A 144,179-nucleotide genomic window follows, 5' to 3' on the forward strand; every position below is an offset into this window, starting at 1 on the left:
AGGTGATACACAATCCAGACAGAGACTTTGCAGTCAGTGGCAAGTTAATTCAAGAGCCGCTATATGGCGTCCCCCCACCCCCTACTTTTCCATCACAACATTTGTTCATCTTCATCACCTCTCTACCACTTCTGCTCAGGACTCTGATGAAGTGAGCACACTGGAAATATTATGACCTATCTATTCTCTCACATGCTGCTTGACCTGCCAAATATTTCTTTTGAATGAGACATTAAACTGCGGCCCCATTTTCCCTCTGGGGTGGAGGTGAAAGATCCCACAGCACTATTGGAAAAGACCAGAAGAATTCTCCTTGGTGTTTTAGTCAATATTTATCACTCAGTCAATATCACCACCTTTCAAAGATTTGTTAATATTCACCTCATGTTCCCAACTCTGTAGGTAAGCCAGTGTGTCATCCCTTTGCGGCCCTCGATGTACTGAAATGTCCTAAAGGCAGCCATCTGACCATCACTATTTTTGTCACTGGAACAAGTTTCCAATGGCAGCGAAACTGTTACATGCTGGAAATCTGAAATAAGTATTAGAAATACACAGCAGGTCAGAGAGAGGTTAACAGGGTGCAATCAGAACTCAAACAAACTGAGCGAAGGTCCCAGTGAGGCCTTAACTCTGTTTGCTGACCCTGAATAGCTTGTGCATCTCTGGCATTTTCTGTTTTTAATCCTAATGCCCAGCTGGGCAGAAACACTAACTCCTGCTACCACCGAACAGGAAACAGAAATTGGGCAGTCAGCTCCCACACTGACCACTGGCGCATGTGTGGTTTCTTCAACTGCTTATGTCCTCATTGTGCGTCCCAAAACCTCGCCTCCTGTCTGCTCCCTTTGCCGCTTCCGCTACTGCTCCCTTCACTGGTTCTCCTCGCGCCCCCCCACCCCCCTGCTTCAACCTTTGGCACCCTTGCTGCCTGCTTCGCTTTGCCCTTCCACACCCTGCCATACATTTCAGGAGAGCCACGGGGGAGGGGACCAGAACAGTGTTGGGTTTTCTTCTTTGTCTTTGGTTTTACTGCAGGCAGCTGTCAGTGACATCACAGGCGTGTGCAGGAAGTGCTCCTCCTGTGGCACAATAAAAGCAACCAAGTAGTAAAGCTCATCAGATTACTGTAGTGATGAAATAAACTTAACCAGTAAATCTTCCTGAATTCTCAACCCTCTGTGGATGAACAAGTTACAAGGAAACTGAAATTATACCATGGGAGCAAGCAGCTTAGCAAGTGTCTGAAAGCAGAGGCTTTAATGCACAAAAATAGTACAGAGAGAAGTTTCAGATATGTACATTCTGATCCACGTCCGAGTACCTTGATAGATGAATCCAGGAATGTGTTTCACACGGGTGTACCTGTGGATATAGCTGCGTGCGTGTGTGTGTGTATGATTGGGTGTGTGTAATTTTACATCTTTGCACAGTTCCCATTCCATTCTGAATTGCAAAGTCCATATTTATGATGAAAGCATATCATAGGGTAACCTGCACCCACTCTGGCGAGTGGAAATGCAGCACTACAGTGGTATGAAGGTGTCGTTACATCGTGACATTTACATAGGCAGTTACCATTATAAATGTGGACATGGAAATTTATCTTAGAAAATAAAAATATGGACAATGTATGACTTTAAAATGGGAACCAAATTGCTCTGGTCTATTTGAATAATAAATGTTCCTGATTCCTATGTGAAAGCAGATTGATATATATCACTTTAAAACATAATATAAAATATATACAGGTTTTAACAGTAAAAGCCGCTTTGTTCTAAATAATTGAAGCAGGGCTTCAGTGAAGGGCTTCTTATCAACCTGTTGCTGTTCTTAACACAACACATTTCCAACAGAATGTGCTCTCTCTTTCTGGTCAGGATTTGATCCCTAACATTTCTGTGCTTTATCTTTAACCAAAAGAATGAATCAATTCCCATCAGTTTGCCCCACCACAGAGTGTAACAGATTAGGCCATGACTTCATGCAAATGTCGAGACCCAAACTTCATCCCAAATTATGGGAACAGGGTCATTTCCATAAAATCCAGCAGTGTCAGAGTGGAACCATTCAAATGACAAGAGACATGGAGAACCCAATGAAAATATTCCACCAGTGTTTTGCCATTCTCTCCTCCAAACTCGACCTCACCCAATTTCTCCGTCCTCTCGTTAAGCTCTCACCCCCTTCCAATCTCATCTCTCTTCCAGTGACCTCTCGCCACCCCCGACCTCTCACTCCTCTCTTTCTACAATTTTGCTCAATACGCACTTGGTAAGTGGCTGAAGTACTGATACTGTACTTCCTGCAACAGCCCAGGAATGTCCATGTCTGCAAAGTTGAGACACATGCAGTCGCACACAGACGCGTACACAGTCATGATCATGCACTGTCAGACGCATGCAGTCACATTCATACAGACACATGCACTGTCTCACATGCAATATTGGTCACATGTACTGTCGCGCGCACAGTCAAACCCAGACTGGCACATGCAATGTCCCACATACACTTTTAGACATGCAGTCACACGCACAAATTGACATGTGCTGCCACATGTGGAGACACACACTTGACACTTGTGCTATCAGATGCACACTGACGTATACTTTCATACTGTCACATGTGCCATGTGGTGTCATGCAAACACTGATGCACACATGTATCAATTATTTTAGTCTTTATGTTTCCAGAAGGCACAGTGAAACTTTTTCTCAATTGTAATGTGACAATTGTACAGTTGCCTGATCTGGGGTTATCATATCCGGGTATAGTGACAGAGCATGATCTTACTACAGGTGCCATCCCTCCATTTAAATGAGAGCCTTTGTCTAAGTAACAGCAGCTATTGCATTTGTAAAAAGTAGCTTACTGTGAGAGAATGTCTGTGAGGTTTCAGCAATATGATAATATACAAACGATGCAAGGACTGATATAATTTCCACAGCTGTAGCACATACTTTTTAACTTGCATATGAGCAGAGTAAATGTTAGAGACAGGAAGAGAACAAATAGCAAACTATTTGTCACCACAGGAGGCAGAGCAGGGGATACAACTTCCAGTCATCGATCGGTGCAAAGTATATCCCATAAGAGAGACTTGCCTTTTATACAGGTCAGCTCCCTCTGAAACATCTCGAAGAATTTCAGACACATTCAAAGACTGTTGTTACATAGGCAAACTCAACAGATACTTCACACACAGTAAGATCCCATACACCACAGTAAAATCTCACACTGCATTGAGATGAATGAGCAGTGAATCTGTCCTTGGTGATGTTGGCTGAGAGAAGAATGTTGAGAGAATTCCAGCTTTGTTAAGATTGCCCAGAGATTGTTTGCATCCACCCAAACTGACAGACAAGACCTCTGTTTAATGTCTTATCTCAAGGATGGCGACTCCAAAATCTCGAGTATGTCCAGAAAGTTTGTTGAATATTTCTCGCATATTTGTAAATGTGGAGCACACAGCAAGCAGGACTGTACTTCCTTTGGAATTGAGTCAAGACATGAGGAAATGTTTCATTAAAGAATATTTTAAATAAAACGTCCTTTATATCACAGATGTTGAAAGGTCATAACAGTCTGTATCCATGATTTGTTATAAATTTTGACCTCTGCACCCTGTGGGAACTTAAGGACACTTCATGTGCCTTTAAGGACTGTGTATGAAGTAAGTTTCTCAGCTGCCTGAAAGCTCAGGGTTTCTGAATGTGAGGGGGCAGCTGGAGTCACTGCGGAACATCAGAGAGGATGAGAGTTTCCTGGATCGTGCATTCCAGGCGGAGGTCACCTTCATAAGCAATGAGAACAGACATCAAGAAGAGACAGGATGGAATAATTGAGTAGTTTGTATCAGTGTTTACTGAGGGGGAGGATGCTGACAAAATATCAGAAGAAGTGGAAATTGTACAGATGGGGTGAAAATTGAGAGACAGGATGAACTGGAAAGATTGGCTACGCTTAGAGGGATAGGTCACCTGGTCCGGATGGCTTGCATCCCAGGTTGCAAAGGGGAGTGGGAGTGGAGATAGCGGAAGGGCTTGCCATAATCTTCCAGCCTTCCCTAGATATGGAGGAAGTACCAGAGGATTGGAGAGTGACAATTATTCAAGAAAAGGTGCAAGGACAGTCCAAGCAACTATAGGCCAGTTAGCTTATCATCAGTAGAGAGTAAGGTTTTAGAGACAATGGCCATGATTTTCTGGCCCTGTCGCAGCGGGTTTTCCCATGGTGGATGTGGCAAGCCATTCAAATCTCCGTTGGCTTCAGCTGAACAGGAAGATCCCACCGGTGGAAGGGGCTGGAAAATCCCGCCCAATCAATAATTGAGGAAAATATCAACAGGCACTTGGAGAAGTTTGAGTTAATTAAGGGGAGCCAGCACAGATTTTTAAAAGATAGATTGTTCTTGACTCATCGAATTGAATTTTTTGATGAAATAACAGAGAAGGTTGATGAAGGGAATGCAATGGATGCTGGTTAACAAAATTGAGGCTTATCGAATGGGAAGTTTAGTGTCAGCTTGGGTAAAAAGTCGGCTTAAGGGCAGGAAACAGCGAGTTGTGGTAAATGGTTGTCTTTCAGAGTGGAGAATGGTAGACTTTTTTTTCCCACGGGTCAGTGCTCGGACCACTGCTTCTTTTGATATATATAAATGTCTTGGATATTGAAATGCAGAGTAAAATTTTAAAATTTGCCAATGACATTAAACTTGGAGAAGTGGCAAACAGTGAGGATGATACCAATCAACTGCAACAGGACAAGGTAAGCTAGCAGAGTAGGCAGACAAATAGCAGATGGAATTTAATACAGAGAAATGAGAGAATGCATTTTGGTAAAGGGGATAGGAAGAGGCAATATAGACTTCATGCCATAGTTCTAAAGAGTGTGCACAAGCAGAGGAACCTGGGGATCTATGTGCATAGATGCTTGAAGGAGGTAGGGCATATTGAGAGAGTAATTAGCAGAGCATATGGGATCTTGGGCTTCATAAATAGAGGCATTGAGTAGAAAGGCTGGGAAGGTATGCTGAAGCTTTAGCTCTGATTAGGCCACAACTAGAGTATTGTGTCCAGTTTTGATCACCATACTTTAAGAAGGATGTGAGGTTCATTGACAAATGGCAAAGGAGATTTATCAGAATTGTTCTACGGTTAAGGGATTTTATCTACAGGGTTAGGTTGGAGAAGCTGGTGTTGTTCTCCATGGAGCAATGAGATTGAGGGGAGATTTGACAGAGGTCTACTAGATAATGACAGGTTTGCATAGGGAGACAAGGAAAACTGTTCCCACTAGCTGATGGTACGAGGATGAGGGGACACTGATTTAATAGATGTTTACATGACAGAAGGAGGCCATTCGGCCAATCGTGTCCAAGCTGGTCAACAAAAGACAAGGTTTTGGGCAAGAGATGCAGGGGGGGTTTGTAAAGAAGAACTTTTTTACACAGCGAGTGGTAATGACCTGGAAATCACTGCCTACAAGAGTGGTGAAAGCAGAGACGATCAATGATTGCAAAAGAAAATTGAATAGGCAGTTGAGGGAAATAAATTTGCAGGGCTACAGGGATGGAGCAGGGAAATGGGGCTGATTGGATTGCTCTACAGAGGGCTGTCATGGACCCGATGGGCTGAATGGCTTCCTGTGCTATAATGATTCAATAACTTTATGATTGGTTGTATATTAGTGCTTTTCCTGCACCTATGCACCTATCCCGCAGGATAGGTCTGTGGTAAGTTTGTAGATACGGGGGTGTTTGGGTAACCACTGCTCTGAGCAATGAATAATTTTACTGCGGATTTTTTTGATTGCTTCTTGGCAGTTTTGTAATGCTGGAACACTCTTGAGTGCTGTTGTCTGTTCACAGTTGTGCAGTCCCTAATCATATCAGTGCTATTGGTGTGGAGCTGGGCTTGGTGTCTAAGCCGATAGGGGTGTTGTAGATGCCAGTCAGCTGCAGGTCAGTTAGGCTTTGGTCTATGCTGCTCCCAGGGCTGGTGACTCCATTGCTGTCTGTCAGGGAGGTGCTCCAGCAGAAGGGAAACAATGATGGGCATTGTGGAGACACTGCCCCTGAGGCTGGTGGATATGGAGTTAAACTCTCATCCTTCAGCACCTCCCACAGATTACCTGCAAATTAAATTAGAGATTAATTCTGTAAAACAGCCCAGGCCTTCAACAATTATGTAGTTCAAGTTTAGATACTGACTACTTTTGACTTTCTACAAAATTCAAAGTTGCAAAGCATTACAAATCAATATTAGTAAAATTTGAAAAATGAGTTACACAAAGAGGAATCAGCCCCCAGACTGCACTGCCCACTCCCAGGCTGCGCTGCACATTCCCAGGCTGCGCTGCACATTCCCAGACAGCGCTGCCCATTCCCAGACTGCGCTGCCTATTCCCAGACTGCACTGCCCACTCCCAGTCTGCACTGCCCACTCCCAGGCTGCGCTGCACATTCCCAGACTGCGCTGTCCATTCCCAGTCTGCACTGCCCATTCCCAGTCTGCACTGCCCACTCCCAGGCTGCGCTGCACATTCCAGACTGCGCTGCCCATTCCCAGACTGCGCTGCCTATTCCCAGACTGCACAGCCCACTCCCAGTCTGCACTGCCCATTCTCAGTCTGCGCTGCCTATTCCCAGACTGCACAGCCCACTCCCAGTCTGCACTGCCCATTCCCAGTCTGCGCTGCCCGCACCCAGACTGCGCTGCCCATTCCCAGACTGCGCTGCCCACTCCAAGTCTGCGCTGCCCATTCCCAGTCTGCGCTGCCCATTCCCAGACTGCGCTGTCCATTCCCAGTCTGCACTGCCCATTCCCAGTCTGCACTGCCCACTCCCAGGCTGCGCTGCACATTCCAGACTGCGCTGCCCATTCCCAGACTGCGCTGCCTATTCCCAGACTGCACAGCCCACTCCCAGTCTGCACTGCCCATTCCCAGTCTGCGCTGCCTGTTCCCAGACTGCGCTGCCCATTCCCAGACTGCACTGCCCATTCCCAGTCTGCGCTGCCCGCTCCCAGTCTGCGCTGCCCATTCCCAGTCTGCGCTGCCCGCTCCCAGACTGCGCTGCCCATTCCCAGACTGCACTGCCCGCTCCCAGTCTGCGCTGCCCACTCCCAGTCTGCACTGCCCGCTCCCAGTCTGCGCTGCCCATTCCCAGACTGCACTGCCCATTCCCAGTCTGCGCTGCCCGCTCCCAGTCTGCGCTGCCCATTCCCAGTCTGCGCTGCCCATTCCCAGTCTGCACTGCCCGCTCCCACACTGCGCTGCCCATTCCCAGTCTGCGCTGCCCGCTCCCACACTGCGCTGCCCATTCCCAGACTGCGCTGCTCATTCCCAGACTGCACTGCACACTCCCAGTCTGCACTGCCCGCTCCCAGTCTGAGCTGCCCGCTCCCAGTCTGTGCTGCCCATTCCCAGTCTGCGCTGCCCACTCCCAGTTTGCGCTGCCCATTCCCAGTCTGCGTTGTCCATTTCAAGACTGCGCTGCCCATTCCCAGTATGCGCTGCCCATTCCCAGACTCCGCTGCCCATTCCCAGACTGCGCTGCCCATTCCCAGTCTGCGCTGCCCACTCCCAGACTGTGCTGCCCATTCCCAGTCTGCACTGCCCATTCCCAGACTGCGCTGCCCACTCCCAGACTGCGCTGCCCATTCCCAGACTGCGCTGCCCACTCCCAATCTGCGCTGTCCATTCCCAGACTGCGCTGCCCGCTCCCAGTTTGCTCTGCCCGCTCCCAGACTGCGCTGCCCATTCCCAGACTGTGGTGCCCGCTCCCAGTCTGCGCTGCCCATTCCCAGACTACGCTGCCCACCCCCAGACTGCGCTGCCCATTCACAGACTGCGCTGCCCATCCCCAGTCTGCGCTGCCCATTCCCTGACTGCGCTGCCCATTCACAGACTGCGCTGCCCATCCCCAGTCTGCGCTGCCCATTCCCTGACTGCGCTGCCCATTCCCAGACTGCGCTGCCCATTCCCAGTCTGCGCTGCCCGCTCCCAGACTGCGCTGCCCATTCCCAGTCTGCGCTGCCCGCTCCCAGACTGCGCTGCCCATTCACAGACTGCGCTGCCCGCTCCCAGTCTATGCTGCCCGCTCCCAGACTGCGCTGCCCATTCCCAGACTGCACTGCCCGCTCCCAGACTGTGCTGCCCATTCCCAGACTGCGCTGCCCATTCCCAGTCTGCGCTGCCCATTCCCAGACTGCACTGCCCATTCCCAGTCTGCGCTGCCCGCTCCCAGTCTGCGCTGCCCATTCACAGACTGCGCTACCCGCTCCCAGACTGCGCTGCCAATTCCTAGTCTGCGCTGCCCGCTCCCAGTCTGCGCTGCCCGCTCCCAGTCTCCGCTGCCCACTCCCAGACTGCGCTACCCATTCCCAGACTGCGCTGCCCGCTCCCAGACTGCGCTGCCCGCTCCCAGACTGCGCTGTCCGCTCCCAGTCTGCGCTGCCTATTCCCAGTCTGTGCTGCCCGCTCCCAGTCTGCACTGCCCACTCCCAGACTGCGCTGCCCATTCCCAGACTGTGCTGCCCGCTCCCAGACTGCGCTGCCCGCTCCGAGACTGCGCTGCCCGTTCCCAGACTGTGCTACCTGTTCCCAGTCTGCTCTGCTCGCTTCCAGTCTGCACTGCCCACTCCCAGATTGCATTGCCCGTTCCCAGACTGTGCTGCCCGCTCCCAGACTGCGCTGCCCATTCCCAGTCTGCGCTGCCCACTCCCAGACTGCGCTGCCCATTCCCAGACTGCGCTGCCCGCTCCCAGACTGCGCTGCCCACTCCCAGACTGCGCTGCCCATTCCCAGACTGCGCTACCTGTTCCCAGTCTGCACTGCCCGCTTCCAGTCTGCACTGCCCACTTCCAGTCTGCACTGCCTGCTTCCAGTCTGCACTGCCCACTTCCAGTCTGCACTGCCCGCTTCCAGTCTGCACTGCCCACTCCCAGATTGCATTGCCCGTTCCCAGACTGCGCTGCCTGCTCCCAGACTGCGCTGCCCATTCCCAGACTGCGCTACCTGTTCCCAGTCTGCACTGCCCGCTTCCAGTCTGCACTGCCCACTTCCAGTCTGCACTGCCCGCTTCCAGTCTGCACTGCCCACTCCCAGATTGCATTGCCCGTTCCCAGACTGCGCTGCCCGCTCCCAGACTGCGCTGCCCATTCCCAGTCTGCACTGCCCGCTCCCAGTCTGCGCTGTCCACTCCCAGATTGCGCTGCCCGCTCCCAGCCTGCACTGTCAGCTCCCAGACTGCGCTGCCCAATCCCAGACTGAGCTGCCCACTCCCAGTCTGCACTGCCCGCTCCCAGACTGTGCTGCCCACTCCAGACTGAGCTGCCCACTCCCAGTCTGCACTGCCCGCTCCCAGTCTGCACTGCCCATTCCCAGTCTGCACTGCCCACTCCCAGTCTGCACTGCCCACTTCCAGACTGCGCAGCCTGTTCCCAGACTGCGCTGTCTGCTCCCAGACTGCATTGCTCACTCCCAATCTCTAGTGAGTTAACTGATAGCAACCTGATTCCCGCTTAGTAGGAAAAATCTCCACCAGTGTGCTACCACTTATGGTACAGGTACAGACAGTCGCTATTGACATGTAGGCATGCACAGGGTTGTCTTGAGTGTGAAGATTTACAAGATCATAAGAAATAGTAACAGGTGTAGGCCATTCAGTCCTTTGAACTGACCCTGCCATTCAATAAGATCATGACTAATAAGATCATGACTGATCTTCTACACCAACTTCACCTTCCCACACTATCTCCATATCCCTTTATTCCCATAGTACCCAAAAATCTGTTCATCTCTGTCTTGCACATACTCAATGATTGAGCATCCACAGCCCTCTGGGGTCGGGAATTACAAAGATTCATAACCTTCTGAGTGAAGAAATTTCTTCTCATCTCAGTCCTAAATAGCCAAACCCTTATCCTGAGACTGTGACCCGTGTTCTAGACTCTTCAGCCATGGGAATGATCCTCCCAGCATCTACTGTGTCAAGCCCCTTAAGATATTTATACATTTCAATGGGATCACCTCTCATTCTTCTAAACTCCACGAAATATAGGCCAATACTACTCAATCTCTTCTCATAGGATAGCCCCTTATCCCAAGAATCAGTCTAGTAAACCTTTGTTATACTCCTCGTAAGGCAAGTATATCCTTCTTAGGTAAAGAGACCAAAACTGTACACAGTACTCAAGGTGTGATCTTACCAAGGCTCTATTCAATTGCAGTAAGACTCCATTACCCTTTTGTTTGAATCCCTTACTATAAAGGCTAACGTACCATCTGTCCTTCAAAGGTAAGTTGACCCTTACATTGACCAGCATTTTATAATTGTTGTCATGCATTTTCCAATTGTCAAAAGTGCCATAACACATTAAAAAAATGAAAAAAAAGGCCTGTTAGCTTTTGCTGTCATGTTTTGTGCTGTGATTTAATAGACTGAGAACTCTGCTGTTAAAAAAATCCTGTTTTCGAAAATTGAAAACAAAGTCTCTGCACCTGTTCATCTCCATCGATTGACAGGCACTCTACTTTGAAATAAATATGGGACACCATTCTGTTCCGTCTGTTTCAGGCAATGTAGCTAGAAGCTTTTGTTATGACAGCTATAATCATTATAAATGCTTGGCTGGATTTAAAAAGCTATAAATGGCTCAGCTCAGCAGGTGGTCTACTGATCCAAAAATGATTTAAACTTTTAAGAGGCTGTAATAACAATATGCCTTTGATGTAGTTTCTAGTTTGCTTACAAACCTGATAGGCACTTAAAGGATTACAATTTTTTTTTGCACTGGACTAGTTTTTTTCCTTCCAGTATCAATAATATTGTGTTTGAATTCAGGGTATTATTAGATTGTTAGAGGTTTAATTTTTTTTCAAATGATTTTAAAATAATCTCCATTGCTATTGCCTGGCTCCTAAGGACTGTACATACTGCACACTACTGAGGGGGCAAGAGTGATCTGAAGGGATATGGGATAGCATAACCAGCCCGCCTCTACACCACGCCCCTCATGTACTCCTTTGTGGCTTGCAAAATGCACTGCAAAATGGACCTCTGTGAAAAGACAAAAATCCCAGGCAAAGTCACACATGGGTCAGGCTATGCATTTCAGAAAGTGCAAGATTGCACAGGTTCAGTTTTCCTGAGCCTACACAAAAATCCAGGCCCTTGAGTCCTTCTGACAGTTTATTTTCCACCTAGCTTTTGTCAGTAAACTTGGATACATTAGTCTCAGCTTCCTCACCTAAATCAAAGATACAGAGAGTGTAAATGATTGAGGCCCAAACATTAGCATTGTAGTATCCTGCTAGTTACAACCTGCCAACCCAAAAACCACCCATTTATTCCTATTCTGTTTTTTGTCTTTGTTAATCAATCTTCAATCCACGCTAATGTATTACCTCTAAGCCCATGAATCCTAATTTTGTGCAATAAACTCCGGTGTGGCACCTTGTTGAATGCTTTTTGAAAACCTAGTGGTCAAATGGCCACAGATTCTAGGTTTACAATGAGGAACAGCTTCTTGAGAGGAGAAACGGTGTCAGTTGCACCTGCCCAACTGTCTAGTCAGAATCAATGTCTTCAGTGGAGGCGACATTGAAGGAAAGATTCAAGATTTCATCATTTACTGGAATAATAAGTTAAATGTTTAATTTACAGGAGATGGTAAACTGCATAAAACATTAACTCAGGCACAGAATGTTTATTTAAAATTATTATTTATTTGTATGAGTGACCTGGTAGAGGTCTTCAAAATTATGAAGGAGTTTGATAGAGTAGACATATAGAAAATGTTTCCACTTTTGGGGGAGACCAGAACTAGAGGCCGTAAATACAAGATAGTTATTAATAAATCTAATAGAGGATTCAGGAGAATGTTCTTTACCGAAAGAATGGTGAGAATGTGGAACTCGCTGTATAACTAGTTGAGGACAATAGCATGGACCAATAACATACTGACATTTAAGGGTACATGAGGGAGAAAGGAGTCAAAGGAAACGCTGAAAGGGTGAGATGAAGTAAAGTGGGAGGAGGCCCATGTGGAGCATAAACGCCAGCATGAACCAGTTAGGCTGAATGGCCTGTTTTTGTGCTGTAAGTTAAAGATAAATGGATTAAGATCAAACTGTTCTGGTTTCTATGCTAACCCTGAAGAAGGGACAGGAATCTAAACATAATTTAACATCTCCAACTCAATCGTCAATGCATAGATTTAATGTTTCAGCATTGTATATCAATAAGAGTCCTGAGAATGTGACTGCGCTGTTAGTGCGTCCAGTCACTTGATTTAATCAGCTGTTGGATTCTCTTTGATTTAATAAGCATAGAGTAGCAATTTTCATCAGCCAGTTCACTAATGCATTTGTAACAATTCCTCTTTGCATATTTTAACTTTTAACACTTGGTCAGGGCAATAGAGTGGAATCTCAGCAGTAACATGAAGGTAGAGGCAGTTCTAACCTTTCTGCTTTTTGGTGAAGCTACACTCTATAATATGAAAATTAAGCTGCACAATATTAATATTGCATCAAAAATTATTATAGCTACATACACTTCTGTCATAAAACTCCACATCCACCTTTATAATAGGAACTGTTTAGATTTTTAAACTTTGCAACTTGTAATCATAAGTGGTGTTGCTGCATTACAGCAATAATTTGCAATTATAGAGCGCCTTTATTATGGTAAAATGCCCCAAGGCACATCACAGGAACATTATTGGACAAAAATTAATAGATGCGCATAGGATATATCAGGACAGATGACCAAAAGCTTGGTCAAAGAGTTGGTTGTAAGGTGCATCTTAAAGGTGGAAAGAGACGAAGAGGTTTAGGAAGGAAGTCCTAGGGACAAAAAGAGAAAATATTATGATACTATCAACAGAAAATGTGACAGCACCAAAGCTCAAGCATTACTGAATAAACTGGTGCGAAATGATAGTTGGGCCTGAGGCTAGCACTTTGTTCTGAACTCTGGACACAGGACTCTGTGCTCTACGGGCTGTTCCCAGGGACACACACCGAGACAAACATCAACTGCAGCTGGAGGATCATCAACTCGGTGAAAGACGCTCTTTGGTCTGCCCGAAACTTGTTGGTCTTCCAGTGTAAAGAGTTGTCCCTGACTGAGTGTTGCAGACTGGCACATTCCAAGCTCCAGGACCACGTGCTGAGGGATGCACTAAAGCTTGGGGCAGCCGCTGCAAAGGCGCAATGGGGAAAGGTCGCTGTCTAAGACCTTTCTGCCACAGTGCACCGAGGGACTGGGAACTGTTTAGAACCCCTCGGGCTGTACAGCTCAAAATGAATGTGTGCAAATGATTGTAATATTCATTTATTGTATTGATGCATTTCATGATACATGTTGTAAAAGTTGAACCTGATTGTACTTTTGTGATGGTGATTTTGAAATGGTTTGGAATGTTGTTGGAGATATTTTATGAATAAAGTATATTTTTGCAAAAAAAAACTCTGGTATCTAAAGTGCCTTCGAGATATTGGTTATAGGGGGACACTCAATCTTTTGTTTACCAATTTTTACATCATTGACAGACAGGTTGTCACTAATTGGTAACCATACCTACCTGCCCTAAACCGGTTCCCAAGGAGGGGCATGCAAAAGTTTGGCTGGAAGTGTGATTGTAATCTTGTCTTTACACATTGCTTAGTTCTCTGGGTATCTCTTCAAAGTATAACTTCTACATTGCCAAAAAATTGTCCTCCATGAACTTCCTCTCCTGACTACTCCAATTCTTGCTGGCGATACCAACTGCCAGAATCTCACCCAAAGGTCCATTCTTTCCGCTATGAACATGGATGTTGGGCATTGGGAGGATATTTGATCCTGGATTCCAATGACTATTCACTGAACAGTGGTCAAGAGCAGTAATTCTGGTCCCAGACCTGGGCCATTGATAGATTATCTATAACTCCTAATGTCATCACCATTGAGATCAATTAACAGCACAGGGATAATCGGACAGAGACTGAGACTTACCTTGAAGTTCAAAGTCTACAAGACTAGGATTGAGCGCATCGACATCTGTGCTGATATCTCCTTCTACAAGGATGTCATGTATATCCTTGGTCGGGGTGTTCTCTGTTAGCAGCTGGCTGCTGATGTCAGGGATTCTGTGAATTGGTGGTGTCTGTCCTGGGATAGGAGAATCTTGAGTGGAGTTGGTTTGTGCTCTGGTTTGGTTGTAGAGATGGGGCTGACAAAGTTGAGGTTGTCTGATTGCATGATCTGAGCAATCCTGGTTAGTGTTCATCTGCATTCCAGGCTCATGGTATGAATGAAGCTGAGGGTGGGGAATTACACATGGAGGTTGAAAGTGTCCCAGATGCTGGGAGTGGGATTGATCCTGAACATGCAGTGGAGATAATGGGGTTTGTGGATAGAGAGAAGGTGATGCCATCATTGAGGACTTTGTTTTATCAGGTTTTTCTCCAATCAATTTTTCCAGTTCATCTGCAAAAATTAATTTTGAATTTAATTCATTAATATTACACAGTGCAGCTCTGCAGTGTCCAGTTACTCACTGGTCATTCTCACATAAGAACAAAAGAAATAGGAACAGGAGTAGACCATTTGGCCCCTTGAGCCTACTCCGCCATTCAATAAGATCATGGCTGATCTTCTTGTGTTTCAATTTCCACATTCCCATCTGTCCCCAATAACCTTTGATTCCCTTGCCTAATAAGAATCCATCTACCTCTGCCTTAAAAATATTCAATGACTCTGTCTCCATCATCTTCTGAGGCAGACAGTTTCAAAGTCACACAACCTCTGAGAGAAAAAAATTCTCCTCATCTCTGTCCTAAAAGGGCGAACCCTAATTTTAAAACAGTGCCCCCTAGTTCTGGACTCACCCACAAGAGGAAACATCCTTTCGACATCCAGCTTGTCAAGACCATTCAGGATCTTATATACTTCAATCAAGTCACCCCTCACTCTTCTAAACTCTTGGAAACAAGCCCAGTCTGTCCAACCTTTCCTCATAAGACAACCCACTCATTCCAGGTATCAATCTAGTAAACCTCCTCTAAACCGCTTCCAATGCATTTACCTCCTTCCTTAAATAAGGAGATCAAAACTGCACACAGTATTCGAGGTGCGGTCTCATCAATGCCCTGTATAACTGAAGCATAACATCCTTACTTTTATGTTCAATCCCTCTCGTAATAAAGGATAGCATTCCATTAGCCTTAATTACTTGCTGTACCTGCATACTAACTTTTTGTGACTCATGTACTAGAACACCTAGATCTCAGAATTATGCAGCCATTCTCTATTTAAGTAATAATCTGCTTTTTTGTTCTTCCTGCCAAAGTGAACAACTTCACATTTTCCCACATTAAACTCCATTTGCCAGATCTTTGCCCATTCACTCAACCTATCTCTATCCATCTGCAACTCCCTCATGTCCTCTTCACAACATACTTTCCTACCTATCTTGGTGTCATCTGCAAATTTAGCAACCATGTCTTCACTCCCCTCATCTAAGTCATTGATGTAAATCGTAAAAAGTTGAGGCCCCAGCACAGACCCCTGTCACATCCTGCAAATCCGAAAAAGACCCATTTATGCATACTCTCTGCTTTCTGCCAGCCAGTCAATCTTCTATTCATGCTAATATGTTACCCCCTACACCATGAGCTTTTATTTTCAGTAATAACTTTTGTTGTGGCACCTTATCAAATGTCTTCCAGAAATCCAAGTACAGTGCATGCTACAGGCTTTCCCTTTAACCACTGCGCATGTTACTGCTTCAAAAATCTCCAATAAATTGATTGAATATGATTTCCTTGAGCTCTTCTAAGTGCCCAGCTATATCCTCCTTAATGATTGATTCTAACTTCCCCATGAAAGACGTCAAGCTAACTGGCCTATAGTTTCCTGCTTTTTGCCTCCCTCCCTTCAATTTGCTACTTTCCAGTCTGATGGAACATTTCCAGAATCTCGAGAATTTTGGAAAATTAACACCAGCGCATCTACTACCTCATTAACCACCTCTTTTAAGACCCTAGGATAAAGTCCATCGGGACCCGGAGACTTGTCAGCCACAGCTCCATCAGTTTGCTCAGTACCATTTCCCTAGTGATTGTAATTTCACCAAGTTCCTCTCTCCCTTTCGCCTCCTAATTTGCAGCTATTACGCAAATGATTTTTGTATCCTCTACAGTGAACACAGAAGCAATATATTTGTTCATTTCATCTGCCGTTTCCTTATTATCTACTATTAACCCCCCCACCCCTGTCACTCTCTAGAGGTCCAACACTCACTTTACTTACTCTTTTCCTTTTTAAATACTATTGCTATCCGTTTTTACATTTCTAGCTTCCTCTCTAATCTCTTTCTCCTGGTTAACCTATTAGTCTTTCTCTGCCATTCTTTATATTCTGACCAATCATCTGTCCTGCCACTCATCTTTGTGGAGCTGTATGCTTTTTCTTTAAGTTTGATGCTTTCCTTAACTTCTTTAGTTAACCATGGATGGTGGGTCCTGCCCTTGGATTCTTTCTTTATAATAGGAATGTACTTACTCTGAATACTCTGAAATATCCCCTTAAATGTCTGCCACTGCTTCTCTGTTGTTCTATCCTCTAGCCTAGTTTCCCAGTTCACTTCAGCTAGCTCAGCTTTCATCCGCACATAGTTGCCCTTGTTTAAGTTTAAGATACTAGTCTTAGACCTACTCTTCTCCCTTTCAAACTGGATTTAAAATTCAATCATATTGTGGTCGCTGTTACCTCGGAGTGCCTTTACTCTGAGGTCATTAATTAACCCTGTCACATTACGCAATACCATGTCTAATATAACCTGCTCTCTGGTTGGTTCCAGAACATGCTGCTCTAAGAAACTATGTTGAAAACATTCTAAGAACTCCTCATCCAGGCTACTCCTGCCAATCTGATTTTTCCTGTTTATATATGGATTAAAATCACCCATGATTATTGCCGTCCTTTTATCACAAGCACACAATATTTTCCCTTGACTACTTTGTCCTACACTGTGCCTACTGTTAAGGGGCCTGTAGACCACTCCCACTAATGACTTTTCCCCCCTACTATTCCTCATCTCCACCCAAACCGATTCTACATCCTGATCTCCTGAACCAAGGTCATCTCTACCTATAGCATCAATGCCCTATTTGATTAACAGTGCTACCCCTCCACCTTTACCTAGCTTCCTATTCTTCTTGAATGTCATCTACCCCTTCAATATTAACGATCCAATCTTTCTCGTCCTGCAGCCACGTCTCCGTAATGGCTATCAGTTCATATTTAGCTACTTCAATGTGGGCCATCAATTCATTTACTTTGTTATGAATGCTACGCGTATTCAGATAGAGAGCCTTCATTTTTGTCTTTTTGTTACCTTTGTAACATCTGTTTGTAACATCGGTCTTGACTGTTGATGTATTCTTAGGTTTTTTCTCTCTGTCCCTTCCTGCCATTCTCTGACCCTCATTTCTCATATCACTGTTTTGCTCTCCTGTCTTGATTCTACACCTTGAATTGCTACCTCTACCCATGCTTGATCCCTCACCCCTCTTGTTTAGTTTAAAGCCCTCTTTAGTTCCCTAGTTATGCGAATTGCAAGGACACTCATCCACTCACTGGTCACTCTCACAATGACCAGTCACCTATTTAATTAGCTGTTATGTTTCCTAATTTACAACAGTGAATATAATACATCATTGTCTCTTGGGACATGCTAAATTTATGAAAGGTGCTATTGAAATGCAAGTCTTTCTTCAAAAAAGTAAAATATTGCAGATGCTGAAAATCTGAAATTAAAACAGGAAATACTGAATTGGTCCAGCAGATTAGGCAGCCTCTGTTCTTTTTTGTCAGTTTATTCATGGAGGCAAGCCGATGTGGAGCCCTGCTGAGTAAACCCACCTTATTTAAGGAAAGATGTAAATGCATTGGAAGCGGTTCAGAGAAGGTTTAGCAGACTAATACCTGGAATGGGTGGGTTGTCTTATGAGGAAAGGTTGGACAGACTAGGCTTGTAGCTGCTGGAGTTTAGAAGAGTAAGAGGCGACTTGATTACAACATACAAGATCTTAACAGAGTCAATGTGGAGAGGATGTTTCCTCTTGTGGGAGAATCTAGAACTAGGGGTCACTGTTTAAAAATAAGGGCTCGCCCATTTAAAACAGAGATGAGGCGAAATTCTTTCACTCAGAGGGTCGTGTGTCTTTGGAACTCTCTTGCTGAAAAGGTGGTGGAAGCAGAGTCTTTGAATATTTTTAAGGCACAGGTGGATAGATTCTTGATAAGCAAGCTGGTGGAAGGTTATTGGGGGTAGGTAGGAGGCTGACTTCAGGTTACCATCAGATCAGCTATGATCTTATCAAATGGCGGAGCAGGCTTGAGGGGCTGAATGGCCTACTCCTGCTCCTTGTTCGTATGTTCGTATAAATAAAGCAGGCTGCAGCAGGCTGCTGAGTTTACTACAATGGGCAGCAGATTGCTGCCCATTAGTAATCTTTCCTACTTGCCTGGCTTGGCCATGCTCTTTCTCACAGCCCCAGGATCTTTCCTCCTCCATTTCTGCAGCTCTTCCTGCATCTTCTGGATCTTGCTGGGGTTCAGGGTCCACAAACAGCCTTTTCTGGATGTTCCCCCAGACTTGTTCTCCACTTTCTCAAAACATTTATTCAAAGACAGGTTGTGTCGCACTGAGTTCTTCCAGCCATCGGGTGCTGTCTGCAATGACAATGAAACAGTATCTTTATTTCACTTCTCCCCTTCTGAAGTCTTTTGACTGTTAGTGGTATCAGTTCAACAGGAGATGGTCACCCTCTGGAACATTGCCTAAATGCCTATTCGGAACATTTAAGCCCAGAGGCTTTACTATTCAACACTATTCAACATTACAGCGGAGCCCAATCTTGTCCTCACTCAAACCCTTTCTAACTGGTACGTGTTGATCAGGATGACCAACTCCTGGCGAAAAAATTAAGGGATTCTGTGCTGTTGGCACAAACCAATAAGAGCGGTGGGGGTGGTGGGTGGAATGGGAGGGAGGGTTGGGGCGTGGTGGGTGGTTGGAGTGGGAGTTGGGGTGGCAGATTGTTGGGTGGAGTGGGAGTTGGGGGGCTTGGGGGTGGAGTGGGAGTATGGCGTGGATTGGGAGTGGGGGGTAGGTGTAGTAGGAGTTCATGGGGTTGGGGGATGGATTGGGAGTGAGGGGTGTAGGTGGAGTGGGTGCTCGGTGGGGGGTGGTGGGATTGGGGGTGGAGTAGGAATGGGGGTGGCTAGTCTAGGGCTGTGAGAGCCAGTGGGAGTGCTGGAGCTTTCGGACTTTTTCAGGCTACCAGAGCGAAACTTGAAGAGGAGAGCTCAGTGAGCTTGCACAGGTGTGTAGTACTTATGTGCAAAGCTCCAACATCACAAATACGGAAAAAACAGCACCCCGGTCTCAAACAACCCAGGACATGGGACAACTGGATTACAGGATGAATTTGGGACAGTTGATCATCCTGATGGGGAAGCTTGGGCAGTGGGGTTTGGAAGTTGTTGCTTTCACAGTGTGTAAAAAATAAAGACAATGAAAATAAAAATTGAGGAGAGATTTTCAATTTGTGATTGAAAATGCTGCATTGTAATACCCAGGTGCTTTGGTGGGTTAATGTAAATCAGTAGTGTGTATGTATAATATTTTAAGTTTTAGCTACATTAAACCTATAAAACTACCACAGTATAAACACAGAATTCTTTACATTTATGTGGGTGGCACAGTGTTTATTTAGTAAGAAAGTGGAGTACTTTGTGTCTCCAACAACCACAACCATCTTCCTTTATGCTGGGTATGACTCCAGTCAGTGGAGAAAAGAGTTGAACTTCTGAGGTGAGGTGAGAGTGACTGCCCTAGACATCAAGGCAACATTTAACTGAGCGTGGCATCAAGGAGCCCTAGCAAAACTGGAGTCAATGGGAATCAGAGGGAAAATTCTCCGCTGGTTGGAGTCATACCTAGAACAAAGGAAGATGGTTATGATCTTTGGAGGTCAATCACCTCAGTTCCAGGATGTCTCTGCAGGAGTTCCCCAGGGTACTGTCCTAGGCCAAACCATCTTCAGCTGCTTCACCAATGACCTTCCTTCCATCATAAGGTCAGAAGTAGGGATGTTCGCTGATGATTGCACAATGTTCAGCACCATTCACGACTCCTCAGATACTGAAGCAGTCCATGTCTAAATGCAGCAAGGCCTGGATAATATCCAGGGTTGGGCTGACAAGAGGCAAGTAACATTCACGCCACACAAGTGCCAGGCAATGACTATCCCCAACAAGAAAGAATCAAACCATCGCTCCTTGACATTCAATGGCATTACCATCACTGAATCCCCCACTATCAACATCCTGGGGGTTACCATTGACCAGAAACTGAACTGGACTAGCCATATAAATACTGTGGCTACAAGAGCAGGAATAGGCCATTCGTCCCAACAATTCTATGTCACTGTTTATGCCCCACATGAGCCTCCTCTCACCCTACTTCATCTCACCCCATCAGTGCATCATTTTATTTAATTCTCTCTCACATATTAGATTTCCCTTAAATTCATTGGTGCTATTTGCCTCAGATTTCACATTCTCACCACTTCCGAATAAAGAAGTTTCTTTTGACATGTTCTCCCATTTCCTTTGTGCTATGTTTGTTGTTGTTAACATGATACAAAATCTTGGGGAAATTGGAAAGATTTTCTGCTGCTATAAATGAATTTAGGTGCAAACATTAAAAATGTTCACAAAATGTTCACTTTAACATCTGCTCACCTCAGGAGCCTCTGAACTGACAGTTACAAAAGCCAGATTTGATTGCCTGTCTTCTAGTTAACAGATAAAAAACAGTCAGGAGACAAGCCAGAATTTCACTCTCCCATGAAGCACTTTTAAAGTTGGAAGGAAGGAGCTAAGGGGTTAATAAAAACAGAAAATGCTGGAAAAACTCAGCAGGTCTGACAGCATCTGTGGAGGGAGAAACAGAGTTAACGTTTCGGGTAAGTATGACTCTTCTTCAGGGCTAAACAGAAGTAGAAATGTGTTTAAATTTATACTGTTTAGGGGGATGGAGCAGGTGAAGCTGGATAGAAGGCCAGCGATAATTGGGGAGTAAGGAGAGATTGACAAAGATGTCATGGACACAAGGCAAAGGGACTGTTAATGGTAAAGATTAAAGAAGGTAAAAGCAAAATACTGCGGATGCTGGAAATCTGAAACAAAAACAAAAATTGCAGGAAAAACTCAGCAGGTCTGTGGAGAGAAAGACAGAGTTAACGTTTTGAATCCGTATGACTTCATCAGAACTAAAGAGAAATAAAAATGTGGTGAAATATAAGCTGTTTAAGGGGGGTTGGACAGGTGAAGCTGGATAGAGTTCCAGTGATAGGTGGAGACAAAGGAGAGATTGCCAAAGATGTCATAAACAAAAGGTCGAAGGGGTGTTGACGGTGGTGATATTAGCTAAAGGATGTGCTAATGGTGACATTAAGGGTGGAAAGCAGGATGAGCAAGTGACAGATGGCCCTAGTGGGGGTGGGATGGGGGGAGGGGATCGAAAGAGGCTAAAAGGTGGGTATAAAACAATGAATGGAAATACATTTTAAAAGTAATAATAATAGAAATTGGTGGGAAAAGAAAAATATATTTTTAAAAAATAATTAAAAATAAATAAAAATAAGAAAAAAATATATAATAATTATTAGAAAAGGGGGATCAAAAAGGGGTGAGGATGGAGGAGAGAGTTCATGATCTGAAGTCGTTGAACTCAATGTTAAGTCTGGAAGGCTGTAAAGTGCCTAATTGGAAGATGAGGTGCTGTTCCTCCAGTTTGCGGTGAGCTTCACTGGAACATTGCGGCAGGCCAAGGATGGACAAGTGGGCATGAGAGCAGGGTGGTGTGTTGAAATGGCAAGTGGCAGGAAGGTCTGGGTCATGCTTGCAGACAGACCGAAGGTGTTCCACAAAGCGGTCACCCAGTCTGTGTTTAGTCTCTCCAGTGTAGAGGAGACCGCATCGGGAGCAGCAAATGCAGTAGACTAAATTGAGGGAAGTGCAAATGAAGTGCTGCTTCACTTGAAAGGAGTGTTTGGGCCCTTGGATGGTGAGGAGGGGGGAAGTAAAGGAGCAGGTGTTGCACCTTCTACGGTTACATGGGAAGGTGCTGTGGGAGGGGGTTGAGGTGTAGGGGGTGGCGGAAGAGTGGACCAGGGTGTCCCAGAGGGAACAGTCCCGACGGAATGCCGACATGGGGGGTGAAGGGAAGATGTGTTTGGTGGTGGCATCATGCTGGAAATGACGGAAGATGATTCTTTGAATGCTGAGGCTGTTGGGGTGATAAGTGAGGGCAAGAGGGACCCTATCATGGTTCTGGGAGGGAGAGGAAGGTGTGAGGGCAGATGCGCAGGAGATGGGTCGGATATGGTTGAGGGCCCTGTCAACCACCGTGGGTGGAAAACCTCAGTTAAGGAAGAAGGAAGACATGTCAGAAGAACTGTTTTGGAAAGTGGCGTCATCGGAACAGATGCGATGGAGGCAAAGGAACTGAGAGAATGGGATGGAGTCCTTATTGGAGGCAGGGTATGAGGAGCTATAGTCGAGGTAGCTGTGGGAGTCGGTGGGCTTGTAATGAATATTGGTGGATAGTCTATCACCAGAAATTGAGACAGAGGTCAAGGAAGGGAAGGGAAGTGTCAGTGATGGACCATGTGAAAGTGATGGAGGGGTGGAAATTGGAAGCAAAATTAATAAATTTTTCCAGGTCCGGACTAGAGCATGAAGCAGCACCGAAACAGCCATCAATGTACTGAGAAAGAGTTGTGGGAGGGGCCTGAGTAGCTCTGGAACAAGGAATGTTCCACATACCCCATAAAGAGACAGGCATAACTGGGACGCATGCGGGTACCCATGCCCACACCTTTTATTTGGAGGAAGTGAGATGAGTTTAAGGAGAAATTGTTCAGTGAGAGAACAAGTTCAGCCAGATGAAGGAGTGTGGTGGTGGATGGAGATTGTTCGGGCCTCTGTTCAAGGAAGAAGCGGAGAGCACTCAGACCAACCCGGTGCGGGGTGGAGGTGAAGAGGGATTGGATGTCCATGGTGAAGAGGAGGCAGTTGGGGCCAGGGAACTGGAAATTGTTGATATGATGTAGAGCATCAGAGGAATCGCGGATGTAGGTGGGAAGAGACTGGACAAGGGGAGAGAGAATGGAATCAAGATAGCAAGAAATGAGTTCTGTGGGGCAGGAACAGGCTGACATGATCGGTCTGCCGGGACAGTCCTGTTTGTGGATTTTGGGTAGGAGGTAGAAGCGGGCTCTCCGAGGTTGGGAGACCATGAAGTTGGAAACTGTGGAGGGAAGATCTCTAGAGGAGATGAGGTCAGTGACGGTCCTGGAAACAATGGCTTGATGTTCGGTTTTGGGGTCATGGTCCAGGGGCAGGTAGGAGGAAGTGTCTGCGAGTTGGCGCTCAGCCTCTGCGAAGTAGAGGTCAGTACGCCAGACAACAACAGCACCACCTTTGTCAGCAGGTTTGATGGCAAAGTCAGGGTTGGACCTGAGAGAATGGAGTTCAGAAGGACGCAGGTTAGAGTGGGTGAGAAGAGCAGAGAAATTGAGACGACTGATGTCACACCGACAGTTCTCAATGAAAAGATCAAGAGCAGGTAAGGATCCAGAGGGAGGGAGAATATTGGAGGCAGGTGAAAGGATCCGTTGAATGGGGGGAGGACTCCTGCCCAAAGAAGTGAGCACGGAGACGAAGGCGGTGGAAGAAGAGTTCAGCATCGTGCCGAGCCTGGAATTCATTGAGGTGAGGGCGTAAGAATATGAAACTGAGTCCTTTGCTGAGTACTGAACATTCAGCATCAGAGAGGGGAAGGTCAGTGGGTATGGTGAATACACGGCTGGGGCTGGGATTAGAAGACGGAATGGGGGGGGTCAGAGGGTCGGGCAGGGGTGGAGGGTCCTGGATGGGTGTTGGTGTCGATGAGTTGTTGGAGCTTGCGTTCCTTAGCACCTGAAAGAAAGAAGTTGCTGATAGTGGCATAAAGGTAAGAAAATAGAATATGTTAATAGTTCTGTGAAAGAACATGGAACAAGTCACAGCCCTTCTGTCGGGGGTTATTCTTTTCCTGGAGAGGGAACATATGTTGTACGTTCATGAAAGTAATGACAGTGGACCTCTTTTCAGGTCTAGTTGGATTTGGTGGCTAAGAATGGTCTGAATTTTTGTCAGGCCATTCATTCATTCAGTGCGGTAACTGAGCACTACCTGCTGATCACAAGGCTTTATTGCAGCCTGTTCATACAAACCTCCTCCTTGTCCTACTTGTTAAATCTGAAGCACTACAGCACAAATTGTAATCTATCATATGTGTGAGAGACCTGTCACTTTGAGCTGTGTCTGTGTTGTTAAATGCAGCAGGAATGCAATATTCTGAGTCTGGCAGATAATTTGTTAGTAATTTCAGAAAATAACCGGAGGAGTGGACAATAAGTGGTGATTAATTCCACGTAGCAGCTAGAATAGTAATTATCTGATACTTAAAGCTGCAATCCCCAGGACTTCCAGATGGCAACATCTAAAGTGACACGTGTTAACGGATAAGAATTAATGTACATTGTGGTTACAATGGTGAGCAGTTGTTTAAATGGGCCACATTAGATACAGATTAACATTCTGGCCCCTGGCATTCAGCAAATGAGTGGGGTAGCTGTACATAGATTCTCATTGTCTCTAGATTTACGTGTCCTGACACTTTAATGGGTTGGTGGAAGTCTTGTGACAGGAATATTAATGGCAGATTAAAGTCAGCTGTGCCCTGTTGGGTGTTACTTTTACCAGAGTCAGAAGGTTTGTGGATTCAATTTTCACTCCAGAGACAGGGGGCGGAATCATCCCAGATTTGCACAAAGTGCGGTAGTAGGTGTGAGAAAAGATGTTTTACCTGTCGACTGCAATGACAGATTTTTGCACGATATCGTCCCCTTCCAGCCTCATAAATTATGCAGTCACATGCCAGATCGCTGGTGGCTGGCCTCCAATTTGCCCGCCATGCCGTTACCTTGCCGCTTCCTCACTCTGGTCGCCATATTTAAACTGCAGCCGTGTGCACACTTCTCAATGCTTGCAGCTCAGGACCGCTCCAGTGAAGACATAGCCCTAAAAGCCAAGAAGAGTGCAGCCCCCCCAATTCAGTGATGCATCCCTGGAATGCATTCTGGACACCGTCAAGGCTCACCGCGATGTCCTCTACCTCTGCTCTGGCCACAGGAAGCCCATCAGCCTCACCACTCCGGCTTGGGAGGCAGTGGCAGAGGTGGTCAGTGCCAATGCTGCATGCAAGAGGTCGACCATCCAGTGCAGATAAAGGGTGAATCATCTCATCCATGCCACCAGCGTAAGGCAACCATCTCATCACTCCAAACTCACACACTCACAAGCCCATCACATATTCACTGGCATCTCACTCACTGCCAGCTCAAGGGACATCACCCTTGAGAAGAGTACGAGAGGAGGACCCTGGGACAGGTAGTCAGCAGCACCTAGAGGATCTAGTCCATCTAGAGGATCAAGCATCTAGTCTATACTCAAGTAGGAGTAAGGGTAAAATAAAGGCAAGGATCCACATTCTATTTAGTTAAGGTATGTCTGGGGAGCTCAGTCCTGTGATTTGCACATCCTGCGCTATGTGGGAAATCCTAGACGCTCCTGATGGTCTGGATGACTATGTGTGCAGGAGGTGTCTCCGACTGGAGCAACTCGAGCTCCAGGTTTTGGAGCTTGAGCGGCAGCTGGGGGCACTACGGTGCATTCACAAGGCTGAGAGATTTGTGGATAGTATGTTTCAGGACGTGGTCACACCGCAGCTTAAGGAAGTGCAAGAAGACAGGGAATGGGTGACCGCCAGATAGAAGAAGGGGACCAGGCTGGTAGTGAGGGAATCCCCCCAATGCATCTTGCTCACAAACCATTTTTTGGCCTTGGAAAATGGAGAGAGTGACGGTTCCTCTGTGGAGGCCAACCAGAGCCAAGGCCATGGCACTGTGGGTGGTCCAGCTGCTCGGTGGGTGGGGGGGAGGGGAGGAAGAAGTGTGGATGGGCAATAGTGGTAGGGGATTCGTTAGTGAGGAGAGTAGACAGGTGCTTCTGCGGCCGTAGAAGTGACTCCTGGATGGTATGTTGCCTCCCAGGTGCCAGGGTCAAGGATGTTACTGAACGGCTGCAGGACATTCTGAAGAGGGAGTGTGAACAGCCAGAGGTCGCGGTCCACGTTGGGACCAATGACATAGGAAGAAAGAGGAATGAGATCCTGCAAGCAAACTTTAGGGAGTTAGGTAAGAAATTGAAAAGCAGGACTTCAAAGGTAGTAATCTCGGGATTACTGTTGGCGCTATGCAGTAGTGAGTATAGGAAGAATAGAGCAGATGAATGCGTGGCTGAAGAGATGGTGCAGGAGGGAGGGCTTTAGATTCCTGGGGCATTGGGACCATTTCTGGGGGAGGTGAGACCTATACAAGTTGGATAGGTTACATCTTAACAGGAACGGGACCAACATCCTTGCGGGGAGGTTGCCAATGCTGTTGGGGCAGATTTAAACTAAATTGGCAGGGGGATGGGATCCTTAAAAGTAGTTCAGAGGAGAGAGAAGCTGAGATGGAATTAGAAGTTAAAAAGCTAGTAAGTGAGTTTGGAAGGCAGGAGAAACTTAGGCTAGATAAGAAAGAAGTGAGTTTAGCAAGGCTAAATGGAATATATTTTAGTGCAAGGAGCTTGAGGAATAAGACAGACAAGCTGAAGGCACAGATAGGCATGTGGGAGTATGATATCATAGCTATTACCGAGACCTGGCTAAAAGGGCAAGTTTGGCAGCTCAATATTCCTGGTTATAAAGCATTCAGATGAGATCGAGAGGGGGAGAGAAGAGGATGGGGGGTTGCAATATTGATCAAGGAATCAATTATAGCAGTGAGGAGGGATGATATCTTGGAAGAATCATCAAATGAAGCCATATGGGTAGAAGTAAAAAACACAAAGGGGCAAACACACTATTGGGTGTGTACTATAGGCCCCCAAACAGTCAGGGAGAGATAGAAGATCAAATATGTAATCAAATTTCAGAGAATTGTAAGAATAGGGTAGTAATAGTAGGGGATTTTAACTACCCAAATATTAACTGGGATAGTTTTAGCGTGCAAGGTAGGGAGGGAGAAAAATTCTTAAGTTGCATCCAGGAGAACTTTTTTGGCTATTATGTAGAAAGCCCAACAAGGGAGGGGGCAATTCTGGACCTAATATTCAGAAATGAGCCCGGGCAGGCGGAAGGCATATCAGTAGGGGAGCATTTTGGAGCTAGTGACCATAACTCAGTTAGATTTAAGATAGTTATGGAAAAGGGCAAGGTTCGGCTGGGAATAAAAGTTCTAAACTGGGGAAAGGCTAATTTTACTAAGATGAGATGTGATTTGGCCCAAGTGGACTGGGAGCAGCTACTTACAGATAAAACTGTCAGAGTAGTGGGAGGCATTCAAGGAGGAAATAGCAAGAGAACAGGGCAAATACATTCCCATAAAGATGAAGGGGGGGACCAAGTCCAGAGAACCCTGGATGCCAAGGGACATAAATGTTAGGATTAAGGAAAAAAAGAGAAGCTTATGGCAGATACCGAGTGCTCAGTACGGCAGAGTCCTTAGAGGAGTATAAAAAGTGCAGAGGGGAACTTAAAAATGAAATTAGGAAAGCTAAGAGACTGCATGAGAAAGCACTGGTGGGTAGAATAAAGGAAAACCCAAAGGGGTTTTTTAAACATATAAAGAGCAAGAGAATTACTAGGGAAAGAATAGGGGCAATTAGGGACCATAGAGGTAATGTGTGTGTGGACCCGGAAGATGTGGGTGCAGTCCTCAATGAATACTTTGCGTCGGTCTTCACAATGGAAAAGGACGACGCAGATATAGACATCAAGGTGGAGGACTGTGAAATATTAGAGGAAATTAACATAGAGAGGGAGGAGGTACTGGTGGGTTTAGTGTCCTTAAAAGTGGGTAAATCCGCAGGCTCGGATGAAATGTATCCCAGGCTGTTGTGGGAGGCAAGGGACGAGATGTCTGGGGCCTTGGCTGTAAATTTCAAAACCTCTCTGGCCACAGGTGAGGTGCCAGAGGACTGGTAATGTTGATCCATTATTGAAAAAGGGAGGAAGGGATAGACCAGGAAATTATAGGCCAGTCAGTCTAACTAGGTGGTGGGGAAGTTACTAGAAAGAATTCTGAGGGACAGAATACATCTGAACTTGGAGACATGGATTAATCAGGGATAGTCAGCATGGATTTGTTAAGGGAAGGTCATGTTTGACAAATTTGATCGAATTTTTTGAAGAGGTAACCAGGAGTGTTGATTAGGGTAATGCATTTGACATGGTCTACATGGACTTTAGCAAGGCTTTTGATAGGGTCCCTCATGACAGACTGGTCAAGAAAGTAAGAGCCCATGGGATCCAAGGCAAAGTGGCACGTTGGATCCAAAATTGGCTGAGAGGCAGGAAGCAGAGGATGATGTAGAGGGATGTTTCTGTGACTGGAAGTCTGTTTCCATTAGGGTCTGCAGGGCTTGATGCTGGGGCCCTTGCTGTTTGTAGTGTACATAAATGATTTGGATTTAAATGGAGTGGGTATGATCAAGAAGTTCATGGATGACACAAAAATTGGTAGGGTGGTAAATAGTGAGGAGGATAGCCATAAACTGCAGGAGGATATCAATGGACTGGTCAGGTGGGCAGAGCAATGGCAAATGGAATTCGACCCGGAAAGTGTGAGGTAATGCTCTTGGGGAGGGCTAACAAGGCAAGGGATTGCACTGTAAATGGTAGGACCCTGGAAAGTACTGAAGGTCAGAGGGACCTTGATGTGCATATCCATAGATCCCTGAAGACAGTAGGACAGGTAGATAAGGTGGTTAAGAAAGCATATGGGATACTTACCTTTATTAGCTGAGGCATAGAATACAAGAGCAGAGAGGTTATGCTGGAACTGTATAAAATGCTGGTTAGGCCACAACTGGAGTACTGCGTGCAGTTCTGGTCACCACAATAAGGAAGGCTGTGATTGCACTGGAGAGGGGGCAGAGGAGATTTACCAGGATGCTGCCTGTGTTGGAGGATCTGAGCTATGAGGAAAGATTGGATAGGCTGGAGTTGTTTTCCTTGAAGCAGTGAAGGTTGAGAGGGGACCTGATGGAGCTGTATAAGATTATGAGGGACATAGATAGGGTGGATAGGAAGGCACTTTTTCCATTAGTAGCGGGGTCAATATCCAGGGGGCATAGATTTAAGGTAAGAGTTAGAAGGCTAAGAGGGGAGTTGAGGAGAAAGTTTTCACCCGGGGGGTGGTGGGAGTCTGAAACTCACTGTCTGAAAGGGTGGTTGAGTCAGAAACTCTCGTAACATTTAAGAAGTATTTAGATATTCACTTGCGTTGCCATAGCCTCCAGGGCTATGGGCCAAGCGCTGGAAAATGGGATTAGTGTAGTCAGATCTTTGTTGACCGATGTGGACACGATGGGCCGAATGGTCTCCTTCTGTGCTGTAGACATCTATGAGTCTATGAGTTACTCACACTCTCACCACACCCTCACATCTCCATCTGGCCTCCTCATCCCCATGGCTCCACTCAGCACACACGCACACCTGGCATCCTTCTCATTTGCCCTGGCATGCGCCTAGCTCACACTCTCTCCATCTGTCTTTATGCAGGATGAAATTGCCCACAGTCACGTGGAGAGGTCCCAGACTGGGGCTGGAGTGCTGGACATCAAGGTCCTCACTCCTTTTGAGAGTCGCATGTTGGAGCTGGCTGGAGAGGACGTGGACCATTCCTGCGGCAACAGTGGACGCACTGTGGAGGACCCTGCACCACATCATCCCTCTGGCAATGCTACTCTGAGTCCACTGTTCTGTGTGTAAGATGGCTGCCAAGCACTAATAATCTCCATTTTCTTTCCTAGGCACTTCTGTCACATCACTCTCAGGTAACCTTGACCCGACTCCAGTGCCGAGAGCACCTCGGATGAGGACCTTGAGGTCAGATCCGTCACGGCACCCACCCATACCCTCCATCAGTGCAGCAACACATACCTCGGTAGGATCTAGATGTAGAGCAGCCTTGGGATCACGATCTGTTTCATAGCAGGCGGAGGCAGGGACAACTGAGGTCGCTGGCACTCGTAGGACTGCTGGAGGCAAGGGACCTGTTGAGTCCAAATCAGATGATGGGCCTCTAGATTCGGCCCTCAATCAGTTGTTGGAGCTGCAAAGGCAATCACGGGAACATCAGGAAGGGATGTCTGGTGCACTCCTCAGATTGCAAGGAACAATGGAGGAGTCCGTCCGCCTTCAGCACGAGGTGATAGCACCAACATACCGACGCACCGAGGTCAACACTGACAGGATGGCGACCGCCATGGAGACTTTGATCAATGACATCGGTCCTACAATGCTGCACAGGCTGAACTCCATCGCTGACGTCATAGTTGGCGTACAAGGGTCAACGCGAGAGGGGTGCGGGGCAGCTTGATCTCACTCCAGCTTCCCCTTCTTCTCAAGGAGTCAGCCACAGGCTGTTGGGCACTCATAGGACCAGTAGCTCGACACCCCGGGGCCGTCCATCCAAGTGACTCCAGGAATGTCTGGCCGATCCAAATCCCCTCTTCCTGTGACACCATCATCTCCAGCTCCACAGGCTGAGGATGGTGCACCTGACCCGCAGCAGGACACCCAAAGCAGGCTGGGGCCCTCCAGGTCTCGGCCCTCTAGAGGACGTCTGTCAAAGTCATCACAGGCAACAGGGTGTAGCCGTCAGCAGGCTGCCTCCACCTCCACTGTGGATGTCGGGGGAGCACCAAGACATAGCAGTTAAGGTGTTTAAGAAGATGAAGTTGCACAGCATGGCACAGGGCATTAATCACTTGTACATAGTGTTCATTATTGCAAATAAACTCCCAAGAATGTCTCCTTGTCTATAGTTCCTTGAAAGATGAGCAGTGTTTGTGTTACTCAGATGTGAAACCTTGGCTCCTGCACAAGATAAAGGCAAGTGTCTCAGTCCAGGGCCTCTTCCCTTTGCAGTGTGGCTGCCATCAGCCACACAGGAGTCAAACGATCACAGGTGCAAGGTGAGGATGTCAGGACTGTCCTCACTGCATCTCGTGATATTCCTCCATGAATCCTGCGGCTATGAGGGTCTCATGAGCATGCATGCCTCGTCTGGCCAATGCAATGGACTCAAGTGCCAGCATCCTTGCCTTCAAGGACCTCATCACCATCATACCCTTCAACATTCCCCTCATCAGAGGAGACATGCAGCTCTTCCATCTCCTCCTCAGCCAGGTCCTCCCCCCATTGCAGCGCCAGGTTGTGTAGCACGCAGCAAACTATGATGACGCGCTACACCCTCTGGGGACTATATTGCAGTGCTCCACCAGACCTGTCGAGGCACTGAAACCTCATTTTCAATATACCTATCGTTTGCTCTGGGTTGCGACATGAGCCTCGCTGTACCATCTCTCTTCTGCCCTCTGAGGCTGCCACATAGGCATCATCAACCACTTCCTCTGTGGGTAGCCCAAGGATCCAACCCTGCAGCCTCTGTGGACCCAGGAAGATGTTAAGGATCTGGGACGTAAGGATGTAGGAGTCATGGATGCTCCCTGGGAATCGTGCTCAGACCTGAAGGATGCGTTTGTGGTGGTCACTCACCAGCTGAACATTCAGCAAGTGGAAGCCCTTGTGGTTGATATAGTTGACTGTTGTTGCCAGGGAGATCTAAGTGCCACGTCAGTGCAGTCGATGGCACCCTGTACCTCTGGAAAACCAGTGATTGCCACAAATCTCAGGGCTCTTACTTCCTGGTTTGCCTGATCCCGGTTGAAAAGCACAAAGTTCTGTGCCTTTCCAAAGAAGGCATCCGTGACCTCCTGGATGCAGTTGTGTATGGAGGCTTGTGAGATCCTGCACAGGTCACCTGTGGAGCCCTGGAAGGAGCCACTGGTGTAAAAACTGAGTGCCATGGTCACTTTCATGGCTACTGGCAGTGGATACCCTCCATGTCTCCGTGGCGCCAAATCCTGCAGCAGGTGGCATATGTGACCAACCAGTTCCCTGGACATGCACAATCTTCTGTGACACTGGTTCTCAGTCATCTGCAGGAATGACAAGTGCCATCTGTAGACCCTGGGTCTAGCATGGCACCTATAAGTGACAGCTCGAACGAGATTTTCAGCTGCGTGCACAGGAGGCTCTAGTGCACCTTCATCTTAAAGGTGGTGCTCCTCCCATTGGCGAGCCAGGCGCCTCTGTCTCACTCTTCTTCTTCTTCTCTGCTCCCTGTAAGCCATGAGGCATACCGCTAAATCACCAGGCTCCATGATCCTGATGTTCTCCTTCTGTACAATCAAAGAGAGAGAGAGACGCATGGGTTAGCATACATGTCCTAAGAACCTCTCTTGGTTAAGTCTGAAGGCCCCTTTATGCGTGCAGGAGAGTGCTGGCCACCATTTGGATGGCCAGTGTGTAGTGCGCTCAATGGCTGTCCGAAACCACACCCATCTCTGCCTCACTCCGCCTGAGCGATTGGTGGCAGCTTCGCCCATTGGACTGCATGCTGTACTCTCAGCTCAGGCGCAGGCACTCTACTAACCCGCACTACAAGGCTGCACTGTTAGTTTGAACCATGAGGGATACTGGTCTAAACCTTAATAAGGATATTGCAAGGGGCTCTGAGTGCCTCCACCAGTGACTTTTTAAAAAATTCATTCATGGGATGTGGGCATCACTGGCTAGGCCAGCATTTATTGCCCATCCCTAATTGCCCTTGTTCAGAAGGCAGTTCAACCACATTGCTGTGGATCTGGAGTCACATGTAGGCCAGACAAGGTAAGGATGGCAGATTTCCTTCCCTAAAGGGCATTGGTGAACCAGATGGGTTTTTACAGTCGACAATGGTTTCATAGTCATTATTAGACTTTTAATTCCAGATTTTTATTGAATTCAAATTCCACCATCTGCTATGGCAGGATTCAAACTGGGTCCCCAGAGAATTACCCTGGGTCTCTGGATTACTAGTCCTCCCTGCGCCATGGCCACCTTTCGCAAGGGGATTTTACAACTTGCCTAGTCGGCCAGTTGTTCTGCGGCCCCCAAAAACGCACATTAATTTGCAGTCTGCGCCTGAGGGGTGAAAAGTTCTGGAACACTTGGTGGCACATTCATACTTTTGCGTTGCTTGAGTGGGCAGAAAAGCTTCAGAGGCCCGACTCCAAGCATATCAATGGAGTTGCAGCTGAACGGTCTCAGCTGCGGAAGAATCCTCACTTTTGACAAGCTTTTCCTAGGGCGTGGCCACTTCCCTCACCTCACAACAGCGTAAAACCAATTTTTGGCCTTCTTGCCATATTGTCTGCTCACGCCTGCCATGATATCCACCACCAACAGGATCAGACAATTCTAGTCTTGAGCACAAAGTCTCGGTTAACTCTGGTGCTGTACTGAGGCAGCACTGCACTGTCAGAAGGTCAGTTCTGAGTGAGTGCTGAACTGTCGGAGAGGCAGCACTGAGGGACTGTTGCACTGTTGTGTCAAAGGGTCAGTACAGAGGGAGTGCTCTACTGTTGGACTGGCAGTACTCAGGGAGTACTGCACTGTCAAACAAGGAGCAAGAGTAGGCCATTCAGCCCCTCAAGCCTGCTCCGCCATTTAATAAGATCATGGCTGATCTGATAGTAACCTGAAATCAGCATCCCACCTACCCCCAACAAACTATCACCCCCTTGCTTACCAAGAATCTATCCACCTCTGCCTTAAAAATATTCAAAGACTCTGCTTCCACCATCTTTCCAGGAAGAGAGTTCCAAAGACTCACGACACTCAGAAAAAATTTCACCTCATCTCTGTTTTAAATGGCTGACCCCTTATTTTTAAACAGTGACCCCTAGTCCTAGATTCTCCCATAAGAGGAAACATCCTCTCCACATCCATCCTGTCAAGACCCCTCAGGAACTTATATGTTTCAATCAAATCGCCTCTTACTCTTCTAAACTCCAGTGGATAAAAGCCTAGTCTGTCTAACCTTTCCTCATAAGACATCCCAACCATTCCAGTTATTAATCTGGTAAACCTTCTCTGAACTGCTTCCAATGCATTTACATCTTTCCCTAAATAAGATGACCAATACTATACACAGTGCTCCAAATGTGGTCTCACTAGTGCCCTCTACAACTGGAGCATAACCTCCCTACTTCTGTGTTCAATTTCCTTTGCAATAAATAATAACATTCTTTTAGCTTTCCTAATTACTTGCTGTACCTGCATACTAGCCTTTTGTGATTTATGCACTAGGACATCCAGATCCCTCTGCACCTCAGAGCTCTGCAATCTCTCAACATTTAGATAATATGCTTTCTCCGACTGATGGAGCGCTGCATTGTCGGAGGGTCAGTACCGAGGGAGCCCTGCACTGTCAGAGGAACAGTACAGCAGGAGTGCTGCATTGTCGGGGAGTCAGCACTGAGGGACCACCGAACTGTTGGAGGGGCAGTACTGAGGGAGTGCTGCACTGTTGTGTCAGAGGGTCAGGACTGAGGGAGTGCTGCACTATTGTGTTGGAGAGTCTGTACTGAGGTAGTGCTGCACTGTTGGCGGGTCAGTACTGAGGGAATACTGCACTGTTGGAGGGGCAGCACTGAGGGAGTGCTGCACTGTCAGAGGAACAGTACCGAAAGAGTGCTGCACTGTCAGAGGAACAGTACAGGGAGACTGCTGCAATGTTGGCAGGTCATTACTGAGGAAACGCTTCACTGTCAGAGGTTCAGTACAGAGAGAGCACTTCACTGTTGAAGGGTCAGTAGAGAGGGAGCGCTACAATGTTGGAGGGGCAGTACTGAGGGAGTGCTGCTATGTCAGAGGGTCAGTAGCACTGTTAGAGAGGCCGTACGGAGAGAGTGCTGCACTGTCGGAGGGGCAGTACTGAGGGAGTGCTGCATTGTTGTGTCAATGGGCAGTACTGAGGGAGCATTGAAATGATTAGAAATTGGTTGATTGTTAAAGGGTAAGTACCCTGAGGATCTGTGACTACATAGTACATGTGAATTTTGTCCACTGTTGATTATTCAAGTGTGCTTTGTCCTAAATTTTTAAAAAATTCATTCATGGGATATGGGGTGTCACTGGCTCGGCCAGCATTTATTACCCATCCCTAATTTCTCTTGTTCAGCGGGCATTTAAGAGTCAACCACATTGCTGTGGGTCTGGAGTCACATGTAGGCCAGACCAGGTAAGGATGGCAGATTTCCTTCCCTAAAGGGCATTAGTGAACCAGATGGATTTTTACAACAATCAGCAATGGTTCCACGGTGATCACCAGACTTTTAATTCCAGATTTTTATTGAATTCAAATTCCACCATCTGCCATGGTGGGATTCAAACCCGAGTCCCCAGAGCATTACCTTGGGGGCAGGTTTATCCAGTCCATAAGACCATAAGACATAGGAGCAGAAATTAGGCCATTTGGCCCATCGAATCTGCTCCACCATTCAATCATGGCTGATAAGTTTCTCAACCCCATTCTCCTGCTTTCTCCCCGTAACCTTTGATCCTCTTACCAATCAAGAACCTATCTATCTCGGTCTTAAATACACTCAGTGACCTGGCCTCCACAGCCTTCTGTGGCAATGAATTCCATAGATTCACCACTCTCTGGCTAAAGAAGTTTCTCCTCATCTCTGTTCTAAAAGGTCTTCCCTTTACTCTGAGGCTGTGCCCTCAGGTCCTAGTCTCTCCTACTAATGGAAACATCTTCCCCACGTCCACTCTATCCAGGCCTTTCAGTATTCTGTAAGTTTCAATCAGATCCCCCTTCATCCTTCTAAACTCCATTGAGTATAGACCCAGAGTCCTCAAACGTTCCTCATATGTTAAGCCTTTCATTCCTGGGATCGTTCTAGTGAACCTCCTCTGGACCCTCTCCAGGGCCAGCACATCCTTCCTGAGATACGGGGCCCAAAATTGCTCACAATATTCTAAATGTGGTCTGACCAGAGCCTTATAAAGCCTCAGCAGCACATCCCTGCTTTTATATTCTAGTCCTCTGAAATAAATGCCAACATTGCATTTGCCTCCCTACCGGCTCAACCTGCAAGTTAACCTTAAGAGAATCCTGGACTAGGACTCCCAAGTCCCTTTGCACTCCAGATTTCTGAATTCTCTCCCCATTTAGAAAAAAGTCTATGCCTCTATTCTTCCTACCAAAGTGCATGACCTCACACTTCCCCACATTATATTCCATCTGCCACTTCTTTGCCCATTCTCCTAACCTGTCCAAATCCTTCTGCAGCATCTCCGCCTCCTCAATACTACCTGTCCCTCCACCTATCTTTGTATCATCTGCAAACTTAGCCAGAATGCCCTCAGTTCCTTCAAACAGATTATTAATGTATAAAGTGAAAAGTTGTGGTCCCAACACTGATCCCTGCGGAACTCCACTAGTCACTGGCCGCCATCCTGAGAAGGACCCCTTTATCCCCACTCTCTGCCTCCTGCCAGACAGCCAATCTTCTATCCATGCTAGTACCTTGCCTCTAACACCATGGGCTCTTATCTTACTGAGCAGCCTCCTGTGCGGCACCTTGTCAAAGGCCTTCTGGAAGTCCAAATAGATAACATCCATTGGCTCTCTTTTGTCTAACCTACTCGTTACCTCCTCAAAGAATTCTAACAGATTTGTCAGGCATGACCTCCCCTTGATGAAACCATGCTAACTTTGCCCTATTTTACCATGCACTTCCAAGTATTCTGAAATCTCAGCCTTAATAATGGACTCTAAAATCTTACCAACGACCGAGGTCAGGCTAATTGGCCTGTAATTTCCCGTCTTTTGCCTCACTCCCTTCTTAAACAGGGAGGTTACATTAGCGATTTTCCAGTCCTCTGGGACCCTCCCTGACTCCAGTGATTCCTGAAAGATCACCACTAACGCCTCCACTATCTCTTCAGCTATCTCCTTCAGAACTCTGGGGTGTAATCCATCTGGTTCAGGTGATTTATCCACCTTCAGACCTTTCAGTTTTCCTAGCACCTTCTCCTTGGTAATGGCCACCATACTCACCTCTGCCCCCCGACTCTCTTGAACTTTGGGAATGTTACTCGTGTCTTCCACCGTGAAGACTGACGCAAAGTACCTATTCAGTTCCTCTGCCATTTCTTTGTTTCCCAATATTACTTCTCCAGCGTCATTTTCCAGTGGCCCAATATCCACTTTTGTCTCTCTCTTACCCTTTATATATCTAAAAAAACTCTTGCAATCTTCTTTTATATTACTGGCTAGCCTACCCTCATATTTAATCTTCTCCCTCCTTATTTCTTTTTTAGTTGTCCTCTGTTGGTCTTTGTAGGCTTCCCAATCCCCTGGTTTCCCACTGCTCTTCGCCGCATTGTATGCTTTTTCTTTAGCTTTTATGCTGTCCCTGACTTCCCTTGTCAGCCATGGTTGCCTCATCCTCCCTTTAGTATGCTTCTTCTTCCTAGGGATGAATTTTTGCTGTGTCTCCCAAATTACTCCCAGAAACTCCTGCCATTGCTGTTCCACTGTCTTTCCTGCTAGGCTCATCTCCCAGTCAATTCTGGCCAGCTCCTCCCTCATGCCTCTGCCATGAGAAATCAACTTAGCATGTTGAAATTTTTCTGGAAACAAGTGGTTTCGATTTCACCATAATTTACAAGTGGAAGACATGCTAGTGTCATGAAAATATAATAATTCTCATAATATTGTTGTGAGTTATTGTAAAAGTAGGTTAATAGTAGGGTTTGGATAGTTTCTGTGTGTGTGTGTGTGTGTGTGTGTGTGGGATTTAATTGAATTGGAGACAGCTGGTCTGGAGGCTTTGACTCATCAAAAGAAGCTGGGTTTGAAATGCTAAATACGTAAACATGGCTGAAGTCTTAGAATGTGAGGTGAGTAGAATTTGCATTCTTAGATAAATCAGGGTAATTTGAATTTAAAAGAGATGGCAGGATGTTACACCTAGCCAGAGAAGCTAGGCCAAGCGGTGTGTTTATTTTTCCCAAAGGTTCCTGATAATATTATCACCATGAAGAGATTTATATTATGAGAAAGGTAAAGTTCCAAAGACATATGGGAACAATGGAATTTACATTAAAAAGGAGAAACATGTATAAAGGGAAGGGAGGCTATGTGTTAGGGAAGGCATTATAAGATCCACCAGAAGTGTAAAAAGCTTCCAGTATTTGTGCATTAAGTCTGCTGTCTACAGAAACTGAAGCTGGGAAAAGCCACTTTGAATTCTACTGTCCAGGGTATTGTGTTAACCGGCCGGAATTTATTTAAAATCTATTTTTTGTTTATTGTTGCCTTAATGGGGGTGTAACTAGAAGCCAGATTAATTAGGGGTTTTAGGAGTTATTATAGTAGTAATTTATAGACCTATGTATGTGCTTAAAATCTTTTCTTTTGTTATTAAGTGTTTAATTTAGTTTTCTAAAAAATCTCTAAAGTCTTGGTGGACTTATTGCTACTGAATTCAGGGCATGCATCTCGAAATAATTTTTAAAATTCATTTACGGGATGTGGGCTTCACTGGTTGGGCCAGCATTTATTGCCCATCCCTAGTTACCCTTGAGAAGGTGTCGGTGAGCTGCCTTCTTGAACCACTGCATTACATGTGGTATAGGTACACCCACAGTGCTGTTAGGAAGGGAGTTCCAGGATTTTGACCCAGCGACAGTGAAGGAATGGCGATATATTTCCAAATCAGAATGGTGAGTGACTTGGAGAGGAACCTCCAGGTGGTGGTGTTCCCATCAATCTGCTGCCCTAGTCCATCTAGACAGTAGTGGTCATGGGTTTGGAAGGTGCTGTCTAAGGAGCCTTGTTGAATTTCTGCAAATATAAATTGCAAAACCATTGTGATAGCAGGATCGAGTTTCCCTTGTGGATTTGATCTGCCTGGCACGTCATCTGCTGTGTCATAACACTGGACCACCACACAGCAAATCTTGCTACAAGTGGTCCTTGAAAGAACAAAGCCAGCAGGAAATCACCACCCAGAGGTAACAGTGGTGGCATGGTTCCAGGAGGAATACTCTGTGTACATGTTGATTATTTAGCTTAGAAACATAAACTGTTTCACAGAGCAAAATTTAACAGGTGGCATTTTAGTGCTTTGATTTGAGTGAAACATTTCTTTTGCAATGTTCGCCTCTCCTCATATGAAGATATCTCACTCCAGTTATTCCTTTTATATTTGAGCCAGAACAGCGAGTACCAGCATAATACTCAATAATGTGGAGAATGGCAGAACAGTGGTTATCTTACTGAACAAGTGATCCAGAGGCCTGGACTAATGATCTAGAGATATGAGTTCAAATCCCACCACAGCAGCTGGAGAATTTAAATTCAATTAATTAGACAAATCTGAAATAAAATAATGGTGACCATGAAATAACTGGTTTGTCATAAAAACTCATCTGGTTCACTAATGCTCTTTAGGGAAGGAAATCTGAGGTCCTTACCTGGTCTGGCCTACATTTGACTCCAGACCCACAGCCATGTGTTTGACTCTAAATGCCCTCTGAAATGGCCTAAAAAGCCAATCAGTTGTATTCAAGAAGGTGGTTCATCACCTTCTCAAGGGTAGTTAGGTACAATGAATAAACGTTGGCCTTGCTAGTGACACACATATCCCATGAACAAAAAAATCAAGTTCAATCATTATCTCTCTCTAGATTCTGAGACCTGTTCTGCACCCTAACCGTTGCTCAGCTGAGTTCAGCGATTTCGGTGCAGATTGAAGTTTGCAAATTGGATCTTCCTGGTTTGATTGTTAATATGTTGAGGAAGTAGGAATTCACATTTAAATGGTTAACATACCTTAAAGTACGGGAAATGCTCAGTCATGAAGTTGTAGATCTCACTGACGGGCAAACTTCCTGCTATACTGTTCTTCAGTGCCATGAAGATTAGAATGCTAGAGAGAGAAATGCAGAGAATGTGTTTGTTATTTATCACAGATCAAATTCATATCTTTACCTCAATACAAAAGCAAAATACTGTGGATGCTGAAAATCTGGAGTAAAAACAGAAAATGCTGGAAATGCTCAGCAGATCAGGCAGCCCCTGTGGAGAGGAAACAGCATAATGGGCAGAATTTTACAGGGAGTGAGCAGGTGACATGGGTGGAAGCGGAAACAGGTATATCGTCTGCTCTCACCCAGTCCTGTCTTCCTGCGTCAATCAGGCACTGGCCAGTCAACTCACGGCCGGCCAGCAGGAAACCAGCAACAGGGAGGGCCAGAGCAGGCTTGGAGGTGGTGATGGTGAGGCTCATCAGCAGAAGCAGCTGCCAATGGGAGGTTTAAAGGGACACCAGCAGTGAGATTCTGCTCTCAAGCCGGTGGGGGGGGTTCATGGAGGAGAAGGTCAGAGTGCAGTGCAGAGACATGCAGTGAAGGGCAGCTGCAGAGGGGCTACCACGATCCTGTCAGTTTCATTGCTCCTGATTCACTGTGAGCTACAGGAGGCTGAGGATAGAAGCTCAGACACCGCAAGGGCTTGCAGAGAGTCAGCCACAACTTTCATCCATCAACCATTAAAGAGCTTCAAGAAAGAGAGGCAAGAGGCCATTAAAGAGTGCGAGAGGGAAAAGAGCGTGGAGAGCAGCTGATTGGTAAGTGGATTGGTGAGTATTTCTAGTCTTTAAAGTAAAAATAAGGCCTTTAGTTTGTGTTTAGGTCCCTTGTCTTTTTTTTTCTTTTTCTTAGAAATAACTTGTTAAGTATAAGATCGATACTGGTGTAAAAAGAATTACAATAAAGTGTAAAGAGCAGGGATACTAGAGTAATTAATTAATAAATTATATAAAATACGATAGTGATAGTGCAGGTTATGTGTTGCTGCTGAAGCATGTAGGAGCTACTAGACACCAAGGTGATCCAGAGCGAACACATCTATAGTAAGTTTGCAGCTTGAAGAACTTCTGATTCGAATTAAGGAGCTGAAGTCTGAGCTGCAGACATTGCGCCACATCAGGGAGGAGGAAAGTTATCTGGACACTTTGCTCCAGGAGACAGTCACATCCCTCAGATTAGGTAATGCAAATTTGGTCTGTGATCAGGGACATGAGGGTGTGACTGCAGGTGAAGCAGGCATGGGGACCCAGGAGGTAATGTTCAATAAGCCTCGGCCCCTGCAATTGTCCAACAGTTACAAGGTTCTTGCAAGCTGTGTGGACAAGAGTGGGGACTGCAGGGAGGATGAGTGAAGTGACCACGGCACCGTGGTACAGGGAGCCATTCAAACTGGGGGAGGAAATAGGAATGTAGTAGTGGTAGGGGACATTACATTTTAGGGGGATAGATACTGTTCTCTGCAGCCGTGAGCATGAGTCCCACAGGCTGTGTTGCCTGCCCAGCGCTAGGGTTAAGGACATCTCCTCAGGGCTGGAGAGGAACTTGGAGTAGGAGGGGAGGGATCCAGTTGTCGTTGTCCACATTGGTACCAATGACATTGATTGGACTATAAAGGAGGCTCTGCTGAAAGAATTTGAATAGTTAGGAGATAAATTAAAAAGCAGAACCTCCAAGGTAATCTTGGGATTACTACCTGAGCCACGGGCAAATTGGCATAGGGTAGATAAAGTCAAGGAGTTAAATGTGTGGCTCAAAGATTGGTGTGGGAGGAATGGGTTTCAGTTCATGGGGTACAGGCACCAGTACTGAGGTAGAAGAGAGCTGTTCCAGTGGGACGGGCTTCACTTGAACCGTGCTGGGACCAGTGCCCTGGCAAATCAAATAACTAGGGCTATAGAGAGGGCTTTAAACTAAATAGAGTGGAGGGAGGGTTCTGGAGAGGGGATACGTATGCTTACATAGCAGAAAGATATGGCGGCCTTGCAGGGCAGCTATTTCGGTAATGGTACCCAGCATGTGACAGGAAGGGACAGAGTGGACAAACATAAAAAAACAACAGCAAATAGGGTCAAAGGGAAAAGAATGGTAAAAAGGCAAAGTTAATGGCTCTTGACTTAAATGCACATAGTATTTGGGACAAAATAAATCAATTTACTGCACAAATAGAGGTTAATGGGTAAGATCTTATAGCCATTATGGAGACATGGTTACAAGGAGATCAAAGCTGGGAACTAAATACTCAAGGGTATGTGACCTTTCGAAAGGATAGGCAGGAAGGAAAAGGTGGTGGGTAGCTTTGTAAATGCGAGATTGAAAAAGCACAATTGCAAGAAATGATCTTGGATCAAAAGATGTAGCATCCATATGGGCAGAGGAAAGAAATAACAAGGGGAAGAAGACACTGGTGGGAGTAGTCTATAGGCCCCCGCACAGTAGATATACTGTAGGACAGAGAATAAATCAGAAGATAATGATGGCATGTAAAAATGGCATTACATTAATCATGGGTGACTTTAATCTTCATGTAGATTGTGAAAATCAAATTGGCAGAGGTAGTGACAAGCAAGAATTCATAGAATGTATTCGGAACAGTTTCCTAGAACAATATGTTGTGGATCCAACCAGGGATCAGGCCATTTCGCAATGTGGCAGGTTGAATAAATGATCTCAGAGTAAAAGATCCCCTAGGAAACAGTGACCATAACATGGTAGAATTTAGCATTCAGTTTGAGAGTGAGAAACTTGGGTCAGAAAGGACTGTGCTAAACTTAAATAAGGGAATTACAAAGGAATGAGGGCAGAGTTGGCTGGAGTGAACTGGGAAAGGAGTTGAGTAGAAAAGATGGTTGTTGAACAATGGCAGACATTTAAGAAAATAGTTCATGCCTCGCAACAAAGGTATATCCCAGTGAGGAAGAAGGATTCTAGGAGGGGGATAAACCAACCATGGTTAACCAAGGAAGTTAAGGATAGTATCAAATTGAAAGAAAAACATATAGGGCAGAATTTCCCGGTCAGCGTGTGGGGGCGGGACCTGCATGCCGACGAGTAAAATGAAGTGGGTGACGTGGGCATGCATCCCAACGTCACCCTGCTTCATTTAGATTTTCAGTTCGGTGGGCGCGCAGCCGATTAACTGTCTAAGGCCTATTAAGGCCTGTTAATTACCTAATTGAGGTCGTTGTCAGGGCTGCCCGTCCAACCTTACGGTTGGCGGGCAGGCTCCCAAAAAGACATGAAACCTTATCCACGGGCAGGATGAGGTTTCATGAGGGTTTTAAAAATGTTTATTAAGTTTTAACATTCAAGTAATTGACATGTCCCAGCTCATGTGACTGTCACGTGAGGGGACATGTCAATGATTTTTTTCTTCTTCGTTCAGCACAGTTTTTAAAGTTGAAGCGATCTCCCTGAAGCAGCACTTTGCCTCGGGGAGATCTGTGGGCTCTTTCAGCACAGACCTGCTTAGGGAATCCCCCCTGCACAGGGAGTGCACAGCACTTCAGGACGGATGTCACGCTGGGTGGGCCTTAATTGGCTGCACAACCCCTGACAGGCAGAAAATTCTGCTCGTAATGTGGCAAAGATTAGTGGTAAGCCAGAGGATTGGGAAAGTTTTCAAAACTAACAAAAGATGACCAAAAAAAATTAAAGGGGGAGAAAATAAACATTGAAGGTAAACTTGCAAGGAATATAAAATGGACAGTAAGAGCTTCTTTAAATATATAAATAGGAAGAGAGGGGCCAAAATGAATATCAGCTCCTTAGGCAACGTGGTTGGGGAAATAATAAAGGGGAACCAGGAAATGGCAGAGGAGTTGAATAAATACTTTGCATAAGTTTTCATGGTAGAAGACACTAATAGCATTCCAAAAATACTAAATAATCAACGGGCAAAAGGGGAGAGTAAATAAATAACATAACTATCACTAGAGAAAAAGTACTTGCGAAACTAACGGGGCTAAAGGCCAATAAATTGCCCTGGAACTGATGGGTTGCATCCTAGGATATTAAAGGAAGTAGCTACACAGATAGTGGATGCACTGGTAGTAATCTTCCAAGAATCCTTAGATTCTGTAAAAGTCCCAGGAAACTGCCAATGTAATACCCTTATTCAAAGAGGAAGGGAGACAAAAAACAGATAACTAAAGGTCAGTTAGCTTAACATCCGTCATTGGGAAAATGTTAGAGTCTATTATAAAGGATGTAATAGCAGAGCATTTAGAAATGCATAATATAATCAAGCAGAGTCAGCATAGCTTCATGAAGGGGAAATCATGCCTGACAAATTTATTAGAATTCTTTGAGAAGGTAACAAGCAGGATCAATAAAGGGGAACCAGTAGATGTAATAATATATTTGGATATCCAAAAGGCATTCGATAAGGTACCGCACATAAGGCAACTTAATAAGATAAGAGCCCATGGTGTTGGGGGTAGTATATTAGCATGGATAGAGGATTGGCTAACTAACAGAAGACAGAGAGTTGCGATAAGGGGGACATTTTCAGGGTGGCAACCTGTAACTAGTGGAGTGCCACAGGAATTAGTGCTGGGGCCACAATTATTTACAATACATATTAATCACTTAGATGAGGGAAGTGAATGTGCTGTCACCAAGTTTGCGGAAGACGCAAAAATTGGTGGGAAGGCAAGTGGTGAGGATGACACAAAGAATCTACAGGGGAATATAGACAGGTTAAGTGAGTGGGCAAAAACCTGGCAGATGGAATATAACGTGGGAAAATGTGAGGTTATGCACTTTGGCAGGACAGGGTAGATGCTGAGAGGTTGTTTCCTCTTGTGGGAGACTCTAGGACCTGAGGGCATAATCTCAAAGTAAGGGGTCGTCCATTTATGGCAGAAATGAGGAGTAATTTCTTCTCTCAGAGGGCAGTGAATCTGTGGAATTCTTTACCGCAGAGGGCGGTAGAGGCTGGGTCGTTAAGTATATTCAAAGTTGAGATAGACAGATTTTTAATCAGTAAGGGAATCAAGGGTTATGGAGAAAAGGCAGGGAAGTGGAGCTGAGGATTATCAGATCAGCCATGATCTCACTGAATGTTGGAGCAGACTCGATGGGCCAAATGGCCGACTTCTGCTCCTACGTCTTATGGTCTTATAGCAATAGCAAAGGATCATTTACAGACAGCTCCATAGTTTAATTATGATTCCGTGTGAGTACTGTCCTCCAGGCTGTCAGTGAACATGGGATGGCAGAAGGAGACCTCCCCATCTGACAAAGAAACCTGGATGGAGGTGGCAGAGGTAGTCAGTAGCCATGGAGTTGTGCATTAGACCTGGCTGCAATGCAGGAAAAGGGTGAATTACCTTTTACATTGTGCAAGGCTGAGTGAGGAAGCGGTTAATGTGCTCATGCAACTATGGGACGATATGCATGGGAGGTGTCTGCCAGGGATGTGGATATATGGCTCTTGGTGGCTTGGACGTGTTGGCTGGGGGTGTTACCTACAAGGGAAGCAGTGCCCCGATGTACAGTGCAGAAGGACCAAAGATAATGGGTCAGAGGGGTTGATTCATCCAGATATGGAACTCATCAATCTCCCATTGTTTTCGCAGGAGGAGAGGGCCCACAAAGCCTGTGAAAGGTTAATGATAGGTGGTGAAGTACTGAACTTGGGTAGTGCTGACGAAAATGGTGGAGGACATCCTGGATCTGATCAATCAGCAAAGGTTAGATTGTTTGGCAGAGAAGAGGCCAAGGTTCTTGGCCATGACAGTGACAGAGTCTGGAAGGGACAGAGGATGGGGTGGACATGTGTGGTGCAATGGGTGGAGATCACCACATCTGAGCCACACATCATGTGTTGCAGGTCGATGTCGAAGATATATGTACTTTTGCTCAGTGTTCCTCCTGTTGCACTCATCCATGCTATTTCTTCAGCAGGTCCCTCGGAGACGATGTTTGCTCAGGCTGCCGAGGGACTGGCCTTAACCTCTGAGGAAGAGGAGGGGAACTCAGAGGGTGCACTGTTCCATCTTTCTCTGCAAGGATGGCCCCTTGCATTTTAGGAAAGCCCATAGCAGCCGCAAAGCCTCTCACTCTCTCCGCTCATGTCATCAGTGGTGAACAGTCCGAAGGCTTCCAATCTCCTGAACAATGCGTCCATGACTAGGTTGGTACAGTGGTGGGCTGCAGATTGCAAGATGATGCATTGATCCCCTGCTGATCCTTGAAAGGATCCTGAGACATCAAAGTTTAGGTCCATTGGCTTGGGATGGCCATCCACACAGCTGAAACTTATCTCCCCAGCAATCATATTGTGGATGGATGTCACCACCTCTGTGGAGAGATGTAGCCTTTTGTGACACTGGCACTCACTCATTTGAAGGAGCGTTGCCTGTATACCCTCTCCTCAGGGTAATATCTTCTCATTGGACATATTTCATTTCCCTTGCTGGCCTTCCGGCCCTTCAGCATCACCAGCTCATGTTGCTGGTAGGATGCTTGATGGTGCCTCTGGCCTGCTTCCCTCCTCTCCCTCTTTCTCCTTCCCTCTTCCTCACTGGAGAAGACTCCACCAGGGTAGACTATTCCCATGGCACTTTTGGCTCCTTTTGCATCAACCGGCCCTGTAATTGCCTCTCCTTGGATGAAGCCCCTCTTCTCAGTGAGACCCCTTCACAAGTTCAACATCAAACTTGTGCACCAAGTGATCAGAAGACAACTTCACTGACCTCTTCTGCTGACTCCGCTGCAGCCTCCTAATCCTCAATGTATGACTTTGGTGCTGGCTCTTATCCTGCCCTGGAGCCCTTTGGAGTACCCTGCCACAATTCCCGCTCGACTTGCAGCCTAAGCGACCACCGTTAAACCACATGGTGGAAGGCGGGTGGGTTTCCAACTTTAGGCCCCAGTCACCTTCTGTAATATTGAAATTGGGCATAATGATGTCGGAGACCTGACCTGACCTTGGGTCATGCATGATTTTACCTTGGACCGGGAGGTACATCCGCCTGCTTCCTGACCATAAAATTCTGCCCAAGATTTCAGTTCTGATGAAAGGTCACAGACCTGAAACATTAACTCTGTTTTTCTTTCCACAGATATTGCCTGACCTGCTGATTACCACATTTTCTGTCTTTATTTAATTTCTCTAGCTCTTCAGTTCCCCTCACAAAGTCCTGTTATATTTTCAGTTGCATTGAGTTGAGTTGAAATTCTGTTACCAAACAGATTATTAATGGGACTAGTAAATATCGATTTTTCTGTTCTGTACAACAAATCTCACTCACTGGGAACCCTCAAGCTTTATTTTGCCTATTTGCCTCTTTCTGAAAGTGCTGATTTCCTATTGAGTCAAGGATCTCAAAGCACTGACAGTCTTCACTATCTCACTAAAGTGGACTTTCATCCTTCAACTGTATACCTGGATAATAACTGTCAACTGGGAACACCACCACTGTAAGTTCCCCTCCAAGCCACTCACCATCCTGACTTGGAAATATATTGCCGTTCTTTCACTGTCACTGGGTCAAAATCCTGGAACTCCCTTCCTAACAGCACTGTGGATGTACCTACACCACATAGACTGCAGCAGTTCAAGAAGGCAGCTCACCATCATCTTCTCAAGGGCAATTAGGGATGGGCAACAAATGCTGGCCTAGCCAGCGATGCCCACATCCCATGAATGAATGAAAAAAAAACAGGGTTTTTAGCATATTGTCATCATCATTGTCTGCCCTTCAATTCATAGATGATGCCTATTCAGGGTCACAAATTTTTGCCATGGATCTTCATGTGACTGAGTAGGTTGATTCTTGATCCACAGATCTTTGGGCACATGAGGCAGGTAGTAGGATTCGGAGTGCAGGATTTGCTTCCTTTTCATTTCTTCTCTTCTGCCACTCTACTTCATTATTAAGATGTTGTGACTCAAAGTGTGATGGACAAGTTGTTGCCATCCCCTAGAATGTTGGCCATTTGAAAGTTAAGAAAACAGGACCTGGCGGGAGAGACACTTTTTGGCCATCCGGTCACAGTTCCCAGTCCATCATTTGCAGGAGTTTTACCTGAATGCTTGTGGAGCTGGCTTCAAGAAGGACACTAGCGTTTGTTTGATGGTCTTCCCATTGAATCCGGAGGGTGTGGTGGAGGCATTGCTGATGGAATTTCTCGAGCGCTCTAACATGTCACTGATACACAGTCCAGAATTGAAGAGATCGAGAGGGGCGCAAAGTGGGCAATGTCACGAAAGTCATCCGCAAACTGTAGATCATGTATGTCTATGTGGTCAGTTTAGTTTTGGTACGGAGGTGACTGAGGTTAAAGAGTTTTCCATCCAGGTGGTATTTAATACTGACACCATAGGACAATTGATCTTTAATAATGTGAATAGCCACTGACAGATAGATTGTAAATTATACATCACAACAACCCCATATCCTCTGCATCACTAAGACTGTATACTTCTAACAATAACATAGCCCATCTCCACCTGCCTCAGCTCATCTGGTGCTGAAACCCACAACCGTGCTTTTGTTATCTCCAGACTCTACTTTTCTAATGCTCTCCTGCTGGCCTTCCAACTTCCACCCTCCATAATCATAAGCTCATCAAATTTTTTGCTGCCTGTACCCTAACTCACACCAAGTCCAATTCACCTGTCCTCTTTGTGTTTGCTGAGCTACATTGGCTCTGGGTCCAGCAATGTCTCAATTTCTAAAGCCTTATACTTGTTTTCAAATCCTTCCATGGCCTCACCCACTTCTTTTCTCTGCAACCTCCTACTGCCCCACAACCCTCAAAGTTAACTCTGTTCCTCCAATTCTGGCCTCTTGAGTATCCCAATTTTACACACTCCTCCATTGGTGGCCATGCCTTCAGCTGCCAAGGCCCTAGAATTCCCTCCTTAAACTCCACCTCACTACCTCTCTGCAACACGTAGTTAGGATTTTGAATGCACTGCCTGATAAGGTTGTGAATGCAGATTCAACAGCAGCTTTCTAAAGGAAATTAGATAAACACTTGAAGGACAAAAAAAAACTGCAGGGATATGAGACAGGGTGAGAAGAACGGAATTAATTGAACTGTTCTAACAAAAAGCCAGCACAGATTCAATGGGCCTAATGGCTTCCTTCCGTGCTATACTAAACTATGAATCCATGGCCAGGATTTTACGGCCCCACCGCGGCATGTCTCTCCCCACTCCGAAGGGTGCAGAGAGCCACTTAAATCTCCATTCAGTTCGGCGGGATCGTAATATCCCACCGGGTGGGAGGGGCCGTAAAATCCTGGCCCATGTTGTTTAAATGTTGGCTTCTTTCCGGTTCTTAGATAGCAGCTTTATTTACATAGAATGTATAGCACAGAAACAGGCTATTCACCCCAAATGATCTATTCCATCATGTGAAGCTCAGGCTTCTGTTTTGAGATTAGAATCAACTACCATACAGGAACGGTTGAAAATGGTGGCTTGGCACAATCATAGACCCAATCATCAACATTGACTTTACCTGTACGAGTAAATGGGTTTAGGGTAGAGCAGATGGTGCGATTCCTGAGTAATGTGAGGTGCAATCCTCTGATCGGGGTACTGGTCAGAAGGAGGGTAGGACCTGGGGTAATTGGTAATACCAGAGTACTGCAAAAGAAACACAACAAGGTGAACAAATAATTCTGCACTGAATAAAATAATGATTTCGATCTACATGGACACGTATAACGGTTCTCAACAAGAATCTCAAACTCCTTCACATACAACAAATGGGTTACTTTGAAACCTCAAATCCTCGTCCATGCCTTTGTTACCTCAAGATGGCATTATTCAATGCCCTCCTGGCTGGCCTCCCACCCTGCCACCTCTGTAAGTTTGACCTCATCTAAAATTTACTGGCTGTGTCCTAACTCGCACCAGGTCCCATTCACCTATCATCCATGTGCTCTCCGGGGCCGGGGAGAGAAAACATGGACCCCAGTGCTTCTCCTGTTTCTGGGGCCCTTATTCACAGAATCACAGTGCAGAAGAGGCCCTTCGGCCCATCGAGTCTGCACCGACAAGTGAGAAACATCTGACCTACCTACCTAATCCCATTTACCAGCACTTGGCCCATAGCCTTGAATGTTATGACGTGTCAAGTGCTCATCCAGGTACTTTTTAAAGGATGTGAGGCAACCCGCCTCCACCACCCTCCCAGGCAGCGCATTCCAGACCGTCATCACCCTCTGGGTAAAAAAGTTTTTCCTCACATCCCCCCTAAACCTCCTGCCCCTCACCTTGAACTTATGCTCCCTTGTGACTGACCCTTCAACTAAGGGGAACAGCTGCTCCCTATCCACCCTGTCCATGCCCCTCATAATCTTGTACACCTCGATCAGGTCGCCCCTCAGTCTTCTCTTCTCCAATGAAAACAACCCAAATATATCCAACCTCTCTTTATAACTTAAATGTTTCATCCCAGGCAACATCCTGGTGAATCTTCTCTGCACCCCCTCCAGTGCAATCACATCCTTCCTATAATGTGGTGATCAGAACTGCACACAGTACCCCAGCTATAGCCTCACCAAGGTTCTATACAACTCTAACATGACCTCCCTATTTTTGTAATCTATGCCTCGATTGATAAAGGCAAGTGTCCCATATGCCTTTTTCACTACCCACTAATGTGCCCCTCTGCCTTCAGAGATCTATGGACACATACGCCAAGGTCCCTTTGTTCCTCAGAACTTCCTAGTGCCATGCCTTTCATTGAATACTTCCTTGTCAAATTACTCCTTCCAAAGTGTATCACCTCACACTTCTCAGGGTTAAATTTCATCTGCTACTTATCTGCCCATTTGACCATCCCGTCGATATCTTCCTGTAGCCCAAGACACTCAACCTCACTGTTAACCACCCAGCCAATCTTTGTGTCAACCGCAAACTTACTAATCCTACCCCCCATATAGTCATCTATGTCGTTTATATAAATGACAAATAATAGGGGACCGAGCACAGATCCCTGTGGTACACCACTGGACACTGGCTTCCAGTCACTAAAGCATCCTTCTGTCATCACCCTCTGCCTCCTACAACTAAACCAATTTTGAATCCGCCTTATCAAATTACCCTGTATCCCATGTGCATTTGCCTTCTTTATAGGTCTCCCATGGGGACCTTGTCAAAGGCTTTGCTGAAATCCATATAAACTACATCAACTACACTACCCTCATCTACACACCTGGTCACCTCCTCAAAAAATTCAATCAAATTTGTTAGGCATGGCCTCCCTCTGACAAAGCCATGCTGACTATCCCTGATCAAACCTTGCCTCTCCAAGTGGAGATAGATTCTCTCCTTCAGAATTTTCTCCAATAGTTTGCCTACCACTGACATGAGACTCACTGGCCTGTAGTTCCCTGGCTTATCTCTACAACCCTTCTTAAATAGCGGAACCACATTAGCTGTTCTCCAGTCCTCTGGCACCTCCCCCGTGGCCAGAGAGGAATTAAAAATTTGGTCAGAGCCCCTGCGATCTCCACCCTTGCCTCCCTCAGCAGTCTGGGACACAAATCATCCGGACCTGGAGATTTGTCCACTTTTAAGCCTGCCAACACCTCCAATACCTTGTCACTCCCTATATCAATTTGCTCAAGAACCTCGCAGTCTCTCTCCCCGAGTTCGATACCTTCATCTTCATTCTCTTGGGTGAAGACAGTCGTGAAATATTCATTCAACACTCTAGCGATGTCCTCTGGCTCCACCCATAGATTGCCCCCTTGGTCCCTTATGGGCCCTACTCTTTCCCTGGTTAACCTCTTCCCATTGATATACATAGAATATCTTGGGACTTTCCCTACTTTTACCAGCCAGAGCTTTCTCATATCCTCTCTTTGCTCTCCTAATTGCTTTCTTAAGCTCCACCCTGCACTGTTTGTACTCCACTAATGCCTCTGCTGATTTGCTTCCCTTGTACCTGTTAAAAGCCTCTCTTTTCCTTCTCATCGTAACCTGAATATCTCTATTCATCCATGGTTCTCTGGGCTTGTTACTCCTTCCTATCACCCTAGAGGGAACATACTGAGCCTGTACCCTCCCCATTTCCTTTTTGAATACCCCCCACTGTTCCTCTGTATATTTCCCCACAAGTAACTGTTCCCACTCTACCATGGCCAGATCCTGCCTTATTTTACTAAAATCCACTCTCCCCCAAACCAAAACATTTTTTTGCAACTTGTCGATTTCTTTGTCCATAACAAACTTAAACTGTACCATGTTGTGGTCGCTATCGCTAAAATGCTCGCCTACCACCACCTCAGCCACCTGTCCGGCTTCATTCCCCAGAATTAGGTCCAGCACTGCGCCGTCCCTTGTTGGACCCTCTACACATTGACCTTAAAAGTTCTCCTGTACACATTTCAAGAAATCCACTCCATCCAAGCCCTTAACTCTATGTCTATCTCAATTAATGTTGGGAAAGTTGAAATCACCTAATATAATTACCCTATTGTTATTGTTTTTACACACCTCCACAAATTGTGCACATATTTGCTCCTCAATTTCCCACCGGCTATCTGGGGGTCTATAATAAACACCTAACAATGTGGTTGCCCCTTTTTTATTCCTAAGCTCTACCCACAAAGCTTCATTCGATGCCTCCTCCAAGATATCATCTCTCCTTACTGCAGTAACTGACTCCTTAACTAATAATGTAACGCCTCCTCCTCTTTTACCCCCTCCCCTGTCTCGCCTGAAGATTCTATATCCTGGAATGTTGAGCTGCCAATCCTGCCCCTCCCTCAACCATGTCTCAGTGATGGCCACTATATCACAATTCCATGTGTCAATCCTCACTCTTAACTCATCTGTTTTACCTATAATACTCCTGGCATTAAAGTAGAGGCCATCCAGCCTTGCCTTATTCCCTTGAAGCTTATTGCAGCTGTACTCCCTCTGACTTGATTGTTTTGCTGTATTATGATGTGTCCCTATTCTGCTAACATTCTGTGTCCCCTCCCCCTGCCGTATTAGTTTAAACTCCTCCCAACAGCACCTGCAAACCCGCCCGCAAGAATGTTAGTCCTGCTGTGGTTCAGATGTAGACCGTCCTGCTTGTACAAGTCCCACCTTCCCCAGAAACGGTCCCAGTGATCCAGGAATTCCCTTCCTTCCTCAAGTCCCTTCATCTGTGATATGACCACCTCTCTAAACGTGCTATCCATGATGCTCTCAGACTCGCAGATGCTCCACAGTGTCCCCAGCCGCCGTTCCAGCTCTGAAACCCAAGCTTCCAGGAGCTGCAGCTGGACACACTTCCTGCACGCATGCTGGCCCTGGGCACTGGAAATGTCCCCGGCTTCCCACATGGAGCACGAGGAGCACACCACAGCTTTGAGCGCTCCTGCCATGACTTATCCCTTTAAATTAAACCTTTTAAGTCAATTACTCTAGGGCCCTTCTTTCCTGATCCTCGTTACTTTAGAATATACAAACTGTAAACCACAAAAAGACCTTAAACTATAAGTGATTAAAGTAGTAAGTACCTTACCCACTACTTACCCGTGATTCCTTTCCCTTGTAGCCTCTCCTGCTGCAGCACGCTCTGAAGATTTAAGAAGTTGGAGAGCAAGGAAAAAATGCAAAGAGCACCTCGTCCCCTATACACCGAATTCCCACTTTGGACCAAATTCCAAATACCCACTCTGGCTGTGCTCTCTCTCCTGTTCATGTGCACGCACACTGTAGTGCGCTTCTAGATAGTCCCTTTCTTAAATCGAGCTGAGTTGACTCACCACGAGTTACATTTCAAATAGTAATTAACACTTAATCAGGCCCTAATCAAGCTTCATGTGATTGACAGTTAACTGTCACACAGTCAGCTAAGTCAGCTACCTTACCAACCTTTTAACTAGACTACTGAACTTACAAAAATTAAAGAGAAAGACTTACCAGTTCAATTCCCAGTTTGCACCAAATTCCGAATACCCACTCTGGCTGTGCCCCACTCAGAATGTGCTCTCTCTCCTGTTCATGTTCTCCCCACCCCTACTTTAACCCTCCCCCTCCATCATGCATGATATTTTTTCCCCTTTCGAGATTCACCAATCAATTCACCAAACAATCACAGAAAGGTCACAGTAAAATTATGACACCCATTATTGGCATCTGTTTACAAATATCACCCGATTATATATGCAGCATGGGTGATTAATATTAAGAGCAGCAATGATATAATGCAGTGTTCATTTGTGTGCACCCTATAGGTGATCCCGCTGTGAATATTAAACAAACCAGAGAGTACAAATTTTGCTTTTTCAGCATCATGCAATATTGTTAATTTGACGGCAAAATATACTATTAGTTATTTATAACTCTGTGCAGACAATAACTGATTTTGGTGACTGCCTCAGGCCTCATTAACATGTCCTGCACATTGCACCATATGGACATGGTGACAGTAAATTATTTTGGGAGAAAGATTCAAAACTTGCAACCCAGATATACTGCACAAGATCATTTCCATTCTGTAGAAGTAGAAGAAGACTTTCTGCTGCCTGGATGTATGATATTATTCAATATAATTATTTCATACAAGATGTATAATTAAATTCCATTTTATCAGTAATCTCACAGGGTAGAAAGATGAAATGACTCCTGAGCAACAAAGTGGAAGATTGAACGATATCGATCTTCACTGTCAGTGAGAAGCGTAGGAGCTCTCAGGCATCTCTGTGCAACACAACTTTTAAGAGGGCAGAGAACAAAGACTGAATGGTTCACAATTGTATCTTGTTTTCTTGATCAGCAAGTCTGAAGACTGTTGTTTTCTGCTTCTCACTACAATATATTTTCAATATTTACTCTGCAGCACAACTTTATCACGATATTTCAATACTCAAAAAACTTTTAAAAAGCACCAAGATAGAGTGGGACAATAGGTAAGTAAACAAAAGAACAAGATTTAAGTCAATGGAAAACACTCTTGGGAATCATGTGCAGTGTAAAACAGGTTACTGATTCACTATGAGCCCATTACATACTCCTGTCCTAGCAATCTCACCCCACAAATCCCGCTCACAGTAAACTTTCATGAGCAAAATAAATAGAACTCCAGCCATGATTCCACCGTCAATTCGCCCAGTTCATCTCCTCCATCCCAGAATGACATACAAACATACACATTAGGAGCAGGAGTAGGCCATTCTGCCCCTGCAGCCTGCTCTGCCATTTGATAACATTGCCTACATTATACCAGTGACTACAACTCAAAAGTACTTAATTGGCTGTGAATTGATTTGGGATATTGTGAAAGGTGCTGTATAAATGTAGGTTTTGTCTTTCTTTCATTACACCTGCATGTATGCAGTAGGCAGAGTGATTGTAGCAATGCTGAAATTGCAGGACCAATGCTGAGTCTCAAAGGATGATTTTAATCACAGAGCAAGCAACTGATTTTAGGAAAGTGGTTACAAAGAAATCACTACATTTACAAAACAATTCAACTCTGTAGCTAACTTCCCCCCAACCCCCCTTTCAATCTTCCCCCCAACTCCCCTCCAACCCCCCTCTAACCTCCGCACAACCCCTGCTTCAACCTCCCCCCAATCCCCCCTCCAACCTCTCCAACCCCCCATCCAACCACCATTTCAACCGTCCCCAGTTCCCCCAACCCACACTTCAACCTCCCCCAAAAATCCCCTCCAACCTCCCCCAAGCCCCCTCCAACCCCCCTCCAACCTTCACCCAAACCGCTCCCCCTGAACATCCTCCTCCTAACCTCCCCCACTGCCCCCTCCAACCCTCCACCAACAGCCTCCCCCACCCTCCCCAACCCCCTACCCCCAACCTCCCCAACATCCCCTTCAACCCAACCCACCACACCCCCTGCACTCCCCCCCACCCACATATACACACACACACACTTTCCAATTGGTTCTATAGCTGCAGGGGTTTCACTTACCATTTTTTCAGTAAGGACATTCTCTTGACAGTTGCTGTGCTGTTGATTTTCGGGCAGCTTCTGTTTTCTGGTGAGCCCTTCAAAAAAAAATCGGATCCACGAAGCTGCCTGAAGGTCGGAAGCAGCAGAGCAGCAACTCAGTGAAACTGACACTGACAGACCAGATTTAAAAAGATCAGAACCCTCCGCTTCCGATTTTTTAAAGCTGGTCTGCAGATCTTCCCCCGCCACCCCACAGCATCAGGCCCCGGTGTTTGGCACTGTCTGTGCCTCCCACGTCCCCTGTTCTGGGCCCTGGTGTACGCTAACCTACACGCTCTCAGTATGGCAATTCTTTGATTTCAAAATTTGCATTCTTTGTTTTCAAATGTCTCCATTGTCTCGCTCCTCCCTAACCTCCAGCCCCACAACTCCCCAAGGTATCTACACTCATCTAATTGTAAAACAAAAACAGAATTACCTGGAAAAACTCAGCAGGTCTGGCAGCATCGGTGGAGAAGAAAAGAGCCGACGTTTCGGGTCCACATGACCCTTCAACAGAACTGAAGTATAGTTAGGAGAGAGGTGAAATATAAGCTGGTTTAAGGTGGGGGGGGGGGGAGAGAGAAGTTGAGGGTGGGGTGGTTGTGGGGACAAGCAAGCAGTGATAGGAGCAGATAATCAAAAGATGTCACAGACAAAAGGATCAAAGAGGTGTTGAAGGTAGTGATATTATCTAAGAAAAGTGCTAATTAAGAATGGATGGCAGGATACTCAAGGTACAGCTCTAGTGGGGGTGGGGTGGAAAGACTAACAAGGTATTAGTTGTAGATTTAAAAATAATGGAAATAGGTGGGAAAAGAAGAATCTATATAAATTATTGAAAAAAAAACAAAAAAAAACAAAAGGGAGGGGGAAGAAACGGGGTGGGGATGGGGGGAGGGGGAGTTTAAGATCTAAAGTTGTTGAATTCAATATTCAGCCCGGAAGGCTGTAAAGTGCCTAGTCGGAAGATGAGGTGCTGTTCCTCCAGTTTGTGTTGGGCTTCACTGGAACAATGCAGCAAGCCAAGGACAGACATGTGGGCAAGAGAGCAGGGTGGAGTGTTAAAATGGCAAGCGACAGGGAGGTTTGGGTCTTTCTTGCGGACAGACCGCAGGTGTTCTGCAAAGCGGTCGCCCAGTTTGCGTTTGGTCTCTCCAATGTAGAGGAGACCGCATTGGGAGCAATGAATGCAGTAGACTAAGTTAGGGGAAATGCAAGTGAAATGCTGCTTCACTTGAAAGGAGTGTTTGGGCCCTTGGATGGTGAGGAGAGAGGAAGTGAAGGGGCAGGTGTTGCATCTTCTGCGTGGGCATGGGGAGGTGCCATAGGTGGGGGTTGAGGAGTAGGGGGTGATGGAGGAGTGGACCAGGGTGTCCCGGAGGGAACGATCCCTACGGAATGCCGCCAGGGGGGGTGAAGGGAAGATGTGTTTGGTGGTGGCATCATGCTGGAGTTGGCGGAAATGGCGGAGGATGATCCTTTGAATGCGGAGGCTGGTGGGGTGATAAGTGAGGACAAGGGGGACCCTATCATGTTTCTGGGAGGGAGGAGAAGGTGTGAGGGCGGATGCGCGGGATATGGGCCGGACACGGTTGAGGGCCCTGTCAACGACCGTGGGTGGAAAACCTCGGTTAAGGAAGAAGGAGGACATGTCAGAGGAGCTGTTTTTGAAGGTAGCGTCATCAGAACAGATGCGACGGAGGCGAAGGAACTGAGAGAATGGGATGGAGTCCTTACAGGAAGCGGGGTGTGAGGAGCTGTAGTTGAGGTAGCTGTGGGAGTCGGTAGGCTTGTAATGGATATTGGTGGACAGTCTATCATCAGAAATTGAGACAGAGAGGTCAAGGAAGGGAAGAGAAGTGTCAGAGATGGACCATGTGAAAATGATGGAGGGGTGGAGATTGGAAGCAAAATTAATAAATTTTTCCAGGTCCCGGCGAGAGCATGAAGCAGCACCGAAGTAATCATCGATGTACCGGAGAAAGAGTTGTGGGAGGGGGCCGGAGTAGGACTGGAACAAGGAATGTTCCACATACCCCATAAAGAGACAGGCATAGCTGGGGCCCATGCGGGTACCCATAGCCACACCTTTTATTTGGAGGAAGTGAGAGGAGTTAAAGGAGAAATTGTTCAGTGTGAGAACAAGTTCAGCCAGACGGAGGAGAGTAGTGGTGGATAGGGATTGTTCTGGCCTCTGTTCAAGGAAGAAGCTAAGGGCCCTCAGACCATCCTGGTGGGGGATGGAGGTGTAGAGGGATTGGACATCCATGGTGAAGAGGAAGCGGTTGGGGCCAGGGAACTGGAAATTGTTGATGTGACGTAAGGTGTCAGAGGAATCACGGATGTAGGTGGGAAGGGACTGGACAAGGGGAGAGAGAAGGGAGTCAAGATAACGAGAAATGAGTTCCGTGGGGCAGGAACAGGCTGACACGATCGGTCTGCCAGGACAGTTCTGTTTGTGGATTTTGGGTAGGAGGTAGAAGCGGGCCGTCCGAGGTTGGGCGACTATCAGGTTGGAAGCTGTGGGAGGAAGATCTCCAGAGGAGATGAGGTCAGTGACAGTCCTGGAAACAATGGCTTGATGTTCTGTGGTGGGGTCATGGTCCAGGGAGAGGTAGGAGGAAGTGTCTGCGAGTTGACGCTCAGCCTCCGCGAGGTAGAGGTCAGTGCGCCAGACAACAACAGCACCACCCTTGTCAGTGGGTTTGATGACAATGTTGGGATTGGACCTGAGAGAACGGAGTGCAGTAAATTCAGAGAGAGACAGATTAGAATGGGTGAGAGGAGCAGAGAAATTGAGACGGCTAATGTCACGCCGACAGTTCTCAACGAAAAGATCAAGAGAAGGTAAGAATCCACAGGGAGGGGTCATGGTGGAGGGAGAATATTGGAGGTGGGTAAAAGGATCCGTTGAACGGGGAGAGGACTCCTGCCCAAATCTAATTGTAGCCTCTTATGCTTTTAATCGCTCCACTATTGGCAGCCATGCCTTCAGCTACCTGGGCCCTAAACTCTGTAATTCCCTCCCTAAACCTCTGTCTATCCACCTCTCTCCTTCCATAAGATGCTCCTTAAAATCTACCTCTTTGGAAAAAATTTGGTTACTTGTCCTAATATCTCCTCGGTGTCAAACTTTGATAGCACTCCTATATTAACACTCCTATGTTAAAGGTGCAATATAAATGCAAGTTATTGTTGCTGTTGTAAAGCTGTAAAACCCAGATTCCAGGAACAGATGTGAACATAGATAGAAACAATTTTAATTTTTAATCCCATTTGTGGTATTAATTTCCTACTTTGAGGTGTTATTCCATTGTGTTATATTATGGTGTCACTGATGCAATTTACATCTGTAACTCTCCTCACACTAAACTCAAGGCCCAGTTCTTACTTCAGAGGGAGATTGACCAGTGGAGGAAAGCTGGTCAAGCTATCCCTCTTTGGAAAGCAATGGAAATCAGAGAGCCACCCAGTCATGACCAGTCACCAAAAGTTAAATAGACCAAGGCTTAGCTGCAAATTGTCAGCTGCCTTCACTCTCAAACAGAACTTGATAAAAAGTTATTAAATGTTGTCAATTACACTAAAAGGTCAGAAATAATGGTGGGAGGTAGGAGAGAAGTCAGTGAGCACCTAAATAAGGACCCATAATGGGGAGCTTGAGTCTAGAATCATATGAAATGGTCTGAGGGCCTCATGATCATGAAACTGGCGAGCTGTGGGTGTAAATTGGGCTACATCGTGATCCAGCCAAGCGGGCTCAGAACTAGAACTTGGACACTAGCAGTATCTTTCCACTAAACTCTGTAGGAAGGGGAATGGGAAGCAAACATGAGAGAGGCACCTCCAGGCTCCATATAAGGCAAGTGATGAAAGTTGACAGCCTGCAATATGCCCTGTAAGGACCAATGGTTAGGTTGTTGTAGAGCCGGGAAACCATGCCAGCGCTTGCAGGTTGCAAACATCTCCTAGTCCTTGACCAATCTCAGAGCGAGGTCCTTAGACAAGTGCAGGCTATTCACTGGCATATCCATTAACATCTGTTTATGACAATCATCTGGAATGCCTTAATATCACCTGAGCCACTTTGGTGTTGGATGTATTGAAGGCATCCTTGGGCATGGGACATAGCCCCCATGAAATCAGATTCTTGTGACCCAGTTTCAGCCATAAGAACATAAGAAATAGGAACAACAGTTGACCCTTGAGCCTGCTCCACTATTCAATAATCAATCTTCTTGTGTTTCGATTTCCACATTCCTATCTACCCCCAATAACCTTTGATCCCTTTGCCTAACAAGAATCTATCTACCTCTGCCTTAAAAATATTCACACAACCCTCTGAGAGAAAAAATTTCTCCTGTTTCAAAAGGGCGACTCCTAATTTTAAAACAGTGCCCCTAGTTCTGAACTCACCCACAAGAGGAAACATCCTTTCGCGTCCATCTTGTCAAGGCCATTCAGGATCTTGTATACTTCAATCAAATCACCCCTCACTCTTCTAAACTCCAGTGGAAACAAGCCCAGTCTGTCCAAAATTTCCTCATAAGACAACCCACTCATTCCAGGTATCAATCTAGTAAACCTCCTTTGAACTGCCTCCTATGCATTTACATCCTTCCTTAAATAAGGACATCAAAACTGCATACAGTATTTGAGGTGTGGTCTCACCAATGCCCTGTATAACTGAAGCATAACATCCTTATTTTTCTGTTCAATCCCTCTCGTAATAAAGGATAGCATTCCTTTAGCCTTCTTAATTTCTTGCTGTACCTGCATACTAACTTTTTGTGACTCATGTACTAGAGCACCTAGATCCCTCTGCATCTCAGAATTATGCAGCTCCGCTCTCCATTTAAGTAATGCTCTGCTTCTATGTTCTTCCTGTCAAAGTGAACAACTTCACATTTTCCACTTGCCAGATCTTTGCCCACTTGCTCAACCTACCTCTATCCATCTGCAAACTCTTCATGTCTTCGTCACAACATACTTTCCTACCTATCTTTGTGTCATCTGCAAATTTAGCTACCATGTCTTTGCTCCCCTCATCTAAGGCATTGATGTAAATCATAAAAAGTTCAGGGCCCAGCACAGACCCCTGTGGGACTCCACTCGTCACATTCTGCCAATCAGGAAAAGACCCATGTATGCATGTATGCCAGCCAGCCAATCTTCTATTCATACTAATATGTTACCCCCCTACACTATGCGCTTTCATTTTCTGTAATAACCTTTGATGTTGCTCCTTATCAAATGCCTTCTGGAAATCCAAGTACATTATGTCTACAGGCTCCCCTTTATCCACTGCGCATGTTACTCCTTCAAAAAACTCCAATAAATTGGTAAAACATGATTTTTCTATCAAAAAACCATGCTGACTCAAGATGCTTCAGCTCTTCTAAGTGCCCAGCTATATCCTCCTTAATGATCGATTCTAACAACTTCCCCACAACATACGTTAAGCTAACTGGCCTACAGTTTCCAGTTTTCTGCTTCCCTCCCTTCTTGAACTGAGAGGTTATACTTGCTAGAGTCATAGAGTCAAAGAGGTCTACAGCACAGAGAAAGGCCTTTCGGCCCAACAAGTCTGTGCTGGTCAAACAATTACCTAATTATTCTAATCCCATTTTCCAGCACTAGGTCCATAGTCTTGTATGCCATGGCATCGCAAGTGCACATCCAAATACTTCTTAAATGTTATGAGGGTTCTGCCTCTACCACCCTTTCAGGCAGTGAGTTCCAGATTCCCACCACCCTCTGGGTGAAGAAATTCTTCCTCACATCCCCTCTAAACCTCATGCCCCTTACCTTAAATATATGCCTCCTGGTTATTGATCCCTCCACTAAGGGGAAAAGTACCTTCCTGTCTACCCTAGCTATGCCCCTCATAATTTTATACACCTCAATCATGTCCCTCCTCAATCTCCTCTGCTCTAGAGAAAATAACCCCAGTCTATCCAATCTCTCCTCATAACTAAAACTCTCCAGCCCAGGCAACATCCTGGTAAATCTCCTCTGCGCTCTCTCTAGTGCAATCACATCCTTCCTATAATGCAGATTCCAGAACTGCTGTGGCCTAACCAGCGTTTTATACAGTTCCAGCCTAACCTCCCTGCTCTTATATTCTATGTCTTGACTAATAAAGGCAAGTATCCCATATGCCTTCTTAACCACTTTATCTACCTGTCCCGCTACCGTAAGGGACCGGTGGACATGCACACCAAGGTCCCTCTGATCCTCGGTACTTCCCAGGGTCCTACCATGCATCATGCATTCCTGTGCCTTGTTTGTTCTGTCCAAGTGCATCACCTCACACTTATCCGGATTAAATTCCATTTGCCGCTGATCAGCCCATCTGACCAGCCAGTCTATCTCCTCCTGTAATCTAAGGCTATCCTCCTCACTATTTACCACCCCACCAATTTTCGTGTCATCTGTAAACTTACTGATCAACCCTCCTACATTCAAGTCTAAATTGTTTATATACACCACAAACAGCAAGGGACCCAACATCGATCCCTGTGGAACCCCACCGGACACAGGCATCCAGTCACAAAAACACCTCTCGACCATCACCTTCAGCTTCCTGCCACTCAGCCAATTCTGGATCAAATTTGTCAAATTGCCATAGGCTCTTACCTTCAGGACCTTATCAAAAGCCTTGCTGAAGTCCAAGTAGACTACGTTAAATGCATTGCCCTCATCTACACACCTGTTCACCTCTTCGAAAAATTCAATCAAATTGGTCAGACATGACCTCCCCTTAACAAAATCATGCTGACTGTCCTTGATTAATCCCTGCCCCTCCAAGTGTAGATTAATTCTGTCCCTCAGAATTGTTTCCAATAGTTTCCCCACCACTGAGGTTAGACTGATTGGCCTGTAGCCTCCTGGGTTATCCCTTCCTCCCTTCTTGAATAAAGGTGCCACATTGGCTGTCCTCCAGTCCTCTGGCACCTCTCCTGTGGCCAGAGAGGTTTGAAAATTAATGCCAACGCTCCTGCTATCTCTTCCATTGCCTCACTCAACAGCCTGGGATACATTTCATCAGGGCCTGGAGATTTATTTACTTTTAAGCCTGCCAGACCTCTTAATACCTCCTCCCTTTCTATGCTAGCTTCTTTAATTATATCACAGTTCTTCTGCCTGATTTCCATACCTATGTTGTCCCTCTCACTTGTAAACACCGACACAAAGTATTCATTTAGAACCCTACTACGTCTTCTGGCTCCACAAACAAGTTACCACTATGGTCCTTTATGGGCCCCACTTTTTCCCTAGTTATCCTCTTACTCTTAATGTACTTGTACAATAACTTTGGATTTTCCTCTATTTTACCTGCCAATGTTTTTTCATGCCCCCTTTTTGCTCTCCTAATTTCCCTTTTAAGTTCCCCCTACACATTCCGTACTCCTCTAGGGCTTCTGCTGTTTTCAGCTCTCGGTATCTGCCATAAGCCTCCTTTTTTCTCTTTATCCAATCCTGTATATCTCTCGACACTCAGGGTTCCCTGGATTTGTTGGTCCCACCCCTTATCTTTATTGGAATATGTTGGCCCTGTACTCTCCCTATTTCATTCATGAATGAGTCCCACTGCTCTGACGCAGATTTACCTAAAAGTAGCTGCTCCCAGTCCATTCTGGCCAAATATCTGATCTTATTAAAATCGGCCTTCCCCCACTTTAGAACTCTGATTTCTGGCCCATCCTTGTCCTTTTCCATAACAACCTTGAATCTAACGGCGTTATGATCACTATCTGCATAATGCTCCCCCACTGATACCTCGACCACTTGCCTGGCTCCATTCCCTAAAATTAAGCCCAGGACCACCCCTCTCTTGTAGGACCTTCCACAGACTGGCTTAAAAAGCTCTCCTGGATGTATTTTTAAAATTCTGCTCCCTCTAAACATATCACACTATGACTAACCTAGTTAATGTTGGGGAAGTTGAAATCCCCCACTATTACTACCCTATTATTTTTACTCTTCTCTGAAATTTGCCTACATATCTACTCTTCTATTTCTTTTTGACTGTTTGGTGGCCTATAGTACACTCCCAGCAATGTGATTGCTCCTTTTTTGTTTTTAAGTTCTACCCATATGGCTTCATTTGAGGATCCTTCTAAGATATCATCCCTCCTTACTGCTGTAATTGATCCCTTGATCAATACTGCGAAACCTCTTCCTCTTTTACCTCCTTCCCTGTCTCGCCTGAAGACCCTATATCCTGGAATATTGAGCTGCCAATCCTGCCCCTCTCTCAACCATGTCTCTGTGACAGCAATGACTTCATACTTCCATGTGTTAACTTGTGCCCTCAACTCATCTGCCTTATTCGTCAGACTCCTTGCATTAAAATAAAAACTCCCTTGTGCCTTAACTGGCCTATAATTTCTATGCCTTCCAGACTTACTTGCTGTCTCTTCTAATTTTGGCTGTGCATCTCCCCCTGCTGAACCTCCTCTCAGGATCCCATCCCCCTGCCAAGTTAGTTTAAACCCTCCCCAACAGCACTAGCAAGCCTCCCCGCAAGGATGTTGGTCCCATTCCAGTTCAGGTGCAACCCTTCTGCCTTGTAAAGGTCCCCCTGCCCCCGGAAGTGGTCCCAATGTCCCAGAAATCTAAAGCCCTCCCTCCTGCACCATCTCTCCAGCCACACATTCAACTGGACTAACCTCCTATTTCTATACTCACTAACGCGTGGCACCAGAAGTAATTCAGAGATTACTACCTTTGAGGTCCTGTTTTTTAATCTGCTTCCTAATTCCTTAAATTCTGCTTTCTAATTCCTTAAATTTTGCTTGCAGGACCTCATCCCTTTTTCTACCCATGTCATTGGTACCAATATATACCACGATCTCTGTCTGTTTGCCCTTCCCCTTTAGAATGTCCTGCAGCCGTTCAGTGATATCCTTGACCCTGGCACCAGGGAGGCAACATACCATCCTGGAGTCACGTCTATGGCTGCAGAAACACCTGTTTGTTCCCCTTACTATTGAGTCTCCTACCACTATTGTTCTTCCCCTCTTTTTCCTCCCCCCCGTGCAGCTGAGCCACTCACAGTGTCATGAGCGTGGCTGCACTCCCCAGAGGAACCATCAGCCTCACCGTTTTCCAACACAGAAAAATGGTTCTCGAGCGAGATGCACCCTGGGGATTTCCTGACTACCTGCCTGACACCTTTCTTCTGACTGATGGCCACCCATTCCCTCTCTGTCTGCACTTCCGTAAGCTGTGGGGTGACTATGTCTAAAAACGTGCTATCCACAAAACTCTCAGTCTCACGGATGCACCTCAGTGCCTCCAGCTGCCGCTCAAAACTCGGAGCTCAAGGAGCTGCAGCTGGTGGCACTTCCTGCACACGTGGTCAGTCAGAGTGCAAGGAGTGTCTAGGACTTCCCACATGTTGCAGGCGGTACATAACATGGGAATGAGCTGCCCTGCCATACTCTTAGTTGAAAAAAATCCCTTACTTTAAGTTAAATACAGTAAAAAAAACATTAAATTATTTATGTGCTTTAAATAAAAAATATAACTCTTAACTTTCCTTAGCTTAATCTATTTTAAACTGGAGAAAAAACTGGAGAAAAACCATTACCCACTACTCAGCAATCAGCTCTCACCTTTGTGCTGACGTCACTTTTTGAAGCTATCCTGCATTCACGCTGGTTCTGATCTCTCTGCCGCTCTCTTGTGCTGTCTTATGATGTCACTCTTGTTATTTTCAACAAGAACTGACTGCAGGACACTCTTCCCAAACTGCTTCATCACGATGCTGGCTGCAGGACACTCTTCCCAGATTGCTTCACCGCAATGCTGACTATAGGACACTCTTCCCAGACTGCTTCACCGCGATGCTGACTGCAGGACACTCTTCCCAGACTTCTTCACCACGATGCTGACTGTAGGACACTCTTCTCAGACTCTTCCCGATGCTAATTTCCAGAATCTAGTGAATTTTGGAAAATTTACACCAGCACTTCAACCACCTCATTAGCCACCTCTTTTAAGACCCTGGGATGAAGTCCATCGGGACCCGGAGACTTGCCAGCCCACAGCTCCATCAATTTGCTCAGTACCGTTTCCTTAGTGATTTCAATTTCACCAAGTTCCTCTCTCCCTTTCACCTCCTGATTTGCAGCTATTACTGGAATGTTTTTTGTATCCTCTATAGTGAACACAGATGCAAAATATTTGTTCATTTTTTCAGCCATTTCCTTATTATCTGTTATTAACTCCCCACTCATACTTGCTAGAGGACCAACACTCACTTTACTTATTCTTTTCCTTTTTAAATACCTGTAGAAACTCATTATCCGCTTTTACATTTCTAGCTAGCTTCCTCTCATACTCTAAGCAGCCTGAGAAACAGATGGAATAAGGTTCAAATATCCCCCCAATATTCTTCCAAATTTCAGTGAGACTTTCAAAAATAGACATGATAATTTTCATGGCCAAAGCCGTTGGGAATATTTCAATCTTTTTCTGACAATATAAACAGGCTGGAGTTGGCTACTTTGGTACTGGTCCCTACTGGATGAACATACCTGCTGCTGGATAGGTGGAACAGAGCAGTAGATGTGTTGTGCCTGCGGCTGATGGCACAGTATTTCATGTTGTCCATTCTGCTCAAGCGTACACCCAGGCAGGTTGTTGGTTTCATACTTGGGATTCTGGATCTGTGAAAGAATGAAGACCAGGTGTAAAGAATCTATTCTTTAATTTTCTTGGACTGTGGCTTTAAAAACTACCACGTCTGCAATTGAAAGGCATGTTCACTGGGACAGGATGGAGAATATACAATGTTGCTATCTCCTGGAACAGAGTGTGCCAGGCTGGACAAAATGGTGCTGGAAAGGGGTCCTGATCCTGATGAGGGGGGAGCTCATAGAAACCTATAAAATTCTAACAGGACTAGACAGGGTAGATGCAGGAAGGATGTTCCCAATGGTGGGGGAGTCCATAACCAGGGGTCACAGTCTGAGAATATGGGGTAGACCATTTAGGACTGAGATGAGGAGAAATTTCTTCACCCAGAGAGTGGTGAGCCTGTGGAATTCATTACCACAGAAAGTAGTTGAGACCAAAACACTGTATGTTTTCAAGGAGTTAGATAAAGTTCTTGGGGTGAAAGGGATCAAAGGGTCTGGGGAGAAAGCGGGAGCAGGCTCTTGAGTTGGATGATCAGCCATGAACATAATCAATGGCGGAGCAGGCTCGAAGGGCCGGATGGCCTACTCCTGCTCCTAGTTTCTATGTTTCTATCTAAGGGGAACTGCCTAGCAACAACATTTTAATTGGCTCCTGATCAGGTGACAAAGGTTTTGTGTGACAGCAGTGAGCAGAGAGATCCTAGCCTGCGAAGAGAACATACCTAAAACCTCTCTCTCCAATGTGTAAGATTCTAGTAAATCTACAAAGCTAGCTAGCTGGCTTTTTCTTCATATCTCTGTAACCTGCTCTCTCTGAAAAACCCCCTGTCAAGAGATACATTGAAAAGTAAGCTTTCAACCAGTGAACTACAGACTGAAAGTGCTGGAAGACCATCTCATGTCATTAACAATGAATTGCAAGGAATTTGGGAAGACTTCAATCCCTCTATTCCTGTACTCTGGATTGGTGCTATTGAACTGTTTTGTCTCACCCTTAAAATCTATGTTTTGTATGTCTTATGTGTGTGTTTGAGCATAGGGGTTAAGAAGGGGTAGAGTTTAAGTTATAGAGCTAAAAGTTAGCAGTTTATATTTCTTTATTTTGCCACTGGTTAAGGACGATATATTTAATAAACAGTTATTTACTTATTAAGTTTACAAACCTGGTGCTTGTATTCTGTTAACCTAAATTAAACAGTTAGGTAGAATTGGGGCAATCTGGTGGTTTGGTCAAACTTTTCACATTTGTCTTGGCTCGGGGAGCAGTGGGGCTTGATATTACAGCGCACTATCCCCAGTGAGTTGTGACACCAGGAATGAAGCACAATGAATGACTGAAATGGCTGATAATTGCCTGGTTAATGGGAGATCTTTTCGCCTGAGGAACAGACTAGTCAGGAGGTAGTATATTCACCGAAGTTTCTATAACAGCATTTTGTGTATTTTGACAGCCTTAAGGCTGTAACAAAATAGGGAGACCTCTGTACTTTATATCACACAATTACAGCTGCAGAACAGGACAGCCCCGACTGAATGTCAAGACCTTGATCTCTCTGTCCTCACCCTTTTCCCTGCACCAACACAGTTTATATGCTGCCTAAATTGCTTGGAGTAAGAGGCAGAATTATAGCATTGTCCTCCCACCATGTGCCAGTTTAGCAGCTTGCTAGTGAGGTCATAAGATGATTGGCACATTCACCCAGTACCTCAAGAATCTTGCATTCCTAATCAAGCAACCATATCCTTAGATTGCCTGGAACCATTAACAGAAATATATCCCTCGAGATTAGGTGACACAGATCAATGCAATCTTTTACATTTTCAATTTCTCGCCAAGTTTTCCAAATGTTCTCTAGTTCAGTGTCTGTACTAAATGGATCTTCCATTAAATTCTTATAGCTTCCTCTACATTAAATACAAGCATTGAGAGTGGTATGCTTTACATTTACAACTATATAGCCTGTAGTGTGCCTCGGATTGACAAGTGGTAAAAGTGTGAATGTTTCACTTAACTATCCAATGGTGAACTAATGACATCAAATCAATTCAATAATTCTGGGGATGTTGCAATTATCCATCAGCTGGCTCCATATTTGATCTCTTTGTATTTTATTGGGTTTTCTTTCACCAAGTTCCCTAAATTTTGGGACTTACTGGACTTTTCTTAAAGCACGTGGGCCAGCAACAGCTATGTTGGAATTGGTACTGTGTAGTATGATTTTACAATGTAATGGCTGGGTCCTTTGATTTGTCTGTTCACTGTCACTGGCTCCATTCCTGTCCCAGCTGAGGTGGACTTGGGACCTGTCTCCTCGCCTTGTCCCAGAAAGTGGAAGGCAATGGCCAACCATCACTGACAAAAACTGCCAAGAAAATGGCTCAAGCAATGGTGAAGCATCAGCAGACAATGAGCCAAGGACCTGCCTTTGGGCAGTGCACACATGATACGACATGAAGAGATCAAGTATGATTATTTGTGTGTCCAACAGGCGATGTGGTGCATCTAGTGTGTGGGTGAAGAGAGTAAGTATGCTTTCTGCTTTTGTGTGTGATTGGCTTCTCATTTTCATCCTACACCACTGGCTAGCAACAGATACGAAAAAGAGAGCCAAATACGTAAGGCTCTCCCTGTCAGTACACAGCCTCTCCATCGGCAAGTTGTGCCTCCTTGTGGTGACACATAGAAACTGTGTCCCTCACAGCCCCAGGGTAAAGCTTCAGAGGAACTCGAAGGAGGTTTGGTCCCAGTCATGCAATGTGCAGGCCCACTGGCATGTGGACACACGCTGGCATTCATGAACCAAACCTACAGGTCTGGGCGAATACCTCCACTGCCTTGAGGATACCTTGGGAAATTGAAGGCTAAGGGAGTAAACCCATTTTTAAAAAATGTGGAGAGGGGAGCCCTGATGTTTGGATAGCCCAAGATTTCCATAAATTTGGCCCAGGCTTGCATTTTTCACTGTCCCATTTATCAGTAAGAGGTTATTTAGAGAGCAGCCTGTGAGATCATAAGACCATAAGATGTAAGAACAGAAGTAGGCCATTTGGCCCATCATCTCTGCTGCAACGTTCAATGAGATCATGGCTGATCTGATAATCCTAAACTCCACTTTCCTGCCTTTTCCCCATTACCCTTGATTCCCTTACTGATTAAAAATCTGTCTATCTCAGCCTTGAATATACTTCATGTCCCAGCCTCTACAGCCCCCTGCGGTAAAGAATTCCACAGATTCACTACCCTCTGAGAGAAGAATTTCCCCCTCATCTCTGTCTTAAATGGGCGGCCCCTTACTCTGAGATTATGCCCTCTGGTCCTAGACTCTCCCACAAAGGAAACAACCTCTCAGCATCTGCTCTGTCAAGCCCCCTAAGAATCTTATATGTTTCAATAAGGTCGCCTCTCATTCTTCTAAACTCCAATGAGTACAGGCCCAACTGACTCAACCTCTGCTCATAAGAATATCCCTCCATACCTGGGATCAACCTAGTGAAACTTCTCTGGACTTCCTCCAATGCCATTATACCTTTCCTTAGATAAGGGGACCAAAACTGTTCACAGTGCTCTAGGAGTGGTCTAACTAGTAGCTCGTATAGTTTTAGCAAGACTTCCCTATTTTTATACTTCATTACCTTTGAAATAAAGGCCAACATACCACTTGCCTACCCCATTACCTGCTGAACTTGTATGCTAGCTTTTTGTGATTCATGCACAAGGATCCCCAAATCCCTCTATGCTGCAGTTTTCTGCAGTCTTTCTCCATTTAAATAATATTCAGCTCCTCTAGTCTTCCTTCCAAAGTGTATAACCTCACATTTTCCCACATCATATTCCATCTACCAAGTTTTTTGCCCACTCACTAAACCTGACTATATCCCTCTGTAGACTCTTTGTGTCATCCTCACCACTTGCCTTCCTGCCTATTTTTGTGTCTTCCACAAACTTGGTGATAGTACATTCACTTCCCTCATCCAAGTCATTCATATATATTGTAAATAATTGTGGCCCCAGCATTGATCCCTCTGGCACTCCACTGGTTACAGGTTGCCATCCTGAAAATACCCCCCTTATCACAACTCTCTGTCTTCTATTCATTAGTCAATCCGCTGTCCATGCTAATTTACTACCCCCAACACCATGGACTCTTATCTTATTAAGTAGCCTTATGTGCGGTACCTTCTTGAATGCCTTTTGGAAATCCAAATACATTACATCTACTAGTTCCTCTTTATCTATCCTGCTTGCTACCTTCTCAAGGAATTCTAATAAATTTGTCAGATACGATTTCCCCTTCATGAAGCCATGTTGACTCTGCTTGATTATATTATGTATTTCTAATGCTCTGCTATTACATCTTTTATAATAGACTCTAAAATTTTCTCAGTGATGCATGTTAAGCTAACTGACCTACTGTTACCTGTTTTTTTGTCTCCCTCCCTCTTTGAATAAGGGTGTTACATTGACAGTTTTCTGGGATTTTTCCAGAATCTAAGGATTCTTGGAAGATTACTACCAGTGCATCCACTATCTGTGTAGCTACTTCCTTTAATATCCTAGGATGCAACCCATCAGGTGCAGGTGACTTATTGGCCTTTAGCCCCATTATTTTTGCTAGTACTTTTTCGCTAGTGATTGTTGTTATGTTTATTTCCTCCCCTCACTTTTGCCCCTTGATTATTTAGTATATTTGGAATGCTATTAGTGTCTTCTAGTGTAAAGACTGATGCAAAGTATTTATTCAACTCCTCTGCCATTTCCTGGTTCCCAGTATTATTTCCCCAGCCTCATTCTCTAAGAGGCCTATGTTCACTTTGGCCTGTCTCTTCCTTTTTATATATTTAAAGAAGCTATTACGTCCACTTTTATATTACTTGCTAGTTTACCCTCAAAGTTTATTTCCTTCCTCTTTATTTTTTTTTTGGTCACCTTTTGTTGGTTTTTAAAACTTTCCCAATTCTCTGGCTTGCCACTAATCTTTGCCACATTGTATGTTTCTTCTTTCAATTTGATGTTATCCTTAACTTCTTTGGTTAACCATGGTTGATTTATCCCCTTCCTAGAATCCTTCTTCTTCACTGGGATATATCTTTGTTGCAAGTCATGAACTATTTTCTTAAACGTCTGCCATTGTTCATCAACCGTCTTTTCTGCTAAACTCCTTTCCCAGTTCACTCCAGCCAACACTGCCCTCATTCATTTGTAATTATCCCTATTTAAGTTTATCGCAGTTGTTTCTGGCCCAAGTTTCTCACTCTCAAACTGAATGCTAAATTCTACCATGTTATGGTCACTGTTTCCTAAGGGTCTTTCACTCTAAGATCATTTATTAAACTTGCCTCATTACATGTTACCAGAACCAAAATACCCTGATCCCTGGTTGGATTCACATCATATTGTCCTAGGAAACTGTCCCAAATACACTCTATGAATTCTTGCTCAAGGCTACCTCTGCTAATTTATCAAGAAATGGCTGAAGGCACTGGATATTGCAAAGGCAATGGGCCCTGACAATATTCCGGCAATAGTACTGAAGATTTGTGCTACAGAACTCGCCACGCCTCTAGCCAAGCTGTTCCAGTACAGCTACAACACTGACATCTACTTGGCTATGTGGAAAATTGTCCAGGTATGTTCTATTCACAAAATGCAGGACAAATCCAACCCGGCCAATTACTGCCCATCAGTCGATTCTCGGTCATCAGTAAAGTAATGGAAGGGGTCATCAACAGTGCTATCAAGCTGCACTTGCTTAGCAATAACCTGCTCACTGACGCCCTGTTTGGGTTCTGCCAGGGGAACTTAGCTCCTGACCTCATTACAGCCTTGGTTCAAACATGGACAAAACAGCTGAACTCCCGAGGTGAGGTGAGAGTGACTGCCCTTGACATCAAGGCAACATTTGACCGAGTGTGGCATTAAGGAGCCTGAGTAAAACTGGAGTCAATGGGAATCGGGGAAAAATCTCCACTGGTTGGATTCATACCTAACAAAAAGGAAGGTGGTTGTGGTTGCTGGAGGTCAGTCATTTCAGCTCCAGGTCATCACTGCAGGAGTTTCTCAGGGTAATGTCCCCGGCCCAACCACTTTCAGCTGCTTCATCAATGACCCTCCTTTCATCATAAGGTCAGAAGTGGGGATGTTCGCTGATGATTGCACAATGTTCAGCACCATTCACGACTCCTCATATACTGAAGCAGTCCATGTCCAAATGCAGCAAGATCTGGACAATATCTAGGCTTGGGCTGATAAGTGGCAAGTAACATTTGCGCCACACAAGTGCCAAGCAATGACCATCTCCAACAAGGGAGAATCTAACCATCGCCCCTTGATGTTCAATGGCATTACCATCACTGAATTCCCTACTATTAACATCCTGGGGGTTACCATTGACCAGAAACTGAACTGGACTACTCATATAAATACTGTGGCTACAAGAGCAGGTCAAAGGCTAGGAATCGTGGGATGAGTAATTCGCCTCCTGACTCCCCAAAGCCTGTCCACCATCTACAAGGCACAGGTCAGGAGTGTGAGGGTATACTCTCCACTTGCCTGGATGAGTGCAGCTCCCACAACACTCAAGAAGCTTGACACTGTCCAGGACAAAGCAGCCCACTTGATTGGCACCACATCCACAAACATTCACTCCCTCTACCACCGAGGCACAATAGCAGCAGTGTGCACCATCTACAAGATGTACTGCAGGAATTCACCAAGGCTCCTTCGACAGCACCTTCCAAACCCATGACCACTACCATCTAGAAGGACAAGGGCAGCAGATAGATGTGAACACCATCACCTGGAAGTTCCCCTCCAAATTGCTCACCATCCTGACTTGGAAATATATTGCCATTCCTTCACTGTCACGGGGTCAAAATCCTGAAACTCCCTGCCTAACAGCATTGTGGGTGCACCTGCACCACATGGACACCGTGGGCTGAATTTTCTGTTTGGCGGGGGATTGGAGCGGGAGCAGGCGGGCATGGGCCTGATCACTGCCCGCGATTGGGTCCGCGCCGCCATTTTACTCGGGTGGGCCAATTAAGGCCTGCCCAGCATAATGCCCAATTGCCGAGGATAGCGGGAGTGGGTGGGCGGCGGCAGGAGTTCATTGTCTGCCAGGTCCAATGGCGACCGGGTGGCCTGTTTATCAGAAGCGCTGGCAGCCTTTACAAGGCTGCTCACAATGTCAAGTGGAAGAACTCACCAGAGGGCTTCTGGTGAGGCCAGTCTGAAGGGTAAGCCAGCGGAGCAGGCGAGGCTGGAGGGTAGGACAGCGGGACAGGCCAGGCCGGAGGGTAGGGCCAGTGTGCCCCTCGTTTCTCGGATGACTGTCTTGCTGCCCTCCTCGAGGAGGTGGCAGCACGGCAGGAGGTGCTGGTTCCCCAGGATGGGAGGAGGAGGCCCCCCGACATGACAAAACGTGCCTGGGTGGTGAGCTCCCGCGACGTGGTGTGGCGCACCTGGAGCTAGTGTCGCAAGCGCTTCAACAACTTGTTGCACTCTGACAGGGTGAGTACCATGTCGGCATTGGTCACGTAGCCCAGCAGGTCGGCTTACCCTCTGCTGCATCCCCTGCCAGGCTCCCCCCACCCCCACAAGTCTGAGTCTAGGGACTGCATTGAATCATTGACGGCATTTCTCCTTTGCTGGGTGGGCAAGCAGATGCTGCCCATCCTGAGGTCAGCCTGAGCGGGTGATGAAGAGATGTGTATTGCCCCCGCAGCATGTGTTACACTGAGTCCCACAAGACTGGTTTGGGGGCAACCTGGAGGAGCAGCACCTAGGCGCTGCGTTTGAACCCCAGGACATCTCCAAGTCAGGGTGATAACATGCTGGGAGGGGAGCTTCAAGGTGGCGTGGCAATGAACCATCTGCTGCGCTCTGCGCTCTGCGCTCCACGTGTTGTGCCAAGGTCCACTGGTGTCAGTGAGGCTGGAGTGCTAAGGCCAGGAATTTATGCCCAACAGTGAGGTCAGCATTGTTCTCCCAACAGCCATAGCACTGCTGAATGTTAACTGATTTAATTTTGCAACATAGCTTGATCATTAGTTATGGAAGGATGAGCGCGTAATAATCCAGAGGGTAGGGATACCCTTTGACATTGTCTCCACGTTAACTGATCTACTGTCCATTTCTGTGAGGCAGGCACCAGCTCAGATACTAGCACCTCAGTGGGCACAGTGGTGAGGACACTTCACAGTTGCTGGAGGAGCTGGCAGAGACAGAGAGTGCCCATGGCGCAAGCAGTCGGAGGACTGCAGGGAACCAGGCACATTCCTGATGATGTGCCTCTGGACTCATCTGGGTGTGCAGGAGCATCTGTGGGAGATACATGAGGCTATGCTTGGCTTGGTCTCCGTGGTGGAAGAATCTACATGGACGATCACCGAAGCAATGAGTCACATGTCTGAGTGCCATGCGTCCTCCATGGGGAGAGTGGCGACTCTCATGGAGAGCCTGCTCCAGGAAACCCGTCAGGGCTTCTTGGGGATGCACTCTGACCAGCAAACCCTCACATCGACATTGACCTCAGCTGGTCAGTGCCAGTGTGGGAGATGGTTTGGGCATCAGCTTTCCCAGCTCAGTGACCATCCGTCCATGGTGAGCAGGGAGGTCCGAAGCAACCCCACGTTGGCGCAGCAGCTACCTAGTGTCTTTGCAGGTGTCTCAAGGCGCTCTGGATGAGGGCGGCAGCTCCTCCGCCCCTCTCCCAGTGTCTGTAACATCTAGTGAGGCTGCGACGACTGGGGAGATGCCAGCTGTGGAACTGGCAGTTCCCTCCCAGGCGGGGCCAGCACAGTCTCCACGGGCCACAGGACGACCACCAAGTTCATCGAGGCCAACAGGACAGCAGAGTCAGCAGGCTGTCTCAGATGCCACGCTAAACCATGGGGCAGCACCAAGACGTAGTATCTGGAAATGAAAACATAAGGCACCTTAGGCACACCATGGGTTTTTCACTGGTGCTTCTGTGTTGGCCCGAGATGAGGTCCTTTTGATTTGTTTTCTTTGTTAACACTATTCTCTTTTTTTTGGGAATAAGTTGGTTTGCTTGACAGAATAAATTCAGATTTGTCACCATGGCTGAGGGTGCCTCTTTTCTTCTGCATGTGTATGGTTTCCAAAACTGTAATGAGTGCTTTGTTGGACATTCAGCTTTATTAACAAGGCCCTTAGTAACTGTTCCTAACCTGGCAGATTTTGCACTTAGGTGTCGAGTATCGAGCCTACAGGCTTGTCCTGGTGGTCCATCTATGGTGTGCTAGCTGAAGGTTCATTGGATTAAAGCCTCCCGGATGTCCCTGCCTCCCTGGAGTATGCCCAGGTCAGTGTCTACCCCCTCAGCATTTCCCTGTGCACGCTCATTCTCGGAATCATTGCTGGACTCATCGTGTGCAGCCACAGCCACTGCATTGACGTCTTCATCGTCCACTGTGTCCCCACTTTCCAGCACGAGAATGTGGAGAGCGCAGCATGCAACCACTATCAACGAGACATGATCTGAGGGGTACTGCAGTGCACCCCCTGAGCGGTCCAGGCATCGGAAGTTCATCTTGAGAAGGCCAATGGTTCTCTCCACCACAGCCCTTGTGGAAGTGTGGCTCCTATTGAACCGCTGCTCAGCTTCTGTTCTTGGATGGTGGAGCGGCGTCATGAGCCACCTTCTGAGGGGATAGCACTTGTCACCCAGCAGCTATCCATCAAGCTGGGCTGGAGCACTGAAGAGCCCCGGCACCTGGGAGTGTCTGAGGATGTAGATGTCATGGGAGCTGCCTGGGTACCTTGCACAGACTTGTAAAATCAGCAACAAAAACAAAATTACCTGGAAAAACTCAGCAGGTCTGGCAGCATCAGCGGAGAAGAAAAGAGTTGACGTTTCGAGTCCTCATGACCCTTCAACAGAACTAAGTAAAAATAGAAGAGGGGTGAAATATAAGCTGGTTTAAGGTGGTGGGGGGTGAGGGGAGAGAAGTTGGGGGGGTGGTGGTGGTTGTAGGGACAAGCAAGCAGTGAAAGGAGCAGATAATCAAAAGATGTCACAGATAAAGGAACAAAGAGGTGTTGAAGGTGGTGATATTATCTAAGAGAATGTGCTAATTAAGAATGGATGGCAGGACACTCAAGGTACAGCTCTAGTGAGTGTGGGGTGGAAGGACTGAGGGCATTACAGGCATAGAATTAAAAATAATGGAAATAGGTGGGAAAAGAAAAATCTATATAAGTTATTGGAAAAAACAAAAGGGAAGGGGAAGAAACGGAAAGGGGGTGGGGATGGACGAGGGAGTTCAAGATCTAAAGTTGTTGAATTCAATATTCAGTCCAGAAGGCTGTAAAGTGCCTAGTCGGAAGATGAGGTGCTGTTCCTCCAGTTTGCCTTGGGCTTCACTGGAACAATGCAGCAAGCCAAGGACAGACATGTGGGCAAGAGAGCAGGGTGGAGTGTTAAAATGGCAAGCGACAGGGAGGTTTGGGTCTTTCTTGCGGACAGACCGCAGGTGTTCTGCAAAGCGGTCGCCCAGTTTGCGTTTGGTCTCTCTAATGTAGAGGAGACCACATTGGGAGCAATGAATGCAGTAGACTAAGTTAGGGGAAATGCAAATGAAATGCTGCTTCACTTGAAAGGAGTGTTTGGGCCCTTGGACGGTGAGGAGAGAGGAAGTGGAGGGGCAGGTGTTGCATCTTCTGCGTGGGCATGGGGAGGTGCCATAGGTGGGGGTTGAGGAGTAGGGGGTGATGGAGGAGTGGACCAGGGTGTCCCGGAGGGAACGATCCCTACGGAATGCTGCCGGGGGGGTGAAGGGAAGATATGTTTGGTGGTGGCATCATGCTAGAGTTGGCGGAAATGGCGGAGGATGATCCTTTGAATGCGGAGACTGGTGGGGTGATAAGTGAGGACAAGGGGGACCCTATCATGTTTCTGGGAGGGAGGAGAAGGCATGAGGGCGGATGCGCGGGAGACGGGCCGGACACGGTTGAGGGCCCTGTCAACGACCGTGGGTGGAAAACCTCGGTTAAGGAAGAAGGAGGACATGTCAGAGGAACTGTTTTTGAAGGTAGCATCATCAGAACAGATGCGACGGAGGCAAAGGAACTGAAAGAATGGGATGGAGTCCATACAGGAAGCGGGGTGTGAGGAGCTGTAGTCGAGGTAGCTGTGGGAGTCGGTAGGCTTGTAATGGATATTGGTGGACAGTCTATCATCAGAAATTGAGACAGAGAGGTCAAGGAAGGGAAGGGAAGTGTCAGAGATGGACGATGTGAAAATGATGGAGGGGTGGAGATTGGAAGCAAAATTAATAAATTTTTCCAGGTCCCGGCGAGAGCATGAAGCAGCACCGAAGTAATCATCGATGTACCGGAGAAAGAGTTGTGGGAGGGGGCCGGAGTAGGACTGGAACAAGGAATGTTCCACATACCCCATAAAGAGACAGGCATAGCTGGGGCCCATGCGGGTACCCATAGCCACACCTTTTATTTGGAGGAAGTGAGAGGAGTTAAAGGAGAAATTGTTCGTTGTGAGAACAAGTTCAGCCAGATGGAGGAGAGTAGTGGTGGATGGGGATTGTTCTGGCCTCTGTTCAAGGAAGAAGCTAAGGGCCCTCAGACCATCCTGGTGGGGGATGGAGGTGTAGAGGGATTGGACGTCCATGGTGAAGAAGAAGCGGTTGGGGCCAGGGAACTGGAAATTGTTGATGTGACGTAAGGTGTCAGAGGAATCACGGATGTAGGTGGGAAGGGACTGGACAAGGGGAGAGAGAAGGGAGTCAAGATAACGAGAAATGAGTTCCGTGGGGCAGGAACAGGCTGACACGATCGGTCTGCCAGGACAGTTCTGTTTGTGGATTTTGGGTAGGAGGTAGAAGCGGGCCGTCCAAGGTTGGGCGACTATCAGGTTGGAAGCTGTGGGAGGAAGATCTCCAGAGGAGATGAGGTCAGTGACAGTCCTGGAAACAATGGCTTGATGTTCAGTGGTGTAAAATCAGCATCCTGTGGTCACTCACTATCTGCACGTTCATGGAGTGGAAGCCCTTCCTGTTGACGAAGGCACCGGGCTCACCTGCTGGTGCCTTGATGGCCACACGTGTGCAGTCTATTGCACCCTGGACGCGGGGGAAGCCAGCAATCACTGCGAAGCCTCTGGCTCGCTGTGTCTGGCTTGCCTAGTCCCAACAGTAGTGGATGAAGGTCAATGCATGCCTGGACAGAGTGTCTGTAACCTGCTTGACACAAGTGTGGACGGCTGATTGGGAGACACCGCAAAGATCACCCACCGACCCTTGGAAGGAGCCAGAGGCATAGAAATTGAGAGCAGCTGTGACCTTCAGAGCCACTGGCATGGGGTGTCTACCCACACAGTTAGGGGAGATCTCAGGCCCTATCATCTGACAGATATAGTTGACTGTCTCCCTTGAGAGATGGAGCCTCCTTCGGCACTGCACCTCAAACATATTGAGGTAGCTGCTTTTCCGCCTGTATACCCTGGCAGCAGGATAGTGGCATCTTCTGCGGCCCCTTCCACCTTGGACTACCTCTTGGCCCTGCATCCCTTGTGCCTGCGCCTGACCTCCCAAAGGTGGCTCCCCTGGAGGCTGAATATGCACTCCTAGCCTCCTCCCCCTTCTAGCCCTCCCTTCCTCCTTGGAGAAGCTACCTCCAATGGCCAGTTCAGCTCCCATTCCCAGGCTAAGGGAAGGCTTCCTGAAACCTGCAGGCCCAGAAAAGATTACTCACTGCAGAGTACTGACCTGAAGGTTAAGAGTCCCGACAAAGCGGCTGGTATGCGTTTTGAAGTACTGCAGATCACACAGGCAAGTTTCAAAAACTTTCAGAAATAAATGCTTGACAATGCACACTCACAAGCCCAGTGAGCCCTCATGTCCCGCCTATGGATGAGGTTAATACAAATGTGTCCTACCCGCCTGCCTGTTGCGCCCGTGCGCCAAGCCGAAGATTGCACAGGCAGGCAGCGAAAAATCGGCGTCAATTGCCGTATCAAAGGCCTTAACTGGCTCGTTAATTAATGACAGGCATGCGTTGGGCATCATCGTGCGCCTGCCCAGCAAAATATCGCGAAGGCGCACGGTAACATCGGGATGCTCGCCCAACGTCACCGTGTGTCACTTTACACGCGGACGTGTAAGCCAAAGGGAAAATTCAGTCCCATGTCTCCATAATGGCTATAAGATCATACCCATTAACCTCTATTTACGCTGTTAATTCATTTATTTTGTTCCAAATACTATGTGCATTTAAGTAAAGAGCCATTAATTTTGCCTTTTTACCATTTTTTCTTCCTTTGACCCTATTTGCTGCTTTTTTTTTAATGTTTGTAGACTCTGTCCCTTCCTGTCACACTCTGGGCATCATTACCTAAATAGCTGTCCTGCAATGCTGCCATATCCTTTTGCTTTGTAAGCCTACGTATCCCCTCTCCAGAACCCTCCCCCACCCCCTCTATTTAGTGTAAAGCCCTCTCTGCACAATGTTAATTCTCTACCCTGCATGGATAAATTTATGGTATGCTGTACAATCTATGACTCTGATAAGCTCTGTGGTTCCTGACTTATGTTGATTCATTCTATTACAGAGTTTACTGTTGGAAACATTAAGGTAATGTCATGATAAGACTATATGATGATGAGTTAATGACAAAAAGAAGACACTTCAGTTGCAAAGCTTAAAATTGCAGAATCAATAACTTATTTTACTCAGATTCAAACATTAACATTTATTGAGAAGAATGTGCATTTATTACCTTACTGTTATTCTTTCACATATTTAAATAATTATTAATAGTCCACTTGTTTCTCCCAATTCTCTTGCTGACCTCCATCCAGACAGTTTGAGCTTTGGCTTTAATCAGAGATCACTCCTGGTACAGGATCACCAAAGCATCCTCTTCCAAAGGCGGATTTTCCTCACATCCTTTGCTTCCGTCCTTCTGTTGACAAAAGTGTCTTCTTGTGCATATAAATAAACTGACCTTCCCTTTTATAACAAGGAACAGCCCTTTAGAAACTGCTGCCTCACTGGCTTTCCCATCCCCAGCTAATAAGCATTCTGTACTTATTCCACACATGTAGGGCATCTGTTGAGGTTAATGGGAGGGGATGGGCTCCCTCCTGACCCTCTCCCTGCAGAGCTGCCACTTTCACTGTAGTGATTCTGTCAACCCATGCTGACTGGCTTTTGCATTTCAAATGATTGATTAGAATTAACTGAGCAGGGAGTGGGATCCAGTTACCACCACACTGAGTTTCCTGTATTGATATAATATTCATTTTCTTCAGGAGGAATAATTTAACTTTGTATTTCCTCTGACCAGATTAAAGGATTGCTCAAGCATCAGGTCAGATTACTGGGATGTGACTAAAACCAATGCAGATATTGATTGGAAGCCATTCCAGTTTGTGACAGGATTGCACTTGCAGCTTGTTGGAAGGTAGCTACTAATAAGAACATTAAGCCATGAATGATTTAATTTTCCATAGGTCTGTCATCATTTCTCCGCACAGCCCCCCCCACCCCCCCGCCAGCCCCTGCAAGGTACTGAACTGGAACTATCAACATATCATGGATTAGATCATGGAGTAGCGATACAATAGGGATAGCGTGGTCCTGAGTCAAGAATCAGATTCCCCCAGTCAAGCAGGAATATTGATAGCCTAGAATACCCAATCCAGCAATAGCCACGTCTAAACTACTGGGGTAACTATATCCAACTCATCAGATAATTCTGGTATACAATGCAATGTGCAGCATTTATTGATCATTAAAAAAGAGTTGGGACATTTATCAAGTTGAAGCTGATCTTCCTGTCCTGAAGTAAGTTATTTAAAAACATCCATGCCTATAAATTCCTTTATTCTTTAAGGCAAATGGGTGCAGGGAATGATCCTGGAGATGCAGGGCCAAGTAACTCCCCAGATGACGACTGAGATTGGGAATCCCTCCTGAATTGTCATGTGGAGCAAGTCCCGTTCAGCCATCATCCCTGTGCTCCCTGAACTACATTGGCTCCCAGTTAAACAACAGCTCAATTTTAAAAACTCATCCTTGTTTTCAAATCCTTCCATGGCCTTGCCTTTCCTTATCTCTATACCTTTCTCCAGCTCTACAACCCTCTGTGTTCTCTGCGCTCATCCAACTCTAGCCTCTTGTGCATAGCCTGATTTTAATCACTCCACCAATTTTTTTTGCTAAAATATACTTAATTCAAAAAGAAATATCTAAAAGAACATTAAAAAATACATTTCAAGTTGTCAAAACAAAGTGCAATAAACAACCAACTTTTTCCACAGAGCATGTTGCACTTTGAGCTGCCTCAAAGCAATTGTATTAACTATATACATTCAAGAACAAGCTTACATACCGAGGGGTCCTACACCGTTACCAGCCCCTCGGTGTACTATGGATGAAAGGTCTTACACACTGGTCTTTCCCCATTGTACCTTTGCAGTGGCTGCACCAAGCCTGAGTGTGTCCCTCAGAAAGTAGCCCTGGACCTTGGAATGTGCCAGTCTACGACGCTCAGTTAGGGACAACTCTTTGCACTGGAAGATCAGCAAATTTCGGGCAGACCAAAGTGCGTCTTTCACCAAGTTGATGATCCTCCAGCCGCAGTTGATGTTTGTCTTTGTGGGAACAGCCTGTAGGGCACAGAGTCCTCTCTCCATACCTGCTTTGCAAAGGCACATTCTAGAAGGAGGTGTGCAATTATCTCTTCCCACCACAGCTGATAGGAGGGCAGCGTGTGGTGGCGCAGAGACTTTGGGCGTGTATGAAGGATCTGACGGGGAGTGTCCTTCTCAGCACCAGCCAAGCTAGGTCTTGGTGCTTGTTAATAACTCCACTAATGGCAGCCAAACCATCAGCTGCCTGGGATAAAGAACAAAGAAAAGTACAGCACAGGAACAGGCCCTTCGGCCCTCCAAGCCTGCGCCGATCATATTGTCTGCCAAACTAAAACATTTTGCAATTCCGGGGTCCGTATCCCTCTATTCCCATCCTATTCATGTATTTGTCAAGCTACCTCTTAAACACCACTATCGTACCTGCTTCCACCACCTCCTCTGGCAGCAAATTCCAGACACTCACTACCCTCAGCGTAAAAAACTTGCCCCGCACATCTCCTCTATAGTTTTCTCCTCTCACCTTAAATCTATGTCCCCTAGTAAATGACTCTTCCACCCTGGGAAAAAGCTTCTGACTATCTACTCCGTCCATGCCACTCATAATTTTGTAAACTTCTATCAAGTCGCCCCTCAATCTCCTTCGCTCTAGTGAGAACAATCCAAGTTTCTCCAACCTCTCCTCATAGCTAATAACCTCCAGACCAGGCAGCATCATGGTAAACCTCCTCTGCACCCTCTCCAATGCCTCCATATCCCTCTGGTAATGTGGCGACCAGAATTGCACGCAATATTCCAAGTGTGGCCTAACCAAGGTTCTATACAGCTGCAGCATGACTTCCCAGCTTTTATACTCAATACCCCTGCCAATGAAGGCAAGCATGCCATATGCCTTCCTGACTACCTTACCCATCTGCGTTGCAACTTTCAGTGACCTGTGGACCTGTATACCCAGATCCCTCTGCCCGTCAATGCACTTAAGGGTTCTGCCATTTACTGTATAATTCCTGCCTGTATTAGACCTTCCAAAACGCATTACCTCACATTTGTCCGGATTAAACTCCATCTGCCATTTCTCCGCTCAAGTCTCCAACCGATCTCTATCCCGTTGTATTCTTTGACAATCCTCTTCACTATCTGCAACTCCTCCAACCTTAGTGTCGTCTGCAAACTTACTAATTAGCCCAGTTACATTTTCCTCCAAATCATTTATGTATACTACAAACAGCAAAGGTCCCAGCACTGATCCCTGCGGAACTCCACTAGTCACAGCTCTCCATTCAGAAAAGCACCCTTCCACTGCTACCCTCTGTCTTCTATGACCAAGCCAATTCTGTATCCATCTTGCCAGCTCACCTCTGATCCCATGCGACTCTACCTTCTGTACCAGTCTGCCAAGAGGGACCTTGTCAAAGGCCTTACTGAAATCCATGTAGATAACATCCACTGCCCTTCCATCGTCGATCATCTTTGTCACTTCCTCGACAAACTCGATCAAGTTAGTGAGACACGACCTCCCCTTCGCAAAACCATGCTGCCTCTCACTAATACGCCCATTTGCTTCCAAATGGTAGTAAATCCTGTCACAAAGAATCTTCTCCAATAATTTCCCTACCACTGACATAAGGCTAACCGGCCTGTAATTTCCTGGATTATCCCTGCTACTCTTCTTAAACAATGGAACAACATTGGCCATTCTCCAGTCCTCTGGGACCTCACCCGTAGCCAGTGAGGATACAAAGATTTCTGTCAAGGCCCCAGCAATCTCCTCCCTTGCCTCCCTCAGTACTCTGGGGTAGATCCCATCTGGCCCTGGGGACTTATCCACCTTAATATTCTTCAAGACGCCTAACACCTCCTCCTTTTTGATCTCAACATGATCCAGGCCATCTACACACTCTTCCCTAGACAAATCGACTGCTAAGTCCTTCTCTTTGGTGAATACTGATGAGAAGTATTCATTTAGTATCTCTCCCATTTCTTCTGGCTCCACACACAGATTCCCACCTCTGTCCCTGAGTGGGCCTACCCTTTCCCTAGCTACCCTCTTGCTTTTTACATATGTATAAAAGGCCTTGGGATTTTCCTTAATCCTGGTTGCCAGTGACTTTTCATGACCCCTTTTAGTCCTCCTGACTCCTTGCTTAAGTTTCTTCCTACTTTCTTTATATTCTCCACGGGCTTCATCAGTTCCCAGCCTTCTAGCCCTTATGAATGCTTCCCTTTTCTTTTTGACTAATCTCACAATATCCTTCGTTATCCAAGGTTCCTGAAACTTGCCATGCTTATCCTTCATCCTAGCAGGAACATGCCGGTCCTGAATTCTTATCAACTGACGTTTGAAAGCCCCCCACATGTCAGTTGTTGATTTGCCCTCAAACATCCGCCTCCAGTCTAGATTCCTCAGTTCCTGCCTAATATTGTTATAATTAGCCTTCCCCCAATTAAGCACCTTAACCCGAGGGCTCCGGTTATCCTTATCCACTAGTACCTTGAAAATTACTGAATTATGGTCACTTTTCCCGAAATGCTCCCCTACTGAAACTTCGACCACCTGGCCGGGTTAATTCCCTAATACCAGGTCCAGTATTGCCCCTTCCCTAGTTGGTCTATCTACATATTGTCTCAGGAAACCCTCCTGGATGCACCTTACAAATTCTGCACCATCCAAACCCCTAGCCCTAAGTGATTCCCAGTCAATATAGGGAAAGTTAAAATCACCCACCACAACAACCCTAGTGCTTTTGCGTCTTTCCAAAATCTGCCTACATAACTGTTCCTCAATCTCCCGCTGGCAATTGGGAGGCCTATAGTAAACCCCCAACATTGTGACTGCACCCTTCCGATTCCGGAGCTCTACCCATATTGCCTCGCTGCATGAGCCCACCGAGGTGTCCTCCTGTCGGACAGCTGTGATATTCCCCTTAACCAGCAGTGCAACTCCTCCACCTCTTCTACATCCCTCTCTATCCTGCCTGAAACATCTAAATCCTGGAACGTTTATCTGCTAATCCTGTCCATCCTTCAACCAAGTCTCTGTTAGACTACAACCTAGGGCAGTCCCTGCAGTAAGCTTTCCATTGTTCTCTGAAAGATGGCACAAGCTGAGGACACACCGGAAGGCAATCGTGTATATTGATACAACCCTTTGTGGGTATCAATTGTGACAAATTTCCGGGAGGTATTATCTAACTCTAGTTGTTGATAAGCATGACTCATGTCATGCTTTGTGTACGTTGTTCCTCCTGTCAATTTGGCATACAAGTCTTCAATTTTTGGATTGGGGTGCCTGTTTAGCTTAGCTACTTTCAGTTTGTACTCCCCACCGATTCGGTCGCTTTGGTTGGGTTTAAGGACGGGGACTATGGGTGCTGCCCATCTGAGGACAGCATAGGTTGTATAAGACCCAGTTCTTTTTTTTTTATTCATTCACAGGATGTGGGCTTTGCTGGCTGGGCCAACGCATCCCTAATTGCCCTTGAGAAGGTGGTGGGTGGTGAGCTGCCTTCTTGAGCCGCTACAGTCCATGTGGTGTAGGTACATCCACAGTGCTGTTAGGAAGGGAGTTCCAGGATTTTGACCCAGCAACAGTGAAGGAACGGTGACACATTTCCAAATCAGGATGGTGAGTGACTTGGAGGGGAACTTCCAGGTGGTGGTGTTCCCATGTGTCTGCTGCCCTTGACCTTCTAGATGGTAGCGTTTGTGGGTTTGGAAGGTGCAGTTGAAGGAGCCTTGGCAAGGTCCTGCAGTGCATCTTGTAGATGGTACACACTGCTGCTACTGTACAACAGTGGTGGAGGGAATGAATGTTTGTGGATGGCGTGCCAATCAAGCGAGCTGCTTTGTCCTGGATGGTGTTGAACCCCCTGAGTGCTGTTGGAGCTACACTCATCCAGGCAAGTGGAGAGTATTCCATCACACTCCTGACTTGTGCCTTGTAGTTGGTGGACACACAGTCACACACAGAGCACTATGTAATATTTAATGTAAGCTCTGGAATTCCCTCTCTAAACCTTTCTGCCTCACACTTTCCTCCTTGAAACCTACTTCTTTCATTAAGTTTTTGGTCACCTCTCCTAATATCTCCTAATGTGAAATGGTGTCAAGTTTTTTTTTTATAATGCTCCTGTGAAGGTTTTAGTAGGTTTTAGTAGGTTAAAGATGCTATGTAAATGCAAATTGTTGTTATTGGCTCAGGTAATAGCAAATCATCAGCCTGGTTTCCTTTTCCAATGTAAATCAGGTGTCATTCACTGCTGCCCACTTTGTGTCATTGCCTGAGATGAATTTAATCCCTGGTGTGTCTAGCACTATTCAACCCTGGGGCATAGGAACATACATATGAACAAACGAATTAGGAGCGGGAGTATGCCACTCGTCCCCTCATGCCTGCTCCGGCATTCAATAAGATCATTGTTGATTTGATTTTAACCTCATATTTCTGACTAACCCCGATTACCTTTCACCCCCTTGCTTATCAAGAATCTATCTACCCCTGCCTTAAAGATATTCAAGGCATTTATATCTTTCCTTAAATAAGGAGACCAATACTGTACACAGTACTCCAGATGTGGTCTCACCAATGCCCCGTAGAACTGAAGCATAACTTCCCTGCTCTTGTATTCAATTGTCCTCGCAATAATGGATAACATTCTAATAGATTTTCTAATTACTTGCTGCACCTGCATAATAACCTTTTGTGATTCATGCACTAGCACAACAAGATCCTTCTGCATCTCAGAGCTCTGCAATCTCTCACCGTTTGGATAATATGCCTCTTTTATATTTATCCTGCCAAAATGGACAACCTCACATTTTCCCAAATTATACTCTATTTGCCAAGTCTTTGCCCACTCACCTAACTTATCTATATTGTTTTGTCGCCACCTTCTGTCCTCTTTACAACTTGCTTTCCTACCTACTTTTGTGTCATCAGCAAATTTAGCAACCTTCAGCCAAGTCATCTATATAAATTGTAAAGAGCTAAGGCCTCAGCACTGATCTCTGTGGCATACCACTCGTCACATCCTGCCAACCAGAAAAAGACCCACTTATGCCTATGCTCTGTTTCCTGTTAGCTAGCCAATCTTCCATCCATGCCAAACACCTACACCATGAACTTTTATTTTCCACAATAACCTTTAATGAGGCACCTTATCAAATGCCTTCTGGAAATCTAAGTACAGTACATCCACCGGTTCCCCTTTATCCACAGCAGGCTGTTACTTCTTCGAAGAACTCCAATAAATTGGTTAAACATGATTTCCCTTTCACAAAGCCATTTTGACTCTGCCTGATTGCTTTGAATTTTTCTAAGTGCCCTGCTATAACATCTTTAATAATGGGGATTTAATAATCCCTATGACAGATGTTAAGCTAACTAACTGGCCTGTAGCTTTGTGCTTTCTTCCCCCCTCCCTTTTTGAATAAAGGAGTTACATTTGCTATTTTCCAATCTAATGGAACCTTCCCCGAATCTAGGGAATTTTGGAAAATTAAAACCAACACATCAACTATCTCACTAGCCACTTCATTTAAGATCCTAGGATGAAATCCATCAGGACCCGGGGACTTGTCAAGCTGCAGTCCCAACAATTTACTAAGTACCACTTCCCTGGTGATTGTAATTTTCTTGAGTTCCTCCCTGCCTTCCAATTCCAGATTCGCAGCTAAAATCATATCTTGGGCTGGATCCTGTATTCACCAAACACCTACACACAGACCCTTTCTGGAAGACATACTCCCCAGGTGGCGATTGGGAGTGAAAACCCTATGATTTGTCCTTGGGTCCTGCGGTTGGGTGTGGAGCCTCTACTGCTATCCCAGTGGGGTGCAAGTTAGCAAAGTGCAGACCTGGAATCCAATCTGGCAACCTCCTGGTCTGTACAAAGGGCTGGTGCTTTATCAAATATACCATTGAGAATCTAGAATTCAGTATTCCTTTCAAAACTGTCACAATGTTTTCAGTTATTTGATCATCCGCTGTATAATTAACTAATATTACCCAAAACAAATGCTTTACTGAATAACTTCGGAATGGCAGAGAATTCACAGCAGGAGAAAGCACCACCAGAAAATATTATTAAATTGATGTTAAATTAATTCATATTAATTATAATATATTGATGCTAGTGTTATTAAAATAAATTTGAAACGCTGACAGGGTGAGATGAGTTAAGGTCGGAGGAGGTTTGTGTGGAACAATAAACATAAGCATGGATCAGTTGGGCTGAATGGTGTGTTTCTATGCTGTAAATATGATATAACTGTTACATCTCATAGGTACCGGGGTGAAAGTAGAAACCTGGGGCAGGAATTTTAGCTCGGCGGGTGGGCGTGCGATGAAATGAAACGAAATGATGCGCGATGACATCGGCCAAGCATGCCAACGTCAACACACAGTCGCACAATAGTTCGGTCAGCGGGCACGTGCCAGAGCTGGCAGCCCACCCACCAACAATTAAAAGGCCTATTAAGGCCATTAAGTTATCAATTGTGCTTAATTTTTCACTGCCCGTTCAACCTAACGGCTGACAGGTAGGTGAAAAGGTCAAGTGGCCTTTGCATTTTTTTGGAAACCTCATCCACAGGCAGGATGAGGTTTCCAAAATCAAATAAAAATAAAATAAATACTTTAATTTTTAATTAAAAACATGTCTCTGCTCATGTGACAGTGTCACATGAGGGGACATGTTTCGTTAAATTCTTCTACTGTTTAATAATCTTTTAAATGCATTCTTCATCTCCCTGAGGCAGCGCTCAGCGCTGCCACTTGCATATCATGGTGGGTGGACCTTAGTTGGCGCACTAGTGTGAAATCGCAGTGCGTTGTCGATCACGGGCAGCGGTTGGCTTCCCAACCACCCCTGCTGATTCCACACGCCCAAGGGCAAAATTCTGCCCCTGGATATTAATAGATGACAAAGTGGGTACAGATAAGGGAGGTCATTCTGCTCATCTGAGATTATCTACCACCAAAAAACATACAGTTCCTATTGAAATTAGAGTGTCAGTTGTGAATAGGTTGGTACCACTCTTGTCACTGAGTTGCACGGTTGTGGGTTCAAGTCCCATTTCAGAACTTGAGTACAAAAATTAAAGATGTTACTCCAGTGTAGTACTGAGGGGGTGCTGCCTTTCTGGTGAGATGTTAAACTGTCCATTCAAGTGGATATAAAAGAACCCATGGCACTATTTCAGAGAAGAACAGGGGAGGTATCCCCAGTATCCTGGCCAATACTTACTCTATAATCAACATGACAAAAACAATAGATTATCTGACCATTATGACATTGCTGTTCTTGGACTTTACTGCATGCAAATTGGCTGCTGTATTTCCTACAATACAACAGTGACTACACTTCAAAACAAAATTTTCATTGGCTGTAAGGCACTTTAAGATGTCAGGTGGTCATGAAAAGTGCTTTCATTTCATTCTTTCTCAATTGCGTTTTTACATCATCAAACTCTGTGCTTGTGGCGGAGCCGTGCAAACAGCCACAGCTCACAGTCATTCTATCCATCATGGAAAATTAAGCTGTGACAATTAAACCTGAAGCAGCAATATCACTGCAGTGCCCCGAGATACACGCTGCCTCTTTGCTGTGATCTGTGACAGGACAGCCAGCTACCCTGCAAGTCACTGCACGCCTTCACTGTGCAAAGTTCCAGGTGATGTCATTCTTTTATTGTCAAGAGAGTCCTGTAAAAGCCCCTGTTCCGCTGTTTCCCCAAAATCTACTTTTATTTCTTTCTAGGTAACTGGAACTAGTACAAACACAACAAATTATATTGTTCGAGCCAAAAAAAGTTAAAAATTTGGACTGAATAATGCTGCTTTTATAAAGAACTCAAAGTGACAGGGCTGAGGTTTTTTTTTGTCTTAATGGGAATCCAACAAGTGCTGAACTCCTGTCAGTGATAATTTCCTGGGTCTGAACGCTTCATTCAGATTACTCATAGTCTGCTGTTTCCAGTCATAATGGAGGATGCCACCCTTAATGTTTATTCAGAAAGCCAATCACTAGAAGTGGAGCTCATGTTACAGATACTTTGAAGGCAAGGGGTAAATCTCACACTATTTATCATGCTCTAGGAACAGAGTAAAATACTTCAGCTACATTGCTGCACATCCATGAACTATTATAATTAGCCACTGGCTTACCCTCATTCATTTAACCAGTACCACTGACAATATATACTGTGCCAATTGTAAATGGAAATTGTTTTCCCTCCCTATAACTCTAGGAAAGTTTTACACTCAATAACTGTTAATAATACATTTAACAACTCTGAATGACATTCCTTTATCTGCTAATGTTCACTAGTGATTTAAAATGGTAGATGAATGTCACACAACCATGTTAAGCAATCATGTGTTATCTTAAACATAATTTTTTGCCTTGACATTTGAGGTTACCTTTATTCACACTATAGCTAGCCCTCCAATAACTGTGGATGGAATCCCTCTGTAAATAATGATGGAATGTGTGCTTTCTCTGTCACCTTAACAACTCACTAATGAAATTACGTACTCAAAAAAGTAGGTTTCAAAGTCATGTGCTCCTGCAATTTTATTTATTGAAAAAAACAGGTATATTTTCAACAGAAGTGGGTTTTTGGGACACTAATTAGAAAGAAAAGAATTGCATTTTTTTAGTGCTTTTCACATCCTCTGGACATCCCGAAAGTGCCTCAAGCCAATTAAGTACTTTTTGATGTGTAGTCATTATTGTGGGAGTTCTTGTGGCTCAGTGGTAATGTCCCTAACTCTGGGTTCTGTGTTCAAATCCCACTTCAGGGGCCAAACAGGTTGATTATCAGCCTGTAAATCCTTCTAATATGCCTGATGGCAGGCGGTACAACAGGAGAGTTTCCTGCTCAACCATATGGCAGAAGGCAATGGCAAGTACTTTGCCAAGCATAATGATGGGCCAATCTAATGGAAATCCATGGTTGCCAGTGCCTTCTTAGCACATGGTACCTGAAGAAGGAGGGGTCACTGTTGTAATGTAGAAAATATTGCAAGCTTCCTCAAACATTAATGAGATAACAACCAGATAATCTGTTTTAGTGATGATGGTTGAGGGATAAATATTGACCCAGGACATCAGGGATAACTCCCCTGCTCTCTTTTGAATACTGGCTCTGGGGTCTTTTACTGAGAGAGTAGACAGGGCCTCAGTTTAATACCTCATCTGAAAGGTAGCATGTCCAGCAGTGCAGCATTCTCTCAGTCCAAACTGGGAGTGTCAGCCTCAATTATGTGCTCAAGTCTGTAGTGGGGCTTGGATCCATGATATTCTGACTCAGAAATAAGAGAGCGCTATTCACTGAGCCTGAGCTGACATCATGAACTAATAGGTACAATAGTCATTGTAAAATTTTAAAGAGTCAGATAGAAATTGGGTTATCACACCTGTGCTAACCCATTAGGTCCTTAACAGGTTCAACACTGGTTAAATTTCCAATTAGAATCATCTGACCTGCTGTTAGGAATGCTGTGCAGTCAATGTCTTCCTTCAGGGGTCCAGGCAATGGGGGAAAAGCAATTGATTTGGGACATCTCAACATGCAGAACTTCTGCTGAGTGGCCATTAGAAGGGCATCCACATGATTGACACTGGATGTGTGGCGAGCACCCAGGCAGAGGAGGGATTGTGCAAACTGGAGTGTGTGCAGAATAGAATTACATAAAGTCAAGAACTCACTGTGTGTAAAAGTTGTAGTGGCAATTCCACGGAAGCCTGCTGAATGTCACCCTGTTGCTGGTTCAGGAGTGAGTTATTATCTAGCGATCCCGGAATGTAGTTCATGCCTGTTCGATCATGGAATGCAGTACTCAGTACTGGCAGCTGCTCATTCTGGAGAACCTGGTTCACCAGAAAACCTGTTATTAAATAAGAAACTGGTCACTTTTGTTTATCATACAAACATTTTTCTTCTCATCAGTTTCCTCCCCTTGTCTTCCATTTCCAAATATATTTAGTTCTTCCTGGAACACATTCCATGGGTGCCAGAGGCATTCTGTCACCTTGTCCAAGTGGGCACTATTCAAATGTGAACATATTGACTACAAGCAACACAGTGGAATAATATTTTGTCCTCACCCAGTGGCTACCCGTGCATTTCTAATTAGGCAGATCAAGATTGGGTACCTTGGCTAATTGTCAAGAACTAGGGACCATAAATATGGTAAAAGCAAAATACTGCAGATGCTGGAAATTTGAAACAAAAACAGAAAATGGTGGAAAATCTCAGCAGGTCTGGCAGCATCTGTGGAGAGAGAAACAGAGTTAACATTTCGAGTTTGTATGACTTCTTCAGAGACTCTGAAGAAGAGTCATATGGACTCGAAATGTTAACTCCGTTTCTCCATAGATGCTGCCAGATCTGCTGAGTTTTTCCACCATTTTCTGTTTTTATACCATAACTATGATAGTCACTAATAAATCCAATCAGGAATTCTGTAGAAACTCCCCAGAGCCTGCCCACCATCTACAAGACACTAGTCAAAAGTGTGATGGAATAGTCTCCACTTACCACCTGCAACAACAACACTCAAGAACCTCAACACCATCGAGGACAAAGCAGCCCTCTTGGTCAGTGCCCCATCCACCACTTTAAACATTCACTACCTTCACCACCGACACACAGCGGGGCAGTATGATGCGCTGCAGCAACTTGCCAAGCCTCCTTTTTAAAAAATTATTCATTCACTGGATGTGGGTGTCGCTGACTGGGCCAGCATTTATTGCCCATCCCTAATTGCCCTTGAGAAGGTGGTGGTGAGCTACCTTCTTGAACCGCTGCAGTCCATGTATTCTAGGAACACCCACAGTGCTGTTAGGAAGGGAGTTCCAGGATTATGATCCACCAACGGTGAAGGAATGGCGATATATTTCCAAATCAGGATGGTGAGTGACTTGGAGGGGAACTTGCAGATGGTGGTGTTCCCATGTATCTGCTGCCCTTGTCCTTCTAGCTGGTAGAGGTCATGGGTTTGGAAGGTGCTGTTGAAGGAGCCTTAGTGAGTTGCTGCAGTGCATCTTGTAGATGATACACACTGCTGTCACTGTGCGTTGGTGGTGGAGGGAGTTGTTTGTGGATGGGGTGCCAATCAAGCGGGCTGCTTTGTCCTCAGCCCTTCGAGCCTGCTCTGCAATTCGATAGGATCATGGCTGATCTGATTGTAACCTCAACCCCACATTCCTGCCTATCCCCAATAACCTTTCACTCCCTTGTTAATCAAGAATCTATCTAGCTCTACCTTAAAAATATTCAAAGACTTTGCTTTCACTGCCTTTTGTGGAATAGAGTTCCAAAGACTCATGACCCTCTGAGAAAAAAAAAATTCTCATCTCTAAGGGACAAACCGGATAAATACGAGGGAGAAAGGATATGCTGATAGGGTGAGATGGAGGGGTTGGAGCAGTCTTGTGTGGTGCATAAATGCCAGCATGGATCATTTGGGCTGAGCAGCCTGTTTCTGTGCTGTAAGCTTCTCTGTAATTTTGCTTCCCTCTGCTAGTATTTACTAACTCAGTAGACTGGGTGTTGCACCTGAACATTCCTGGTCTGAATGACTCATCAATTCATTAGAAAAACTCACTAAGTGACAAGGATAGCCAACACCATTTCTTTATCGACAAGTTTGGGTTAAAAATGACACAAGATCACAACTTCAGTGTTAGTGTGTGCTGAGTTAGCAAAGGTTGGTTCAATACAATTGGCCTTGGCACTCTTTGCTAAATAAGGAGAGGGGTAAATTAGCCTGAATTCTCACTGCTTCTCACTGTGCACAGACTCTTGTTCAATAGTCCCTGTATGTGAACACTGATTGAGGAACGGTATCAGCATTAAATTATATGATTCTGTTTGTGAAGGAAAGTCTTGCCTTTCTGATCTCAGGGGCAGAATTTTCCTGTTGGCATGTAGGGGTGGGCCCCGCACGCCCGCGTGTAAAATGACACGTGGTTACATCGGGCGAGCATCCTGACGTCACTGCGCACCATCACGATATTTCGTTGGCCGGGCGCGCATTGATCTCCGATGCACGCCTGCCTTTAATTAACCGGCCACTTAAGGCCCTTAAGGCACCGATCGACGGCGATTTTTTAGCACCCGTGCAATCTCCGGGTCGATGCATGGTCACAACGGGCAGGCGGGTAGGACACATTTGTATAAACCTCATCCACGGGCGGGATAAGAGGGCTCAGTGGGGTCGTGAGTGTGCTGTCAAATATTGATTTCTCAAAGTTACTGATACTTGCCTGTGTGATCTGCAATACTTCAAAATGCATACCAGCTGCTTGGTCTGGACTCACAACCTTCAGGTCGGCATTTTGCAGTGAGGAATCTTTTCCAGGCCTGCAGGTTTCAGGAAGCCTTCCCTTAGCCTGAACTCTCCACTGGAGGCACCTCCTCCTCTGAGGAAGGGAGGGCTGGAAGGGGGAGGAGGCCAGGACTGCACATTCAGCCTCCAGGGGAGGCACCTTTGGGAGGACAGGTGCAGACACAAGGGGTGCAGGGTCAAGAAGTAGTCCAAGGCAGAAGGGGCCGCAGAAGATGCCACTATCCTGCTGCCAGGGTATACAGGTGGCAAAGCAGCTACCCCAATATGTCTGAGGTGCAGTGCTGAAGGAGGCTTCGTCTCTCAAGGGAGATAGTCAACTATATCTGTCAAATGATTGGGCCTGAGATCTCCCCTAACTGTGTGGGTAGACACCCCATGCCAGTGGCTCTAAAGGTCACAGCTGTCCTCCTTTCAGGGGTCGGTGGGTGATCTTTGCGGTCTCCCAATCAGCTGTCCACACTTGTGTCAAGCAGGTTACAGACGGTCTATTCAGGTGTGCATTGACCTTTATCCTCTACGTTGGGACCAGGCAAGCCAGACACAGCGAACCAGAGGCTTCGTCGTGATTGTTGGCTTCCCTCGCGTCAAGGGTGCAATAAACTGAAGATGTCAACGTAGTGGCTGCGGCTGCACACAATGAGTCCAGCAGTGAGTCTGAGGATGAGCACACACAGGGAAATGCTGAGGGGATAGACACTGACCCGGGTTTATTCCAGGGAGGCAGGGACACCTGGGAGGCTTTAATCCAACGAACCTTCACTTAACCCCCACCACATATGGACCTCCAGGACAAGCCTGGGCTGTAGGTTCCATACTTGATACCTAAGTGCAAAATCCTGGTTAGGAACATTAACTAAGGTCCTTGTTAATAAAGCTGAATGTCCCACAAAACACTCATAACATTTCTGGAAACCATCCACCTGCATAAGAAAAGAGGTACCCTCAGCCATGGTGACATGTCTGAGTTTAATATTACAACCAAAGAAACTTAATGAAACAAAATGACAAAGGTATTAAAAATCACACCAACTGATAAAGACCTCTTTGCAGGCCAACACAAAAGCACCAGTGATAAACTCATGGTGTGCCTAAGGTGCCTTATTTTTCGGGTGCAATGTCTTGGTGCTGACCCCTCGCTGGGAGTGGTATCTGAAACAGCCTGCTGACTCTGCTATCCTGTTGGCCTCGATGACCTTGGCGGTGCTCCTCTGGCCCATGGAGTCTGTGCTGACCCCGCCTGGGGGGGAGCTGTCAGTTCCACAGCTGGCATCTCCCCTGTCATCACAGTCTCACTGGATGCTACGGTTACTGGGAGAGGGGCGGAGGAGCTGCCACCCTCATCTGGAGCGCCCTGAGAGGAGCCGACAGAGACGACAGGCAGCTGCTGCACCGACGTGAAGTCACTTCGAACCTCCCAGCTCACCGCGCATGGACGGGCACTGAGCTGGGAAACTTGGTGCCCAGACCATCTCCCACATTGGCACTTACCAGCTGAGGTCACCACTAATGTGAGGGCTTGCTGGCCCGAGTGCATCCCCAGGAAGCCCTGATGGGTCTCCTGGAGGAGTCTTTCCATGAGGCCATGAGGCTCATTGCTTCAGCAATAGTCCACGTAGACTCCTCCACCATGGACACCAAGCCATGCATAGCCTCATGTATCTCCACCAGATGGTCCCGCACACCTGGTCGCATTTCCTGCACTTGTTGCATCGTGGACAACTCCAGTGGCACATCATCATGCACTGACTGAGCATGTGCCTAGTCCCCTGCAGTCCTCCGACTGCTGGCGCCATGGCACTCTCTGTCTCTGCCAGCTCCTCCAGTGACTGTGAAGTGCCCTCGCCGCTGTGCCCCAGGACACTAGCCAATGTTCTCATTCCCACCGAGGTGCCAATATCTGCGCTGGTGCCTGCCTGGCAGAGATGGTGTGACGCTGGTGAGACTTCAGGGCCCTCAGGTGTGAGAGGGGGCATCTGCTGCTCCTCCACCCGGCCCTGCTCTGCTGATGCTGAAAGGAAGAACAAGGACATTGGATCAGTTAACATGGAAACAATGTCAATGTGCATCCCTGTCCCCCGGATCATTGTGCATTCATCCTTCCATAAGCAATGGTCAAGCCATGTTGCAAACTTCAATCACTGAACATTCAGCACTGCCATGGCTGTTGGGAGAACAATGGTGGCCTCACTGCTAGGCATACATACCTGCCCGTGGCACCCGAGCCTCACCGACATGGGTGGACCTGGGCATATGGCGCCTCTCCAAATCTAGGGCCTCCTGCTCAAAGTGGCTGAGAATCGCCAGCTGTGCTGGGCTGCCAGCAGTTCTCACCCGCTCGGTGGCATTATGTGCATTCTTCTCCTGAAAAGGAGAGAAGAGCATTGATTAGTGCTACTTGTACCTGGATTCTCTTCGCGGACGGCCCACCCCAACCAGAGTGGGACATTGCAGGCTCCAGTGCCTCCTCACCCCGCTGCTGCCGAACACTCACACAAAGATACAAGGCCTGCTCTACACTCCCCCACCCCCCCCTTGGGCACATGCTGCTTACATCACATTAGGTACCATATGGTCTAACCTTCCATAGCAAGGAGGTGCAAGCACGTGGAGTGCAGAGGACAGCAGGTCGATTGATGCCACGTCACCTTGAAGATCCCCTCCCAGCATGTCATCACCCTGACTTTGACATTTCCTGGATTTCCAGCATTGCGCCTAGGTGCAGCTCCTCTAGGTTGCCCCCAAAACAGTAATGTGGGTCTCAGTGTACTACATGCTGCGGGGGCAGAACCCATCTCTTCACCACCCTCTCAGGGTGACCTCAGCATGGGCAATATCTGCTGGCCCACCCAGCGAAGGACACATGCCGTCAATGATTCAATGCTGTTACCGCAGTCAGACTTGGGGTGGGGGGAGGGGACACCAGGGGGGAAAGTCTACCTACTGGCTTAAGTGACCAGTGCCAACATGGTGCTCACCCTTCCTGAGTGCAACAGGTCGTTGAAGCGTTTGCGACACTGGATCCAGGTGTGCCGCATCACGTTGCGGGAGCTCACAATCTCTGCCACCTCCTCCCAGGCATGTTTGGTCATGTAGGGGGGCCTCCTCCTCCCGTCCTGGGGTACGAGGACCTCCCGCCGTGCTGCCACCTACTCGAGGAAGGCAGCAAGGCAATCATCTGAAAAATGAGGGACACAGTGCCCCCCCTGCTCTACCCTCCTGCCTGGCCTGCTCACCAGCAGTGCTCTGGGAAGCCCTTCCACTGGCCATGATTCACAGCCTTTGAAAGGCCGTAGGAGCTTTTTAAAACAGGCCAACAGGTTGCCATTGGACCCAGCAGTAATTGCAGTCCTGCCGTCGCCAGTCCTGCTGTCCTCGGGAGCTACGATTCACGCTGGGCGGGCCTTAATAGACCTGCCCGCATAAAATGGTGGTGCGAACCCAATCACGGGCAGCGATTGGGCCCGTGCCTGCCCGTGCCTGCCCTGCCCTGCACCCCCCTCCCCCCCCCCGCCATCCAGAAAATTCTGCCCCAGGACATCCCAAAGCACTTAACAGCCAATGAAATACTTTTAAAGTATAGTCACTGTTGTAATGTAGAAAAAGTAGCAGCCAGTTTGCACACAGCAAGGTCCCACACACAGGAATGTGATAATAGCCAGATAATCTGTTTTGATGATGTTGATTGAGGAATAAGCATTGGAAAACTCCCCTGCTCTTCTTCAAAATAATGCCATTAGATCTTTTATATCCACCTTAGAGAGAAGACAGGACCTCGGTTTAACATCTCATCTGAAAGATGGCACCTCTGACTGTGCAGCACTCCCGCTGTACTGCACTAGAATGTCAGCCTAGAGTTTTGTGCTCAAGTCACTAGAATTGAATTTGACCCCACAATCTTCTGACTTGGAGGGAGTGTGTGCCCAAATGAGCCATGGCTAGCACTTCAATCAGCCTGTCGCCACTAGGCTTACGCAAAAATTGGCCATTTGTGTGGAGTACTAGAGAACTTCTGGGCACCTGTAAAACTGTACCCATGGTCAAGGAGAGGAGGGGAAAAAAGTTTGCATGGAGTGGGGAGGGGGTGAAACAGGACTCTGCTGTAAAAAGTATTAGCCAAATGACAGTACTTTCTGTTGGATCAGCATTATTCAATGCTGCAATGCCTAATAGCCATTTGGGAATTTGCCAAGTGAGGACAATGCTGTGGTTTATGCACTCCTGTCCGACGATATCCAATATTGTGCAAACTGACAAACGTTTCATAAAACCTTTACAGCCATTCTAACCAAACACCAAGTTCGTTTTAAGCTCTCTGTGATGGAGCTTGTTGTCAGCTGCAATGGATTGTATTTCTAAGATTTTGACTTGAGACCAACTTGTAATTCAAGCCCTAAGCCTTAATTAATTTTACTAGGATGTGTTACTTGCTTGATGTCAGTTATTCTGATACTCCATCCAAAGATTAACCAAGCAGCGTGCAACTTCGCAACCATTTCACTATTTCTACAATCATAGGTAGATGAATGGAAGCCTGACACTGCGTAGCCTCATCAATGAAATCAGAAAGCATTATCAAGAGCAAAATCCAAACATTTAAATAGCTGAACCTCCAGATTAGATTACTCTTCAAATCACTCTTGAATGATAGAAGAGTACAGCACAGAAGGAAGCCATCCAGCCCTTTGAGTCTGCTCTGGATCTTTCGAAGAGCAAACCAGCTAGCCCCATTCTCCCACTCTTTTCCCAGATTCCTGCAATTGTTTCTCCTTCAAACATTTATCTAATTCCCTTTTGAAGGCTACTATTGAACCTACATCCACCACCTTTTCAGGTCCTGACCACTCATTGCCTAAAAAACTTTTCCTCAGATTCGTCCAGTGATTTTGCCAGTCACCTTAGATCTGTGCCCTCTGGTTATCAACCCTTCTGCTTTTGGAAACAGTTTATCTTTATTTAATCCATTAAAACCCTTCATGATTTTAAACCCCTTTTTAAAATTTCCTCTCAGCCCTCTTTGCTCTAAGGTGAATGACCTTAACTTTGCCAGTCTAGCCATGTAACTGGTTCCAGGGATGAGGAATTACATTCTAGTAAAATCACTTCTAATTCCCTCTCCAAAACCATCATGTCTTTCCGAAAGTGTGTTGCCTAGAATTTGACACAATATTCCAGCTAGGGATGATCTAGTATTTTACAAAGAGTTAGCATCGGGTCCTGGCTTTTTAACTCTTTGACTCTGTCAGTAAAGCTCAGGATTAATGTATCGAAGTGGAGAAAGTGAAATTGAGGCAGAAGATCAGCTGTGATTGTATTGAATGGCAGAGCAGGCTCAAGGGACCATATGGTCTATCCCTGCTCCTATTTCTTATGTGCTTAAGCTCTTTTTTTTTTGCCAATAAAGGGTCATTTTTTATTTTGTTTGGAGGTGAACCCGATGCCAGGGTTCAGGACATCGGCTCAGGCCTGGAGAGGAACTTGCAGTGGGAGTGGGAGGATCTAGTTGCCATGGTCCATGTAGGTACCAATGACATAGGTAGAACTAGGAAAGAGGTTCCATATAGAAAGTATGAAGGGCTAGGCACTAAATTGAAGAGCAGAACCTCAAAGGTTATAATCTCTGGATTATTTCCTGAGCAGTGTGCGAATTGGCATAGGGTACATAAAATTAGAGAGATGAATGCGTGGCTCAAAGACTGGTGTGGGAGAAGTGGGTTCCAGTTTGTGGGGCACTGGCACCAATAATGGGGAAAGTAGGGGCTGTACCGTTGGGATGGTCTACACCTGAACCATGATGGGGCCAGTGGTCTTGTGAATCACATAACTAAGGAAGTAGAGAGAGTTTTAAATTAAATAGTGGGGGAAAAGGATCAAATATGGAAAGATGTGGTATATCAAAGAGTAGAGACAAGGTAAGAAAGGAAAATAGTAATATGGGAAATAAGGGTCGGAGAACGGCAGGAAGGAACAAAGAGAAAAAATCTAAGAATGCACAAAGAATCAAGACTAGATGTCAGAAAGATAACAAAAAGACAAAACGGAAGGCTCTGTATCTGAATGGACGTAGCATTTATAACGAAGTAAATGAATTGATAGCACACATTGAATTAAATAAATATGATCTGATAGCCATTACAGAGACCTGGCTGCAGGATGACAAGGATTGGGTCCTGAATATTGAGGGGTATGTGACTTTCAAGAAGAATAGAAAACTAGGTAAAGGTGGAGGGGTAGCACTGTTAATCAAGGATGGCATTTGTGCAATAGTTAGAGACAACCTTGGTTCTGGAGATCAGGGGACAGAATTTTGTGTTTGGCGGGGCAGTGAGCGGGAGCAGGCATTGGCTGGCGTGGACCCGATCACCACCCGCAATCGGGTCTGCGTTGCCATTTTACATGGGCAGGCCAATTAAGGCCCACTCAGCGTATTTCCCATCTTCCGAGGATAGCGGGAGTGTACGGGCGATGCCGGGCATGCACAGACTGTCGGGTCCAATGGCGACCCGGCAGTCTGTTTAAAAGAAGGCCTGGCAGCCTTTTGTAGGCTACTCACAATGGCCAGTTCCAGGCCACAGCAGAGGTGTTCGGGTGAGCAGGCCAGGCTGGAGGGTAGGCCAGTGGAGCAGCCAGGCTGGAGGGTAGGCCAGTGGGGGGCCATTGCATCCCTTGTTTTTCTGATGACTGCCTTGTGGCCCTCCTCGAAGGGGTGGCAACACGGCGGGAGGTGTTGGTCCCCCAGGATGGGAGGAGGAGGCCCTCCCACATGACCAAACGTGCCTGGGAGGAGGTGGCGGAGGTGGTGAGCTCCCGCGACATGGTGTGGCGTACCTGGATCCAGTGCTGCAAGCACTTCAACGATTTGTCGCGCTCTGGCAGGGTGAGTAGCATGTGGTATTGGGCATTTAACCCAACAGGTAGCCTTACCCTCTGTGCACCGCGCCCCCCACCCCACCCCACCCCAAGACTTAGTATCGTGACTGCATTGAATCATTGAGGGCATTTTTCCTTTGCTGGGTGGGCAAGCAGATCAGCCTGAGGTCAACCTGAGTGGGTCATGAGGAGTTGAGTTTTCCCCCGCAGCATGTGTTGATCTTAGTCCCACATGACTGGTTTGGGGGCAACCTGGAGGAGCTGCACCTAGGCGCAGACTCAGAACTCCAGGACATCTCCGAGTCAGGGTGATAAGATGGTGGAAAGGGGGCCTCAAGGTGGCGTGGCAATGAACCTTTGCTGCCCTCTACGCTGCACGTGCTTGCACCTCCTTGCTATGAGCGGAAATATCGTGTGGTTCCCAATGTGATGTAGGCAGCATGTGTCCAAGGAGGCGGTGGGGGTGGTGGGGAGCAGGCCTAGCATCTTTGTCTGAGTGATCAGCAGCAGTGGGGTGAGGAGGCACTGGAGGCCTGATATGCCCCACTCTGGTTGGGGTGTGCCGTGCACGAACAGAGTCCATGTGCAATTTGCCTAATCAATGCTCTTCTCTCTTTTTCAGGAGAAGAATGCTCATAACGCGGCCAAACGTGTGAGGACTGGAGGCAGCCAGACACAGCTCTCCATATTAAGCCGCTTCGAGCAGGAGGCCCTTGAATGGAGAGGCGCCATGCACCCAGGTCTACTGGTGTTGGTGAGGCTGGGGTGCCACGGCCGGGTATTCAAGCCCAACAGCGAGGTCCGCATTGTCCTCCCAACAGCCATGGCAATGATGATTGTTAAATTAGTTATTGTTGCAACATTGCTGGGCCATTGGCTATGGAAGGTTGAGCATATAATGAGCCTGGAGGACAGGGATGAACTTTGTAATTGTCTGCACGCTAACTGATCCACTGTCCTTGTTCGTCCTTTCAGCATCATCAGAGCACGGCCGGGAAGAGGAGCAGCAGATGCCCTCCTCTCACACCTGAGGGGCCTGAAGTCTCACCAGCATCATACCATTTCTGTGAGGCAGACACCAGCGCAGATACTAGCACCTCAGTGGGAATTAGAACAACGGCTAGTGTCCTGGGGCACAGTGGTGAGGACACTTCACAGTCACTGGAGGAGCTGGCAGAGACAGAGAGTGCCCATGGTGCCAGCAATCGGAGGACTGCAGGGGACCTGGCACATGCTCAGTTGGTGCCTGTTGATATGCCTCTAGAGTCGTCTGTGATGCAGCAGGTGCAGGAAATGCGGCCGGGTGCGCGGGAGCATCTGGGGGTGATACATGAGGCTATGCCTGGTTTGGTCTCCGTGGTAGAGGAGTCCACATGGACGCTCGCTGAAGCAATGAGCCTCATGGCCGAGCGCCATGCGTCCTCCATGGAGAACGTGGTGACTCTCGTGGAGAGCCTACTCCAGGAGATCCGCCAGGGCTTCCTGGGGATGTGCTCTGACCAGCAAGCCCTCACATCAGCAATGACCTCAGCTGGTCAGTGTGGGAGATGGTGTGGGCATCAAGCTTCCCAGCTTGTTGCACATCCATCCACAGTGAGCAGGGAGGTCCAAAGTGACCTCACGTCGGCGCAGCAGCTGCCTGTTATCTCTGCGAGCTCCTCTCAGGGCGCTCCAGATGAGGGCGGCAACTCCTCTGCCCCTCTCCCAGTGACTTAATCATCCAGTGAGGCTGCGATGACTGGAGAGATACCACCTGTGGAACTGGCAGCTCCCTCCCAGGCGGGGCCAGCACTGGCTCCACGGGCCATAGGACAACCACCAAGGTCATCGAGGCCAACAGGACAGCAGAGTCAGCAGGCTGTCTCAGATGCCACTCCGAGCGATGGGGCAGCACCAAGACATAGCACCCGGAAACGAAAGCATAAAGCACCTTAGGCACACCACAGGTTTTTCATTGGTGCTTTTGTGCTGGCCTGAGATTAGGTCCTTATGATTTCTTTTTGATTGTTTACACTATTGCTTTCTATTTGTGATAACTTCTGCTTCACACATTAAATGCCATATGTGTGACCATGGCTGAGGGTGCCTCGTTTCTCCTGCATGTGTATGTTTAAGAAAAGTGTAATGAGTGATTTGTTGGACATTCAGCTTTAAGTACAAGGCCCTTAGCTAGTGCTGCTGACCTGGCAGATTTTGCACTTAGGTGTCGAGTATTGAGGCGGCAGCCCAGGCTTGACCTGGTGATCCATCTGTGTTGTGCTAGCTGAAGGTTCGTTGGATTAAAGCATCCCAGGTGTCCCTGCCTCTCTCGAGTAGTCCCGGGTCAGCGTCCATCCCCTCAGCATTTCCCTGTGCATGCTCCTCCTCGGACTCACTGCTGGACACATTGTGCCGAACCGCAGACACCGTGTCGATGTCTTCATTGTCCACTGCGTCCCCCCTTTCCAGTGCAAGATTGTGCAGAGTGCAGCATGCAACCACTATGACCAAGACACGATCTGGGGAGTACTGGAGTACACCCCTGAATGGTCCAGGCATCGGAGGCGCATCTTGAGAAGACCGATGGCTCTTTCCACCACAGCCCTTGTGGTGGCTCCAATTATAGCGTTGCTCAGCTTCTGTTCTTGGATGGCGGAGAGGCATCATGAGCCACATTCTGAGGGGATAGCCCTTGTCACCCAGCAGCCAACCATCAAGCTGGTCCAGAGAACTGAAGAGTCCAGGACCCTGGGAGTGTCTGAGGATGGAGGCGTTGTGGGAGCTGCCTGAGCACCTTGCACAGACTTGTAGAATCAGCATCCTGTGTTCACACACTATCTGCACGTTCATGGAGTGGAAGCCCTTCCTGTTGACGAAGGCACCGGGCTCACCTGCAGGCGCCTTGATGGCCACATGCGTACAGTCTATTGCACCCTGGACGCGGGGGAAGCCAGCAATGGCTGCGAAGCCTCTGGCACGGTGTGTCTGGCTTGCCTGGTCCCAACAGAAGTGGACGAAGGTCAATGCATGTCTGAACAGAGCGTCTGTGACCTGCTTGACACAAGTATGGACAGCTGATTGGGAGACACTGCAAAGATCACCCGCCAACCTCTGGAAGGAGCCAGAGGCATAGAAGTTGAGGGCAGCTGTGACCTTCAGAGCCATTGGCATGGGATGTCCGCCCACACAGTTAGGGGAGATCTCAGGCCCTATCATCTGACAGATATAGTTGACTGTCTCCCTTGAGAGTCGGAGCCTCCTTCGGCACTGCACCTCAGACATATTGAGGTAACTGCTTCGCCGCCTGTATATCCTGGCAACAGGATAGTGGTGTCTTCTGCGGCCCCTTCCGCCTTGGACTACCTCTTGGCCCTGCGCCCCTTGTGCCTGCACCTACACTCCCAAAGGTCACTCCCCTGGAGGCTGAATGTGCACTCCTGGCCTCCTCCCCCTTCTAGCCCTCCCTTCCTCCTCAGAGGAGCTGCCTTCAGTGGACAGGGCAGCTCCGATACCCAGGCTAAGGGAAGGCTTCCTGAAATCTGCAGGCCTGGAAAAGTTTCCTCGCTACAGAATGCTGACCTGAAGGTTAAGAGTCCAGAAAAAGCTGCTGGCATGTGCTCTGAAGTCCTGCTGATCACACAGGCAAGTTTGAAAAACTTTCACCAATAAATACTTCACAGAGCAGATTCACAACTCCACTGAGCCCTTTTATTACACCTGTGGATGAGGTTAATACAAATGTCTCCTACCCGCCTGCCCGTTGCGCCCGTGCGCCAACCCAAAGATCGCACAGGCGCCAAAAATTCTGCATCGATTGAAGACTAAAGGGCCTTAAGTGGCCCCTTAATTAATGGCGGGTGAGTGTCGGACTTCATCGTGCGCCCGCCCAGCGAAATATCACGATGGCGCACAGTGACGTCGGGACGCTTGGCCAACGTCACCGTGTGTCAAATGGAAAATTCTGCCCAGGATGTAGAATCGGTTTGGGTGAAGATGAGGAATAGTAGGGGAAAGAAGTCACGAGTGGGAGTGGTCTACAGGCCCCCTAAAGGTAACCAGAATGTAGGACAATATATAAAAGAAGAAAGAAGGTGTGGCTATGGGTACCTGCATGGGCCCCAGTTATGCCTGTCTCTTTATGGGGTATGTGGAACATTCCTTGTTCCAGTCCTACTCCGGCCCCCTCCCACAACTCTTTCTCCGGTACATCGATGATTGCTTCGGTGCTGCTTCATGCTCTCGTCTGGACCTGGAAAAATTTATTAATTTTGCTTCAATTTCCACCCCTCCATCATTTTCACATGGTCCATCTCTGACACTTCCCTTCCCTTCCTTGACCTCTCTGTCTCAATTTCTGGTGATAGACTGTCCACCAATATTCATTACAAGCCTACCAACTCCCACAGCTACCTCCACTACAGCTTCTCACACCCCGCTTCCTGTAAGGACTCCATCCCATTCTCTCAGTTCCTTTGCCTCCGTCGCATCTGTTCTGATGATGCCACTTTCAAAAACAGTTCCTCTGACATGTCTTCCTTCTTCCTTAACCGAGGTTTTCCACCCACGGTGGTTGACAGGGCCCTCAACCGTGTCCAGCCCATCTCCCGCGCATCCGCCCTCACTCCTTCCTCTCCCTCCCAGAACCATGATAGGGTTCACCTTGTCCTCACTTATCACCCCACCAGCATCCGCATTCAAAGGATCATCCTCCGCCATTTCCGCCAACTCCAGCATGATGCCACCACCAAACACATCTTCCCTTCACCCCCCCACCGGCAGCATTCTGCAGGGATCGTTCCCTCCAGGACACCCTGGTCCACTCCTCCATCACCCCCTACACCTCAAACCCCTCCCACGGCACCTTCCCATGCAACTGCAGAAGGTGCAACACCTGCCCCTTTACTTCCCCTCTCCTCACCGTCGAAGGGCCCAAACATTCCTTTCAAGTGAAGCAGCATTTCACTTGCACTTCCCTCAATTTAGTCTACTGCATTCGCTGCTTCCAATGCGGTTTCCTCTACATTGGAGAGACCAAACGCAGACGGGGTGACCGCTTTGCAGAACACCTTCGGTCTGTCTGCAAGCATGACCCAGACCTCCCTGTCGCTTGCCATTTCAACACTCCTCCCTGCTCTCATGCCCACATGTCTGTCCTTGGCCTGCTGCATTGCTCCTGTGAAGCAGAAGGAATTCGAAGAGATCATGCTTAAGGACAGAGTTCGAGACTAGGTGAGTAACCTCTGAAAGGAAAGAGAAAACCTGCTTAAAAACCTTCACACACTACAAGATTCCCTCAAGTCAAAGTTTGTACCACTGGAAAAGTATGAAGAAAAACAAATAATTCAGCGCTTCTCTGAATAAGCTGAAGGATGAGTTGGCAGAGAAGACACAACAATGCTCAATTTTCCAGGAGGCAGCAAACAAATACAAAAAAGAGCTGAAGAATCAGGTACATGAAGCCAAAGAAGCTTTGGAGGCAAAAGTTGCAGAATTTTCTAAGAAGCAGACAGATGATGAAATTTTGGGAGACTCAGCCACTGAGTTCAGTCAAGCCGGACTTGCATCTGAGAGTAGTCAGGCCAATATTGAAGCCGAAAGGAAGGGCGAGATTAAAGTCAGCGCTAGAAAGAAGAAGGCACTTAGAAAGAAGACACAGAAACACAAATAAGGCTTTAATCCTGGCAGCATACGAGTATACTTTCGTACATAGGCCTGGCATTCAACTCACGAACGCCGATGTACTTAGTCGTTTGCCTTTACAAGAAAATGATGAGGATGTCGCAGTTCTACAAGAACTTGTTTTATTGTTAAATTTCTTAGATTCCTCGCCAGCATGTGCTCGACAGATCAGAGACTGGACAAGTCGGGACCCAGTCCTATCTCAAGTACGAGAGCAAGTGTCACATGGTTGGTCACAAGAGCCTGTATCTGACGAAATGAAACTGTACTTCAACAGAAGACATGAAATAACCAGGCAGGATGGCATCTTATTGTGGGGAGCACGAGTGATAGTAACTCCAAAGGGAAGAGAGCCACTGTTAATTGAACTATACAGTGCACATCCAGGAATATCCCGAATGAAGACCATAGCTCGCAGCTACCTATGTTGGCCTGGGATGGATGGTGAAATAGAGAGTTTACTGAAGAATTGTGTGCAATGTCAGCAACTGCAAAAGTTACCTTCAACAGCTCCATTACACCCTTGAGAGTGGCCAGGAAGTCCCTAGGTGAGGTTACACATTGACTATGTGGGGTCTTTCATGGGAACATTGATTCTGCTCATTGCTGATGCCCACTCAAAATGGATGGACATATATGAGGTGAAGTCACCAACGTCTTCTGCTACAATTGAGAAGCCACATCAAAGTTTTACCGTTAACGGACTACCAGAAGTAGTCATTTTTGATAACGGCACGGCATTTACGAGTGCTGAATTTCAATGGTTCATCAGCCTCAACAGTATCACTCATGTAAAAAACTTCACTGTACCACCCTTCCACAAATGGACTGGCCGAAAGGGCGGTTCAAACATTTAAGGCAGGCATGAAGAAGTGGAGATTCTTTAGCAAACAAGCTAGCATGCTTCCTTTTCCATTATAGGACCACCTCTCACACAACAACAGGTGTCACACCTGCGGAGGTTTGATGAAATGCTGTCTCAGGACGAGATTGAGTTTAATAATGCTGAATTTTGGGGGAAGGTGGAAAGGAGTCTGGGAAGTCAGAAAATTAGACACGACTGGCATAGTTGTGAGAGGAAATTTACCTCCCGTGTAGAGATGTTGTACGTGAAGAACTTTGGTGAAGTACCAAAGTGGTTACCGGGTGAAATAAGAGCAGTGACTGGACTGCTATCTGACCAGGTGAAGCTGGAAGGCTGAGTCAAATGGAGACATGTGGATCATCTAAGGAAGAGAGAAACAATTCACCAAGAAATGATTCCACCACTGTTCACGACCAGGTCAGTGTTTCCTTTTGAGAGAACTCAACCCTGTACAGACATATCTGATGTTCCTGCATGAGCAGAGGATACAGATCTGCAGATGCCCACTGTAGCACCTGATTTCAGGCAACTCTGGAAAAGGAGGTTCCTGACAAGGCATCTGAAGTTGTAGTGCTGAGATGCTTTACGCGCATAAGGCAACCCGCATTAAGACTGAATTTGTAAATTACTTATCAGTGTGAACATTTTGTTATCTTGAGAAAATTGCACTTGTAAATATAAAATGTATATCCAAGTAAAGGGGGAGGGATGTGGTCATTATGGTTTTATCTAATGTGTAATATACCTTTAAGAAGAACACTGCTGGGGAGGATCGCATGGTCTAGGCTACCTCAGGGGTTGGTGGTCACGTAGTGTGGAGATAGAGTTTGAAGTGAAAGCACATGCTGAGTACCTTTGTAAATAAACTAAGTTCCACCTAAGCAGTGTCTGCTGATCAACTGTATCAATAGTACCAACTCGGCCACCAATCACAACAAACTAACGACAAGGATCCACAGGATCCAACACACACCATCCATGGTTAAATAAAGAAGTTAGGGAAAGCATCAAATTTAAAGAAAAAGTATATAACTCTGCAAAGATGAATGGCAGGTGATTGGTCAAAATATAAAGAATGACAGAGAATGACTGAAAGGTTAATCAGGAGGAAGAAATTAGAGTATGAGAGGAAGTTAGCAGGAAATGTAAAAATGGATCACAAGAGTTTCTACAGGTATTTAAAATGGAAGAGTAAGTAAAGTGAGTGTTGGTCCTCTAGAGAGTGGCAATAGGGAGTTAATAGTAGAGAATAAGGAATAGCGGATGAAAGGAACAAATATTTTGCTTCTGTGTCACTATAAAGGCTATAAAAAACATTCCAGTAATAGCTGTAAATCTGGAGGTGGAAGGGAGAGAGGAACTTGATGAAATTACAATCACTAGGGAAGTGGTACTGAGCAAACTGATGGAGCTGTGGCTGACAAGTCAACGGTCCTGATGGACTTCATCCTAGGGTCTTAAAAGAGGTGGCTAATGAGGTAGTAGATGCGTTGGTGTTAATTTTCCAAAATTCCCTAGATTTGGGAAAGGTTCCATCAGACTGGAAAAAAATCAAATATATAACCCCTCTATTCAAGAAGGGAGGGAGGCAGAAAACAGGAAACTATAGGCCAGTTAGCTTGACGTCTGTCATGAGGAAGGTGTTAGGGTCGATCATTGAAGAGGTTATAGCTGGGCATTTAGAAAAGCTAAAGGTAATTGGCAAGAGTTAGCATGGGGCAGAATTTTTCACTTGGCATGCGGGTGTGTGCCCGACCCACTCGAACATGACGTTGGGCGAGCGTCCCGACATATTACGGTTGGCGATGCCTGCAAGAATCAGAAGCGCGCCTGCCAACAATTAGGAGGCCTATTAAGGCCATTAAAGTTGTAATTAACCAAGATTTTTCATTGCTCGTCCAACGTTATGTTTGGCGGGGGCTGAATCGGCCAGGAGGCCTTTGCATTTTTCAGGAAAACTCATCCAAGGGCGGGATGAGGTTTCTGTTATTAAATAAAAATTATAAAAACTTATGGACAGAATTTTCATCTTGTATATGTCCAGGTGACTGATTCTGATGCATGAGCATTTTTTCCAAAGTTTAAAATTTTTTTAATTGCATTTAAATTCTTCAGTTCCCTGAGGCAGCTCTCTGCCTTCAGGGAGCTTTCTGTGAGTGCTCCCCCTCGCCCGCGCTGACTTCAGTGCTCGCCCCCTCCCGCCTCCACCCCCGCAGCGCTGAGCTTCTCAGCATGCGCTTTACCAGCCAGCGTGAAATTGCGGTCGGTGGCCAATCGCGGTCGGGGATCTGATCCCCGGCCACTCCCAGGCCTGCCGATCGCTAGCACCCGCCGAACTAAAAATCCTGCCTGTGGTTTTATGAAAGGGAAATCATGTTTGACCATTGATTGGAGTTCTTTGAATGAGTAACACGTGCTGTGGATAAAGGGGAGCCTTGTAGGTATACTGTACTTGGATTTCCAGAAAGCATTTAATAAGGTGCCACATGAAAGGTTACTGTGGAAAATAAAAGTTCATAGTGTAGGGGGTAACATATTAGCCTGGATAGAAGATTGGCTGGCTGGCAGAAAACAGAGAGTATGCATAAATAGGTCTTTGTCTGATTGGCAGGATGTGACAAGTGGAGTCCCGCAGGGGTCTGGGCTGGAGCCTCAGCTTTTTACAGTTTACATCAATGACTTAGATGAGGGGAGCAAAGGCATGGTAGCTAAATTAGCAGATGACCCAAATTAGGTTGGAAAGTATGTTGTGAAGAAGGCATAAGGAGTTTGCAGATGGATATAGATAGGTTGAGTGAGTGGGCAAAAATCTGACAGATGGAGTATAATGTGGGAAAACATGAAGTTGTTCACTTTGGCAGGAAGAATAAAAAAGCAGAGTATTACTTAAATGGAGAACGACTGCTAAATTCCGAGGTGCAGAGGGATCTAGGTGTTCTCATGCATGAGTCACAAAAAGTTAGTATGCAGGCACAGCAAGTAATGAAGAAGGCTTATCGAATATTATCATTTATTGTGAGAGGAATCGAACATAAAAGTAAGGATGTTATGCTTCAGTTATACAGGGCATTGCTGAGACCGCATCTTGAATACCGTGTACAGTTTTGGCCTCCTTATTTAAAGAAGGATGTAAATGCGTTGGAGGAAGTTCAAAGGAGGTTTACTAGATTGATACCTGGAATGAGCAAGTTGTCTTATGAGGATAGGTTGGACAGACTGGGCTTGTTTTCGCTGGAGTTTAGAAGAGTGAGGGGTAGCCTGATTTGAGTATATAGATCCTGAATGGTCTTGACAAGTTGGACATGGAAAGGATGTTTCCTCTTGTGGTTGAGTCCAGAACTAGGAGGACACTGTTTTAAAATTAGGGGTGATCCTTATAGGACAGAGATGAGGAGAATTTTTTTCTCTCAGAGGACTGTGCGAATTTGGAACTCTCTGTCTCAAAAGGTGGTGGAGGCGGGGTCACTGAATATTTTTAAGGCAGAGGTAGATAGATTCTTGTTAGGCAAAGGAATCAAAGGTTATCAGGGGTAGATGGGAATGTAGAACTTGAAACACAAACAGATCGGCCATGATTTTATTGAATGGCAGAGTAACCTCCAGGGGCCGAATGGCCTACTTCTGCTCCTATTTTGTATCTTCGTATTGCAAGGGCAGTAATAATATATGCACTGTAGGTCACAGTGTTCATGGGGAGCCATTAACAATGCTGAGACAATCACTGCAAGTATATCCAGTGAGAATCTAGTTGATTACTGAGGAAAAACCTAACCGTCGACCTATCGAAGCTCACTCCTCTGGTACACTAGACTCATGGCATCTAATGCACCTATATAAAAAAGAAAAGCTGCCTCTACAGAAACACTAAACTCCAACCACATAAATTCAAAAGGAGCGATGAAAAAGCTGCATCACCCAATCCTGGGACAGAATCAACTGACAGCAAATAAAAAGCTTTATTTTCTGCTTTATAACCACATTGACATGTATCAGATCAGTAACTTTCAGCCATATCTGTTGTTTGGGAGGGTTTGGTGCAGATAAAGTGACACGACTGTAAGATTAACTTTTGATGCAGCTATAAATGACTTGACCTCTAGTTTTATTTGTTTAGACTCGTAGGCCTTGAAATGATGTTGTGTAAGATGAACGAATGAATGCGTAATGAATTTTGTGAAATCTGTTTGCTATTCTAACACGGAAGTTATTTGACTATTTCAAAATTTGCTCAAAAATATAGTGTGCAGACATTCAGATGCTAAACTTTATATAGTGTAAGTTCAAAATTATAAATAGTTAGAAAATATTACTGAAACAGACTGTTTACATCACAGCATCATGCCTGTGCTGGATCTTTGAAAGAGCTATTGAAATTAGTCCTGCTCCCCTGTTCTTTCTCCATAGCCCTGTAATGTCTTTCCACATAATGGAAATCCCTCATCCCCGGTACGATTCTAGTAAATCTCCTTTCTCAAGCCTTGCCCCCACCCCCCTTCTCAGAATGGAACAATGCTGTCATCACAGTAATCTTAATGTTAAGTGAAATTGCCTGTGAATCAGGTGATCTGCCACCCTCCTGAACAAGCCATGGCGTTTACAGAATGGATAGTTCAGAATTAGTTTTTACAACATCCCTTTTTAAGAATTTTGTTACCTCTCTCATTTGCTTGAAAGGTATCTTAAGAATCTCTCCTCAACTCTGCTTTTGGACTACCCTAAATCTTTTCCTGTCTTTTGCTTGGCATCCTCTCCCTGTTCTTAAGCATTCCAATTCTTCCGCCTGAGTGGCATAGTATGAATGATAAGCTGTTGTTGTGGAAACACTGACAATGTTTATTAGCTCAGTAAAAGACAGTAATGGAAAACTGTCCAAGTCCCACCAAACACACCTAAGTGGAGCAAAGCTTTATCTGTACTGCCTTATTACCGTGCCTAACCACAGATGTATTACCAGCTCCACCTTCTCAAGGGCAATTAGGGATTGGCAATAAAAGCTGCCTAGCCAGTGACACCCACATCCTGTGACAGAATTTTAAAAAGTATGCTCCTACAGCACCACAGATATTTACTATTTAAGCTGCAAATGTTGTTCCAGGTTGTGCAGCAGTTCTGTGTCAATGGACTCATGCCCATCAGGACCTGGACTGAGACTTACCCAACTCTTTTCACAAGGAGATATGATGCCATGCAGACAATGGAGGTTTGATCAGAGCAGGGTTCAAAGATCACTACAAGGGATAAAAGGTGATGCAGCAATCCATTCTGACAATGAGACAAGAGTATCATGTTTCACTTAGAATCATAATACAACACAGAGGAAGGTCATTCAGCCCATCATGTCTGTGCTGGATCTTTGGAAGAGCCATCACATTTAGTCCCACATCTCCGCTTTTTGCCCATAACCCTGTCAGTACTGCAACTTCAAGTACCTGTCCAACTCTCTTTCAAAATTATTTATGGGATCAGCTTCCACCAAATTTTCAGGTGGAGCATTCCAGATCCCAGAAACTCTCCGCGAAAAAAAATTCTCCTCATCTCCCCTCTGGGTCTTTTGATAATGATTATAAATCCATGGCCTCTGCTTATTGACTTGCTTGCCAATTTTTTTCTATCTACTCCATCAAAACCTCTCATCAACTTAAAAACCACTAGAAGGTCACCTCTAAACCTTCTCTGTACTAAGGAGAACTGCCAACTTTTCCAAGCTTTCCTCATTACTGAAGTTTGGTTTGAATACAAAAACAGAAGGTGACAAGCAGGGCAGTGTGATCGAGTCATTATTTTCACAGATGTGGTATTCTTTCTGCAGTCAGATTTAACACCATGCATGTAACACTTCCCACCTTGGTTAGGGTTGGTACCATCGCAGTGAGCTGCCTGTTGTCAGGGCCCATAGCCTTTGCAGTATCCAGTGCCTTCAGCCGTTTCTTGATATCATGTGGAGTGAATCAAATTGGCTGGAGACATCTGTGATACTGGGGATCTCTGGATGAAGTTGAAATGGATCATCCACTTGGCACTTCTGGCTGAAGATGGTTGCAAATCCTTGTCTTTTGCATTGATGTGCTGGGCTTCTCCATCAATGAGGATGGGGTTATTTGTGGAACCTCCTCCTCCAGTTAGTTGTTTAATTGTCCACCACCATTCACCTCTGGATGTAGAAGGACTGCAGGGCTTAGATTTGATCTGCTGGTTGTGGGATCGCTTAGCTCTGTTTATCACATGCTGATTCCGCTGTTTAGCATGCAAGCGGTCCTGTGTTGTAGCTTCACCAGGTTAACACTTCATTTTTAGGTATGCCTGGTGCTGCTCCTGGCATGCCCTCCTGCACTCTTCATTGACCCAGGGTTGATCCCCTGGCTTGATGGTAATGGCGGTCATGCCACACAACATGAGTGAAGGTGACCTCAATATGAAGATGGGAGTTCATCTCCACAAGGACTGTGTGGTGGTCACTCCTACTGAAACTGTCATGGACAGGTGCATCTGCAGCAGGCAGGTTGGTGAGGATGAGGTCAAGTATGTTTTTTCCTCTTGTTGGTTCCCTCACCACCTGCCGCAAGCCCAGTCTAGGAGCTATGTCCTATAGGGCTTGGTCAGTAGTATGCAACCAAGCTGTTCTTGGTGATGGACATCACCCACCCAGAGTACACCCTGCACCCTTGTCATCCTTAGTGCTTCTTCCAAGTGGCGTTCAACATGGAGGAGGATTGATTCATCAGCTGAGGAAGCACTGGCAGTAGATGATAATCAGCAGTAGGTTTCCTTGCCCATATTTGACCTATTCAGAATGGTGCTTAAACCTATGACCTTCTGACTCAGAGGCAAGACTGCGAATGAATGAGCCAGCCAAATTAGTTTTCTGTTTCCTAGTTCTGTTGTCATAGGTTTAAGACCCATTCTGAATGGATCAGTGTCAGACTGACTGTGCACAGTTACCCACTGAGATAGTGGGAGGGTTTTTGCAGTCTGCTTCAGAGCAGAGATGTTTAAGAGGAGATTTGATAGAGGTATTCAAAATCATGAATGGTTTTGATAAAGTAAATAGGATAAAGTGTTTCTAGTGGCTGAAGGATCGATAAACAGAGGGCACAGATTTAAGGTAATTGGTAAAAAAATCAGGTGACATGAGGAAACATATTTTTATACAGCAAGTTGTTGTGATCTGGAATGCACTGCCTGAAATGCTGTTAGGAACTGATTCCGCCCGCCGACCTGTCAATGGCCAATTAAGGCCATCGACAGGCTAATTAAGATCATTAAAGACCTGCGCGTCCAACCTTAAGGCTGGCGGGCAGGCCAGGAGCCCCGCGGGCTCCTGGTAATACATGAAACCTCATCCACTGGCGGAATGAGGTTTCATGTTCGTTTTTTGAAAGTTTAATAAAGTTTATGTCGTTTTTATTAACATGTCCCATCTCGTAGTGACATTGTCACATGAGGGGGACATGTTAATAATATTTTTATTTTTCTATTTTTAAACTTTTGTGCACTGTCACTAATCTCCCTGAGACAGCATTTAGTCTCAGGGAGCAGTGCGCTCTTTCGCGCGCATGCGCGAAAGAGCGCACTCTGACAGCTGGGGATTCCCTCCGCCCCCCCGCACAGGAAGGCCGCTGGGCGGGCCTTAATTGGCCCGATCACTCAAAGTAGCAGCGGGCCCCGTTTCGGCAGAGGGGATCGGCTGTCTGCCCGCCACCGAGCCGGTGGGGCCCACACGCCCACCAAGGGCAAAATTTTGCCCATTGATTTGATGCCAGCAATACTGATGTTCACAGGAGCAACAGCTATGGGTTCACCAGTGAAAAATGATTACTTGCCTTGGTGGAGTTAGCTCCATTCACAATTAAAATATGCTTAATGTTCAATAATATAGATGTAACTAACTTATTAAACTGTAGACACAGACCTAGGAGACAGAACAAAATTGATTAGCCTTGAGTTACACCAGGGATTTGAAGAATCTTCAGTATTAATGGAATGCCCATTTGGCTCAGTCATAATTAGCACTCTTGCCTCCGGGTCAGAAGGTCATGGGTTTAAGCCCCATTCTAGGATTTAGTGCATAATCTAGGCTGATAGTCCAGCACTCTCATTACTGTGCTGGAAGTACTGAGGGAGTGCTGCACTGTCAGAGGGTGCAGTACTGAGGGAGTGCTGCACTGTCTGAGGTTCAATACTGAGAGAGTGCTGCACTGTCAGAGGGTCAATACTGAGGGAGTGCTGCACTGTCAGAGGGTCAGTACTGAGGGAGTGCTGCACTGTCGGAGGGTCAGTACTGAGGGAGTGCTGCACTGTTGGAGGGTCAGTATTGAGGGAGGGCTGCACAGTCAGAAGGTCAGTACTGAGACAGCGCCTCACTGTGGGAGGATCAGTACTGTGGGAGGATCAGTACTGTGGGAGCACTGCACTGCCAGAGGGTCAGTACTGAGGGAGGGCTGCACTGTTGGAGGGTCAGTACTGTTGGAGCACTGCATTATCAGAGGGTCAGTACTGAGGGTGCACTGCATTATTGGAGGTGCAGTACTGAGGGGGTGCTACACTGTTGGATGGTCAATACTGAGGGAGTGCTCACTGTTGGAGGTATGATCCTTTGGATGAGACATTAAACTGAGGTCCCATCTGTCTGTTCAAGTGGAGGTGAATGGAAAATAATCCTATGGTACTATTAAAAGTGAAGCAGATATTTCTCCTGATGTACTGCCAATATGCCATTCTCCTGCCAAATAAATAAACTGGATGTTTATTTAAATTGCAGTTTGTGAGATCTTGCTGTGCATAAGTAAGTTGCCATGTTTGCCTAGAAAGCCATTTCAGAAATAATTCACTGGTTGTGAAGTGTGTTGAAGTCCTAGCAACCTGGATGTGGATAAAAATACAAGTTCTTTTCTACCTTGGCTTATTTAACATATTAGTCCCAATACCCTTTTGTCTGATGCACCACTTGTGCAATACTTAATTAACCACTTCAAATAATTCCCAACACACTGCACTGTAAGGTCTACAGCTGTAAGTACCAATACTCAGCTCTATAAAAAGCTCATAACGCTCTCTCCCACATAACTGCTAGGCATTTGTCACAGTTCAAGTCAGCGTAGTTTGAAAATTTGTGGTTCAAATAGCTTTCTCACTCCTGAGCCAGAAGGTTGTAAACTTAAGCCTCATTCTCAAAATTTAAGCATATAATCCAAGCTGACACTTCAGTGTGTACTGAGGGAGAGCTGCACTGTCAGAGGTACTGTTGTTTGGATGAGGTGTTAAACCAAGACCCTGTCTGCCTTCTCAGGTGGACTCAAAAGATCACACAGCATGATTTCAAAGAAGACCAGGATGTGCTCCCTGACCTCCTGAAGCCAATATTTATCTCTCAACCATCATCACTAAAATAGATTATTTGGTCATTATCATATCGCTGTTTGTGGGAGCTTGCTGCGTTCAAATAGGTTGCCAAGTTTCCTATATTACAATAGTGACTTCATTGGCTGTAAGGCATTATGAAACGTCCTGAGGTGGTGAGAGGTGCTATAGAAATGCAAGTTCTTCCTTTTTCCCTTTTTCCTGACAATGTGAGGTTTTCAAACATGTAGAAGAGGTTGAAATAAAAAGTAGTTAACACTAATAGTGGTTAATTAATTCCTGTAAAATAAAACAGTTGGATAGGTATCTGGTTCAATGCAGAAAAAGATGATCATGGACACTGTAAAATGATATTACAGTCTGATCAGTACCAGGAGACTCTGATTTGTGAAATGCAGCCGGCCCACACTGATTAATGTAGTTTGTAATGTTTAATTTATTATCTGAAGTTTCTGTTTTGATTCCCTTCAGGGTCTAGAGAAAGTCAGAGGGCTCTGCCTGAGCTTTCTCACCTCAGGGAATTACATAAGTCAGGACATACCGTAAACTGTATATAGTCTTTTGTACATTGGCTATAAAGTGCTTTGGGACACACTGAGGTTGTGATATGCACTGTATAAATGCGATTTTTTCTCTTTGGAAGGAAGAGACTGAAAGTCCACACTGACTTCTTCCTGTCTCCATGCAAGTTTGGCATTTTTTTTGTTGGTATGTTAACTGATATGCAGTACTCTGATTTAGAATGGAATGTTTTACCTATATTATTTGTTTATGAACTTACAGACTCAACTATTCCAATGTTGTCCTGACTCGTCTCCCATCTTCCACACTCTGGAAACTTAGCCCAGTCAGAACTCTGTTGCCTCCAAATCCTATTCTGCACCAAATCTCACTCACCTATCATCCTGCCCATGCTGACCCACGTTGGCTGCTGGTACCCCAATGCTTCAGATTTAACATTCTTATCCTCATGTTTAAATCTCTCCACGACCTCAGCTTTCCCTAACTCTGTAATCTCCTAAAGCCCTCCTCATACACCCCAGTCCTGATTCAGACCTCTTATCTGCACCAGCATTGGCAGCCTTGTTTTCAGCTCCCAAAACCCATTCTCTGCAATGCTACCCAAAGCCTGCCCACCTCTCCATCTCCCTCTCCTCTTAAGACGGTCCTTAAAACCAATCCTTTTCAATCAATATCTGGTCACCAATCTTAATAACTCCTCCTCTAGAAGAATGTCTATTTTACCTCAGCACCTTTAGTTGTCTTTTTTTCTCCTTTAACAGTAAGTTGTTGTTGTGCAGTGCTCTGTGCTTCAACATGTCTCCGTTTTAAAGCTTAGTATAAATCCTTGGCTACTTTTCAAACAGTTTACCTTAAAATAACTTTACATTTGGTTGTCAAAAGGCAATTGTGAATTCTAGATTTTAGATTTACTGTATATTCAGTGTTAATGTTGTTGCTGACACAATTTGAGCTATGAACTATTTCTATAAGGGTGGTAAATAAAATAATTGGTTTATCTGTCTAGCAATAAATATCAATACTTGCATTCACAACCAACATAACCTCTAATTTTTTTTGGAGTGTGTGGGTGATTTGTTTAAGTCTGCAACCCCTTGTATTTTTTGTACAGCCATGCAACTTAAAGGGGCTAACTTGTGTGAGGCCTACGCCTAGTTCGGTCGGCGGGCATGCACCGGAGTTGGCAGCTCGCCCGCCGACAATTAGAAGGCCATTAAAGAATCAATTAACTTAAATTTTTCAGGCCAAATCAGAAAAGGCCAAGTGATCTTTGCATTTTTTTGGAAACTTCATCCACAGACAGGATGAGGTTTCCAAAAGCAAATAAAAATAAAATAAAAGTTTTAAAATTTAATTAATAACATGTCCCTGCTCATGTGACAGAGCCACATGAGGGGACATGCTTTATTACATTTTTCAACTCCTTTTGTTTTTTAAAAAACACTTCGTCTCCTTGAGGCAGCTCTCTGCCTCAGGGAGATTTTCAAGTGCTCACTTGCGCGCATGCGTGGAGTTCGCGCTCGCCCTCCTGCAGCACTGAGCGCTGCCGCTCATGTTTCATGCTGGGCGGGCCTTAATTGGTGGGTGGCGGTTGGCTTCCTGACTCTCCCCAGCCCACCCCTGCCAAGGCCGCCCGACATGGGCTAAATTCTGCCCAAAGTGTGTCTCAACAAAAAGGTTGTTAAATAGTCATTGGAGTCTGACTCTGCACTTCAATGTGATAACATTTAGCATGTGTCAATGGGAAAATTACATTATTAAAACCAGTGCTCAATGGAAAAACTAACTTTGGATTTGTGTGAGTTGGTTATTGTAACCATATTCATTAAAATATTTAATGATTCCCATTGAAGTAAAGCAGGTTTCTCTGTGAATCCTGACCCCGAGGCTTATACAAGCCTCAACACAGTCTGTATTTGCATATTAACCTTTGGAAACAACATTGGCCATCATCCTCTCTGACTAAGAGCAAGAAAGCTGAATTGAGGCCATCAACATGTCAGATAACTGAGCTACTAGTGTGTCAGCCTCAGAAATGGCATTTTAACAGGAGATAAATCATAGTGATTAATCTCTTTTACATTTCAAAGGATTACATTTTGCAGATGTTTCCTGCCCAAGGGAGGATGGAAACCTTTTTTTTCTTTTAAAGAAACATAAGGAAACATTTTTGTCTGTTAATAACCTAATCACACATCGATAGCTGAAAGTGCAATGACTTGTTATGTCGGCAAATGTGGCAGCCATTTCACACATAGTCAAACCCCCAAAACCAGAGTAAACTTCTTGACTGGTTAATCTGTTTTTGGTGGTTTGCCTGACGGAAGAATGCTGGTCAAAACACTTCCCCTTTTCTTCAAATTGCACCATTGAATTTTTAATAAAGAGCCAATAAGTGTGAATTCTCAAATTGGTTCCAGGTGAACCTTTCTGTATTTGACAAGTAGGTTCAGGAAATATATAGGTAACCAGCTGGATAGTAATTCTTGCAACCTAATCTCCAATAATTATTCTCTTCCCCTTCCAATAATATTAATGGCCTCAAACAGAATGCATTACTTGTTATGGTTAGTTTCCTTTGTTGTTCAAATCATTGAAATCTCACAGTTATAAGAAGTAACAGAGAGGGTTGATGAGAGTAGTGTGGTTGATGTTGTGTACATGGACTTTCAAAAGGTGTTTGATAAAGTACCAGCTAATAGACTTGTTACAGTCCATGAGATTAAAGAGACAGTGGCGGCATGGATACAAAATTGGCTAAGATACAGATAGCAGTGAGTGTTGTCGAACCATTATTTTTAAGACTGGAGGAAGCATTGTTCCCCAGTAGTTGATAAAGGCCACTCTTCTTTACAATATATGTTAATGATCTGGACCTGGATATGCAGGACATCATTTCAAAATTTGAAGATGATACAAAACTTTGAAGTGTAGTAAACAAGTGACAGATAGTACATGACTTGAATCTTTCTGAAAAGAGAGACATGTTGCTGGCAGTTTTCATCTTGCACTCATCAGGACAAATGCAAGAATGCCAAATTTCAAACAATCATAAGCATTTATCCTACAGGAGAAAAGGGTGCTGATTGTTTGGCAAGTTGACTCTGATTGGCAGAGGCATTGCCATGGAGAAAGCAACGGGGAACCATAGGCTCCACAAGCTCACGGGTAATTTTTTAAAAGTACAAGGCTTAAACATATTCCTTTTGTTTGCAGAGAATAGTCCCTGTGTATGAATGTATATTACCTCTAGCATGTGTAAACGTGTAAATGATATGAGCTCCATGGATTATCTTAACTTGGTTGTTAATGTAGCTATTAGCGCACTCAGGATTGTTCAGCTAGTGCTGCACAATCGCAGAATCACATTGTTTTGGGGTTTTGCAAGCAGAGGCTGGCTGAGTACGGTCCATACTCTGCCTGTTATGAACAATTGAATGAATATGAACATGATTTGATCAGCCTGGGATGTACGGCCTACATACCTCACATCACACCGCACTGAAATTCATAAATAACGTTGCTCAATTGTGTGGTAGGCAGAAGGACTTCTTGGATTGACAGACAGCAACATCTTGTTAGTGGAAAATATCACATCTCTGACACTGGAGGGAGCCTTTCTATTTATAGATATCAATTAAGAGCACGATTAAGGCCTCCTCCTGAGGTCCCCAGCATCACAGATGCCAGTCTTCGGCCAATTCAATTCATTTCATGTGTTATCAAGAAATGGCTGAAGGCACTGGATACTGCAAAGGCTATGGGCCCTGACAACATTCAGCAACAGTACTGAAGACTTGTGCTCTAGAACTAGCTGCACCCCCAGCCAAACTGCTCTAGTACAGCTACAACACTGGCATCCAAATGACAATGTGGAAAATTGCCCAAGTATGTTATGTCCAAAAAAAGTAGGATAAATCCAACTTGATCAATTACCTTCCCATCAGTCTACTCTCGATCACCTTCCCATCAGTCTACTCTCGATCACCAGCAAGTGATGGAAGGTGTTGTTGACATTGCTATCAAGCAACACTTACTCAGATATCTGGGTATTCTTGTGCATGAAACACAAAAAGTTAGCATGCAGGTGCAGCAAGTAATTAAGAAGGCAAATGGAATTCTGGCCTGTATTGCTAGGGGATAGGAGTTTAAAAATAGGGAAGTCTTGTTACAACTGTACAGGGTGTAGGTGGGGCTGCAACTTGAGTGATGTGTACAGTTTTGGTCCCTATATTTAAGAAAGGATATTTTGGCATTGGAGGCAGTTCAAAAGAGATTCACTAGGCTGATTCCTGGGATGAAGGGGTTGACTTATCAAGAATGGCTAAACAGGTTAGGCCTTTATTCATTAGAGTTTAGAAGAATGGAAGGTGATCTTATTGAAACGTACAAAATTCTGAGGGGGCTTAACAGGGTAGATGTTGAGATGTCTCCACTAGTGGGGGAATCTTGAACTCGGGTACATAGTTACAGAATAAGGGGACACTCATTTAAAACTGAGATGCAAAGGAATTTATTCTCTCAGAGGGTAGTGAATGTCTGGAATTCTGTACCCCAGAAAGTTGTGGAGGCTAGATCACCAAAAGTATTTAAAGAGGAGGTAGACAGATTTTTGAAATATTGGGAAGTTGAGGGCTATGAGGAGCTGGCATGAAAGAGGAGTTGAGGCCTGGGGCAGGTCAGCCATGATCTTATTGAATGGCGGGGCAGGCTTGCAGGGCCGAGTGGCCTACTCCTGCTCCTATTTCTTATGTTCTTATGCTCACTGACACTCAGTTTGGGTTCCGCCAGGGCTACTCAGCACCTGACCACATTACAGCCTTGCTCTAACATGGACAAAAAAACTGAACTCCCGAGGTGAAGTGAGAGTGGCTGCCCTTGACATCAAGGCAGCATTTGACTGAGTGTGGCATCAAGAAGCCCTAGCAAAACTGAAGTCAGTGGGAACCAGGGGAAGACTCTCTGTTCATTGGAGACACACCTAGCACAAAAGAAGATGGTTGTGGTTGTTGGAGGTCAATCATCTCAGTCCTAGGGCATTGCTCAGGAGATCCTCAGGGTAGTGTCTGACCATCTTCAGCTGTTTCATCAATTACCTTCCTTCCATCATATGTTCAGAAGTGGGGAAGTTCCATGATGATTGCACCAATGTTCAGCACCATTCGCGACTCCTTGGATATTGAAGCAGTCCCTGTCAATAAGCAGCAAGACCTGGACAATATCCAGGCTTGGGCTGATAAGTAGCAAGTAACATATGCACCACACAAGTGCCAGGCAACAACCATCTCCAAACAAGAGAGAATCTAACCATTTCCCCTTGACATTCAATGGCATTACCATCACTAAGTCCCCTACTTACAACATCCTGGGGGTTACTACTGACCAGAAACTGAACTCTTATAAATACTGTAGCTACAAGAGCAGGTCAGAGCCTGGGAATTCTGGAGTGAGTAATTCACTTCCTGATCCCCAAAGCCTGTCCACCATCTAAAAGACACAAGTCAGGAGTGTGATGGAATACTCCCCATTTGCCTGGATGAGTGCAGCTCCAACAACACTCAAGAAGCCTGACACCATCCAAGACAAAGCAGCCTGCTTGATCGGCACCGCATTCACTCCCTCCACCACAAACGCACAGTGGCAACCATGTGTACTATCTACAAGGCTCCTTCAACAGCACCTTCCAAACCCGCAACCTCTACCACCTAGAAGGACAAGGGCAGCAGATGCATGGGAACACCACCACCTGCAAGTTTCTCTTGAAGCCACATACCATCCTGACTTGGAAATATATCACCCTTCCTTCACTGTCGCTGTTCAAAATCCTGAAACTCCCTCCCGAACAGCACTGTGGGTGTACCTGCACCACATGGAATGCAGAGGTTCAAGAAGGCAGCTCACCACCACCTTCTCAAGGGCAATTAGGGATGGGCAATAAATGCTGACCTAGCCAGTGACGCCCACATCCTGTGGACGAATAAATGAAAAAAACTATGTGCTATAAACTAGTGCAGAATAAAATTCCTTCAGCATTAGGTCCTGTCCCACTAACGGATCACACAAATACTATCACTGAACACCTACCCAATTCAATCAGTAGGCACCCATTTCCCAAGTCACTCTCTACTCTTTTTCATGATGCATCAGGTCAGCTTTTCAATTTATGATTCTACATGTAATTAGGCGACACCAGGCTGATCTGAACATACATTTTATACTGTAAGACCCTGTATCTGTTGGAGAGTGTAATTTCTATTCTCCCCTATCACCAGAATGATGCTTCCTAGGGAGGCACAAACATTATTACAGTATTTATTATAAATCTCTGCTCAGTTCCAGAAAATAAACTCTGGGAACTATTCCACCAACCCCTAAGCAATTAAATAACAATCAGGAGAGCAGGGTTACCCCAGGATACAAGGTGTACTTAATTAACCAAAACCCCTCGGACCCAATAAGTCCCAGTGTCCTCAAGAATATAGAACAGGGAAAAACACATTCTCATCCATTAAAATCAGAGCAAAGACAAACCAAGCCCATCACACGGGCTCTTTATTATCCACTTGAACAGGCAGATTGGACCTCAGCTTACTATCTCACCTGGAACAACGTATATTCAATAGTGTGGCGCTTGCCGAATACCACACTGGAGGCTGAGCCGAGAACATGTACTCAAGTCCCAAAGAAAAGCTCAAAACCACAACTTTCTAACTAGGAGGCAATCTGACACTCATAATGAACCCAGATTCATGGCCATTGTATTGCTGTGCTGCACTGCGCTCAAGTCATTAACTGGTTTTGTGACATAATAAGATTCAGGTATAGCATTTATGTTAAGTTTAATGTGGGATTACTTTATTGAAGAGTGGGAGAGCAGGACCACCTGGGCAACTGGTGCAGACATGATGGACTGAATGATCTCTTTCTGTGCTGTACAATTCTATGATTCTATTCTATAACTCTGCTACAAATTAGTCTGTCATCTTCTTGAAATTGATAATGTTGCTCATTTGTACTGTCATAGTCATAGAGTCATAGAGGTCTACAGCACAGAAAAAGGCCCTTCGGCCCATCGAGTCTGCGCCAGTCAAACAAGTACCTAACTATTCTAATCCTATTTTCCAGCACTAGGCCCATAGCCTTGTATGCCATGGCATCGCAAGTGCACATCCAAATACTTCTTAAATGTTATGAGGGTCCTGCCTGTACCACCCTTTCAGGCAGTGAGTTTCAGATTCCCACCACCCTCTGGGTGAAGAAATTCTTCCTCACAACCCCTCTAAACCTCCTGCTCCTAACCTTAAATCTATGCCCCCTGGTTATTGATCCCTCCACGAAGGGGAAATGTACCTTCCTGTCTACCCTATCTATGCCCCTCATAATTTTATACACCTCATCATGTCCCCCCTCAATCTCCTCTGCTCCAGGGAAAATAACCCCAGTTTATCCAATCTCTCCTCATAACTAAAACTCTCCAGCCCAGGCAACATCCTGGTAAATCTCCTCTGCACTCTCTCAAATGCAATCACACCCTTCCTATAATCTGGATTCCAGAACTGCACGCAATACTCTAGCTGTGGCCTAACCAGCATTTTATACAGTTCCAGCATAACCTCCCTGCTCTTGTATTCTATGCTTCGGCTAATAAAGGCAAGTATCCCATATGCCTTCTTAACTACCTTGTCTACCTGTCCTGCTACCTTAAGGGACCGGTGGACATGCACACCAAGGTCCCTCTGATCCTCAGTACTTCCCAGAGTCCTACCATTCATTGTGTATTCCCGTGCCTTGTTTGTCCTGCCCAAGTGCATCACCTCACACTTATCCGGATTAAATTCCATTTGCTGCTGATCAGCCCATCTGACCAGCCAATCTATATCCTCCTGTAATCTTAGGCTATCTTCCTCACTATTTACCACCCCATCAATTTTCGTGTCATCCGTGAACTTACTGATCAACCCTCCTACATTCAAGTCTAAATCGTTTATATATACCACAAACAGCAAGGGACCCAACACTGATCCCTGTGGAACCCCACTGGAGACAGGCATCCAGTCACAAAAACACCCTCGACCATCACCCTCTGCTTCCTGCCACTCAGCCAATTCTGGATCCAATTTGCCAAATTGCCTTTGATCCCATGGGCTCTTACCTTCGTTATCAGTCTCCCATGCGGGACCTTATCAAAAGTCATGCTGAAGTCCAAATAGACTACGTCAAATGCACTGCCTCATCCACACACCTGGTCACTTCTTCGAAAAGTTCAATCAAATTGGTCAGACATGACCTCCCCTTAACAAAACCCTCTCCTTGAGTAGGTCATTCCATATATCCATCAGCCTCTTTGTGAAGAAATCGGGGGTGGAAAAATTAACTACCTGATAAACATTCGGTCCCAGGGTATATAGCAGGCGGCTGATCCACTACTGCCCATTATAAACATTGGGGCTGGACATGTACCAGATAGGCAATCTCTACACCTAGTGTTGGGATATCATGCCGTCTCGTCAATTAAGTTGAATTTTACCCCACCGCTCCCCTGTTGCATCTTAATGGTAGATTCATTTTTCTTTTTCAAGTTTGAATTCTTGTCCTTTTGTAAACAGGAAAACATCTGGATATAAGTTTAGCTTCAGCTATAATTAGTTGCACACACCTTGAATTCCCTTGCACTAAATTAAAAAGGGGGGCACTTGAGAAGTGTGTGTAATTAATGTTTCTTTATCCCATTTTAAGTTTATTGATATCTTCTTGTACTATTCACCTCTGTACTATTCAGATCATTTGTATGATAGGGCGAGTATAGACAATGGACCAGAAAGTTTGCCCTAAGTTGAATTGGCTTTGGGACAGAAAGACAAGACAAAGTGGTCAGAAGATGAGATGGACATAGTCTGTCAGTGTGCTGCAATAGCAGGCTTGTAACTCGACCTGGGAAAGCGGCGGATAATTGCACAGGCCAAATTTGTTTTGCACCAGTAATCGTGTCATGCACAAAATCTTCCTAAGGACATGTCTAACAGTGATGTTGAGTGATGTGTAATTAAGCTGTAAAGTAGGTGCAATGGAGCAGCACAGTGGAGCTTCCAGTATATAGGCTGAATGAAGCGGTACAACACAAATAGTGTGTTTCCAATCTTAGCTGTGCCACTGGGGAGAAGTGCATCCTCATAAGGACAGAAAGGATAGCACTGGCCTAGCAATACATGACATATTCTCATCATTGTCCAAATATTATATCTAACATGGGGAAATTTCAGGACAATATAATGTAACATGCCTTTTAAAAAATATGGCACATGTGAGATTGATGGGAACTGAGTTTTAAGCACACTAATTACATAGAACATACAGTACAGAAACAGGCCATTTGGCCCAACCAGTCTATGTCGACAATAAAAACAGAAAATGCTGGAAAAACTCAGCAGGTCTGACAGCATCTATGGAGAGAGAAATAGAGTTAACGTTTGAGTCTAATATGACTCTTCATCAGAACTGGAGAGAGGTAGAAATGTGATGGGTTTCATGCTGTTAAAAAAGTTGTCGGGGTGGGGAGGGGAGTAGGGGCAGATGGAGCCAAATAGGTCAGGGATAGGTTGGAGGGCAGGAGGGATTAAATGACAAAGGTGTCATGGAACCCAAGACAATGGGAGTGGTAATGATGCTATTAAAGACTAAGGCCAGGATTTTGTCCTTGTCGGGCGGGCTCGGCGGAGGCGGGTGGGAATGGGCGGGCAGCCTACCCGCCACCCACGATTGGGACACAACCGCGATTTCATTCTGGCGGGCCAATTAAGGCTCGCCCAGTATGAAACGCACGGTGCAGTACTGCGTGTGGCGGGGTGGGTGGGGGGTAGGGAGGAGGATGAGCGGGGAACTTCATGCATGCATGCAAGTGCCCGCAGGAAAAGCTCCCTGAGGCACTAAGCTGGAAGTGGAAGATCATGACATAATCATAATTCATAACATGTCACATGAGCCGGTACATGTTATGAATTAAATTTAAACAACTTAATTTAATTTTTATTTGCTGTTGGAAACCTGATCCCGCCTGTGGACGAGGTTTCCTAAAAATTCCAAAGGCCGCTTGGCCTTTTCGCCTTCTGCCAACCGTAAACAGAACTGCTGAAGAGTCATACGGACTTGAAACATTAACTGTGTTCCTCTCCGCAGATGCTGTCAGACCTGCTGAGTTTTTCCAGGTATTTTTGTTTTTGTTTTGGATTTCCAGCATCCGCAGTTTTTTGCTTTTTATCAAGATTGAATCCAGTAGGCTATAAAGTGCCTAACTGGAAGATGGGGTGCTGTTCCTCCAGCTTGCGTTGTGTTTCACTGGATCATTGTAGTGGGCCGAGGACGGAAATGTGAGCATGAGAACAAGATGATGAATTGAAATAGCAGGCAACAGGAAGGTCAGGGTCATGCTTGCAGACTGAGTAAAGGTGCTCTGCAAAGCAGTCACCCAGTCTGCGTTTAGTCTCCCCAATGTAGAGAAGACCACATTGGGAGCAGCGAATACAGTAGACTAAATTGAAAGAAGTGCAAGTAAATCACTGCTTCACCTGAAAGGAGTGTTTGGGGCCTTGGAGGGTGAGGAAGGAGGAGGTAAAGGGGTAGGTGTTACACCTCCTACGATTGCATGGGAAGGTGCTGTGGGAAGGGGATTAGGTCTTTGGGGTGATAGAGGAGTGGATCAGGGTGTCACAGAGTGAACAGTCCCTTCGGAATGCTGACAGGGGAAGTGAGGGCTGAGGGCATTTTCTTTACTCGATCCTCCTCCTATCCTTCCTCGTCTCACCCTATCAACATATTATTTTATTCCCTTATCCATCCTGTGCTTATCCAGCTTCCCCTTAAATGTATCAATCCTATTCACCTCAACTAGTCCCTGTGGTAGTGAGTTCCATATTCTCACCATTCTCTGATATAAGGGCACAAAGATATTTTTAGCATTATTTATGGATTACTTTGATCCATAACTGACTGGGATAATGTGGAAAATGCAAAGGAAAACTGCAAAGTTTCAGTTCCAGAACAAGCATTCTGTTAACTCCATAATAAATTACATTTTTAAAAATGGAGCTTGTCTGCAGCATTGTGTTTTATTATTAAGAAATTCTGTGTTACTATCATAGATCAAAATAACATTGTTACTTTGGTATATAAACAGAAAATGCTGGAAATACCCAAACGGTCAGGCAGCATCTGCATTTCCAGCATTCACAGTATTTGGCTTTTGCATTATTGTTACTTTGGTGTTGGAATTAATAAGGTTTGATGAGTAGTTCTACCCTAACTGAAGACACTGGTAGTTTTGCACTTTTTCTTCATTCTAAGAATGCTGTGGGAGTGGGGGGAACAGGGGGCTGGTGGGGGGGGCTGCTGGCTAGCTCAGTTTGCTGGCTGGTTAGTCTGTGCTTCAGAAACACCAATAGCACAGGGTTCAATTCCCGTTCCAGCTGACACCTGGGATGTCCTGCCTCCTTGGCCTGCACCCCCCTTGCAAAACCCTTAAATAATCAAGGATGCTACCTGAAGAAGAGGCATGCCAGAATGAACAGCCTCCTAATGAAGGTAAGATCCCTGCTTTTTCACAGCAACACAACAGCTTGCATTTGTATTACATCTTTGACACAAAGATAATGAAATTAGGACATGTTTGGCCATAGAAACAGGCTTTAAGGAGTGACTTAAAGGAGAGAAAGTTGGAGAGGTTTAGGGATGGAAATGTCGTGGTCAGGACCCAAGCAACAGAAGACACAGCTGCCAATGGTGGCACATATCAAGATTGCTCAAGAGATCAAAACTCCTGGTTTGAAACCCTCCAACATTACAATTCCATTCACGCTTTCTGTTTGAGGATTTTCTTTTATTCATTCATGGGATGTGGGCGTCGCTGGCTAGGCCAGCATTTATTGCCCATCCCTGATTGCCCTTGAGAAGGTAGTGCTGAGCTGCCTTCTTGAACCACTGCGGTCCATGTGGTGTAGGTACACCCACAGTGCTGTTAGGGAGGGAGTTCCAGGATTTTGACCCAGCGACAGTGAAGGAACAGCAATATATTTCCAAGTCAGGATGGTGAGTGGCTTGGAGGGGAACTTCCAGGTGGTGGTGTTCCCATGTGTCTACTGCCCTTCTAGATGGTAGCAGTTGTGGGTTTGGAAGATTTCTACAGTACATCCTGTAGATGATACGCACTGCTGCCATTGTGCGGCAGTGGTGGAGGAAGTGAATGTTTGTGGATGGGGTGCCAACCAAATGGGCTGTTTTGTCCTGGACCGTGTCAAGCTTCTTGAGTGTTGTTGGAGCTGCACTCATCCAGGCAAGTGAAGAGTATTCCATCACATTCCTGACTTGCGCCTTGCAGATGGTGGTCAGACTCTGGGGAGTCAGGAGGTGAATTACTCGCCACAGGGTTCCTAGCCTCTGACCCACTCTTGTAGCCACAGTATTTATATGGCTAGTCCAATTCAGTTTCTAGTCAATAGTAACCCCAGGATGTTGATAGTGGGAGATTCAGTGATGGTAATGCCATTGAGTGTCAAGGGGTGATGGTTAGATTCTTTCTTGTTGGAGATGGTCATTGCCTGGCACATGTGTGGCACGAATGTTATTTGTCACTTGTCAGTCCAAGCCTAGATATTGTCCAGGTCTTGCTGCATTGGAACATGGATTGCTTCAGTATCTGAGGAGTTGCGAATGGTGTTGAACATTATGCAATCATCAGCGAACATCCCCACTTCTGACCTTACGATGTAAGGAAGGTCACTGATGAAGCAGCTGAAGATGGTTAGGCCCAGGACATCTAAGATGAATATGTTGTCAGCTGCGGAAAGACATAATACATCTTTCAAGGGAATCCTACACAGAGGTAGAAAGAGTCATTGAACACAGAGCACAAAGTGGTGAACTCTGCAATCTCTTTATTCTGGTGGTTTATGGTTTACATGGAATCATTGAATAAATACAGCACCAAAGGAAGCCATCCGGCCCACTGTGCCTATGATGACTCTTTGGTAGAAGTATCCAATTAGTCTCACTCCGCTGCTCATTCTCCATAGTGTTGTCTCCCTATTGTGTGAGAAATTCTAATAAATTTGTGTCACTGAGCAGCTGTAGGTTTGCTTTTCAAATCTATAACAGCAAAATTCCAGTAACAAGTGTTTTTCTGATTTTATCAAGCAGCTCCTGATTACATATGTAAGGCTTGTCAATACTACTTTGAAGTTAGGATATAAATGCAGTGCATCAAAACTGTTTACAGGGTTCCTGAGTTTGAGGACAGCTACTGCTAAATCCAGAATATAAAAGTGCTTGGAGAAGAGATTAACTATTCAGCCCATTGAACATGCATCACCATTTTGACAACCATGGCTGCATTTTAACATTTGATGCATTTAAGAGGAGCTGGCTGAATACATGAGGGAGAAAGGAATAGAAGGATATGCTGATAAATTCGATGGAGCAATGTGGGAGGGTGAGATAAAGTAGGGTGGGAGGAGGCTCCTGTGGAGCATAAACACAGGAATGGATCAGTTGGGCCAAATGTCCTGTTTCTGTGCTGTAAATTATTTGTAATTCTTTTAAAATTCCCATTTCTTTCTTTTACTCTGTATATTTTAACATTCTTAGTTTCCAAGTATTAATCTCCCTCTTAAACAGCTTGAATATGCATCTAATACATTCTGGGGCAGCATATTGTACATTTCCAAAGCCCTCTGGAAAAAGTTTTCCTGGATTTCGATGCCATCCACCACTTTAACCAATTCCAATTTCCTGACCCTAAACATCTCCTTTTCACCATGGACGTACAATCTCTCTACATCTTCATTCCGTAACAGGGCATCCTGTGTGCCTTTCACTTTTATCCAAACAGTAATCCAACTACCACACAATCCAACTACCACACACTCCATCTGGCTAAATTCACACATTGAACAAGTTATCCTTTAACTCCATTCACTCCTCCAAATAAAAGATGTCGCAATGGCAACCCGCATGAATCTTAGCTATGCTTTCGTTTTTGTGTGATGTGTGGAATATTCTTTGTTTTAATTCTACTCAGGTTCCTTCCCTCACCTCTTCTTCCAGTACATTGATAACAATGTTAGTACTGCTTCCAGTTGTGATCTTGAGCTTAATTTTGCTTCAAATTTAACTTTCAGCCCTCCCTCAATTCACATAGTCCATCTCTCCTCTTCCTTTCCCTTCCTCAATTTCTCTATCTCCATCTCTGCGTTAACCTGTTCACATATCTAATGCAATCCCACTGACTCCCACAGATATCTTGATCTTTTCTCTTCCCATGCAAGGACTCCATTCCCTTTTCTCAGGTCCTGTCTTCATTGCGTCTGCTCTGATGATGCCAAGTGACTTTGATGAAAGGTCATTGACCTGAAAAGTTAACCCTCCCTTCCTTTCTGCACAAGGGGCTGCCTGACCTGCTGAGAGTTTCCAGAATTTTCTGTTTTTATTTTTTATTTCCAGCATCTACAGTATTTTGCTTTTTGTGAAGTTGTCACATACAGATTTTATTTGGCATCGGATCCAGTTTATTTATTGGCGGACAAATGCAACATATTCTGGAAATCTGTAAATGAAACAGAGGCACAACAGTCAGCTTCTGTGACAAATAACCTGCCTAATGTGAGAAAGGGACCAGTAAGCTCATTAAAATTGGGTGGGTCTAAGAGGCCTATCAAAACAAAACTTAACATAATGTCCATCATACTGACACCACAGGTGCAATTGTAACCCTGATTTCAATTATTCTTATTTATGTGTTCCTATGGTTTTGTGAATGTGCAGTGGGTAGATTATCAATTTGTGTGGAGACTGCCCAATGCTGTTTGCATCTGCAGCTATCTTCAGAAAGCCCTGCTCTAGTGTTCATTTTTGGGAGCTGCTGACAGTTGCTGTGATGACAGTTTTTTAAAGCAGTGAATGACTGAGCCACACACAGAATAGGAACTCCAGCTGATGGCCCCTGGTCTTTGTCAAGTTAGCTGTGTTAGTGAGTTGGCTGCAGTTTGGGTGCTACAATTAATTGACCTCAGCATGTTGGAATTAGGAATGGGACAAACTGGATTCCTGTTTCTGCATGATCACAATCTAGTGACTCCTGTTGGTAAAAGTGTGAAAATGCACTAAACGGGTGCTAATGAGGCTAAGTAATGATTATCGTGATTTGACTGTGCCAGCAGGTGCTGAAACTGACAACTGCAGGTTTAGCATTCAAGTGCTGATTTGACACAATTCTCCTGAGCTGTACATGTAGCCTGCACTCGCTCACTTTTACTGAGGATGTGGAGTGGGCTGGCTGGGAGAGAAGCAAATGTGTAAGGATGGCTCAGGGACCAAGTGAGAGGGTGGACAGGTTCTTGGACATGCTACTGAACGCCCTGGTGGAGGAGGTTCAGAGGTGGAGGGGTGTCTAATGTTCACAGGGAGGATAAGAGGAGATAGGGTATTAGTCCTCCTTTCCCTCCTGTCTCTCACCTAGCCTTGTGTCCTTTCCCCATTCTTGCTCCAAAGGGAGACCCTTAGCAAGATATCCATCACCAAGCATTTCTTTTCTCTTGTTGATTCCAATATGATCTCCAACAGTGGAGACATGGGTTCAAGTCCCACCATGGCAGCTGGTGGAATTTAGCCTCAGCAACGGTGACTGTGAAATTATCATCAATTGTCATAAAGACCCATCTGGTTCACTAATGACCTTTAGGGAAGGAAATCTGACATCTTTATCTGGTCTGGCCGATATGTGACTCCAGGACCCACAGGAATGTGGTTGACTGCCCTCTGAAATGGCCTAGCAAGCCACTCAGCTCAAGGGCTTTTAGGGATGGGCAACAAATGTTGGCCTTGCCAGCGATGCCCACATCCCATGAAAAAAAATTTTAAACTTAGGAAGAGTAGCACAGCATTCACTTTCTTTGATGCTCAGAGAATTTCCAGAATAAATATTGATTGAGTGTCAGTGAAGTCTTGACAAAGTGTCCAATGAAGTCTCCTGGTATGTTCTAAAAGTTCTTTTAAAGCTCCAGCAGCAAGTGAACAATGAAAGGCGATACACCTTTAAATAGCACTCAAAGTACTCTGCAACAGCTTGTTTACTCCCAATCAGCTGGTCACTGTTAGGAGACTAAGCGCTAGCCATCAAATTATTCTATTAATGAGTGACAACAGGCAATTTAAGTGGCCATCGGTTGTTTAACAATCCTCCAGGCGGCCATTCCGAGTAGGTGTGGCACCTCCTTTACCAAGAGGATTTCTTGCGCTAAACATGGGTTAAGTTGGCATTTCAGCTTAAGACCCTGGCCTTGGTCAGCTCAGAGACATTTTAACACTTACGGACCTGAATTTCACATTTGGCATGTGCGCCAAGTCAGCGGGAGAAGAAGTGAATGTGGAATCTGCCCCTGGCCACGATCGTGCTGCAAACCCAATTTCACGTTGGATGGCCAATTAAGTGTCTTCTGGATGGTCGGGAAGGGCCGGGCGGGGCAGGGGCCTGTCTGGTGCCGGGTCCAATGGTGACCTGGCAGGCGCTTTAAAACCAGCAAAGGCCCTTAAGGGGCCAGGGGAGAATCTTTAGAGTCAGTCCAGAGGCTGGAACAATGGCCTCACCAATGGCAAAAAATGTCAGGCGGGAGGACAAGTCAGGTGAGCACTCGGCCCCCATATCTTGGACGAGTGCCTCACGGTCCTCGTGGAGGAGGTCAGTGTCAGGCAGGACACTCTCTTACCCAGGGACGGAAGGAGGCCACTGCACCAGACCAAAAAAGCCTGGGAGAGGTGGCAGCCGATGACAACAGCCACAAGGGTGCAGTGCCACAAAAGGTTCAACGATCTACTGCACTCGGCAGGGGTGAGTACCAAGTTGCAATGGATCAGTGTGGAGAAGTGTTAAAGGCTGGCCGCTCCCCCCCACTGTGGAGCTCAGGGGTGTTAGACAGTGCCAAGTGTCAATGACGCCGGAGCTGGCCAAAGAGGTGAGCTCTGGCTGCTTGGACTGAGTGCCTTTCGGGTTGAGGGCCACGACTTGGATGTGCCTTGCAAGGTTTTCCTCAGGTGGGGTTGGCCAGGCTGCAATGGCGCTGCAGGTAGAGAGTAGACTAATCAATGCTCCTCTGTCCTTTTAGGAGAAGAAGAGCCATAACACCATCGAGAGGTCAAGATAAAGTGGAGGCTCCCCAAACCTCCTAATCTTGATGAGGTATGAAATAGATGCATTGGAGCTGGAAATCCACCACCCACCTTGTTCAGCCGGTCGTGGAGAGGCAGGGGTCCCTGACGAAGGTAACAGTGCAGTGCACAGAGGTGAGAGTGTCGGATTGTGCAAATATTCTTCTGTAATCTCATCATCAATGGGAGCCTGAAACCTGGATTCCCCATTGATCATTGAAAGATGATGGCACCATGATGCAGATCTCCATTGTGCCACCAAGATGCCTGGCATGCACAGTGATAGTGTGATGACTTAAACTAATGACATGTCGTTGTTCTCCCTTGGATTCACCAGCATGCACTCAAAAGCAGGACCCCGAAGAGCTACCCTCGACGCCAGAGGACCACAGGGCTTTTGATGCACCTGCGTCACACCCTTTCTCTGAACCAGGCACCAGCGCAGACACCAGCACCTCGGTAGACATTTGATTGTTGGCTAGAATGTCATTGCACAGTGGTGAGGGCAGTTCACACTCACTCGAGGAGCAGGCAAAGGCAGTGAGTGCCCAGTGTGCCGGCAGTCGGAGGACTGCTGGAGACCAGGACCATGCTGAACCGAAGGCAGATGATGAGCCTCTGGAGTCATCCGTTAGGTGGCAGATGCTGGATGTCCAGCAGATGTGCGGGAGGATCTGCGAAGGTCCATGAGGGTATGTGTGCCATGGTCTCTGTTGTGGAGGAGTCTATGCAGAGCATGAGTACTGCATTGACCCTCATGACCAAGCGCACTGCCTCCTCCATTGAGAGAGTGACGACGCTCATGGAGAGGCAACTTCAGGGGCAGAATCAGGGGTTCCTGGGGTTGTGCTTGGACCTGCAAGCCCTCACACAGGCAATGACCTCAGGTGGTCAGTGCCAGTGTGGGAGATGGATGAGGCACCCAGTATCCCAGCTAGGTGCTTGACCATCAATGGCAAGCAGGGAGGTCCAGAGCAACTTCACGTTGGTGCACAAGTTGTTTGTCATCTCTGCAGGCTCCTCTCAGGGTGCCCTGGATGACAGCAGTACCTCCTCTACCCCTCTGCCAGTGACCGTGGCATCTGATGAAGCTGCGATGACTGGGGAGATGCCAGCCGTGGCACTGGCTGCTCCCTCCCAGGCAGGGCCAGCACAGGCTCCACTGGCCAGAGGACGACTGCCAAAGTCATCAAGGCCAACAGGACAGCACAATCAGCAGGCTGCCTCCAATGCCGCTGCCAGCGAGGGGGTGTCGGGGTCACCAAGACGCAGTACTCGCAAACGCAAGTTTAAGGCACCATGAGCATAAGAGGGATTGGTCACAGGTGACCTTCTGTTCTGCCATGTTTTGTAGATATGTTTACTGGTGTGGCCATTAACACCATATATAGTTCTGTTCATTTGATATGAATTTGCTTTTGTCTTAATGGCCTGAGCATGCTTCACTTGTTTTGTAGATGCAGGGCATGCCAGTATCTCATGCTAGACATGAATGGCTCTAAACTTTATTGCACAGGCACTGAGTGGACTTTGGAGTCAAATGAAAGGGTCATTTCAGACATCTGGGATGGAGACGACACCCCTGGCATGAGGTGGAAGCAGATCTTTGGCAGCCTAGCTGAAGAAGCATTGGATCAAGGCATCCCTGGTTTCCCTGCCTCCTTGAAGAATCCAGAGGACTGCCTCCATGCCCTCAGTGTTCTCCTCACCATGCTCCTCTTCTGACTCACCACTGGATTCATCCTGTGTGGCCTGTGGAGCTGCGTCTTCCTCCAGTGGGTCCCCCTTTGCCACAGCTAGATTGTGGAGAGCACAGCATGCAACCACTATCAGTAATACCCACTCTAGGGGGTATTGTAATGCTCCCCCTGAATGGTCCAGACATCGGAGGCACATTTTCAGAAGACCTATGGCCTTCTCTATCACCGCCTTTGTGGATGTATGACTTTTATTATAACGCTGCTCTGCCTCTGTTCTTGGGTGACAGAGAGGTGCCATAAGCCACCTTTTCAATGGATAACCCTTGTCACCCAGTAGTCATCCATCCAGTCGGGCTGGAGCAGAGAGCAGCCTTGGCACCTGTGAGTGTCTGAGGATGTAAGCATCATGGGAGCTGCCAGGGTACCTTGCACAGACGTGCAGAATCTGCGTCTTATGGTCACAAACTATCTGCTTGTTCATCAAGTGGAAGACCTTCCCATTGACGAAGGCACCCGGCTGACCCGTTGGCGCCTTGATGGCCACATCTGTGCAGTCGATTGCACCCTGGATGCCAGGGAACCCAGCAATCACTGCAAATCCTTGGCTCGCTCAGCCTGGCTGGCCTCGTCCATTTGGAAATGAATAAATGTCATTATCCGCCTGAACAGAGCATAGTCACCAGCTTGTCACAACTGTGGACAGCTGATTGGGACACTCCACACAGATCCCTCACTGACCCCTGGAAAGAGCTGGAGGCATAGAAGTTGAAGACCACTGTGACTTTCAGACCCACTGGCATAGGGTTTCTACCCACACAATTGGAGGTGATCTCAGGTCCAATCATCTGACAAATGGAGGTCATAGTATCCCTGGAGATGTGGAGCCTCCTTTGGCATTGCACCTCAGACATGTTGAGGTAGCTGCATTGCCGCCTGTAAACCCTGGCAGCAGGATAGTGGCGTCTTCAGCGGCCCCTTTTGCCTTGGTCTACCTGCTGGCCCTGTGCCCCTTGTGCCTGTGCCTCTCCTCCCACAGGTCGCTCCCCTGGAAGCCGCATAGGGGCACCTGGCCTCCTCTCCCTTCTGCCCCTCTCTTCCTCCTCAGAGGAGGTGCCACTAGTGGAGACCGCAATCCCCATTACCAGGATAACAGAAAGCTGTCTGATACCTGGAAGGATCCACATGGTCAAAATTGTCCGGGGGGCTTGGAGACACCAATGAGTCCTGAAATGAAGCCTAGGAATGCTAAGAATGAAGCTCAAAACAGAGAAGAAGCTGTCAAGTTCAAATAAGTAACCAGCAGCAAACTATCTCCCAAACTCCTCACTACTCACAATAGCAATGCTGCTGACCCTTTTTATCCCGCCCTTGGATGAGGTTTTGTTAAAAGCGGGTTGCCTGCCTGCCTGTTTTGCCCATGAGACGAGCGTGAAATCGCGTGGGCAACCTAAAATCGAGTACAATTGGCTTTTTAATGGCCTTAAGTGGCCTTTTAATTGTTGGCGGGCACAGCTCTGACACCCATGCTTGCCCACCGACCTGAAGATTTCTTTGTGTACGGGATGACGTATGGACACTCGCCCAACGTCATCTTGAGCTATTTCATATCCTTTTGGGGTGGGCACCTGCCCACGAGACATAAAATTCTGCCCATGGTTTTCAGGGAAAATTGCACCCAATGTGTGGACATCAGCTGAGGACAAAATCAAACTTAGCTGTGATGTGCCACATGATTAAATAGCCTTTCAAATACTCATGGACTGGGCTCCAACACTAGAAATAGTAAATTAAATTTGAATAAGCTCATATTCCATCAAATATCCAAAACTGCTGGAAAGGAGGAAGAGAAAAAAAAATTGACTGAGGCAGATTTTCTTTTTAAGATATTGCTGCTGTGAAATGTTGTACCCAAGAGTTCTCCCTGGGCAACTGGCACCAATGTGTATTTCCAGTGTTTCCAGTACACTGTTTTAATTGCGTCTGGAAAGTACTGTTTGTCAATACATGTCTTTACCTGTATCCTTGGAAATTAAACTGAATTGTGAACACTCCAATCAAGGCCTTGCAACTGTCAGCCACTGACTACCCTCAGGGAAAGATAGTAAACTAATATTATTAATCATTTAGAAAGTTGTTTTAGATATAAATGCAATTATAAACACAAAGTAGTATCTAGCTCAGCATATTAACCCATAAGCAGAGATTTTTTTGTAAATATTTTTTTAAAACGTTTTTACATTTATACTGAGTAAACTTTAAACAGACTCTTTAACCTCCTATTTTTAATCATGCCCCGAAGTTCTTTTTCTGCTCAATATCTTTTATATTTTCACAAGAAACATCATTTTGACTTTTCTGTGCCATGAAAGAATTCATTAACTATGCAAAGTGCTTTTATTCAGTTGCTCAGAATATTTCTCTTTGAAACACTCAAGACTGTTTTGCTGATGTGATCTTACAAATACTGAAAGGTCTTAAAAAATTAACTAACAGGTTTTTCCTCTGCTCGGTATAAAGTTCACTGATTTTTATAATTCCCAAAGTCGACACTCCTGATTAGTTGGAACAAGCTACAATGTTGTTGCGACAGGTAACTTACTTGCCTGTGGATAAAATAATTTTTAAACTGGCAGAGATGAAATAAAAACAAGATATAACATACTGTGCAATCTTGGTCCCACCAGCCTTTTATTTCCTGATTATTAGTCCAAAGCTACTTCTGTCCACTGGTGGAAAATACGTATCAGAGTGTCCAGAAAGAGGCTTTTACCATCTTTGAGCTCTGCAAGCTGGCTTTTCTTACTAATGTGCTCTCACCTCTCCTGCTACCTGGCTGCTTTTATATTTATTACTATAGGTGAACTGAGCATCAGCTTGGCCAAGTTTACTTTGGTTTGAATTTCAACAACTTCAGAGCAAACAAAATGACAATGTTTCCTCTTACCTTTTCCTACTGACCCCAGACAACAATGCAGCTCCTTCAGCCCGCGTGAGGAAATGCCATTGAGCAGCAATGGGAGGGGAAAAAAATCATTACATCAGGTGGATAAGGATGGCAGCTGGGAGCAGTAAACATGAGCTTTTATGTGCCCCAGGCGTTGCTACATGAGAAAGGGTGAATATATTGTTATATTTGCATTCTTTTGTGTGGTATTGAAGACAGCTGGGTACAACTTCAATAATTTCTCAGGTCCTTAGGTAGACAAACCACTGATTGCTTACTCAACAAAACTTCACATTGAGTCTTATGGAATTGTGTTGGGCATTGTGTGTTGGTATCTGAGAGGCCATGTGATTCTCTGAAAATTGAAGCATCCGTCATGCTGGTTGGCGTCAATTGGGTACTTGGTCTGTTAATTTCTCAGCTTCAACAAAGTTGTGCAATGAGAGAAATTTTGCCCGGAAAACTTTTAACCTTATCTTTTCACTTTGCTTCTGTTGGAACACTGTCATCTTGGAATCAGACAATTGTGAGTTCAAACCCTACATCAGGATCTGATTTATCATTGGTGTTGCACTACAGGTGACATTAAAATGAGGTCCTGTCTGCTGAAAGCTTCTGGATCCTTCCTGATTGTGATGACCTCCTGTCTGACCTCGCTCCCTGCCCCTAACCACTCCATATCTCCTCCCCATTCTATTCCTGAAACCTGGCCTTCAATTTCTCCCCATTTCCCACTCTCTTCAAATTAATCTCATCCACAAGACCCACCACTTGTTCTCTCAGTCTCCTCCCCTCTCACCTCCTTTTTACTCAGTTACCTTTCCTGTTCCCACATAGGCCACCATCACCAATGGTTCACTCCCCTCAGGTGTCGCCCCTCTCTCCCGTAAAACTGCTGTCATCACCTGCTCTTTTAAAAAAAACTTGTGACCCATCTATTCTCTCTAATTATCAGAACAACTCCAACTTCCTTGATTGTGTTGCTGTATTAAAATCACATAGGCTAATAAATTATTTCTCAGGTTTCCAAGACAGTAGAACTCCTTTCTTCCCTCGGACGTTCTTCTTCATGCAATCTATAAGTTTTAAAAGCCAATTGAATAATAACATCTGGTTTTACCTTATCTTCATTCCTGCACTTTGGTGCCCTGCACGATGGGCCATGAGGTTTCTCAATTTAGAAAAGTGAAAGATATTAGAAAACTATCCTTGAATCTAATAATATTGCCGGAGGAAAAAAATGGACATTAGGAACAGGGAGTTAAGAAAGATGATTAAAAGATGGTTCAATAGGTTAGAAGGAATTTAAAGTGGAGAGAGAAATTGAGGCAGAGAGCTTCTGAGAGAGTGCCCAACAATAATGAAATAACTGAAAACTTCCTCACAACCGATAAGACAGAGGGGAGATGCACAGACAGGAGTGTTAGGGGGAACAAAGGGCTCAGGCAGGCAAACGGGAAGGGAGATCACAGAGGAAGTATAAAGAAAGGCCACTGAGAATTTTCAAATTAAGGGCAAGGATTTCTGAATTCAATGCATTGAGGGATAGAGGTCCAGTGTGGAATGGTGAGTTCTGGGGTGTAGGAAGTGGGCAGCAGAATTTTGAATACATTAGAGTGTTGAATAGCACTGGAAAAAGACACATGTCGAAGCTTTTTGTCTTGCACTCATCAGCACATTCATAAGAATACCAAATATAAAGGGAACAACAATTTAAATTTCATGAGAAGACAGTGCTGATTGGTTAGCAAGTGGACTCTGATTGGTAGATGCATTGCCATGGAGAATGCACCTGTTAACTGATGACTAACAGTTAACTGCCAAGCTTTATTTAAATTAAAACCAGGCAGGTCGACTCTGATTGGTGAAGGCATTGCCCTGAACCAGAGAATAGCTGTTGCCTACTTTGTTCAGTTGAAACAGGTGCGCTGTATATACATGTCCTTTCTGTCTGCAAAGAACAGTGCCCTATGTCTGAATATGTGTAACTTCTAGCAGGCATGAATGTGCCACACTGCAAGCCTGACTGACAATCTTAAATTGGTTGTCAGCGTAATTCTTATCACACTCAGGATTGTTTAGCAAATGTTGTCCAATCGCAGAATCACAACTAACGTTGGGCACGGTTTTGATTTTTGCAAGCCCACAGGCTGGTTGGGTATGGTCAGTACCTTGCTTGTTGCGAACAGCGGAAGGAAATTGCTGTTTGATAAGATCTGCTAATCTTTGGAACGTAAAGCCTACATATCTAGCATCACACTGACAACGAAATTCATATACCACATTGCTCATTTATGTGATAGACTGAACATCTTTTTGGCTTGACAGCAGCATCCTGTTAGTAGTGAAAACCACTCATGTTGCTACTGCATAGTAGCAGTGTGAAGTGGCTAGCTTCACCTGTTCCTCAAGTTTTTGAAATACCTTACCCTTCATCTAAGGTAGACTGGGCACTTTTCAGGACGGAAAGTGGCGGCCTTAAGGCCCGTTCGTGAGTTTGCACAATACACAGCAAGCAATGTTCTGGTTCAGGTAGCCATTATCTTGCAGGGTGGCTTTGATTCGCCATTTTTCAGCATCAAGCTTGTGTGGTGAGCAAATGATTTGGGCCCTATTTACAAGGTTGCCAATAAGGCCAATCTTATATTGTGTGGAACTGTAGGAATCCCAATGTGTGTATTGAGCAGTGAAGGTAGGCTTGCAGTAGAGGTAGTAGAGGACTTCGTGGCAGATTTCTAAGCCAGCACATCAAGGAAGTGGAACTAATTTGACTGGTCCATTTCAAAGATGAATTTGAGCGCAGGATGAAGCCCATTAAGGTGTGTAAGGAAATTCTTACATGCAGCTGCAGATTCAAGTATGGCAAATGTATCTATATATTGGAAATATGCAAGGGTTAGGATCACTCCATCAAAGATTTGTTTCTCATGGAACCCAAAAAAGGTGTTTGTGAGGGCTGGTCTTAGAGGGGTCCCATGGCCACATCATCTATTTGGGCATACGTGGTGTCATTAAAACTGAACTCAGATTACTGGTGCACTGGTGAATGGTTAACTGGTGCATTCTCCATTGCAACGCATCTACCAATCAGAGTCCACTTGCCAACCAATCAGCACTCTCTTCTCATGAAGTATAAATTGTTGTTCCCTTTACATTTGATATTCTTGCAAATATCTAATGAGTGCAAGATGAAAAGCTTCAACATGTGTCTTTTTTCAGCGATGCTTAAATTAGAGTTTGCGGAGTTTGGGAGATCAGAAAGCAGGCATTAGAGAAATCAAGTATAGAGACAACAAAAGCATGGATTTGGGTTTTGGTGGGAAAGAAGCAGGGTAAAAATGGACAATAGTGCTGAGCTGGTAATACTTGCCTCACCCTCAGAACTAGATAGCTAAACAACTGCAAAACAGCATTATAAATACTGTAAGATCTAGCCAGCAGAAACGAAATGCAAGATCCAGTTGATATCAGATACAGATATAGCATCAGGTAGACGAGTAATAAAGGAAAATGATCTGTGGCATGTTGAAAATAGAGTACTGACATGTAGCTGTAGCCTAAGGTGCTCTGGCAGGTACAGAAAGTGGCACAGATTTGATCCCAATGATTGCATCAGTTAATTTTAATGTTGCATACTTTACTGCACATGGCATTACAAGAAACTAATGGCTTGCTTGTCATGTGGAAGTGAAGTGCTTTTTCCACAGCTGTGTGAGTGCAGGATAGAATATACAGTGACTTGTAGCTTGGCGGCATTAGATTCCGAATTACAAACATTACATCAGAAATCAAATGACTCTTAATTCCCTCATCATCTACTATCTGTTCAGCTCTGAGGCTGAAGTTCAAATGCAGCTCTGACTGATCGATGCAATCTAACCCGATCTGTACCTCCCCTGGAAGTGTTTGATGGGACAGTGTGTAGGGAACTTTACTCTGGATTTAACCTGTGCTAAACCTGCCCTAGGAGTGTTTAATGCAACAATGAAGAGGGAGTTTTTCTCTATATTTAACCCCTTCTGTACTTGCCCTGAGAGTGTTTGATGGAGACAGTGTAGAGGGACCTTTACTCTGTATCTAACCCTATGCTGTATCTGCCCTGGGAATGTTTGATGGAAGTGATGAGGGAGCTTTACTCAGTAGCTAATCTATTCTGTAATGCACCTGGCAGTGTTTGATGTGGACACTGGTGGTACAAAATGGGAGAGTGTTGCATTGCTCTGCACTAGTGTTCCTCACCTGATAAACTGCATGGACTGCAACGGTTCAAGAAGGCAGCTCACCACCACTTTCTCAAGGGCAACTAGGGATGGGCAATAACTGCTGGCCCAGCCAGTGAAGCCATCTCATGGATGAATAAAAAAACCCACAAAATTTTGCACAAAAGAAAAGTTATAAAGAACTATGAAATAATCCACATGTTAGGCCTGTTTGCAAACAGTATGATACAATGCCTCAGAGATGAAGTCCAAAAACCTTTCACCAATTGTCTGTCAACATATTTTCAGC

At 45.9% G+C, this 144,179-nt stretch overlaps 1 protein-coding gene across 1 annotated transcript; it reads right to left on the reverse strand.

The window, feature by feature from the left end:
- Window positions 1-5,483: 5,483 nt before the first annotated feature.
- LOC144684173 (forkhead box protein N1-like) lies at window positions 5,484-92,870 on the reverse strand. Its single transcript, XM_078547833.1, has 8 exons — window positions 92,758-92,870; window positions 91,926-92,104; window positions 66,475-66,606; window positions 49,481-49,608; window positions 39,967-40,063; window positions 18,523-18,730; window positions 14,006-14,479; window positions 5,484-6,132 (listed from the first exon to the last, which is right to left on the reverse strand). The coding sequence occupies exons 1-8, from the start codon at window positions 92,843-92,845 to the stop codon at window positions 5,885-5,887; spliced, it is 1,554 nt and encodes a 517-aa protein (XP_078403959.1). The 5' UTR covers window positions 92,846-92,870; the 3' UTR covers window positions 5,484-5,884.
- Window positions 92,871-144,179: the final 51,309 nt, after the last annotated feature.

This window comes from Cetorhinus maximus, chromosome 9 (assembly GCF_964194155.1).
Source record: "Cetorhinus maximus chromosome 9, sCetMax3.hap1.1, whole genome shotgun sequence".
Taxonomy (NCBI): domain Eukaryota; kingdom Metazoa; phylum Chordata; class Chondrichthyes; order Lamniformes; family Cetorhinidae; genus Cetorhinus; species Cetorhinus maximus.

Excerpts from the sequence above, each read along its gene's own strand:
- LOC144684173 (XM_078547833.1), bottom strand. The coding sequence starts at position 92,845 with ATGTTTAAAGTGGTGGATGGGGCACTGACCAAGAGGGCTGCTTTGTCC. Across the intron at positions 40,064-49,480 it reads AAACCCATTTACTCGTACAG|CATTCTAATCTTCATGGCAC; the intron begins GTAAAGTCAATG and ends TTCTCTCTCTAG. Across the intron at positions 14,480-18,522 it reads AAAGAGCATGGCCAAGCCAG|ATGAACTGGAAAAATTGATT; the intron begins GCAAGTAGGAAA and ends TAATTTTTGCAG.